The sequence below is a fragment of the Seriola dumerili genome, unplaced genomic scaffold (assembly GCF_002260705.1).
Source record: "Seriola dumerili isolate Sdu_G_001 unplaced genomic scaffold, Sdu_1.0 BDQW01000449.1, whole genome shotgun sequence".
NCBI lineage: Eukaryota > Metazoa > Chordata > Actinopteri > Carangiformes > Carangidae > Seriola > Seriola dumerili.
In genome coordinates this window covers 5,172,211-5,289,749 of record NW_019174704.1, presented here as the reverse complement: position 1 = coordinate 5,289,749, position 117,539 = coordinate 5,172,211, and the positions used below count along the sequence as shown (strand labels likewise).

General features: G+C 39.2%; 7 protein-coding genes across 7 annotated transcripts; 3 read left to right on the top strand and 4 right to left on the bottom strand.

The window, feature by feature from the left end:
• Positions 1–218: 218 nt before the first annotated feature.
• LOC111234490 (gamma-aminobutyric acid receptor subunit rho-3-like) lies at positions 219–8,524 on the top strand. The gene is made up of 9 exons (XM_022762612.1): positions 219–361; positions 1,006–1,118; positions 3,586–3,653; positions 3,745–3,968; positions 4,656–4,738; positions 5,465–5,602; positions 7,278–7,430; positions 7,895–8,088; positions 8,225–8,524. The coding sequence occupies exons 1-9, from the start codon at positions 219–221 to the stop codon at positions 8,522–8,524; spliced, it is 1,416 nt and encodes a 471-aa protein (XP_022618333.1).
• A 4,790-nt stretch (positions 8,525–13,314) lies between these two features.
• LOC111234543 (adhesion G-protein coupled receptor G2-like) lies at positions 13,315–25,617 on the top strand. Its single transcript, XM_022762690.1, has 17 exons — positions 13,315–13,384; positions 13,885–13,962; positions 15,207–15,280; positions 15,567–16,177; positions 20,031–20,239; positions 20,336–20,537; positions 20,977–21,133; positions 21,465–21,629; positions 21,841–21,963; positions 22,083–22,128; positions 22,237–22,340; positions 22,482–22,606; positions 22,859–23,230; positions 23,338–23,621; positions 24,638–24,739; positions 24,946–25,093; positions 25,475–25,617. The coding sequence occupies exons 1-17, from the start codon at positions 13,315–13,317 to the stop codon at positions 25,572–25,574; spliced, it is 2,970 nt and encodes a 989-aa protein (XP_022618411.1). The 3' UTR covers positions 25,575–25,617.
• Positions 25,618–26,812: 1,195 nt separating this feature from the next.
• On the bottom strand, positions 26,813–35,138 carry sms (spermine synthase). Its single transcript, XM_022762793.1, has 11 exons — positions 34,977–35,138; positions 33,542–33,662; positions 31,440–31,527; positions 31,194–31,258; positions 30,908–31,083; positions 30,494–30,648; positions 30,269–30,358; positions 29,688–29,802; positions 29,117–29,196; positions 28,493–28,608; positions 26,813–28,340 (listed from the first exon to the last, which is right to left on the bottom strand). Exons 1-11 carry the CDS (start codon positions 35,020–35,022, stop codon positions 28,310–28,312), a joined length of 1,083 nt encoding a protein of 360 aa, XP_022618514.1. The 5' UTR covers positions 35,023–35,138; the 3' UTR covers positions 26,813–28,309.
• Positions 35,139–44,931: 9,793 nt separating this feature from the next.
• LOC111234542 (ryanodine receptor 1-like) lies at positions 44,932–92,822 on the bottom strand. The gene is made up of 106 exons (XM_022762689.1): positions 92,775–92,822; positions 88,133–88,252; positions 87,940–88,038; positions 87,188–87,262; positions 86,967–87,045; positions 86,773–86,885; positions 86,587–86,686; positions 86,395–86,491; positions 85,719–85,793; positions 85,458–85,614; positions 85,178–85,342; positions 84,933–85,054; positions 84,640–84,826; positions 84,372–84,507; positions 84,168–84,263; positions 83,644–83,762; positions 83,341–83,474; positions 82,971–83,212; positions 82,641–82,833; positions 82,312–82,528; positions 82,133–82,237; positions 81,922–82,025; positions 81,755–81,838; positions 81,478–81,637; positions 81,106–81,250; positions 80,748–80,953; positions 80,484–80,658; positions 80,165–80,373; positions 79,695–80,053; positions 79,453–79,582; positions 79,107–79,267; positions 78,844–79,006; positions 78,669–78,755; positions 78,336–78,562; positions 77,798–78,236; positions 77,524–77,722; positions 77,282–77,400; positions 77,135–77,239; positions 76,824–77,024; positions 76,220–76,331; positions 75,964–76,107; positions 75,536–75,809; positions 75,315–75,429; positions 75,026–75,158; positions 74,837–74,931; positions 74,622–74,757; positions 74,328–74,514; positions 74,121–74,232; positions 73,901–74,021; positions 73,518–73,687; positions 73,204–73,424; positions 73,026–73,116; positions 72,780–72,920; positions 72,528–72,691; positions 72,352–72,430; positions 72,026–72,115; positions 71,791–71,931; positions 71,635–71,712; positions 71,480–71,555; positions 71,263–71,386; positions 70,784–70,899; positions 70,589–70,656; positions 70,359–70,480; positions 70,168–70,217; positions 69,893–69,953; positions 69,666–69,792; positions 69,435–69,546; positions 69,254–69,335; positions 69,044–69,174; positions 68,623–68,943; positions 68,288–68,528; positions 68,059–68,146; positions 67,879–67,971; positions 67,315–67,329; positions 64,427–64,597; positions 64,221–64,280; positions 63,962–64,096; positions 63,518–63,630; positions 63,313–63,409; positions 63,116–63,225; positions 62,947–62,998; positions 62,771–62,845; positions 60,345–60,444; positions 60,185–60,264; positions 60,010–60,086; positions 59,845–59,918; positions 57,069–57,149; positions 56,879–56,967; positions 56,331–56,459; positions 56,151–56,255; positions 50,360–50,441; positions 48,938–50,259; positions 48,010–48,153; positions 47,811–47,897; positions 47,356–47,625; positions 46,992–47,122; positions 46,818–46,860; positions 46,610–46,737; positions 46,475–46,535; positions 46,200–46,346; positions 45,984–46,118; positions 45,738–45,894; positions 45,509–45,573; positions 45,325–45,425; positions 45,164–45,215; positions 44,932–45,027 (listed from the first exon to the last, which is right to left on the bottom strand). The coding sequence occupies exons 1-106, from the start codon at positions 92,820–92,822 to the stop codon at positions 44,932–44,934; spliced, it is 14,952 nt and encodes a 4,983-aa protein (XP_022618410.1).
• Positions 92,823–94,263: 1,441 nt separating this feature from the next.
• nfrkb (nuclear factor related to kappaB binding protein) lies at positions 94,264–102,832 on the top strand. The gene is made up of 26 exons (XM_022762752.1): positions 94,264–94,286; positions 94,673–94,810; positions 94,938–95,139; positions 95,244–95,371; positions 95,444–95,615; positions 95,876–95,980; positions 96,075–96,148; positions 96,226–96,307; positions 96,425–96,620; positions 96,754–96,865; positions 96,957–97,083; positions 97,184–97,261; positions 97,344–97,420; positions 97,526–97,572; positions 97,848–97,908; positions 98,006–98,180; positions 98,292–98,398; positions 98,597–98,720; positions 99,018–99,097; positions 99,282–99,478; positions 99,605–99,875; positions 99,974–100,153; positions 100,326–101,054; positions 101,922–102,028; positions 102,359–102,494; positions 102,676–102,832. The coding sequence occupies exons 2-26, from the start codon at positions 94,685–94,687 to the stop codon at positions 102,814–102,816; spliced, it is 3,834 nt and encodes a 1,277-aa protein (XP_022618473.1). The 5' UTR covers positions 94,264–94,286; positions 94,673–94,684; the 3' UTR covers positions 102,817–102,832.
• Positions 102,833–103,724: 892 nt separating this feature from the next.
• On the bottom strand, positions 103,725–107,840 carry tmem45b (transmembrane protein 45B). Its single transcript, XM_022762753.1, has 6 exons — positions 107,755–107,840; positions 106,391–106,588; positions 106,089–106,301; positions 105,790–105,974; positions 105,309–105,451; positions 103,725–103,847 (listed from the first exon to the last, which is right to left on the bottom strand). Exons 2-6 carry the CDS (start codon positions 106,578–106,580, stop codon positions 103,736–103,738), a joined length of 843 nt encoding a protein of 280 aa, XP_022618474.1. The 5' UTR covers positions 106,581–106,588; positions 107,755–107,840; the 3' UTR covers positions 103,725–103,735.
• Positions 107,841–108,527: 687 nt separating this feature from the next.
• On the bottom strand, positions 108,528–109,129 carry gng8 (G protein subunit gamma 8). The gene is made up of 2 exons (XM_022762662.1): positions 109,046–109,129; positions 108,528–108,656 (listed from the first exon to the last, which is right to left on the bottom strand). Exons 1-2 carry the CDS (start codon positions 109,127–109,129, stop codon positions 108,528–108,530), a joined length of 213 nt encoding a protein of 70 aa, XP_022618383.1.
• Between the last annotated feature and the right edge of the window lie 8,410 nt (positions 109,130–117,539).

Below are 117,539 nucleotides of genomic sequence, written 5' to 3'. Positions count from 1 at the left end.
ATTGGATATCTCGACTGATGTTCACCATGTTACAGGAGATGAGAGAGCAGGATAACGCACAAGTAGCTGGGTGTGTGCGTGGCGGGGCAGAATGAGTGCCGCCGGGGCATGGACGTACCAGTAGAGGACAGGGACAGCTGTGGCATTCCCTGGGTAAGACACTGACGCAGTGGGAGGAACGCTTGGGTTCCTCTTGTCTTTCCAGCCCCAGCTTAACCATGAGAGTGGCCCCCCTGGCCCTCAGACTGATGTGCTTGGCCTGGTTGTGGCCTCTCACCCAGCTCAACAGCAGCCACTTCCCGAACAAGAGGAGACACAAGGATATGTATGTCGGAGAGAACACCAAACAAAAGCAAGGCGGGTGAGCCAAAGTGGGATTTCTTATATGACTTGTTGCTTTTGTTGCGATTGTGGATCTGCTTCTGTTGTTAAAAGACACCTTTTGATACCTGGCATCTGTGTTGTGTGGCTTTGTCGGAGGATTTTTGAACCGTGTGCTGCTTTACAATGTCACCACAAATATGGTTGCGTAATTAATCATGAGGCTTTCCATTAATGTCACAGTGGATCAAGGTAAGAGCAGGTCATAGGATCATGTGAGGTGAGAGGTAATGTAGCTATTACTCAGTGATTTGGTGGTGACTGTTGCTGAATGAAAAAAAGGTTACATCATCAAGAAATTGTGGTTCACATCAGTCACTTTCACATGAGATTTCTAAGAAGACATTAAGGACAATAAAAACAGAAAAAAAAAAATTCAGATGCAATTTATGGGACAAATACAAAACATGCCTCACAATATCTGCAACTGCAGCTGTATTAGATCAGTGTCAATACACTGAAAGTAAAAGAACTCTCATTACCAAGGCTTTAGGATTTCATCTGTGCTAAAAGTCCAATTAACATCACTAACTCCATCGACCAGATGTCGGCTCAAGTACGTGTCTGTGCTAGAAAGAGACAGGGTTTTTACACAAGCTGATGTTTGTTCTCTTTGGTTGTCAGACGGGTGGATCTTAAGATGAAAAAGCTGGACAGCACCAAGTCCCTGCTAATTAAATCTGAGCAGCTGCTTCGGATTGAAGACCATGACTTTGCCATGCGGCCTGGCTTTGGAGGTAAAACACACACCTCATATATCTGAAAAATCTATTTAATATTACTCATTCATCTTTGTCTTCATGTTTAATTTTATCTTGTTATTTTTAATAACTGTGTGCCTCTGTGGCAACTCAGTAACGATAATGTAGGTTACTGTGCTGTCTTTGGTATTACGCCTACCAAAAAAAAAAAAAAACCCTTAGTGACCTAGATTGTCTGCGGTGTGAGACAATGACAGCAGACAGTAGTACAGATAAAATAATCTGAACTGCGAACCTAATTCTGTGAGGGGGGAAAAAAAAGCCCAATGTTAGAGGATATTCAATGAACTGCTGTAAAACCTAAGCTTTGTAATAATCTAGAAACTCTTTTTAAATTTGAATTTCAATAAGTTATACTTATCTGTTATAACATATCTGTATGAAATATGTTTATTTTTTTTAATTTGACCAGTTTTTCAGAAACACAGCAAATACATATTTATTCTTATACAAAAACCATCACATAAAACTCCTGTAGTTACAACGTGAGAGTGTTGCCCTGTGACCGGTTGCCATGACTGACTTCCTGTATGGCTGTGTCACTGTGTCAACTCTCGGGTCTTTGTTTTCTTTGCAAACAATAAACAAAGTGCTGGTGGTTGGAGTGTTTTGTAAAAATCTTTATTTCTTGTGAGCTGGTATGTGTATGGTTTTCTTTTTGCACATTTATAAAGCACTACAAGCACTTCTCATTCTAGGTTCAGATGCACATCAATAAACAAATGCACTGCAAAGTATAATAGTCAATGGGGCTGAAGAGCTGACTCCAAATATGTTTGACATTTACTTCCAAACGATTAGATTTGTGAGTCAGTGAACTGACTCTGTTTGAGGGGATTCTACTGATCAGCTGTTACTGAGTCTGGCTCAGCTTAAAGAAAATGGTCGGATTGTATCCTTGCTCCTTGTTCATCTGTTTCCTCAACACTGTATGCACAGTCTTGTATCTTTTGCATTTTGATCAAAGTTTTATGTCAGATTATTTTTCACAGCACCTGGTCTTTGTCGCTACTGGTGAGTTTCAGGCCCGTCGTAGAGCTGAAAGAGATTCAGTAACGAAGCACTGAACAGGACTTTGATTCCAGGACCCTAGCTGCCTGATATAATCCCTCCCACCTCACTACTCTATTGTTATCATAGACTGATGGTTCTGAGTGCTTACCTTCATTAGATAATGGCACAGAGAGAACAGGATGTTTATAGTACACATCATACGTTTACAGTGTTCTGCCACTGGACGATGACATAAGGACCATTGCACTGACACAGCACTGGATATTTATGTTTTAGTAAAAATATGGTAGTATTTAACTTACTTTCATCCCAGCAAACTGCTACGCTGGCACACAGTGTGACTCTGACTCTTCAGTTTCTTTGTCATATCTGAAACAGGCAACAAAGCCACATGTAGCAAGAGAGACCCTGTCTTGTTTCCTGACTCTGACCCCTTCTGTACAGAGTCTCTTCCAGTATTTGTGTGGGTTTACTCCAGGTCATGTGAACTAATATGCCCACTGACATGTTTGTTTTGGTGCCTGCTAGGAGAGCTTCATACTCTTATGATATAGCCAGTTAAAGAACCTAAACAAATAATGGAATGAGTGTTTTATTCGTCTACATAGGACGTCAAAGACGTAACACAAGGGATATTATATCCATGCAGGTTGTTGTAGTGAGCCAGTTATTCCCATAGGCCAGATTTCACAAATACGATAAAATCAGCTTTGGATCTCTTGCCTGTCTGCAAAAGTCTTATTTTGAAAGGATTTGTTTGTATTTTGTCAAAGCTGTACCCTGATGTTAGCAGTCACACAAATGCTGGTAATATTATATAAATGAAATGTATATGGTTTCATAAGGTGATTTAGATGCAGATTTTGACAGCAGTGCAATTAGTTATCTTCTCATAGCATTCAGTTTATGTATTTTCTCTGAAATAGTGTTTCGTAATACTGTTTTGATACTTATAGCTCAACCAGAAAATGAAAAGCTGATTACAGGTTTAAAATGGCAAACATTTCTGAACACTTAAACCATTTTATAGTATCTTCTCTGTGCTTCCTGAGTGAGCAGCAGACCTGAAGAGATGAGCATGAGGATCACTGCTTTAAGGTGTTGTGTGTTAACCATTATGTGTCAGTTGTGTGTAACGCTCTTGATTGAGGCGATGCTGTAGCTGTACAGTATTTATTTATTTAGAGATGACATGGACACAGCTCATAGATTTACATGCATACATTTTTATGAGCCAGCATGAGTCAGGGTCGTCACTCATTCAACCTTATTGTCTCCCTCATCTGTAAGATGTGGTTTATGTCTTATAGCGCAGCAGTGGGATTTACGCATACATAATCTCTGGCAGATGTGCAGACGGATGGTTCATGGAGGATGTGATCCAACTGTTGCTTAAAACTGATCCATCACAACGTTTGACCTTTTGCAGGTTCAGCTATTCCGGTTGGGATTGACGTCCAGGTGGAGAGCATTGACAGCATATCTGAAGTAAACATGGTATGTGTCTTTAGTTTTTCTGCAGTCAGCAAATATACAGTGTCTCCTTTTCTCTGTTGGGCTTGAGCGACAGTGTTTTTTTTTTTTCCAGGACTTCACCATGACTTTGTACCTGAGGCATTACTGGCAGGATGATCGCCTGGCCTTCCCCTCCAGCAACAACAAGAGTCGTACCTTTGATGCACGACTTGTGAAGAAAATTTGGGTTCCTGATGTGTTCTTTGTCCACTCTAAACGCTCTTTTATCCATGATACAACCATGGAGAACATCATGCTGAGGGTTTATCCTGACGGCAACATCCTCTACAGTGTCAGGTAAGTTACTGATAAAGCGATTACTATCAAACTAGGAATGATTGAAGTGAGACCATATAGCTTCGGATGAATAGCTGCCAGTGTTTCCACAATTACAAAGTGTGTCTCCATCCAATTAATTCAGCTGTGTATCATTCTACCGTCAAAGGTTACATAGTTTTGTTTTAACCTTACATGTGTTTATAAATCTAATTCAATGAGTTATAATTTGTATATTATTGGAAATTAAAACCCTTTGAAAAGGACATCAGTTAAGATATAAAACAATCCACTGGACGCTCACAGCAGGGTTAAGTGAGCAGAGCCTGAATGAAATATAAGGCTTATGTGAGCTCATATGAGAATATGAGATATAAGCTTTCAGACTACATCCATCATATCCATTTCAGCCACAGATGTCGACAATATGACGTCATTCCTAGCAGCTTGCTGTGGCCACAGACAGTGTCACGTACAGGAGCAATTACTGAATGATTTGATCAGTTCACCATCAACATCTCAACTGTTACACATCAGTCCAGTTTTGTTTTATACCCCATTTGACATCATACTAGTTGATGACTGAGGTTAACCTACACAGCTACACTCTGAAAGTCACCAATCAATGCAAGTATAACATTTTCTGTGAACACAGTTGCTGATGCTTGATTCATGTGGGTGTTCCTTTAACTGTGAGCTGTGTTTCAGGATCACTGTGACTGCACTTTGCTCAATGGACTTCAGTAGTTTCCCTCTGGACACACAGAATTGCTCTCTGGAGCTGGAGAGCTGTGAGTATCAAACTACAAATGGGACATTGCTGCTTGCGAATGCCTGATAGGACACCCAGTGTAGAGAAATACTGTTAGTTGCTGCATCAAAAGTTTACAAAAATCTACTTTAAATCATTTGCTTGCTTGCTTGATGTTTTCCTGGTAAACATGTTACACAACCTTTAATACACTGCTTTGTAATTTAAAGGCGTTGGCTAAAGATAGCTTTTAGCCTATAAAATATTTAATCAGTATCAGTGTTGCTGGTTATATTTGAGCAATATACTGATACATTACACTGCATATTGCAGCTAACTTCATAAACATACAGTAACCATCACTACTATTTGCATAGCATAAATAAGTCATAATCCTCAATCGGGTCAATGTCAGCCCATTATACATGTCTGTTTTTCTGATGTAGGATTTACCAGGGATTATTGTTTCATTCTGCTCTGGTCTGAACTTGAAATTGGTCATAACTAAGTGATAGTCAGGATTACTTTCAGTGTAGAGTTTTGGGGTTCTTCTGTCTTTCTGGTGTGCTTCTTTCTCTTCATCTCTCTTTCTCTATCTCACATTATTGAACAGTTAAAGCATGGATCCTGATTTCAGAGGAGAGTTGGGGTCCCATTTCTGTGCACTCTCTCCTCTCCTCTGAGAAACATATCCATGATTCTTCCAAGAGAGGCAACATGTGAAGGTGTCCTACCCCCTTCCCCCTCCTTCTCTCCTCTCTTGAAGATGCTTACAATGAGAACGACCTCATGCTCTACTGGAAGAACGGGAACGATTCATTAAGGACTGACGAGATCGTGCTCTCTCAGTTTTTTATTGAAGACTTCCAGCCTTCCTTTGGGCTTGCCTTCTACAGCAGTACTGGTATGTCCGGTTGGAGCTGTGGGGCCCTCTGAGTTGTTCCCACTTTGGGGACAACCAGAGAGCCCCTGTTTTTATCAAATCAGTTATGGCACAAAACACAACTGTTTTTCTTTAAAGGAAAAATTTTAGATGTTTATGCCTCTATAGAGAACCATATATTCTTCTCCTTCACATCTGCTAGTAACTAGAGCTAACAGTGAGACCAGAATGATTATGAATAGACTACTCTATACCAGAGTTTCAGTAACATTGTTGGTCTAAACATCATCAACTTTTACTGAAAAGAAATAGTTTTACACTTTGGGAAATGTGCTTATTTACTTTCTTGCTGAGATTTAACTCTCTGACCAATATGAAGCTATAGCCAAAAGCCAATTAGCTTAGCTTAGCACAAAGAATAGAAGCCAGAGGAAACAGCTAGCCTGGCTCTGTCTGAACGTGACAAAGTCTGACACCTCTAAAACTTCTTAATTAACATGTTATTTTCACATGTTTTCCCCTTGTTCCCACTATTCGTGCAAAGCTTAGTGTGTAGCATCAATGCTATGCTTGGTTAAACAAAAAAAATCCCCCTTTTACATTACCATTTTTCATTATTACACTTTGGTTTTTCTCGTGGATTAAACAAATGATGAATAACACAATCATTAGTGAGCTTCAGAAGTTCTGGTAGGGGGATTTTGTTACCTTCTGACAGAGCTAGGCTAGCTGTTTCCCCTTGTTTCCAGTCTTTATGCTATGCCAAGCTATGCTATGCTATGCTATGCTATGCTATGCTATGCTATGCGGCCTGTTTCATATTAAAAGAACTGACATAACAGTGGTAACAATCTTCTCATGTAACTCTTGGCAAGAAAGTAAATAAGCACAGTTACCAAACTGTTAAAACTATTCCTCTTAATACTTAAATACTTTCGCAGAATACTGAAGCACTGATTCACTAAGATGTGATGACAGATGGTGAGGAGAACAAGATGTGTGTGTGTGTGTGTGTGTGTCTGTGTAAAAAAATAATTAACAGTCAAACAAGGACAGATTGCATGTCTGTGTCTACTATGTTATACAAATGCCTACTTAATTATATTTCAGTGTATTCTTTAAATCCCATTCTTTGTGAATACTGTAAAATATTGAAATATCATCTCTATGGGAGACAGTAAAATAGATGCCATTACTAAATACAATTCAAAGACTTTTAGCTTTTTGAGATCCATTTTAAAAATCATCATGTGCCTTTTGATATACAGTACTAAACTATAATGTAATACTGCTTCTGATTTAAGCACATCAGAGTTGTATGACTGACTGCTAAGCCCACTTCTTCTACGGTCACAATTTCAGTGTGAGTAAGACAGATAAAATGGGCCTGGGAGATTTTCTTCTTCTCAGTGTAAAATAATCTTGTGAGGACCTATCTTCTCTAAGAGGCTGTTATATAACATCAGCTCTAGACAGATCTGCTCCAGAAAATAATTACTTTCAAGTCTGAGTTCTAGGTTCTTCTTGTAGGCCCATCTTGTAGTTTCATAGACTTGCATCTGTCACAGTCTTGTGCAGGTGTTTCTTTTTTCTTTGCAACATTTCTCAGAGTGATTGCCTTTTTTTTCTCTTGCCATTCACTTTTATTATGCCCTACTCCCTACGTCCACTTTCTGTCTATTTATTTCTTTTTCAGGTTGGTACAATCGGCTCTACATAAACTTCATTCTCAGGAGGCATATCTTCTTCTTCATGCTACAGACGTACTTTCCCACCATGCTGATGGTGATGCTTTCCTGGGTGTCTTTCTGGATAGACAGGAGGGCCGTACCTGCTCGTGTTTCTCTGGGTACTGAGACTGTGTGCCAACACGGCCATTAACATGCTGAACAAACAGCATCTTACAAAAAGCAAATATTTCATATTATACACAATTTAAAGTGACAGATTATTTTCAACTGGCATAAAAATGTCACCACACCGAGATGTTCAGTTTTATTTAATGGAATATTTCTACATTTAGAGTAACACACTTTTCTTGCTGAAAGTTAGATGAGAAGATTGATACCACTCTCATGTCTGTACGCTAAATATGAAGAAGAAGCCAGCAGCTGCTTAGCTTAGCTTAGCACAAAGACTGAAAACAGGGGTAAACAGCTAGGCCTCTGCCCAAACTAATTGGACTTATTGTTTACAGGTACACTTATGTCTCTGATCTGCTGACAATCACAATAGTATATAGCATAATCCATCCAAACAATGGATGATATTTGTGAGGGAACATTTTTAATACTGATGATGTTGTGCTTTCAGGCATCACCACGGTTCTGACAATGTCCACCATCATCACTGGTGTCTCAGCCTCTATGCCACAGGTGTCTTACGTCAAAGCTGTAGACATATACTTGTGGGCAAGCTTCTTGTTTGTCTTCCTGTCTGTCATTGAGTACGCTGCGGTCAACTATTTCACCACAGTGGAGGAGATGAAGAAGGTCAAAGGGGCAAAGGTCATTCATATTCAGTTTTTTTTCTGGCGTCTAATGTCTTCTCAAATCCCATGTGACTTGTTTGACCCATAGTAAATAATTTCCTTCCATCTGGAGCTCAAAGCCTTACTCTCCTCTCCTCCCTCTGTCGCTGCAGATGCCCACCTTCAACGCCACCCAGGCTATGGTCTTTGATGGCTGTTTCCATGACAATGAAATTGACCTGACTTCTTTCCCAGAGGTCTCCAGCACCCCGAATACAGAGAGGAACACCCAGTCACGAAACTCTACTGTCTCTGCACCGACAGAAGGCACCAGGCTACGCCGCAAGAACCCTTTAAAACAAAACCTGAGCTTCATAATGAGCAACAGTTACATGATCGACTCTTACTCCAGAGTCATATTTCCCCTGGCTTACCTGCTCTTTAACATCATTTACTGGAGTATGTATGCATAGTACATTAACTATGCAGCAGAATAAACACTATTCTTTTCTTACTATTTTCACAACTAAACAGTGTAACACACAGGCTGCAACAAACTAACTTACAATACTCTGTTCGGGAAGGTAGCTCTATGTCTGCTGTTGAGCATAGATATCTTGGATGATGTCTTCTTTTTTTTTTGAAGAAGTGCTCAGTTGTAACTTGGAAAAAAAAATCCAAAATCAGCTATTGCATTGAATGGATTGTTATTTTTGCAGATGTTTATGTGTGTTTTTTTGGCATGCCTGTTTTATAAGAGAAAAAGTTTTAATCCAACAAATATATTTACATTTTTAGAATTTTATTTTCTTGTGTGATTTAACACAAAACATTTAATTGTATAATCAGTGTGTACAATGAAAAATAAATGTATGCTCTTAAAGGTGTGTGTCAAGCTAACCATTTTCTGATAAAGCTTTACTTTTTATTTAACACACAATAACAACATCAGTGCAATGTAAATGTAACAGATTTCACTGCAAGGCTAATTGTCATCTGCATGCCATTCCAGTAGGTTGATGTTACACATAAAAAAAACAAACAAACAAAAAGAATCCAGACAAGGAAGTCCTAAACCTGCAGTTATTGATCCTTTTGGCCACTTGGGGGCGGCAGAAGATATTCTAAAAACAACACATGTACAGCTTTATCACTATTTACTGAAAGTTGATATGGCAATCTTAGTGTACACACACATCTGACAGATGCAGAGAGACATTAGTATTTATTTGGAGTTGTATTCATGGCTATCTGGCAAATGCCCAATATTTACTCCTTTGGTTGTGTGTTTAGTTGCTATCAACTCCCGAGGGAGATGTTTGGCTCTGTAGCTCCTAAAAGCTATATTAGCTACTTGCTAAGTATGTCTGCTGTTCGGTGCAGAGCAGGTAGCAAAGCAAACGGTCGTTTGTTTGAGCTTTTACACTAAAAAACTTCCGCTGCAGCTGAGAGCGGGCCAAAACAGTAAAGTTACAGGTGGAAAACCAAAACAATGAGCTAAAAGATGCTAAAAATTAACATCTCTTTTCACATACAAATAGTCATGTGTTTCAATGTTACTATAAATATAATGCTGCTTTAAGGACTTTATGTCAATGTTAGTTCAAAGTTGAGAACTTTTAAGTGGATTACAGACCTTGGAAACAGTAGTTGAGAAAAGATTTTTACATCTAAAGAGTCATGACAATCATGTTATATGTATACATTAGGGGTGTGTGACAATAATATTTTAATATTTTTGGTATTGCTTATTCTATAATTGCCTCAGTTGGAGTGCAGCGACTATATTTTAAATTCCCTTCAAATTTCTTGCATGGTATTAAAGATTTATAAATAGTGGACAATATCCTAAAAAGTATATTATTATATTTATAAATCTTGTCCTTGTCCTCACAATTACCCGCAATACTATAGTACAAAAACAGACCACAATTTAGACTCATTTATGTAAAATAGTCATTAGTAGATGAGGATTGGAAAGTAGGAGAAAATAAAGGGGATTACATGCCTTTAAGTCAGTTATATTCAGTTATGTAACATTTTTCTGTGGTACATGAAGCCAGCAGAATGTCAGATTCATCAGAAGTGATTGACTGATAATGCGATGAATGCTGGCCGTGGAAAAGTGACCAGAGCCCTGTCCACATGGCTCAGTGGGGAGTCATTGTCTCTAATCAATACAGAAGATTTCAAGGTGCATTTTGAAGGAATAGTTTTATATTTGGAAAAATAGCATATTTGCTTTATTTGTCAAGAGTTAGATGAGAAAATTGATGACACATTTATGTCTGTATGCAACATATTTAGCTATAGCCTCGCAATGTTTAGCTTAGCTTAGCTTAGTGTTCAGACTGGAAGCATGGGAAATAGCTAGCCAGTCCAGTGTTAACTAATCAGTGTCAAATCTTGTTTGTTTAAGCCATACAAAAATAGAGTTAACACGCTAAGTGCTGGTTTTACCAGGACTTACATGTTAGAACTGTGCAGTCTTTCCGAAACTGCACAAAGACAGACAACTACAGACAACTCAAATCATATTTGCACCCCTAACAATGTCTGCAGACACCTGGATAATTTTTACATCTTAACAACTAATAATGTATAGGATGTAACTGGACAAACTGATCTGTTCTAACTTCTAGGGGAAGCTGTTGTAACAGATGGACAAAGATGGACAAAGATCAGCAGCAGGCTTTAAACAGATAAAGACATGTCAGCCTTTCACATCTCATTTCAAACAGAACAGAGAATGCACTTCAAAGTCGCTTGATCTTCAAAGACACTATTTGGATCTGCTCTGCCATCACTGTCGTGACCCAACCCTCTGCCGGAATGAATAGTAGGAAAGAGAGTCTGGCTTTGTAGGTATTTTTATCCTCGGGACTCCCTCTGGTGTACAGATAGAGAACTACACCTCTCAGTATTCTGTTTCCAACTTTATCTTATTTACAGGAAACTCAAATCATCAAATGCATTTGGTACCATTATACAATAAGGTATACTCATAAAGTCTATGAATTGTCTCAAATTCCTGCATGGATAAAAAAACAGTTACCAAGTTGTAATGGATTATTGGATGTAATGGATCCCTTTCACCATAGTTTGTTCTGTCTTTCAATCCAGCTCTTTACTGTTTGTGTCTGACCTCTGACCTCCTGGAAGAGGACTGCTGTTTTCTATTTTTATTGCAAATCTATTTTGTATTCATCCTAAAACAGGTTGGACTTATGTTTTATTATAACATTTTTTGATAGCTCTTAGCCAGTTAAACAACTTCAATCTTCTATCACCCAGGTGATTGTGTGTTCATAGACCTGAAAACCAGGTGCATAACATGCCAGAGATACTGTATAATGCTGCTGGTGCGTGACTTCTTCTGACGCAATAGTAAATGTCTCAATGTCATGAAGCTTTCTTTGTTCTTTTTTTTTTAACTCTGTATTTCACCCTGGAAACTCTTGTTTACTGTCATGTCTATCAGTGAGAACATTCGCAGGGTTAGGACACACCCTGAGGCATACCTTTTCTGCCAAACACAAATAGAAAAAGATAAATCTCCTCCCTCTAAAAACTTCTCCACAGGGAAATTAGTAGTGCAAACTCACATTTTATGATGACAGTAGAGCACAGTAAGCCTTTTCTGATCTGGTGTAAAATCAAGCCATTTTCTGTTCAGCAGGTGAACAATTGCTGAGCGAGACTTGCTTGAGGTAAAGTGGAAGTAGTGTAGTGACGTCCACCTGTGCAGGCTGACATTTCAGGGGTGTGCCACAAGTGTCAGCTATTAATGCTGCATGACAAAGTCACAGTGAACTTACACTGCAGACTGCCAGCAACAATAGCCAGGTTTGTGTCTATTAAGAGAAGGAAATGTTGATTTAATGTTTGTGGTTTGACTTTGTTTTCAAGTCTGGATTTTACCCGTGGGAAGTTCTGCTTCATGGAAAATGAAGATAAAGTCAGTCCGTTCTGGGGGATGCTGGCACATGTTCTCACCCTCCGTCAGGTAAAGGTGGTGGTGTTGATGTGTCTCCTTTTTCTTGATCTGGATGAACAGCTCACCTCCAGTTCAGATTTGATTCAGGATTATTCACCAAGCTAGTTTATTTAGATACACATCTTAATCAATTTTGAACATTTTTAACCTCTAACCTATTTTCAAATCACTTCATACATGACTGTTTTCCTTTTTTGTCACATGGTCTTACTTTCTGTTTTTCTTTCAGTGAATTTTGACTGTGTTTGAGAATGTTGTGTTTGATTTGATTTGTCAAGTGTTAACTGAAGTTACTGATAACATTTCTAAGAACATAAAAGAGGATACACCTGATCACGTGATGATAATGACTTTATCCGTTTCTCTACATCCATACTGAAACAAGACATCTGGATTTGTTGAGATAGGCAATGCTGTTCCTCTCCTCAGCCACATATAACTTGTTCTTAACCTGTCAGGAGTTGACTTCAGCTGTTGTTTGATTAGCTGTTTGCAAAGTTTCCCCCTCCCTGACGTGTGCTTTTTATTCTTATCCACTCCTTTCTTTTTCTTTCCCTGTCATGATGAGGTCATTCCTATATATATATATATATATATATATATATATACATATATATATATATATACACATATACAAATACACACACACATAAACAATGTAATTTATAGAGTTATAAATGCAACTCTACTGCTGCCATGGAACTTTTTTGGTACTTTTTAATCTATTGCATGACAACAGCACAGCTTCAGAACAGATGTCAACACTTCTGAAAACCTCAGGCCCAAGCAAACATTCACCACTTCATGGAAACCCATATGTGTGTCTATAGAGTACAGCATGTACTACTCTATATATTAGTGTTTGCAGTTCCCAAAAGCTGTGATAAAGGTTATGTGTTTGTTCTGTTGTTTTGTTATCTGATTTTACTCCGAACTTCACTTACTACATTCAAGTGTTTGATCTGGCATTATTTATTTTTTCCAGGGTATTAGATACAAAAAGTTAGAACAAAAAGAACAAAAGAAAAACACTTATCACCTATAATGACAGGAAAGGCCTTCAGCATTCATCAAACATAAGGGTGTGATAGGTAGAGGTGTTCCTCAAGTTTTTCCTATGACTCACTCTGACTTTTTTCTTCTACAACAATAGGTATAAAAAGATCCAAATCCCGCCACAATGAAGCTTAGCCAGACATTTTCATGTCATACAGGGCAATACAATACAAATTAGGGTTTAAATGATTTTATTTGTTACATTACAGAATGAAGAAGCCAGGCTCCCATGGCAGACATCTACACTGGTTGCAGATGCTACTGTTCACCCTACTGGCAGGTAAGTTCTCACATCAGCTATGACAGCTGAAGTTAAAAAAAAGTTGTTTGCAGACAATGGAGCAGAGGCGTCTGTCAGCTGGTCACCTTATCTGGACCAACAACTCTGCACCTCTATTTATAAACTGCAGTGTCTGACATGTCTAAGACGTGAGTTATTCAGTCATGTAACACACACACACACACACACACACACACACACACACACACACACACACACACACACAGAGTTGAATTCCTAACTAATTTATACCATAACTTGTTATTCTCGTTTGTTTCCTAATCACACAAAACTTCACAATGCTCTAGCTTCTATCTTGGAGAAGGTGGAAAACATGAACCGGAACAAACTAAGAAAATGTATGTGACATATACCTGAGATTCTCAACCCTTTTTAGGGAACTAAAAATGTTGTGTGATTGTGTGCAAGAGTGTAGCAGTAAATCCAAATGGACAATATAAAAATTATCCTATATTTTTAACAATTGTTTCTCCCATCAGGTCAAGCTTACTGTGAGGAGACCTCCGCTGCTCCCACTTCACTTCTCCCCCTTCCCACAATAACTGCACAGACCTCAGGTAAACAGAATCAGCCCACTCCCTGCCACATCAGTTGAAACATCTATAATTAAAAAAAAAAAAAAAAAGCCAAATGTCTGTTTCAGCAGCTGACAAACTCTTTCTTTTCATCCTCACACTCGTGTCTCCAATTTGTTATAGTGTATCACTGGTTGAAAATGAAAACCTGTCCAAACCTTTCCCATCTGTTCTGAAACCAATTAAGACTAATGACAGGATCCAAAATATATTCAATTTAATTAAATTTCAATTGTTTTATTTGTGTAGTGCAAAATAATCATAACATACATTATCTCAAGACACTGTAAGATCAAGACCTTACAATAAATAAAATAAAGACCATCCAAAATATTTGACAGAGTAGAGTTATCACTGTCAGTCTCAGTGATGTAGAATATAGGAACAATTGTGGTGAAGTAATCAGATAAAGGAGTTTGACATTTTAAATATGTGTAATTGCTTCTTTCCTGAGAGTTAGATGACAAGATTGATATAACTCTCTCTTCTGTATGTTAAATATGTAGCTACAGCCAGAATCCTGTTAGCTTAGCTTAGCATAAAGGCAGAGGGAAACAGTTAGCAGGGCTTTGTCCCAAGGTAATGAAATCTGCTTAAGAGCACATGTATCTCTTTTGTTTAATCGGTGGAATGCTAGTTGTTCTGATTCTCCTTGCCTTGAGTGTTTATGCTAAGCTAAGATAACTGGTTGCTGGCTGTAGCAACATATTTGTTCTATACAAATGACAGTGTTATGGACCTTCTTATCTAATTCCCGGTAAAAAAGCAAATAAATGTACCAAAATGTTTAACTGACTACCAGATAAAAGTAGTGGTGTTACTACCACTGTAAAGTCCAGCATTCAAAATTTTACTTCAGTAAAAGTAATGATGTATTTAGCAAAACATGATGAACCATCAAAGTAAAACTACAGAGGCAGAACGATACATATGAGATGAGTCCTCATTCTGTATAAAAATACATTGTGAAGTGGCCTGTGAAAACAGTCATATAATTTCTTCAGTGGTTCTGGGATGTGGATAATGTGGGTAATGTCATCTGGGTTATTTCTACTAGTGTTGAAAGATTACAAATTTATAACAGACGATTTGCATCATGTTTGCCAGACACACAGTCTAAAAATGTTCTTGTTGGCTGCATTATGAGCCACCAAGGGCCCTGTAATTTTTGACCATTTTTTTAATGAAATCCATCCCCCTTTATGTTTTGTCCTTCCTTCTTACAGCAGCACACTACTTTCTCAACATCGCGGTGGATGTCACTGGATCGAATAAGGAAGAGTCAGAGATTAAGGACTGGGTATGTTGGGAAATGCTTAGACAAGTTGCTTATTAAAGTACTGAATTTATGATGTGTGTATCCTGTAATTAAATGTAATGAGCATCTTCTGTTTTTGTTCTATTCAGCTTGGCCAAGTGTTTCAAAACAAGCTTGAGAACTGTATTTCCCCAACCCATGAAGAAACAACTACTTCTCCACAAACAACATCTGCAAGCACTGCAAATGAGACAACACTCAACACAACTACAGCAACAATATCAACAACACTAGAAATCAACAACACTACAGCTACAACATTCAACAGCAACAACACAACTACAGCTACACCATCGACAATGTTAAATTTCAACACAACTATGGCTACATCAACAACGTCAAATATCAACACAACTACAGCTACATCAACCATGCTAAATATCAACACAACTACAGCTACAACATCAACAACACTAGAAATCAACAACACTACAGCTACAACATTCAACAGCAACAACACAACTACAGCTACACCATCGACAATGTTAAATTTCAACACAACTATGGCTACATCAACAACGTCAAATATCAACACAACTACAGCTACAACATCAACAATGCTAAATATCAACACAACTACAGCTACAACATCAACAATGCTAAATATCAACACAACTACAGCTACAACACCAACAACGTTAACGAGGAGCATCACAACTACAGCTACAAAAGGAGCGACACAACCACAGCTAGAGCAGATCTATCCACAACAGCGGCTCTGACGCCGATCAACAGCCCGACAGCCTACTTACCTGACACCAGCCCGGTCAAACAGGTGCCTGATGGTGGAGGCAATGATGGACAATCGACTAAAACAAATTCCAATCAGTTAAACCAGCGGGTAGCTCGAGAAATTAGTGGCAGCGCGACACAAACCAGGTATCACTGCAAACATTTCTTTAAAAAAAACGAATGAATGAATAAATGAGTAAAGTTACCAACATTTTCACAGTTGTCCCAGAGATGGATATCCCACCAGAGATAAAGTATTGAGTAAAAATATCTGTGCAGCACCTTCTGCTGTGTCATTTTAGTTGTGCTGTTGTCATAGTGAACTGTCTGTTAGTTACTCCATACTGTAGGACCACCTTTTACCTTTACCTTGTGATTTGTATAATACTGTGGCTAAGAAGCCGACGCTTTGTGTTTTCTGAACAGCGACCACAGTGGCCACGAATTGCAATTACAAAATGATGGCACATTGAAATTTCCTTTGAATCCTCTTGAGACACACAATTCTTGCTTTATATTTGTTATAAAACCATTCAAAAACTTTTGTGACATGAAGAAATATAGAATACAAGTAGCATAAGTAGAGAAGAGGCATTTCTGGCTTAAAGGAGCAATTTGTAAGTTTTACTAATGCTACATAGCCAACGTTAGCATTAACAGCTGTTTACTTACCAATCTAGAAGAAACTTTGCAAGTTCACTATGAAAAAACGTCTTTCCTTTACTCTCCAAGAGGTGTCTTCAGCGGTGGAAAGTAACCCTCTTGTTTTCCTTCTTTGTGGATTAATTTTCCTCTATATAAGTTAGCATGCTAACCAGCTAGCTCTGGTCTGGCCGGACCATCTTGTCACTTTAAGATACTGAGTCACTATAGCGTCCAGTCTGCCCTGAAGAAGTAGTTCCTTAGAAAACGTATTATAACCTCTTTTGTTGTAAATGTAACACTGGCAAAACTGGTAAGTAAACAGCTGTTAATGTTGGTTAGCGATAGCAAAACTTTCAAATAGCTCCTTTAAGTTTTCAATATCAGTCACCATAAGCTACTGGTCATACCAGACCAAGTAAAGCTGTAGCAAAAAATATCCAAGTGTATTAAATTAAGCAAGAGTGTGTTTTATTGCTGATGAATTCAACTTTTAATTTGCTTTTAATAAATCTTGCTATTCATGAACATCTCCATTTATTTTTCAGCGGGCCTGGTAACACAACTGGCCTATTTCAAGTAAGTTAACATTTAAATGCATCTGTGGGTTACATTGTTTGAATAGAAGGATCATCTGAATAAAGATTGATTTATGTTTTAACAGGGACTTGAACTTTCATGCGACAGGAAGACTGCAATACAGTAAGTAAATAGCACACGTCTTTAAATGACTGAAATGAGTGGAAAGCATCTATTTGTTGGTAACAATGACCTTATACTTTAGAAAGACAAATTGCTCTGTGATACTGCAGCTGAGGCAGAGAGTACCTCCATGTTGCATCCTCCGTACTCTTTGTGCTGCCAGTAAAACTTCCCCTGACATCCATGTGGTGGGTAGAAGAGTAGATAGAACAGGTGAGTCCTGAATACTTTGAAATACACAATTAGCTACCTAACAAGTTCCCATAATGCAATTATCCTTCTGTGTCATTGAGCAGGTCTGCTATTCAGTGAGTGCAATAGCAATCCACATGGGATAAACAGTTGCATTTATAGAGGTCCGACAGGTGCATCATGGTAAGACGTTTGGTATTTATGATGTTCTTTTTTTTCAACATCCCAACTTATTCATTAAAATAACAACAAGACAAGAATCACTAGAGCATTTTTGTTTTTTGTTTTTTTCTTGAGCAATATTTATGAACTGATCTTAAAGGTATACAGCAACACCTTTTCATTTTTGTAACATTTCATAAGGATGTTGGGAGTTACACGCAAAATTTTTATGGAATGTGGTTATCTTTCAACAGTGAAGAATCTGGGGCGGCATATGTGGAAGGTGGAAGCAACTCAACGAACTGTGGCCCAGGTGAGCTCTAAATATTTAAACGTCTTCAAACCACACAAAGTAAAGAAAATATTCAACCCTTTAATTTTTTTTTACCATGTTAATGTGTTTCAGCCTGAATTACAAATTGACCAAATTTGGATTTTTGTCACTGATCTACACACAATAACCCAAAATGTCAAAGGAGACTTTGGAGAAGTTTTGTACATTTCTTACAGATAAAAAATATTAACAGGTTTTGAGTAAATACTTATTCACCCCCTTTCCCCTTAAAGCATATCCATATAATTGTCCAAAACATGTTAACCTGAGGCCACACATGCCATTGTTGGAGGTCTCAAAACTGTAAATTTGTCCTCAGTCAAATTTAAAATGTTGTAATGTAGTAATATATGACTGGATAAGATGAGTTAAATGTTCCACGAAGAACTTGAAATTAAGACAGTCTTTTTTTAATATAAAACTTTGGCTCTGTTCACACTGACAATAAACCAAAATTATTTGACTTTGTTTCAGATCCGAACAAGTGCAACTGCTCTGCTTATTGCAGTAGAACTGGTTAGTGTTTTATCAACTAACAAAAGTATCAGATTATTATCTAGACTGATATAGTCTGAAAGCCTTTCATAAGTTACTTTTGTTTCTTTGTTTTTAGATGCATACTACACTTTTAAAATGTCAATACAAGATCCCAACATCAACATTTCATATGTCTTGTCCTTGGTAAGTTCTTGTGCACACACACAAAACATGCATATACTGTATACCTACGTTTATGATTTTGTATTTCTCTTTATCCATTGTGCATCAATTCATTCTTGTAGCATCATGATATGATATCTTGAATCTCTACAGATTTCTAAACTAAAACAAGCACCGCCTTGCTCTCCAAGCACAGAGTGAGTTTTATCATTCAAGCATATACAAATCAAATTCTATTTGAATTAATTGCCTAAACTAAAATTGAAAACAATTCACAATCTTTGTAATGTTGCTTCACAGTTCTTCATGTCCATTGTCCATCATTGCAACAGAATACAAGGTAATCAGCCGCCAAAGCATAATCATACTGCCTAAACAAGCCATTCCAAAAATAAGTGCAAGTGCAACTTTATGGCACTTGATCACTTTTTATCTTTTTGTCACAGTCTGTGGGGCCTTTTCTTATCTTTTATTGCACAGAAGTACATTTTCTATACAAAGCATACAAAACACTTTGTCATACATATTTTGATGTATTACTTTAACATAATCACTTGAGATAGTTTGACTAAAATGGACATTTCTACTCAGGATTCCCACGTGTTCTGTGGAAGCACAGCAACAAAGTGAGTCTAATCATATTAAATCAGAGCATTTCTGTGCACTGATACATCTGAAACATTTTAACAGGGATTGAAATCTGTGCTCTTATTTTCTAATTCTAGTCTTGAAAGCTGCAGAGTGATTTTGGGCTTCGCCCATGAGGTTCCTATCTGCAATCTGTCGGCACTTGTGACAAAAGTGTTTCAGTCTATTGAACAGATCAAGTTTGATGGACTGGTGACTCGAGCCGGTGTGTATATTAACCACAGAGAAACAAGTCGAGTCAACATCGGTTCACGTAGTCAAAAATAAATAAATAAATAACTGTAGGTGTGTCTTGTGAAACTTCTCATTTGTGTTTCATCTGGAATGTCATGCAGCAATATGCGGAAATTCAGGAAGCAGCGACAATCCATTGGCATCCCAGTTCAAATGGGTTAAATTGAACCTTAACCCTGCTATGTTTTGTATGGCAATAGAAACGTCTAACATCCTCACCTGGTTTGTATGATCTTCTTACCACCCTATCTTCTTCACTAACTTAACTCCATCTTTACAAACTCAGTGACCATGATAGTAACTGATTTCAGGCCTGTTTGTATTGTAGTCGATCAAAATGTGACACCTGATGAAATATTCCCACAAATATATTCCTACGAATATTTTTCTCCCTAAGATGTTAATTTGTCCTTTTTTTCTTTATAGTCAAACTGGAATAAATGTGGCTGCAGAGCTGTTAGAGCAATGTGTTCAGGAGCCGTTTACGACACCCAGCCCAAATGTGACAACCACACAACCCAACACCACCACCTCGTCTGTAAATGTTACTTCATCCCCACTGAACACGACAGCTGAGCCCCTCAACGCCACCACCACTGCTGCTGATGTCACAGTAACAGCAACTACTGAAGCAGGTTTGTTATCACCTCAGCACTGTGTCCGGCTCTGTTGCAGCATTTACATCATTTCAGCATTGTTACAGTTCCCCTTTTGCATTTTGTTGCCTGCAGCTGAAAGCCAAGCCAACTCTCTCCTCGAGATGACCAGAGACGTGTCCTCGCTGAATTCCAGCCAGGTGGATGAGCTGGTGTCTCAGCTGGAGGATCTTTTGGCTGGCCCGACCGTCAGCCTGGCTCTGGGAAACACCTCCGTCCACATTGTCAGTAATCTGCTGGGTGCGTCTGCTGAGACGCTGGCCGACTCCTCCAACAGGTTACACATTCATTTATTTGATGTTCTCAGACATATCGTGTACTCTTATAGCAATTAGATGCTACAACTCAAGGGGTTCCAAACCTTTTTTGACACTTCAGACCATTTTTATATTGATAGTTTCGTTGCAGACTGCTCAGCAAGGGGGAACATAATAGCTGTGATTGGAGCATAAATGTTCTCCACATCCCATTGCTACACAAAGAATCTCCCATTAGTCTGTTTGTTATTCATATGTTCACACATGAGTTTTATGCAGTGTTTAATGCTGAAATTTTATGATGATTAACTTTCTTTGTGAATTCATTACCTACTTTAATTTCACCGCAAAATAGCATTTGGATTTAGGGTTGGGAACCAGCAGTATGACTGAAGTGGCTCAGTGAATATTAGAAGTATTGCTATTGTGCACGATACCAATTAATTTCTATTTCATCAGGATTATACAGATTGTTGATACAGTGGGGTTGAAGCTGGTCCTTGAAGAACAGGCTGAGACCCTCTTGTCCCCAGCTGTGGCTTTGTCTGTGAAACCAGCAGATGGCAGGAACTTTCAGGAAACATTTTTTTCTATCTCTGATCCCAATAATGTACAGGTATGGCATGTTTTAGTTTATAATACCTGTAAAGGTATTTTATAGGTCATACATCATAACAATTTTTTATTCTGAGTGGTAGCCAATCGGACACTGGTTACTTTTTACCAGCTATTTTTCCGCAGATGTTTTAGAATCGTACATACAAGGTTTGGAAGACTAAAAATTGGACCAACTGGATTACATTGAGTTTTGTACATGTAACACCATTTTGAAGAAGAAATGAGTTGAGCCTCTGCAGCTCAGTTATTCCAAGTAGTGACTTCTGACAAAACTGAAAATAAGGAGTGGTATCAGTGCTCTCCAGGTCCACGTTCCATGTGTGTTGCAGGTCCGTGGGGATCCCAGGCTGAGAAGGAGTGTGAGAGAAGACTCCTCCATCCCTCAGGGCTCCATCAGGCTGCCCCCCTCTCTCACACAGGACTTAACCTCTGAGGAACAGCAGCTGGCCTCCCGAGTCCAGTTCAATTTCTACCAGAAGAACACAGTGTTCCAGGTCTATACATTCAACCAGCGTCCAGTTCTGATCATTAGCTAAGGAGAAACAGAATGCAGTGAATACGACACAGAAATTTGTTATTGTGTCTGTGTTTTCAATTTCATATCATTGATTCAGTGTTTTAAAGGAAAGTGATGGGCTACATTTCAAATTACATATTGAAGCATTGCCTTCTGATAACTTGTGTTGTCTCTATATGGCCATGCAGGACAGATCCATAGGACAACGCAAACTTAATAGTGGGATCCTGGGAGCGAGTGTGGCCAACCTGTCAATCACGGGACTGACGGACGATGTTGTAATTCACTTGAGGAACACAGAGCCCATTCCAGTGAGTCCGTTTTCAAACACTGTCACGCTCAACAGAGACAAAAAAAGCGTGATGTCCAATTAGGTCTAATTAGAGATTGTAAACTGATACAAGCTCTTGTGCCTTCTCCCAAACTACAGGCTAATTTTGTGGCTACATGTGTTTTCTGGGACTTTACATTGAATAGTAAGTTGTTTTTTTTTTGTTTTGTTTTTTTTATTATTATTGTTATTGTTAACAATGTCGATCGCATTAGACAAAGCTGAAAATATGCTTAATGTTTCCTACTGACAGATGAGTCAGGTGGTTGGAATCCCAAGGGCTGTTCTGTCCAAAAGAGCACAGACAATGAAACAGTTTGTGGCTGCAACCATTTAACCAGTTTTGCTATCCTGCTGGTAAGAAGATGATCGGTTTTCTCATTTTTCTCATGCATCCTTTTGATGATAATTTATCACTTGAATCCTAACCACTTCCAGTCTGCTATAACTTCTCAGTGTTTTTTTTTTTTCTTTTTTCCTCTCTGTGTTTTCTTGCAGGACCTCTCCAGACAGCCTGTAACCAGCCGTGTCCAGGCCACCATCCTGACCTTTATCACATATATTGGCTGTGGAATCTCTGCCATCTTCCTGTCTATCACCCTCCTCACCTACTTGGCCTTTGGGTGAGTATTTATTGCCATAAGTTAAATTACACACATCCAATATACTGTATGATAATCACTATTGAAGTGAAGTGTCTTTCTTGATTCTACCACTAGGAGGCCACCAAAGTTGAAACACCTTTGCTTCTGGCTTTATTGTGATAGAGTTATAGTATTTTTAAAAACTCATTTATGGTTTAAAGTGAATGCACATATTTTTTCACAGCACTTTTTTTATGATGATATTGCCTGCAAACCATTTTAACCCTGCAGGAAGTTGCGTAAGGACATCCCATCCAAAATCCTGATCCAGTTGTGCCTGGCTCTGCTAATGCTGAACCTGGTCTTCCTGGTGGATGCTTGGCTGGCGCTCTACCCGGAAGCTGTGGGCCTCTGCATCTCCACTGCTTGGTTCCTTCACTACTTTCTATTGGTTGCCTTCACCTGGATGGGACTTGAGGCCGTTCACATGTACCTGGCCCTCGTGAAAGTCTTCAACAGCTACATATCACGCTACATGCTGAAGTTCTCACTGGTAGGCTGGGGCGTCCCGATGATCGTGGTCATTATAGTCATTGCGATTGACAAGGATAACTACGGTCTTATATCCTATGGAAAGTTTCCTGATGGCACTAGTGATGACTTGTGAGTTTTTTTCTCAAATGCTTTATTTGCAGTTTCATGCAAAATACTCATTTCATACTCATACAAATACTAAGAAAAAAAACTAACCCTTTAATTCTCTCCCACAGCTGCTGGCTGAAAAATGACATTGCCTTCTACGTGGCTGTGGTGGCTTATTTCTGCGTCGTCTTTCTCTTCAACTTCATCATGTTCATTGTGGTGCTGGTCCAGCTGTGTCGGATAAAGAGGCAGAACCCTCACAATATGCAGCACCGCAGCACACTTCAGGATGTGCGCAGTGTGGCGGGGATAACCCTCCTCCTGGGCCTCACTTGGGGCTTTGCCTTTTTTGCCTGGGGACCCGTTAACCTGCCATTCATGTACCTCTTTGCCATCTTTAACTCATTGCAAGGTCAGCCGGTTTTGTTATTTTTTGTTTTTTTGGTTTCAGGATGGATTCAAATTGGAAATTTTTATTTATATACACTAAAATCACTGCGTAAAAAATGTTTGCATCAATATACTGTAGCACTGACTTTACCTGGGACCCATTGGTAAAAAAAAATACACCAAAAAAGAAGAGTTGTTTTGATGTGTTAGTGTTATTTTTTATATTACTATTGGGTTATTAACTCAGATTTATGGTATGGTGGCAAACTGCTATAATCTAGTCTAGCTCTGTATAAACATACATGTTACTATGTCATGTCATGTCATTGCTTGAATCTGGGAACATGGAAACATCAAGTCAGACAGGGCAAAAATCCCAGTCAGACATGCCAACATTTTAACCAGATTATTTTAAGAAGTTGTGAGTACAACTTACAGGGAAGTACAGTAGATGTTGGCCTGTAAACTAATTGATGTTTACAAAGGACAGTTATGGTAATAATTTTCCCATTTGCCTTTATTTTGTATTACAAATAGGTGATACGTCTTTTTACGGATGTGATCTCATTCTCTAAGTAACCTGATGAGTACAATGTTATAATTATGGATAGGAATGATGGCCAAAACTACTAAATAACAAGAAGTTATTTAGTAACTTCTCACTAAATAAGAAGACTAAGCCTTTAATAATGTTTCAGTCTTGTAGAACTCACTTTTCACACAAGATGTGATGAGAGAGTAAAATTGAAGGACTTTATGCAAGAGGACTCCCAGTTACAAACACTGCTAAAGTTGTGTGGTAATCAGCAGCAAAAAGACGACTCACATTTAGCACCTGGATGGTTAAAATAATTAGACATCTAACAGACCCCTTAATGTAAACTGTGGAATAATCTAATACACATCTAGCGGACAAACTCTTCCGGTCTATGTCCTGTACCCGTAAGTCCAAACTAATGACATTGTACACTGTACACTTTTACCACACTGTAAAAGGTTTGGTGTGGTATTTATAAAATGCTGTTTCTGTTTTTTTAGGTTTCTTTATATTCGTGTTCCACTGTGCGGCGAAGGAGAATGTGAGAAGGCAGTGGAGGATCTACCTGTGCTGTGGCACAATGAGACTAGCAGAAAACTCGGGTTAGATATGTTCCCTTTACATTTCACAGCTCTACCAGTCTGGCCAGTCTTCACCTTCATATTGTTGACATGCCTGTGCTCATCCGATTCCTTTGTTCCTTCAAAGTATTAGTTCCAAGACCATTAGATGCATGATGATGGTAATTAACTAACTCTGGGGGATTATGTTACCTTTCACCTTTATCTCTGCGAATCTCTTTTCACAGAATGGAGTCGCACTGCAACACAGAAGACTGTGAAGAAGTCATCAGTGACCAGAGTAACATCTCTTCATTCCTCAAAGTCAAACAACTCATCCAGCTCTACTTCTTTTCTCGTCAGTGACTCCTCAGAACAGATTAATGGCATTGGTAAGTGAGAACAGTCTAAGCTCTTTATGTAACTCATGATAAATTTTGACGATTACTAAATCATATACTTAATATAAGTTTATAGGCTGGTCTTAGCAGCAGAGCTTTATTCCACTTGCCCAACTATGTAAAAACAAGTTTTATCTAATGCTGCTGCTCTTTGAATACATCTACTGTTACCTTGATTTGAAATGTTTGGTTTCATGTATGAGTGCTCACAAGCTTAAAACTGTAAACAAGACAGTCAGTGGACTGCAGTATTATCATATAATAATCCAATATTGTCATATTACCACTCGCGTACAGGTTTACATGAGATTATTATATAGTTTGCCACAAATTGTATCTATCAGAAATAATGACAGCAGTGCTGTGTTATAGGTAGCCCATTTGAAGACAGAGAAATCACAGCTGATGAGGACGCCAGTATGGATGTGATCCTCAACGAGATCAACAGGCAAAACAGAAACCAGCGAGCACCCTGATTTGAAAAGCACAGAACAGACTGTTTAATGGCTCTTATTTTGAAATATGTGCACTGTATATAATGTAAATTAATAGAGAGTAATTTATGTATTATATGACAAAATGGGCAATGTAAAGCCTAAATTATGCATGGCAATTGATTTTTAAACACTTCTATACTCATACATTCACACCATTCATACCAGCCTTTATTCCTTTATATAGTGATGTTACCAATATAGGTCATATTCCAATGGTAAGTTACATACATTGATGGTGACCCATGGTGAACAAGTCAACATCAGGACAAGCCAGCAGACTGGATCCAGTCTGGTCCAACACATGTTAGAGCAACACCATGATTAACTAATCCAAAAAACCCCATCTTCTGTAAACACCCATAATGTGCAGGTAAATCTTACATCCACATCTCTAATGATAGATTTACAGTAAAAAATTGACAGAATAGATTTTTGCTGCAAAAGCACTGGTTGCTTCATGTTTGGATAAATGAAATTTGACGGAAAAATATGAAGTTCAGCTCAATAAAAACCTCAAGTTAAACAATATGTACTCATAGGTTTCATGTGGAACTTATAAAAAAAAAAAAATGAATGAAGCGCTAAAGAGCATGCGCCCTTTTATTCTGCTCAATGTTCAGATTGTGACTGGAAATGACAGAAGTGTCAACTAATGGGAATAACGCTCACAATTAGTGCAATTTATTAGAGCATCAGACTGGACAGCAAAAATCCCATTAATCTGACAATCTGTAAGAATCCATACCAGCTCACTACTTTATACTGACAGCTGAGGAGGATATAGTCTATTTTACAGCTGCAACTAATAATCATTTACATTAATGTTTAATCAGATTTTTTTTTTTTCTATCATTTGTTTGGACCATAAAATGTCCTCTGAGCCCAAAGTGTGTTCTTGAAATTGTATTTTTTTCTTGTGCCTGTCCAAAAACCCAGATATTTAGTTTACTATAAGATGAGGAATAACTGGAAACGCTTCATATTTATGTCAACTATTGGTAATTCTTCTTGAAAGCCACTTCATTTTCTGTTATCAACTAAACAGTTCGGACACATTTTCAGAATACATGGGTTTCAAAATGTGCAATGCATAACACAACTGTTTTCCACCATTTACACTGACAGGCTGTCTTAAAGTATTCAAAGCGTGTCCTTGATTTTTATTCATGCTTTTCATTTCTTTTGGCATAAAAAAAAAGTAAAAGACATTTTTCCCCCAAAACATTTTAATTGTAGATGGTCACAAAGATTATCTCAAGTGGGACAGAACAGCATTTGGTGAAATTATATAGAATAAATAAATGTAATTGAGTCCCACAGGGTTGATCGCGTGTAAACGTGCTGTGTACTGTATATGCAAGCTACATTCACCGTCCATTACATGCACCTAATACAGTCTTAAAAAAAAAAAAAAAAAAAAACTTAAAATATATCAGGAGAAAGCAAGGTGCTAATAAAACATGACATAAAAACAGCACAAGCACAGAGGTGGCATTAAAGTGGTGGAATTGTTTCCCTTTTAAAACATATTTGGACTTCAACACTTCAGTCTCTCTGGGCGTGATCACATTGCCTTGATACAACCTGAAAGAATCAAATCACATTTGAGCGACAGTAACAAAAATAGAGCTTAAAAGCGACTCACTTAAGCTGGGCTGAGTCTATAGATTGGCCTATCACACGATTTGAGCTCATAACTCAAGAGAAAAGGAAAAAAAAAAAACCTAAAGAAAACGAGAGAGAACACACACACTTGTTCTAAGATGAGTTACACCACATTATCAGTGTATCAAATCAGTGTTTCAACAACTAACAGTTCCTTCAGCATACATGCAAATGGACAATCCAAATCAAGTAACACAAATTAAATACAACTCATAAGTTGCAACAATGGTAAACAACGGTAAAACACAACCAACAAAGGAAGAAAGAGAAGGAAGATGAGGGTAGATGAGGGATCAATGGATAGGGGATAATAAAAATGTCATTGTACCCCTTAAGATGTGTTCAGACTGAATGCAAAGTAAATTTCCACCTCCATTTATTCACATCAACTTGACCGTGGAGTGTTTTGCAGTCCATGCTTATTATTCAGTCTACAATACAGATGTAGTCACAGCTGTAACTCACTGATAATAGACATAGACTGCTGTGTGTGCGTGTGTGTGTGTAAGTGTGTGTGTGTGTGTGTGTACTACTCAGACTTAAAACCAGACGGATTTGACACTGCAGGAACTCTTTTATTTTTTTTTCTTTACAACTATTTCTTCCGCCTCCGTTCCTTTTTTCAAAATTTTAAAGACCACATAACAATGCATTTATCCAAACTTTGTGGGGTATGCTAAAGTGTAGTACACAGAAGAACTATTATTAGACTGACGCGTTTCGGCTTGTGGCCTTCATTAGGGGCTTACACAAGCCGAAACACATCGGTCTAATAAAAAAAATTCTTTAGTAATATTCAAGCAATGCTGGTGTTTTGACCTCTTTAGACTTTTTTTCCATCTCAACGCACCTCGGAAGTAGGTGAGGTTGTGCCAGAAATCTCTACTTTGCTTCCAAACTTTGTGTTGCCTGTAATTTTCATGTCAAGTTCAATCTGAGCACACCTTTTAAGGCTACAGCAGAAGAAGAAGAGGAAGAAGAAGAAGAAGAAGAAGAAGAGCATTCACATTCCAGCTGCTGAGGATTCAAGCACAGAAAACTGGAGGTCTCTACTTCTTCCATATGGTGTAGAAAACCCATCTGATACAGGACAATTAAGGATTGTACACAGCAAAATATGACAGCAAAAATGTACAGTATTATTTTGTCTCCGTTCAGGAATGTATAAATAAATGACAATTCAAAAGGATGGAATTTTGTCCATCAAGTAATTAGAACTGATAAAAGGATACAGCTCCAAGTAGGAGGGCACACACACCACCTCTTTGGAGAAGTCCACGGGACATGAGAGCTTTCCCAGCTGTTCCTCATACTGACTCAGTGCCTCTGTCAGATTCACGCTGTTACCCTGACGACAAGTATCCGAAAAAAAAAAAAAAGAAAAAGAAAATGTCACAAGACACACTGTCATGAGACATATTGTAGCTAGTGATGTTTTTCTTCCACCACAACTGTAAATGTAAGTGGTGTGTTGCGATGCTCAGCCACAACAGAATGAAGTTGTGTTAAATGTTATCCAAGATATTCCTGTTTTGAAACTGGATTTTATAATAAAAACCATGACCATAAAGCTTAGAGCAAAGAAGAATTTCATCCCTCCCATTCAATAGCACTGCAATTTTCTCCTTGACAACAAGAGAAAATGACAACTTGTTTAACTGTGCTGTGCTGTGTTCCCTCCTTGGAATATTTCCTGCCCAAATAGCCTCTCACAGCAGGAAATATATGAAACAAGCAAAGTAAGATACTATGCCAAAGCTTTCAGTAAAGCAAATACGTGATTGATATATTAACAATAGCAATATTAACAGTTTGCACTCATCATACTCAGCAGTTGCTAAACGGACGGGACTCACCTGTGTGAAATATTTCCCAGCTGGATGCAGGACTTTTATTGACAGATCTAAGATGAGACGCAGGAACTCCCATGTCGAGTCTTCAAAATCCGGTTAGACAGACACACATAGGTTAAACAATGACATCTCTGTACTGCATTTCTGTAACACCTCAGATCATGCAAATATACAGTGGCTTCAGAAAGTATTCACACCTCTTCACTTTTTGCACACTTTATTGTCTCGTAGATGTATTCTTGTAAATAAATGTAAATTTTCAATGTAAAATTTGTAAATGTATTGTCATTTTTAAAATTTAGTAGTATAGTGTAACGATCCTTAATCCAGTACTTTGTAGAGGCCTCTTTCTGGCAACAGTTACATATATTTTAAGTCTTCTTGGGTAAGCTTTTTCATTTTGTTATTATGGCTCACTGGGTGTAGACTGATGGGCAAAAACGGCAATTTAATCCATTTCAAATTAAACCTACAACACAATAAAGTGTGGAAAAAATGATTGGGTCTGAATAATTTCGGAAGCCCCTGTACATATATAGTATAAGTACAAAGTATATATGTAAAAGACAGAAACCTTCTTCTGGCTCCGTGGATATTGGAACTGCAGTGAGGTCATTAATTACGTAGTCAAACATCCGTCCTTCCTGAACATACTTCTTCAGCACAGGGACACAGTCCTCAACTAGTATCTGTAAAGCATGAGACACGGAGAATTCACTCAATTTTCTTCTTAAGGTTCTTTCATTTTGTCATCAGTATCATGAAGCTTTCAACAGCCCGACTACTAACCTACTAATTATAACCTACCTACTAATCACTGGAAAAACAAGTCATCATAACAGGATCTTGACATAGACACAGGAATTTATGATAAATTGACAAATAATAGAGAGGGACGGATATCCTTTAATAGATCAGTGGAATCATTTTAATTTAATTATATTTAAATAATTATTTTCTAGTGTTTCTAAAGCTTGTCATTCTATTCTAGATAAGTGATTATAATGTACACATTTTGTTGTACAACACAGCTCTGAGCACTTGAACTGTGCTCAAGGTTGGATAGAAAAGCCCAGAGTGAACAAATACAGATGCTAATCAGCTTCATGACACCAGTTATACAGGATCAACATTGAATATTTATTCAGCACTCACTTGGTAACAGTCTCCCTTCAGGTTGTCAAGGATATTGCCACAAGTCTTGCGCATGTGCGTTCTGCACCCGTCTATCACCTTCTGGTCAATGTAAGCACTTTGTTAAGGAAGCATCAATCAGGTGCAGATGTTCAATTATAAACACTGGTAAATTGCTGGGAAGGAAAACTACATTGCCTGAGGTAAAGTGGAAATCACAATACAGGTGTAAAAAGAAAAGGATATCTCCACCATGGTGATCATCTTTGGCTTTTGTTTGACCACCTCAGCAAGGATTCCTCCATCTCCTCCTCCTAGTATCAGCACCTCTTTTCCAGCATAATTCTCTTTTCCGCTACCTATGATGGCTTGGGTGTAGGCCAAATCACTCTCTGCCAGGTCTGCAAGGCAAATGATTCATTTAACAGAAGCTAACACAACAATCATCATTAAATTCATGAGGCATGTTTAATCAAGTACATTAAATTACACTTAAGTGTCACATTAACACTCTGTTAAAAGTGTACTGAATAAATAAAAATAATAAATAATATAATAAATTAATAAATAATATAATTTCAGTTGTTGGGGCCAAACTGACTGTAGCTTTTGTCTCAAAATGACAAATAAGCCATGTATTGTAGTGTTGTATACACTTACTAACATCTCCATTGAGTACTAGGATATTTCCAAATTGCTGTGAGTGCAATATTTTTATGTTTTGGTATGCAGAATCTTCTTCATACACCACCCGGTCAATGTCATACTCGATCAGTCTGCCGTCAGCTGTGGGCCAGTATCGGTCAACTTTTGCCCCTCGTACAAGGGCTGGGAGCCTTAGGGAGGGAACAATACAATTAATCAATATTACTGCAATATGCAAGGTACATGAAATACAGCCATCACATTTCTATAACATGAACAAAGCCACAAACCAGATACCTACCTTTTAATCCTTGTTATATTGCCATTTAAGAGAACCTTTAGCTTCTTTTCCAGTGCATTTAAAAGCTGTGAAGAAACAGTTGTCACACATGCAAAAGTTATTTAAGAATGAAAAGTTGTAAAAAAAAACAAAACAAAAAAAAAAACAAAGAAAAGCTATTACATCACCAGACATACTTCTGTGTGCTTTGTCTTCTCAGTAAAAGATAATGTAGTTTTGTATTTTTTATTTTTTAAAATCACCTACATTGTCTAGTTGTGCAATGTTGTCATCTTCGTAACACTGCAGATCAATGGTGACCAACCCATGGGAGTGCACGCGCAGAATAACAAGCCTGAGAAATGAAGAGATAGACACAAAGCAATAAAGTGATAAGAATATTTAATTTTTACTCAACTGATACTTCACCCAAAATCTACATTTTGCTTTGAAGATGGCTGATGAAGGTTTGTTGTTTTCCTCCTTTGAAGAGAACTGAACGGTCTGAATTTTTCACAGTGGAAAGAATCGGTTCTCTACACCACTCCTAACACTCTCTGTATGTAGGACAGTCTTATTTTCACTCACTGCTGCTGTGTCACATTATCAAACCTTTTCCAGACACAGTGTATTTAGCTGGAACATACAGAGCACTCAGATTGACAGCATACTACAAGAGGGGTGTGAGAGGTCCCTGTGGAAGTTTTGCTATTTTTCCCCATTGTGAAACCTTGTCACCACTGGAATCCCTGGAATGATAATTTGAAACTATGAACTTTCAGATAACACGTGTTCTCTCTGTGTAACTAGGCATTTGTGGCCATATTCACAAAACATCCTAGGGCTGACAGTAAACAACAGGGTGTAAGTTAGAAAAGTGCCAGTCCTAACCTTCAGTCTCCTAAATATTTTGGTCTAAGAGTAATTCACACAGAATTTTATCTCTAAAAGTAGTTCCTAAGTCTGAAGACCTAAAGACTCCTAAATCACTAAGACCTGCACCTCACTAAAATGTGCTGCAGGTAATGTGTCTCATCGTGTCAGCGTTTTGTAAAAAAAAAAAAAAAAGGGCACTTAAATATCATATGTCAGCCGTTTACTAAGGAATCAGTTGACTCACCAACAAATGGCAACAAATGGCAACAATCCAACAGCAACTGGATAACAGTTCACTGAGTGCACATTAAATAATCACCCACTGCAATAAATACATGAATAAAGGCGAATTCACAGTTATCACTGGATTATCTTGTAAAACTGGTGCTTTATGCAGAATTGTTACATCACAGTATGATAACTTGTTTTGTCAGCTGGATAGTATCACAGTATCACATGCTGATGTTATTTGATGCCAGATACAATATATTTAACAAGTCAGTATTTTACTTTGTCTCATGTATGAAATGTGTGATGCAGTTTATAAAACATCTATCCATCTGTCTAAATGCACCTGGTATCTAAATGCAACTGTGTATTTAAGAATATTTTATTTCACAATAACCATCACAGACCGGTCAAACCTGTCAAACACCAACTACTGAGGACTGAGATTAGCTTAGTAATTCTCTATGTTCCTTTCTGGAAACTCATCTCAGCAGCCCTTAATAAGAAACTCTTAGTATAAGGAACTTTTAGTTCCCATTAAGAGGACTCATACTGGTAAGAAAAGATCCTTTGTGAATACAGCCCCTTTGCATCCATAAGTATGACACCTTTAGTAAACTGTAATGTGAAGCTAACCTACACTCTGACAGCAAACAGTCACTCTTTGTGAGAGTGAGACAGCTCTTGGTGAGTAAAGAGCTAATGCTAACGCCAGCTATGTCGCAATAGCCAAATACTTACAAATAGCTCCTGCTCCTCAGATTCATGATCTGCACCAACTTTGTAATGGATACGGCTAAGACAGCTACTTCAGTTTATCAGGACAAATGTGAGAAAAAATCTGCAGCCTACCAGCAGATTTTGGAGAAATTTAAGGTTTGAGTTAACACGTCAGATTATGGTAAACTACTTTTAACTTCTTTTCACAGTCATGCTGCTTTCTATAGTGTTGCAAAGTCTGAAAATAAATTCTGATTAGATCAGCAGTGTCAACCTGCAACTTCAACCGTTAGTTCTCTCATACATCTGAAAACTTCCTGCCACAATAGTATTCCACTTTCCACAGAAAGGGGATTTATTACTAAAGGAAAAAATAAAAAATAAAACACATGAAGAGCACATTTCATACTGAGATGTTTCTGGAAATGTTACCTACATCTCTACAGTACCACCAAAGAAAAAAACAAAGCTTTAAACTGTAAAAAAAATTTAAAAAATAAAAACAATAAAAAAAGTTGTGGTTTAAACCAAAATGTTGTTCTTACCGGCCATTCTTGCCAACAAAAGTAGCGAGGTATCCATGCCCATTTGTATCATGGACAGTCTCTGTCATTTCCTGCTCATGAAATATGGACAGCAGGCCAGGAACTGTCGAAGCAGAGTCAACTGGGAAGAGCAAAGATGGAAAAAATAAAAAATATTACTGCCTCTACTATACATTCTCTTCATCAGTGGTGGAGGAAATACTCAAATCCTTACGTATATGAAAATATCCAATGTAAAAGACTGAGCTAATTTTAACTTATTAACTATTAACTATTATATTTATTGCTGAGTAGCTTAATGTATTGTAAAAAATAAAAATAAAAAGCACTGCATTTTATATGAGTAAATCTTAAACTGCAATGAAATTAGTAATTTCTGATGTCAAATAAATGTTGCATAAAAAACACAATATGTAGTGGAGTAGCCTACAATAAAGAATAGCAATAAATGGAAATACTCAAATACCTCAGTTACTATGAACCACTGCTCTGCATAATAGTGTAATAATACTTGTACATACATATATTTAATGACACCACATTATTGCCAAATAAGGTTTTGCCCAAATTGGACTTAATAAAAAAAGTTATCATTGTTTACAGCTCCATACTCCATACTGCTCTATAATAATAATGTAGTTTTTACTCCTCTACATTTATATAACAGCTACAGTTACTTTTCAGATTAAGATTTCATATACAAATAACATTATTAGGTTATATAATATGATGCATTATTGTAGATTAAACCATCCAATAGAATATGAAGCAGTTACCATCAACCTAACATAAACCAACTTGGTGCAACAGGGTGCAACAGGGTGCAACAGGGTGCCAAGATGTTAATGCACTGATTGATATTTAACACCTCTTCCATCATTAACACAAAACCTAGATGTAGTTCATTCTTTTTTAAAATATAGTCATATGTTTTATTGATGTTTAAATTAACACGTTTTAATGTTTTTAGACCGGTAGGGTAATACTGACTCGGCCAGAATAAAGTACAGCATTAAACTACAAAAATGGCCGAAAATGCGCCACTTCCTATGCGACAGGGATGAATTGAATGTAGCATTGAATGTACTTTATTCGCATTGTTAGCCAGAAAGGTTTCGAGCTGCTGTCCAGAGCAACGACACTGTACACACGATAAGTACATGTGTAACAACACACTTCCATATAAAAGATATTCAAATCAAACATTTAACCATAACGATCAGCTTTCCACCCCAACGTGTCAAAAAATGTGTATGTACATGCTATTATCAGCCATGTTTCATCCAAATCAATACAACAGTACTGTTTTGAAGGGCAATGACAGACTAGCAGGGTAACGTTAGCAGACTAGCCAGCTAGCTAGCACGCAGCCCTGATGTAGTGACTGTAACCTGGATGCACTGACGGTAGCAGGGGCTCATCGCGCTCATCTTACCTGCCGTAGAGAGGCTGAAGTCGAGAGTGTAATGTCGCAGTGCCATGTCTGTGTGCAACCGTCATCCATGCCTGGAATAGGCAGGCTGCGAATATTTATGTGCAGAGACAGAGGGAGGGCCCTGCTACCACTGCTGTTACCACTACCCACTACACTTGCCAAACCAGGCGTGGCTACTGTGCTGCTAAAGGCATATGCTGCGACTGAGAGCAGAGAGTATAGGATGAGTCGAGAGCGTAATCTTCCTTTAGGCACCGCCAAATCCAATGGGAGAAATATTGTAACAATATTTGCAAATTGTGTGGAGAGTTGTGAAACTGTATCTGAATCAGTGAATGTGTAGAAGAACCGCTACTCAGATTTGTGGATGTGTACATAAATCTGAATGTGCATTAGAAATACAGACGTGTAAACAAATCTGAAAACATGTACTGAAAAAAATTTTTGTAAATAGGTTTATCAGTTAATCCGAATTTTAAGTGTATAAGTGGAAAATCAGGTTCCATCTCAAATACACCTCTCACCTAACTGTCTTTTTACACAGGACAGATGACTAAAGATTTGAGAGCGGGCACAACACAGATTGTTTGAGCATGCAGGAAGTGAAACTAGGCTACAACGTGGGTTCTGTAGCCTACAGAAGTAGAAACATTATTTAAAAAATACAGCCTTGGAACTGATGCTTTCTCAACATTGTGTCATGTGTTAGGTAGGTACAGTATATATTTTTTTGAAAAATTATCTAATATCATTTATTCAGTGTTTTTTAGATAGTTTTTTTAAATCTTTTTTTAGTTTTAGTTGGCCTTAACAAAAACATTTCCCATAAGCCCATTATCAGGGTAAAATCACAGCTTGACAGAAGACGCCATAAGCGAGTCTAGTTGTTTCATGTCTGTAATAACAGCAGGACAGAGAGGACTGTACTGTAATGTGGAAGTTTTCAGACAGCTGAGATAACAACTAGAAAGTTGACAAATTTACTTTGGATGAGAGCATTGATAAGTTTTATGGATATAGAAGAAACCACTGTGAACCAAGAACCTGTGCTGTCCTGCTTGTAGTTTTATTTCATGGGTGCTGTAGTTTTTTTCTGTGCTCACAAAGCATAGGTTAACTTTGTTAAAATCACAAGGTTTTAATTTCTTGTATCTTGGATGCTGATTTGTGTTAGAATATGAACCCTAGGAACACACTTTTCACAAGGACTAATGAAAGAAATGTTTATTTCACTTATTTATAAAAGCTGTGGTTATAGCCCAGACGTGATATCATCTCATCAGATCAAAAGGAGATGTAATTATATAACTGCTTGCGCCTTGCGAGGCAGGAACTCAAACTGAGAGCACTGCATCACTTGTTCAGATTGATCACTGATTGCGTCTGCCATAAGGGTAATATGGCAGCTCAACTGATTGGTTTGATTGACTGAACGCAACTGACTGTGGTTATGCCCTAGGCAGTTGTTTGGCAATACAGTGTGACCCTCCCTATGACTGAACTGAATCCAATTAAATTTAACTTTTTAACCTCATTCATATTGGGGGTGTGACTGGAAGTATTAGCTCAATATCATTCTAGATATACAGTATGTTCCCAAATCAAATTAAAAGTTTTATTTTTGTTCCTTTGAACAAAAAATAGAGGGCAACCTGCAGGAGAAACAAAAGTCCATGGACAGGGGTGGACAGCCCGCTGAGAGCACTGGGAAATTTCTCAGTGGTCGGGGTCGTTTGTTCTGCCGTGAGCAGTCAACTTGACCAGCGATAATAGAGCAAGCAGGAATGAGTGACTCTCACGCCTGGGCCAAATTGCTTACCTCACATTTGTTGGTCTGTCCCAAATTGTTGTATTTTGTAAAAATAGTGGCTTAGGGTTAACTGATAGAATAGTGGTCTGGTGATTTGGGTGAACAGGGTAGCCTGGAGTCAAATTCCTGGCCAGAATTATTCTTTCATCTGCCCCTGTCCCTCCGTGTGAAAGAAAACGTGTTTGCTATTAGGTTATGTAACTAAATTTATTAATTTGCATGAATTTCTTGCATAAAAATGAACCATGTCTGCCCCTCCTGCCTATCTAAGGTGGAAAGATAGAGATGGTGAAACTAACTCAAGGTGTGTTGCGCAAGAAAGGGAAGAGCAGGTATTTAAGGGTTATTTAAGGATGATGATTTTACAACATTCGCACAGTAGAGCCCATGCCTCCGCCAAGCCAACAAGCCTGGACATAGCTGTCAGGTAGATGATTGTTTGCATTTTCACCAAACTGCACAAACCCATACAGCTCAACACCTACATCAAGATCCAAATATTATTTCCTGCGGAATTCACAAAGGTGTAAAAAAAAAAAAAAAAAATGCAATGTTGAGGAAAGTGTTAAAAGAAATTCCTGGATCCTCTGTTTAACCGAATCCGCTCCAAAATTGAATGGGTTCTTTACTGGCCCATTTCCCATTCCTCCACCAGGATTGGTGCAAATCAGTTCGGTCCAAACCTACAGCAGACATGAGTGAAAACATAACCTCCTTTGAGGACATAATGGCGGTGAATGGGTTAATGGTGCTGATTTATTATTTCTTTGACTGGACAGGTTTTCTTACATGGAAATAATGTGAACACACCTTAGCTAAGAGGGATGGGGATAGAGGGGTTAGGGTGGGAGGGGGGCGGAGTGGGGTAGCTCCAGCTAGACTACAAAGTAGAGTAAAACTGAGCATGCTGTATATTAATCGTGTTGCAACTAGATTTTCTTTGTAGTGTTAACAAAACAAGTGTGGAGACAAAATCCAGCCAACAACTTTGTACTCAGATGGGTGCCTGTGTGTGTGTGTGTGTGTGTGTGTGTGTGTGTGTGTGTGTGTGTGTATGGAATGGGATAGTGGGGTTGATCGGAATTTAGGATGACGCTAGGATGATGCTAGAATGATGCTATGTGGAAATAAGATACACATACACAAACATGCAACCCTTTAGGGGTTTGCTCAACCTGGTCAACAGCATTTTTCTCCTCCCTTTTTTCCTTCTCTCTTTTTTCTTTCATTTCAAAGTTGTCACGGGTTAGGTCTCTGTAGATCACCAGCACAAATCTGTCATGAACAAGGGATCAGGAGTTGTGTGCTGTGTGACTGGGTCGATCGTGTATATGTGTGTGCATGTCTGTCTATCCGTGTAGGAAAAGAGAAAACATTATCGATGAACAGGATAGACAGAAGAGTGAAAAGGGAAGATACAGGCTACATTATCTGGACTTTTGGATGTCTAACTGGACACCATCCGGCATTGCAGCTGTTTCCTTCTGAAGTTGTGTGGCTGTGTTTCAGCAAGTTATTAAGATTGCAGTCACTGCCTTATCTCATTAAAGTCACTCTAGGAAATGCAGTCTAGGTCATTAGTAAGTGATTTATATATGTTATGAATGAAGAAAAGCAAGTAAATTGACCAATGTCCACATGTTGGTTTTATTCACAGAAGCGGAATGAGCTCAAACAGACATCACAACATAAACTTGATTTTTAACCAAGCATAAGACATAAGCACATAACAGCTGGATATTTCAAAAGAAACACTGCACATGCACAAAAGTGGATGATGCTGAGATTTGGAAGAGTCCTAGTGGGTTCATTTGTCCACAGTCAGAGGTTAGTAACTGTAAGTAACAAAATATCTGATACAGATCTATTTCAATCCACTCAACGTTATAAAATAAGTATAATACTCCTAAAATATGTAGAAATGGTGCTTCAGTGTGTCATGTTGCAAATCTCCCATTAGGATCCATGGCATAGTTAACATACATGGTTCATTCATAGCTTGCATCAGTTTGAAACACATACACAGCATATTATGAATTCTCACATTCACAACAACTGACAGTGTTGATAGTGCAATTATTGTGCCAAATAGTGCACATGGGATGTGCAATATGGAGATTCCATGTTAAAACAATGCACAGGGCATCTTGGCGGGGGTGTGTTAAGTACCAGTGAAACAACACAATACGACCCAGGAGATCTAGTTGAAGTAATGGATTCATGTGTTCAAAGGCTTACGGGACACAAAAACACTGCATGGTTTGTAATAGACAGGAAATACACCACAGCAAAAACTATTTTGACTTTGAACACTCCATTCATGTTTCAGACCACAAATATGTGCTTTCATGTTTGTGATTGCCCATCACAGTGACATTGTGTGAGAGGAACTGAACTGAATTGAACCTCAATCCAAAAATAAATGAATTACAATTAAATCATAATAACATGCAATACTGCTTCTAAGGATGGCATCAGCTGTTTTTAAAGTGGATATAATCAACATTTTTAGAACAACAGTGAATCATGAATCTAATGTGAAAATGGTAGTGATGAAGCTACGGTGAATTATCACATGAATTTGCAGCTCCACTCTTGCATTAGCTAGTTAGTTAGGAGAAAGTAACAGCTCGTTGTTTAGTTGTACGACACTTGTGATTCACTTTCACTGCTCTCAATGCATCGTTTTCAGTCGCGGCAAGCAGCTGTTTTCAGTGAAAAAACGATATTAAAAAATGCATTGTACACAATGTGCTCAGCACTAAACGACACAAAGACCAAGTTAGCAACTACCTGCTGAACTTAGTGGAGCATTTAGCAGCTAAATAGACATGTTTCCCTAAGGAGTTGGTTGAGACCAAAAACAGAGCTAAAAGATTGTAAATACCGGACTTACAATGGCCGGGTGGACAGAGACACGACTACAAATGAATGATAATGTTGCTCCATACCTGCTGAATGTATAAATACTGTAGGCAACTGTTTGCTACAAAGTTCACTATATCATCTGAAAAGGTGATATGTCTCCTAAAAACCATCCTGTATTGAAACCCTTCATATGATTCTGTCATTTTGACAAGTCACAATGCAATATCAGGTACGTTTTTCAGCATCATTAAAGCTGTGCATATCCATGGCCTCTGAGCAGCACATCATCAGAAAGTAAACCCACCACAATCGAAACCATCAAAATCAGAGTCTGCCACTTCGAAGTCAAAGCTGTTAAAGTGAGGGGAGTCGAGCGCAGGGCTACAGGTGTGGTACGCTCCTGCTGGTCCCATGCCAGAGAAATCCGTGTTGAGTGGAAGGTCGGGAGCTTTGGCTTCCAGATTAGCGGTTGAGCATGCCCCTAGGTAACCCATAGCAGAGGAAGCAGCAGCCCCACCCATCAGCAGATAAACCGCCCTCACCGCCTGGGCATTACTGATACTGCCATGACGCAAACACCCTACTGAGTTCACACTTCCTTTGTAATACTTTGTACGGGGCGAATTCCTGCCTGTTGGATTAAGTGGTTTGAAAAAAAACAAACATGTTTTACATATTGTACATGTTATTATTTACACAAACAAACATCAAACGCAAATCTGATGAAAAAAATTGCAATTTACAATTTAAAAATGTTCTAAAAGATAGAAGAAAATGTTTGAGACAAACAAACACACATCCTTAACTCACCAGTGTCCCTTGGGGAAGCACAAGTCATCGGCCCTGAGGAGGCCGCCTCTCTGTCACTAACAGGGGGAGTTGTTGGATCCTTTTCTAGGATTTGCTCAGGCACCAGATCATGGAGAGTAATGTGTGGTGGTAGTACCTGGTGTCTCCTACATGGACTGAGAGGTGAGGAAAGACTCTGTAGGTAATAAAATAAGAATGCCTGAGTTTCTCATTCAGTGAATGATTACAAAATCAAGAAATATATAGATAATAAATATATATACATTGAAGCGTGAAGAAGCAAAAGAAAATGATTTTGCATGATTTTGTGTTCGAATGCTCAGTTTTCAGCCATGGTTGCAGGGATGGCCAGAAATAAAGATAGCCGAAATATCTCAACTACTATTGGATGGATTGTCATGAAACTTTACACAGACATTCATGGTCCCCAGATGATGAATCCCACTGACTTAAGTGGTCCAATGACTTTTGATCCAGTGACACGAGCAGGTCAAAGTTTACAATGTGAAATATCTCAACATCAACATTATGTATTGGAACAAGATTTTGTACAGACATTCATGGTTCCCACGTGATGTAACCTAACAACTTTGGTGATCCCCTGTTTTTTCCTCTAGCACCACCATGAGGTTCACATTTGTGGTTCTGAACAATTATTGGATGGATTGCCATGAAATGTGGTAAACACATTCATATGAACATTTAACCCAAAGCACTGCAGGGCCTAAGCACAGCGTAACACAGCCTACACATTCTCCCAGACAATTACATTAATAAATATTTATTATTAACTCACCTTTTTCACTTTTTTCAGCATATTCAGCCATTGACTGAAAAGTGATGAAAATGATTCTGTTATTACCACCATGCAAATCCACATCCATTGATACATCAAATCAAGTGCATAGTGGGGAAATAACTAGTTGCAGGAATGGAATGTGCAGGATTTGTGCCTGTCAGTAGCCAAAGCGTTGCCAGCCCTCTACCACACCTCCTGCTACACTACATTCAGTGGTGTTGTCAGCTGTGTGATTTTTCAGGAATGGAAAATATGTTGTCTGGTGAAAATGGGAATTGTAAATGTTTTCTTGTCATGCAGATACGTCAATAGAGAACGGGGCAAATAGATGGACATTATATGGTTATGTGTAATATGACATGATTAAAGAAACACTTCAACATTTTGGGAAATACACTTTTGACCTTTCTTGCTGAAAGTTAGGTGAAGCGGTTGATACCTCTCTCTTATCTGTGCATTGAATATGAAGCCACAACCAGTTAGCTTAGCTTAGCATAAAGACTAGAAACACAAAAACGGCTCACCTGGGTTTGTTAAAGATTAAGAAATGCACCCAATAGGCTATCAATAAACATGCTATTCTTCTTTGGTTTCATTAGTACAAAAACAGAAGAGTAAAACCAGTTAGTTGTGGTTTTCAGGCATTATATGCGAAACATTTTTTTGAGCTGGGACAAGTCCCTTCCTGAACTTCCTCTTTCTGCTAAGCTAAGCTAACTGGCTTTTCATCACCTAACTCTTGTCAAAAAACAGTGAAAAAGCATATTTCCCTAGAATACTGTAAGTAGCTTGACTGATGGTAATTTTGTGAAATTGCACCACAAAACTTTAATCTAAGATTTAGAGACTATATCGCTCTGCTGGATCAAGGTAAAGTAATCAACAGAGAAAGCACAGTGACCACCAGACCTGCAGTCTGCAGCGGTGTCAGCCATCAGCAGCAGGTATTTATGCTGGGGGAGGATCAGAGCAAAGCAGCAATCCCTGCAGCCACCGGAGGGTAACTTAGGCAGATCTAGGATCTCCTTGCCTTCCACAATTGCCTCACAACTGCTCTGCAACAGTACCAGCTGGTCAGGAGGAGATGCTGCATCATGGCACACAAGGAGACTGCCTTCAGCTGTGAGCAGCAGAAACCTCTTCTTCCATTGTTTGAAAATAAATCCACCTGGATAAAAGAAGCAGGTAGGAAATAACAGGAAATAGTACTGACTAGTAATTAGTGCATGTTGGAGAAATGGGGCTGTAACAAGCAAGTCTAATCATAATCACAAAACAACTGAAGCTTAGTGACAGTATTAGGCATGGTCACAGTGATCATGACAGCAGTGCGCACAGTGTACAGCTGGATTAAAGCATGAACACTGTCATTCTGTCATACCCACAGAATTAGAGGCAGTCAGATGGTTGGAGGATCAAGTGTGGCTGGACCAATCAGACAATGATCCGTGTGCACATGATCAACCACAATCACACGCACACATCTGGATCTACTCATGCTATGTGCATACAGTAAAAACACATGGAGACACTTTATTAAAGCACATAAGAGAATTAAAAAACCAAGAGTTGATGAAAAAAAAGACAGAAGAGATTGCTGAGATTTAGTTTGATCCATTGAGCGTATTTTTAGCTACAGCTTGAGATTATGTTTTCATCAGGGTTTGCTACTCATCTGTGGCGTGAGTGTAGACCATTTAATGAATCATATTTACTTTTGAAAAAAAGATAAGTCACTCACTTTTTAACATTGCTGGTAAAGGATGTATTAGAGGAGGAAATCATTAAGATTCCTTTTCTCGAAATTGTACTTGGTCTCAAGACCATTGCTAACTCTACAAATAACATCATAACATGTTGTAATGTGTCATTTTGGAACAAATAATGAGTTTGGGGAAACAGAGAGACACAAAATACATTCATCATCCTACTAAATAATCATTCACCACCATCACACATCCCAGATGCAGTCCAGTTTAAATGCTACAGTGTTTGTATTTTAACAGGAAAAATATTTATTAGATATAATATAAATATAAACCAAAAAGATCAGTATTTATAAAAGCTCGCTAATGATTATCCATCAAATTTGGAAATTACCATCAAAGAAATGAGAACTGCAAAACTTGAAAAAAGCTAGTTAAAAGAGATTCAATCATTTTTGCTCACTAAATGTCACCATGGATGTAATGATGGCTGCTGAGCGAAGTAGAGAATCAACTCACCATACATCCTGAGCATCCCACGGTGTATCCCAGAGACGTTCATGTTAGCAGACGATGTGTCCTGGTCTAACACAGGCTCAGAAAGAAATGTTTCAGGACAGGGTGGGTGAAAAGTATGAGGCTGAATGTGAGTATTAATGCTTAGCGTTAATCCTCATTCAGCTTTAATGCTCCACAGGGCCACGGCTCAGCAGCTTGGTAGGAAAATGGGCTGCGATGTTACACAGAAACTGCTGCAGTGTGTGCAGAGCTACTGTGTGAAATGACTTGAAAGCATGATTCAACTGTTTTTTTTCTTTTAACATCTCCTTTAATATCAATCCAGTTTAACATACACAGAATTATTTAAATCAGTTTCACGAAAAACCTCTTGTGCTCATTTCCTCTGATGCAAATCCAAATGGTACAGAAAACAGCCACAGTATTCACTTTTTTTTTTTTTACACTTCAACAGTTCCACAGCAGGCATCAAAAGATGAGTCCTTTCCTTAGTATCTTGTCATCTCTAATCTTGCATAGTTAAATAGCTGATATCCAGTCAGACTACAACACCGAGGATTATTAAGACAAACATTTATTGTTAAATGTTATGTTAACTTGAATAGAAATTAAATTGTAAAAACTACAGATATGTTAAAACCCATGTAGCTCAACTGTAGATTGCTACCTTCTGTGACTTTGATTAAGCAATGGAATCAATGTCACATTTCAAAGTTTAAAAACTGAATTATCATCACAGACTTTCAGTTGTCTTGAAAAACAATAAATAAAATAATTTAAAATCAAAGATATAAGCTACAGTATCTAAAGAAAACTAATCAGAGGGAAAAACCCTCTTTGAGACAAATAAAATATCCTAAAGTGAAAGTGCCGCAATAATCACTATGGAAATACATAATGATTTTGAATAAAACTATTGTTTGCATATAAAGACAGAAAGTGTAAAGCTAACTACATTCTGTTGTGTACTGGATGTGCTGTGTTGTGTTACTTCTTAGGCACTTTATCACATTCTCACATAAACAGTTTCATTCTCAACAAATTAAAACTAATTTATGGAGACCTATTATGTCCCTAAATTGGTTGTAGAGGCGACATTTGTATGCAACTTGATATAAGATTAAATAAATAACTCCCCCTAAAAAAACCTTGGGGTCAACCATTTGCATATAAAACTTATCTGTCTTTACTGGCAATTTCTTCTTCTTTAAGGACACTGCAATTTTGTTCCATGTGATGAGTTTTTTTGTAACTAAAATTTCTTTGCTTGGAAGTTACCAAGCTTCATGTTTCATGTTATGTTCATGATGTTAATCATTACATTTTCTTTTTTCGTTTTTCATGACAAAATCTATTTGTTGTGGGTTTTGTCAGGAATGATGGACACAAGTAGCTGTTCAATAGATTTAAGTTTCCCTCTGTTATGTGTAAAGTACTTGTTGACTAGGAAAGTTGATCCTCATATTGTTTTCTGAAACAGTCTCCAGCAGGGAAGAAGTCCCAGCAACGCTCCTGGTACATCTTCCATACGTACGACTCCTAAAACAGAGCATGTAGGAACAAGAATTCAAATGAGACACTGATAGGAGCAGACACTGTGCTATCAGTCAGTGGGAATCCTGACAATAAAACAAAACAGCAATTAAAAAACTGTACTAAAAAAATTGAGACCAACCTGCCCAGTGTGCTCTGTCTCATCTTTGTTGATAAGGTACATTAAGAAGAACCTGAAAAAGACTTACATGTTAATATTTTCTCATTTGTACATGCACACGTACATGCGTGCACAAACTCACATATTAAACATCCACACCGTAACACAGAGGAAGAACTCACATGTAATTGGCGAGGTTGTGTTCATCGAAAGTGTGGGTCTCAAAGCCATGTGGCGTTGTGTCAAAGTAGTCACTTCCAATGCCACATATGAAGCATTTTGTCTGCACAAAAATCAGTGATGAGAATTAAAGGCATGCTTTGTATACATTAGGTGAAAGCGTTAACTTAAAGTGTTAAACCATACCTCCATGTCTTCCTTGACCTGCTCCTGTTGGTCTCTGAGTTCTCCAAAGGCATCAATGATCAGACCTACGGTATTTTCACAGTAACATTATCATTAGAGGTGAATAAAATAAGTGACATACAGACATACCTTCAAATTTCTTTCTCCTTATTTATGAGTTCACTCCAGGATTAGTACCCAATGACATCACATTTGACAAAGTGTTTTTCCAGGGCAGCATTGTCTTTACCCTGAATAATAGCCAGCAGAATGACAATGACGAAGAAGAAGAAAGTGATATCAAAGACCACTCGATAAAGCTCGTATTCATCTCCAGCAGGATCCTCAATCTCATCTCCAATGCCTCCACCAGCACGCACACCCACATACATGTGGAACAGGTAACACTGTGGTGAAGAAAATACACATCATTTGGGAAGTGGTTCAGACATGAATGTGACAAATGCACTTTTCTTTTAGATCAACAGTGACTTACAGTCATCATGTCATCACATTTCATATCTGGTTCATCTTCATCCTCACTCTTGTTGTAAAACTTGCGGAAGAAATTGAAGGCGACCACAGTGTAAAGGTACACCACCACAGCCAGCAAGCCCACTGTCATCATGAGCTAGCAGAAACAAGGGGGAAACACAATTAGCACATTCAAACTGAAGCAAAACGAACACTTCTGGATTTCTTCCACACTTGCCTGTTTGCCATTGTGTGTGACTGAGGACAGGATAGTGCGCAGAGTCTTGACACCCATGGCAATATCCAGCAAGTGGCAGGCGAAGAAGAAGTTGTTGTAATGTCCAAGCAGAGACATTATCAGGTACCAACAGAGATAAAGGAAAGTCTACAAAGAGATAACAAGGAAGGTTATTTCACTTCACAGAGGCAAGGTCATTCACATGGGATAATATAGTACAGTATGATATAGTATGGTATAGTGTGGAATACACAATTAAATATGGGTCTGCTTACACCGTCTGTGAACACAACACCAAATTTCCAGATCTGGTACTTGATGTCAATGGAGGTCGCCCTAAAAAGAGACAATATTGGTTGATATCCATTTTAAATTATAGGTGTCAATTGCACATCTTTATTGTGCCATACCATGCAAAATTGTCTGGTTCTTCCTGTTTCCTCTCATGTTGCTGACTCACATCCAGGGAGGCTAAATCAACTCCCAGGAGTTCAGCGATTCTTTCTCTGCCATAAATGTCTCCATACTTATCCAGGACCTGGACACAGACATTACATTACATATAAATGTAATCTACAGAGCCCATTTGAAAACCACCAAAAATTGAAAACAACTCACCTTTCTTTTGACAAATTTATCCCAATAGTTGTTTGGGAACGAGCTGTGAAAAAAAGGACATCATTTATTAATGATACCTGTTGGTATTGGAAGTAGTTTTCTTGTGAATCAACTAAATCTTGACACCATTAAGAAGCATCTGTCAAGAAACATATGATTCCTTTATCCACATACGGTGTGTTGAGGACCAGTCGGTCCCACTGGCCCTTGATGTCATCATCCTCAGGCTGCTCAGTGATGTAGAGGCCGTCAAACTCCAGCTTTCTTGCAAGTTCTTTCTCCCTTTTAAAGATCACCAGTGGAATCTGACAAAAACAATTGTGAACACTGTTTAACTGAGGAATGTGACAGGCAGGTTTTAGAATCAGTTTGTGGTATAAGGCAGAACATGATTCAGAGCAACACTTCAAGAACAGTTTGTTTTTTTGGAAATGATCAAACATTTGACACTTTTGCCTCAAACGTTTAGAATATTATGAGGTTAAGTGTCAAATTTTACACACTAAATCAACTTTTTTTCACTACATGCCCATCATACCTTGAGGCAGTTGTATCCGATGATGCAGATGAATGAGATGACTGTGTGCAGGATGGCAAGGAAGGACAATGTGGGCTGCATGTAGCCCGTGCTCTCCTCTAAATAGAAATAAACTGGCACATCTTCTTCATCCTCATCCCCTTCACTCATCCCAGATCCCTCAGCTTCTTCCCCTGAACCTTCAAACAACCCAGAGCCCTCGAACATCCCGCTTCCCTCAGATAGTCCGGACCCTTCCATCTCCTCACCCTCAGGCGGGGTGTCAGACACCTAAACACCACAGAACAATGTAGAGAAAGAACAGCTTGGTACTTTATTTGACTGAACTTTAGACAGTTCACACATACGTATATAAGTATTTCCTTTTAATGCAAGCATGTAAAAACAAAAATATAAGACTATTGAGCACAGTACAAGTACAACACAATCATTCAAATGCAAAATAGTCATTTTACCCTGTAGAACAGCAGAATGAAGTTCAGGGCAAATGCAAGGAAAAGAGCCAAAAAACGCAGGTTGTAGAAGTTTCTGGAGAGGTAGTTCTACAGAAGAGAGTGAATATTTTTCAGCCGATTAGTGAGTTGGTAAGTGGAGAGTAACACTGAAATTATGCTAGAAAATCAATTCTGGAACAAATACTAGCAGCTCTGTCACCATAAATTTATTTCTTTGGGTTTCCAGCTCAGTCCAGATTTGAAAACCTCCTTCCCTTTTCAGCTTCTTTTCTTTTTTTGCCGCAGATTTCTTTGGTTCTTCTGGCCGTTCTTCCTCTTTGCTTTGGGATTCTTTCTCTGCTTTCTCTCCAGTTTCAACACTGAAAAACCAAACACAGCAGGTTTTAATTTCTGTATACCATCAACATCAAAATCAAAAAAGGCTGACACTGCTGCAGATGTGCAGCCCTTTGAATGTGCCATCTGTCTGTCTAAGTCTTTTCACATGCCCTCAATTCTGTACTGCATTGTAATACTCCTAGTGTGTTGTACATTATATACTGGTACTAATATTGATGGTGCTTTATTTTGGCAGTTAGCACAGGTAACACAAAGCTTCATAGAAATAATCCGAGGCATGTACCAAAGCTGTGAATTCAGATCATCACACCATCCCAAATTATTTGAGTAAAATATTCTTTTCTACACTATATAGTAGTCCTGGAAAAAAAAGTGTTTGTTATTTACAATCATGACAGAAAAGACAAATCTTGAGATCATATTAATGTAGAATCAAAACAGCATAAATTTTTCTTACTCAGCCTTTTCAGGCTCTGGAGGAGGCTCCTCAACAGGAACGGGTTCAGGTGGTTTCTGGCTAGCATCAGTCTCTTCAGGCGGCTGTAACGAAACAAAAACACACACAAAAGCCACCAAAACTTTAGGCTTCCTTTTTGACTATTTTTTTTTTTTGTTCCTTTAAATTTGATAAATATTTTGTACTCTGTCAATACACAGAATAGTGTGAACTTTTTTCTTTCTTTTTTACCTCTGAGGGACTGGATTGATAACTACCATGAGAATTAGCTAATAGTCAACATACATTTTTATTTACCTAAGCAAAAAAAAAAAAAAAAAAAAAAACTCACCACTTTTCTCTTTGTTATGGGAGTTCCTTCAGGAGTTGGGGGTTCAACAGGGGCCTCTACACCCATGTCTCCAAGTCCACCTGGAGCATCAACACCCGGTATCCTCCCACCCTCTTTTTCCTGGGTATCTTCCTCTTCCTCCTCCCCACTCCCAGTCTCTCCGGTGTCTGTTACTCCTCCAGTGTCTTGCTCTTCCCCTGTGCCTTGCTCCCCTGGTCCATCTCCATGCACATCATCTTGTGTGGGATCTGGCATGCTCGCTAAAATCTCAGTCACTGTGATATTTTTAGCTCCCTCCACTAAGCCACCTCCAAACAGTGTTTGCCAGATGATCATAAAGAAGCCTTTGCACACATTGTAAATGAAGTGTAGTATACCCATTAGGATGGTCCAGAAAAAAGTAGACAAAGCCACTACAATTTCCTTGAAGGTCATCTTTCTCACTCTGCGATATTGTCTGCGAAGGTTACGGAAGGTGAATATGCTGAAGAAGCTTAACATGCTGTTTATAAAGTCTGCAAAGGCAGAGCTTGATTCGGGCTGCCCTTCCTCTCCGTTACTTTCCTCATCACCTCCTCCACTTGCTCCCCCTCCTGCTCCCGCCTCACCTCCAACTTCATCTCCTTCGTCATCTTCCTCTCCCTTTTCCTCTTCCTCCTGCTCTGAAATTTGTGAGGCTATATTCATCTCAAAGATGGTGTCCTCACAGAAGTTGACAAACATTTCCATCTTCTCTGATTCACCGCCCTCATTAACAACATCAAAGATGAACTGTCGTTTGGACTCTCTGACCTGGGGCATCTCCCACTGTCTGCGGTTTACTTCACTGATTTCAAAGTAGATGCGCTCAATCTTTCTGCTGGCGCCCATTATTTCAATACGGCCCAGGAAGGGGCGGAAGTAGTTCAACACACTTTCTGCTTGCTCCAGGAAGTTCTGTAGCCTGGTGTCATGGGGGACATGCTCAGACAGGTTGGTGAGCAGCACTGCGATGTTGAAGCCGATGTCCTTGGCAGGTTCCTGGAAGCGACTGGCAAACTCCTCATAGTTGATCATGTCATTCTCATCTGCCTCTGAGCAGGACAAAAGAAACTGGATCTCAGAAGGGGAGTACTGTTTCTGACTGTCCATGGCCTTCTGGAAGTCCTTCTTGGAGATCAGTCCTCGCGGGTCCGTGACATAATCACGGAAAGCATCCGAAGCCACGATGTCTTTCAGTTTGAGGAACATGTCAAAGAACTTGAGGATCATCTCCACGTTGCTGGAGGACTCTACCAACATGTCAACCATCTGGCGGGCAATTGTACCATTTACCACGTTTCCTGAGTAATAAAAAGTAAAATTCAAACAGTGGTTTGAACAGGACAAGATGGGAAGAGATGAAAACTGTTGAGCACAAAACAACAGATAAAAACTTTTTACCCTCTAACAGTGAGAGCAACATAACAACCATGTCTTTCTGTAGGTCAAGAAGCTCCTTCAGCAAACCAATCTGGCTGGAGTCCTGTGACCATAAAAAGATGCACAAGATCTTACAGTAATGACAATAGATTATAAATCATTTTAGAATATTAGGGGTTCACATAGATTTAAAGAGATGCAATAGTCACTGGTGAAGTGGAAAACACAAGTGAAAATTGTCAATAGTTATCACACAAAATTATTTTTAACATACAGTGTAGTAACCCAAATACTTGTTATGATATGAGGTGTACATTCAGAATAATGTGTGGAAACACTCACATTCACAACAAAGAGGGTGCTGCAAAAAGAAGTTAATTAACAAACCCTCATGCTGAGAGACTTTCTCAAAACTTGGGAAACCTCGAATGTCAAAATGTAAACGTGACCAATCTCCTCCCACTTTACATAAATTCTGGTTTCAGCTTATGTTAGTTAGTCATACCTGTCTGAATACTGATTAAATCTTCATGACAGTGAGCATTAGATTTAATAGCTGAACCCATCAATAAAGGTTACATCAACAACACTGTTGTCTCTGACTGTGCAATGAAAAAGTCTATAGGTATTCACTGTAAACAAACACCATACCACCTGCTAATTCATTATTCCTTTATCCAGAGAAACAGGCACTCAGCTAATATTGTCTTCAGTAAAAACCAGAATACTTTTTGATGCCACTGGCCCAATCTAATTCTCTTCATATGGTCATATGACCACCTCTTCATATGCTTGGACATGCACAGCCGCATCCTAAATATGCCGTGGATTGCTATGAACCATTACAGAGTTTCAGTTGGACAATAAACTGGATTCCATGAAATACATACACTAATATTATATCAATGCTTAAATAGTGTTATAGCCAAAGCAACACGGAAGCCACAAAGCAGCACACCACAAATAAACAGCATAACTCCTTCAGGTTAATTATTAGTGGGAGCCAATGGCAACCGTATCGTAACCCCTGTTAAACATGTGCACACAAAGTGGATGACACATTAAAATGTATATTCCAACACCAAATAATCTCATATTAAAGTGTATACTCCAACAGTGGAGGTTAAAAGTCAGTCCCTCTCTCAGGATGTTTTGTCGTCACCTGCTTCTTTGTTATGAATTCACAGATTCAGCAAAAACTATGTTGGTTTTTAATTCACAACATTGTTAATTTTAAAATTCTTGGAGCTGTAAAGTAGCAATTGCTTAAGAAGGCAAGATGCTTTGTAGTAAGGAGAATATCACTGTGTCTGGAAATTAACATTCAGTATGTTATTCCTGTTGCCTAACTTGGTACAGTATGCATAAGGCCTCAAGGTTTTACTCAAGTGTTTAGAAAAAGATACATTGGCCTGACAATACTTGCACTTTGCAACCTTGTGATCATAATTTCATCCAAGTATTCACATAGGATCTCTTTGACAATAATTTCTCCATTTTGATTTGACATTTGTTTACAGTAATTTGGTGTAATTGGGATTCAACTACAGTAGTGTGTAACAGTCAGAGTGGGAAAAGGTTTGGGTCTAACAAAATACATTCTTTTACATTCTTCTCTTATTTCTGATTTGAGACATAAATGGATCTTTACCTGCTTTTTAAAAAATGCTGAACTTCTGTTTTTTACTCCTCAAATGGAAATCAAAAATAAAATTCAACATCACAATGAATTCCTGCTAAAAGGTAAAATAAGTAAGTGGTGGTTGTAAAATAAAAAGTAGTTTCATTCCCCAATGTATTTAAAAAGGTCATACATGTGGTTTACTGACAGGCTTGGTATATAAATATATACTTTATACATGCAAATCTTAGTTACTTTTACAAAATGATTTGTGTAGCTATTTCAAAAGAAGCCTTTCAACACACAACATCTCTCAAAAATACTACCAATTTTATGTATTTGATCAAATGAAAAAGACTTGTGTTGTGTTGTCTAAAAAAGGTGCTTAAGTATCTGCCTTTAAAAAGCTCAACTTCTACCTTGTGCTCAGATTTGTTTGGAAAGATGCTGAGCTTGACTCTAAAACAATTGTCAATGTCAAAATGAAAAACAGTGAACTCTGCAATCACAGCATGCAGACAGAACCATGGGCATAGCTAATCATTGCTTACATGAGCTGATGGCAACCACGACAGACAGCCCGTCACAATAAAACTTCCTTCCTGTAAACTGTTTAAATGGATGGATTGTACAAACACAGCTAATTTGCCAAAATGTAACTAATGCAATTAGCTGTTTGTACATCACTGACTGATTTAAAGGAGGAGGATTTGTGAACAGCTGTCTGCAGGGTAGATAGGTAGACCTGAAGGCCTGAATGTGAGACCATAGGATAGATGAATTTTGCAGTGCATTCAGTTACTACTAATGACAGTCAGCCATCACTGCCATCTTTGTTCTGATGACATAACATTGTGCTACATTTCAGAGACTTATTGTGAGTGTCCTTTTGCACCTGCATGTAGTTACTTGGCAAAAGGTTTCTGCTTGAGTAGCACCAACAGTGTTGATTCTGACTATATTCAGTTCAGTAGTAAATTCAGTCTGTTGCTAGCCCAACCTGTCATGTTCAGTTCAGTTCAAAAGTAGCTTATACAAGCACTGCACATAAGGTTAAAAGCTCAGTGGTCTATTCATTTGTGATCAACTTTTCAGATTATGATTGTTTCTATGGCTTTTGATAAAAGCTACTGACTCGGTCGGTGACAATGGTAAATCAGTATAGTCAGTTCAGTTTGAAACACCTCTAATTGACAATACAAATACCAATATGTATCATATTTCACTTTTTTGTTTGACTCTTCTACAATATACAAAGCCCTAATTAAGACCTTTCAAATCGGGTCAGTTCTTATTTCATCTTTAAAAACAGGTGGATATAAAACAACCTGATGAGGGAAACCAACACTGAATAAATTACAAACTAGTAAACACAATATCACATCAATAGATAAATAAAATGGATACATACTTTACCCTGCATTGACCATGTGGAAGACAGTTTAAATAATGAATAAATCATTCAGTTGTTAAACAATTAAACACATTCTTGCATTTTCAAATACTTTTGTGTATGACAAATAATTTCTTTCATTTCACAGTAAAACAATGTTTGGGCTAGTATCAATTTACACACTAAGGGCCCTATTTTAACTGTGTAAGTGCAACAACAAGCGCAAGGTGGTAGGTCTTAGGCGTACAGACTGTGTGGGCGATTTCAAGCACACCTGCTATGTTGGATCATGTACGTCCAGTGCAAAAGTGCTGGCTGAGGTGGCAATGTTGTGGTCACTCTTAGCCAGTCAACAATCACTGGTCTCATCACGATGCATGATGACAACAGCTCAACAACTGGATAGAGGTTCCTCCACGAAATCATTGTTATTGTCCAGATGGTGCAGAGTTCCCTTCAAAAGCCAGCACCCTCAGTTTTAAAGGCTTTTAAAACTGAGGGTGCAATACTTGCTTTTGCACCCTCAGTGCACCCTCACTCTGCAATGTTTTGCACCCTCAGTTGAGATTTGATTATATAATGGCACGCACAAGATTGGTAGGCACACAGACTGTGTGGCCGTCTCCATGCTATACCGAGTTATAACTGACCAATCAGATGTAGACGTGCAATGTGGTTATAGCGTAGCCTGCCGTCATTTTCAGGCAACTTAATTAAGGTAAACACAGTGGACAGTCATGCGTAATGGGAATGGCCGCACAATGCAGAAAGCGGTACAATTACTGTACGTCAGGAAAAAAACAGTGAAAATACTGTGAAATACTGCTTCAGGCAAGGTTTTTGTTTCTCAATAGTGCAATCTCTTTCTGCTGCCTCAAAATAGCAATCTGCCAACAATGTGCCTGACCACACCTCTTTTTAAAACCATTTACATTGGCTATTTATACAATGTGGGCGTTGGAGAGGAAAATGACAACATCTGTCTGAAACACACAAAGACACTTGCGTTGCGCTTGCCACCACTCTGCACTGGGTGTAAGATAGGGCCCACTGTAATCCAACATCTCCCACTTTAACAACTGAATACTGGGTCATAATGCACCAGCTTAATGTATGTAGCCTATCATATGGGGTTACTACTGTATGTAATGGCCTGGTGTCATTTGCATGTGATTTAATAAAGGTAAACAGTGGAAAGCCCTGAAATTACCGAACTGTCAGAGCACTGCTTGAGCTGGTCTTTACACCCTCTAAGAAAAAATGGCCCTGAATAATAAATCGCATTTTTTTTTTTTACAGTGTCGTGTAATTACAGTTTATTTTTTTGGAATTACACATTTAAAATATCCCCTGTTCACTGGTGTACCTTACCAAATATGATTACTGTAAAAACAGAACAGCCAATAATGGGTGAGAATATCAGGTCAAAAAGGGCAGCGCATGGGAAAGTAATTTTATGTTAAATGCATCATATGTGTTAGAGTATGCATAGCTGGGAACTTATAGAAGTATTTATGGCTTGGCTCTTAACTTAAATATATGATTATAGGGTTATGCATGCAAACACTTAACTAATAATAAAGGTGTGCTATTAGCTTCAGTCATCCACAGAGGATGACAGCACTATATAGAATGGAAAAGCCATGTGATTTCTCTCATTGACCATTCATTAAAGCTGCACCATATAATCTGATATCAATGTGATTCCACACTTTTGGTTTGTTAAATAATGAAATGACCTTAAAATGCAACTTATTATTTTCATAATTAATTACATATTTTTTAATCCACTAAAAGTAAATGTTATAAAACCGACTAGAGAAAATTATTTGATAATGTGTATCACATAAATGCATATTAAAGGCCTTAGACTTGTCATAGAAGGAAACGCACAGGTGATACTATTAACATTAGTAATGGCTCTGGTCTATTCAAGTGTCCCACTAAGCCATGACAGCGTGACAGCAAGTCAGCATGCACAATACCAGGACTCTGAAACTGAAGCAGCGAATTCGGCCATCATTAATCTTAAATTTTACACCTTTGATCTTCCTACTGTGACATGTCAAAATGTCTTCTGTGAAAAAGGCACAGATTCAGAAACAATGTGAAGAACCACGTTGAAACCAGCCCATACAGTAGGTACAAATAAATGGTGGAAATCCAAAGTGACTTTACTCTCTAAATCTAATATTCAGGCGTACTATATGCAGTGTATAAAGGCTACCTATTAAACAAAAGTTTGCAAGCATGTTTACCATTAGGCTTGTGACAACATGCAACATGTAAGGAGCTGCTGTATTGGTCACACTGTTGTATACTGTATAAACATATATATGTACCTAGTAGAGGTAAAGTCCACTGAAATCAACAGAAAGATATTCTTGAAGGCATGAAAATGATGGCGTGATTTAGTAAACTTAAACTATTGTAACAAAATGCACAATAAGTGCTGTTAACTCTAAATTTGACTCATGATAACCACAGAAAAACAGAAAATGAGCCTCAGTGCACAATTGAACTAACACTTGGCTCTAAAAAGCATCACACCTTTCATAGTTACCATCAATTTCTGTCATGGTCACTGAAAATAAAATATGTCATGAATTCAAAGTTGTATAACAGATTTATTCTGTCAATATTGATTATATAAGTGTAGATTTATGGTAAGGGAGCTCACTCCACACCTGAAGTTGCACAGAGGCAACACTGAGTTCGTGTGTCCTTAATTTTACATGTTTACAGCAATAAATATTGTTCATTTGGAAGGTATAATCAACTGATTGGTTTGTGCATACCTGTGCCAGCTTCATCATCATGTGGGCAAAGACATGAAGGAACCCCACAATAGCATCCCACAGCCTGCTGTGGGCCAAGGACTGCTGGTTGCCAGTGCATGGGCCCTAAAGAAAGAAACTGTGTGTTACACAAACATAACATATCAGCTAGGGTAAACGCCTGATATGTTCAAATTTTACCTGAATATATTCAGTTAGACTGTTGAAAATCTGTTTTGCCACTGTCATAGCTTTGGAGAAATTCTTTTTGCCTGGTTCATCGATGACATCCTTCCCAGAGTAATACCAGTAGAAATCACTGATAGACTCCTTCATTGAAAAAAGGGAGCGGTAAGTAGAATATTCCTGTACCATAAAAATAATTTATTTTTAAACAACTTTTTATCAGCATCAAAGGTCTAATTGCACATATGCATAAATCCCTTTTTAATCAATTTAAAATACTGCACACAAAATACTTACAGTGTTGCGATCATGTGACTCTGGATTTTTTGAATGACCAAATAAAAAGCCTTTGGGAACTATAAGATGACTTAAAATTCGTGGCAAAGTTGTATTGCAACGTTGAAAGTGCACAACCAATCAACCAGCTATGCATTCAATACCACATCCCAGTACAAATGTAGTTTTTGTGACAAAATAATCCCCAATATGTACTTTTCACTTCAAACTTTTTGTTTTATCTTTATTAATTTCACTCTTTAGGCTAAATTACTCTTAAGCAGCACCTGGAGTCGGAGGAGGTAATCTACAGTACAGATGATGACGTTGATGGTAGTTGTGCTGCCTGTCTGCGTCCGCAAGTAGTTCTGAAAATCTGTAGTGAAATAGAGATCATTTTGAAGTAGTAGTAAGAGTAGTAATGGCATTGGTTTGAATTTAATTGTAACTCTCATTTGAAACATAAGTCTTTCTCACCGTTATTGTGACCCTCACAAAGCAGCTGCAAGAAACGGAAGAGGTCACAGGTGAACTCATCATCTGACATCACTTTCTCATCTACAAAAAAAAAAAAAAAAAGAAAGAAATGAATGAAAGAGTTTACATTACATCCTAAAAGCGGGTTGAGATCAGACTAAGTACCATTATAAAAGGGCTTACTGGTAATTACTCAAAAAGTTTGCCTAAGCAGTGTGGATGGGAAATAATGAAATTTCTTGACTTACCATCATCTCTCAATGGATTTTAGTATCGGACATTGTAATAACCACTTGTGACTGAGTGTTGTGTTTTTACTATAAATTAAAGAATAAGTCACACTAAACTGTATCTATAATATTAATAGAAGAAATACAAATCTCTAAAATACAATCAAATGTCAAACAACAGGAGGCATCAGCATTACATGCATACGGTTAATGAACAAACAACTTGCAGTGAAAGATTAACACAGTAATAGACAAACACAATAACAGGTATACACTAAGTAGACAATAAAAATACACTGTTGTACAGAAAGAAAGACAACATTGAAGTTAAAACATTGCAGTACTTGGGGGTGAACTGGTCATCTGGAGTTTTGTTTTTTTTAGTGTGTCAGCCCAAAAATAAAATAAATCAATAAAACAGCACTATTTTGAAATCTTCTATAAAAATTGGGGCTGCATATGAACAATATTACTTGATACCAATTCACCACTGGCTGTAATGAATACACGCACAAAAACACAGACACACAGACACAGAATCATGCAGCACACACCAACTTTGCTCTACTGCAGCAGAGTTAAATGTCAGAGAGGTTGGGGCATTGTCCATCAAAATATCGAAGGGAATCCAGTGCTTGATATAGGACGTCAGAGAAAGGGTGTGTGCATTGTTTAGTCAAATCAAAATTACAGCTTGAGGAGCCACGTGACTGTTTAACCCTTAAAATGTAGGCGCTGTTCAAAATATCAGAATATTCTTTTTATTTTTTTTTGTTTGAAGAGGGTTAAAAAGTAATATTCTGAGATTTGTATGTACCAAGTCTTTTCAAACTTGATGCACATTAGTTATTGAGACTGCAGGTAAACGATGTTTGTAGTCATAATTAAAAATAAGAACAACCTCTCTATAAATGATGACTGAAAAATATGCAACACGTTATTAAGGTGAAATGAGGAGCTCCATCGCTATTCGTAAAAAAAATATTCTTCATTAAAGTTTTACTAGTTTTTCATGAGTAGAAAAGACCAGATTCCATTCATTGCCTTTTCAGATGAACAAGAAATGTGAGGAGGAACACGGGCTATGAACATGAAAGATGGACAGAGGCATCCAATCCTCTCTTGGCAGAATTTTTATGTTAGAAAAAGAAGTGATGGAGCAAGAGGGACAGGGGAGAGAAAGAGGAATAAGAGGAACAGAGACGCAGATGGACAGAAACATGATTTACCCCGATCTAGGTTCAAGTCTGAGGACCATGAAAGAAGGGACAAGGGAGAGGTGGCAGTGATCGTGGGGAAGGGAGAGAGGATCAGTGTGTTGACAACAGTAGAGGACTAAGAGATGAGGAGGGGGAGATTAACAACATTCCATGGCAAATTCATTCAGGTAGAATTTCAAATGAACCTCCAGAATTAGATGAAAAAAGTTGGTAAAACAGTCGGTGAAGCCCAATCAACAAGTCAAACTACTAGACATACTATGGACAGAAAACTGAACTAATTTAAGTTAAATAAAGAAAATCCTTTCATTTAATTCTTTTACAGTCACCCAAGTGTTAATAATATTTCATGTTAGGAAACTAATCATTCAACTAAATTAAAATTTGTGCAGTAAATGCTACAGATGGAAAAATTTAGAGAAGGATGAATTAACAAATGGAGAATCAGAATGTTGTAAATTTATTTATTAATTCATGTCTTCTTTTGACTGATTAATTTATTTGCTATGTTAATGCTGATGAGGTAAATACCTTATTTACAGTAATTAACACAAACATCTCACTAAACAGAGTTGTCTGCTCCATAATTACTCCTCCAAAATATATATGTTGTTAGTCAAAAATATGAAATGGCCCGTGTTTTTGGCACAGGATGTGCCTCTAATCTTCAATGCACACAAATAACCTATTTGGGATTTTTGGGATGTATCAGGTATTCAAGTCAAGTAAAGACACCCAGACCTCTTGCACACAAAGAACCTATTTTTCAACCATACCAAAAAAGTTTTGTTTTGGCATACTTCCTGTGCACAGTTGCCAATCCTATTCCTGTTGCACTAATACATGATAAGAAATTGTAAAATATAATTATAAGATCTGCTTAAATTGTTTTAGGTCATCAGTACAGATGATGAAGGGCTGTACTATGATGTTAAATGTTGTCCATGTTAGCAAATGTTCACAGGAGTGCTGCTGCCATTATTTGTGCTGCTGTACAATGAATAATGATATCATTTGGTAGTCACTTATTTTTGAGTTGTTGAATTGTCTCTGCGTATAATTTCGATTCTTTCTATTGTGTTTATAATTTCTATTCTTTCCTCATTCAGACAAAATGTGTGTCATCTTCACTTGGCTGGTGATTGTTTGTGTTATTGTGTAATGAGATGGGTGAGGTAAGTGTGTTCAACAACATAATCTGCACCTTCGAACAATGCAGATAATCTATGACATGACAATGGCTGTGGTGTGAAGTTTTTCCTGCTGCATGTTAGGCCCTATAAGGTTTGAAAAAGTTGTGCTGAATAAAAGAGCATGGAGACTTACTGGTGCCCTCCTCTGAAACCATGCCCAGACCCTCAGCCTTGTTCTGCCTCTCAAAGGCATTTAGATCCAGGACACTGCAGAGAACATAAACCCATTTTTAAATGTGCAAACCCCACCATTGTAAATGTAAACAGCTAAGTTACTTTTCACTGATTGAAAACTTACCAGCATGTCTGCATCAATGCTTGGACACTCAAAAAGAAGCCCACATCCTTCTTGTCCTTCAGGTACTCCAGCATTTTCTGACAGAAAAGAAGGGGTAATCCATAAAGGTGCTATTTTAAAGGTACCTTTAAATTCCAAATTACATAATCTAAAATGTTTGTTACAGAATACATACCTGTTGAACCTCACAGTTTCCACCATTAAGGATAGAGATACCCAGCTTGAGGGTTGTAGACACCATTGGGCCAGTCTCACCTACAGGAAAACAAGACAAACTCATAAACTTGGCAAGAGCAAACTGAACAAACTGCAGACAAGATAAGGAGCTAGACTACCTTTGCAGGCACTGATCATTTGCAGGACCATCTCTGCAGCACCACGATTATGAAGTCTGGACTGCTGGTACAGGAGCCTTTGTTTCTCCATTTCTTTTTCCTGTGGTTGACACAAATATTATGAGCATCTGGTACTTTTTACTTATATTTCACAGAGAGAATTTAAATAGATAGAATGGACTCTTCAGGGTCAGGATTAGAAATACATCAGCTGTGATGTAAATGAAATAAAAAAGTTGTTTATTCAAAAGGTTGTCCTTTCTATCCATTCATATTCTCAATTTCAGTTCACATTCACTCTCCTTTCACTCAAGTCCCTAACTTTTCACCTATTTACTGTCTAACCAACTTACCATGTTTTTCTCAAATGGTCCATAACAGTAGCATTGTGCTTCTACACATAAAGGGATCTTTACAGGAAAATATGAATTGCGTATGAAAAAAATTACCTAAAACTATTTATAAATTGTAAAATAAAATGTCACATCATGCTTTTTCCTCTGAAACTGTTGCCTTTTTACAAGCATTTGCATTATGGGTTGTTAATGTCCATTTAAAGTACCTGTCTGACTCACACACTCTGTCATCCAACTTTATTAGTCATGGAGTTGTTATACTACTTCCTCACGTTTGCTGGCTGGAGCAAGCGTTAGACTACAGGAAACAGCCCCAATGGCTTAGTATTTTAGCCTTATAGCTTACCAAAGTGTCTTTATTGCAGTAACCCTGCAAATAAGATACTTTGGACAAAAGCTGTATTCCCTCTGTATCGGAGATATTTCTTTGGCATTTCACAGTAGTGTGCCTTTGCTTTAACAAATGGATTCAAAAATTAATGCAAAATTTAAAAAAAAAACCCAAAACATTGCTGTGGCTCTAAATGGCCTTTAATTGCTACCTGTGCTAATGCACAATACTTAATTCATATTGGTGAGCCAACTGGGAATAAAATGCCATTTATAGAACAAATGGCTCTCAAATGAATATCTCTGAATTCAGAGAACAAATTGACATTCTTCTGTTCAGCCACATCACAAATCAACTTGTAGCATCCCACATCCTGACCCTAAAAACACCAACCCCCCCTCCCCTCCCTCCCTCCTCCCCATGCCCAACCCCCCTCCCACCCACCCACGTATGCCTGACACTATGTGTCGTGCAGTTGGACCTCAAACTTGCACTGCAGTCTCTGACTATCTGATGAAACCTGATTATGAACTATGTACTATATGATGCATGTGAATTGGCTGTGTGTATGAATATATAGCCTTTAACGTTGCATGTTCTACACTGGCTTTCACTGTAGTCTGTCAGTATGCTATGTGAGTGGGGGAAGGGAACATTGATCAGTAGCATGCAGTTAGTAGAGAGTGGTGTTATGAAGGTGAGAGGGATTACATGGAACAATGGCAAAAGAAAGAAACAGAGAGACAGACAAATGGGACAGCCATATAAACTGGGAGGAATGACATCACTAGTAAATGAGTTTGTGTTAAATCACATCCACAATCATTAACGGAAGAGAACGCAATTCAAATGGCATTTAATAACACCTCCACTATCGTCATTTGTACAGTCTTTTGTCATGTTTAACTCTTCAATGGTTCAGCTCCAGATGCTTCTAACAGTAAAGTCAGCACTGAGTGTATCAATGAGAACAGTGTCTGAGAGTCATAAACTTGACACAAGGAATGTAGTCAAGGCGTGCACACTGGCAGATGGTGCTGCTTTTCAAAGCAAACCATAAAGTATAAAAAGCCCTGCTAGCCAACTCCATTTCTATGAGCTGCACATGGTAAAACTAGAGGAATGGACAGTTTGGTAAACCATAACAAGAAACCTTAGAGCTACATTATTCTTACACGTTGCCTGATTTTCCTGACTTCATCCAAAGTGGTTTGCACAGTCCATCCAAGCTGAGTTGATAACTGATCTAAAATAGTAAATTATTGTTAATGTCATGAATATTAGTTTGTTTATCATTATTGTTATCGTTGATGTTAACTTTACATTAATTGAATTTAATCTAATTAGACCCAATCCAGATTCAAGGCACAAAAAGGTGTAAACAAGACCAGCAAGTCTCTTGAAACAGTAAATGGTGCATTACTGGAGTACAATAACTTTCTGTCTCAAGTTGTTTTGGAATTTTAAAAAAGATCATACACATTGTAATACAGTGAAAAAAACATCTGGATTGGAGCTTTGAGTTTCTAAATCACAATGAATGAAGTACAATATATAAACAGAAGAGACAGAGACAGAACAGACGGGGGTAACGAGACAAAACAAAGATAGAGAGAGAGAGATGTGGTTGTGAAATAATGTTCTGATGATGAGGTCACTCAATGCGTCGAGAGCTACCGCTCCTCTGTGTTCCTGGTCCCCAGCCCCTGGCCGCCCATTACCAGTTCTGACTGTCGCACCTCAAAGGACATCTCATCCTCAGCATTTTCCCCCATTTCCTCTCCTCCTTCTTCTTCCTCACCAATATGGCAACTCTAAATACATGGAGAGATAAAGAAAAATACTATGAGTATTTCAAAGTACTTTATGCACACATCAAACCTCAACTCATAGCCAAACCCTCTAAATGACTCACCTTTGCCATAATATCTGCATAAGCCATATAGAGATGATCTGTATCAAGTTTACTGAAATGGGGACAAGAGAAGACAACTGGTTAACTCGGAATAACACATCTCCCTGTGTTTATACCTCATTTCGACATTTTAGTGTCATTTTACGGTATCAGCGAGGTCCTATCTAACCTCTTTTCTGTTAGAGCGGTGCGACTGAAATGTAAAATAAGCTGGTGGAGGGGATCTGGCTTTGTTTCTCTCTCCTCCTCCTCATCTCCTTCCTCTTGCTCCATTGCTTTCTGGGATGCACAGGGAGAGGAAGGGTGAGGAACGGCACAGAAAAAATAAAACAATTCTAAATGAAACAGAGATGAGATGCCACTCACAGATAAGTCATCTATCATCCTGTCTTCAAATGAGTAACCCTCAGAGTGAAGCCAGTTGCGTTTGTATCCCTCAAGGAACATATTTGAAGCTCTGTGCCTGCAATTCAAAAAAACAAAACAATATAAAACCTTTTTATACATCTCCCATAATTTTTTGATGAACTTCCCATACTGTACAGCTCTGACAGAGACGTAGCTTTCTTACCTTGGAATGTTGTATAGTGGTGTCATCCTAAAGCAAGCGACCACAGCCCTGCGTCTCTGCTTGGACAACAGTTTGTGCCACACCATCTTCTTGGATTTAAACGGGTGCTCCGTCTATACCAGAGAAGGTAGACAATTGGCAAAGTGGCCAAAAGAGGTCCTATGGTAACTTTTTATGTACAGCAGGAAGTCATTGTTCATTTTTCTTACTGATTTCCTTCATAGCTATTACAACACGCATCACAAAATTTGTTATAAAGACAAACTGAAACAAATGAAAAAGGAGAAACAAAAAAAACAAAAACAAAATCATTCTAGACAAAAAAAAAAAACAAACAACAATAAATGAAAACCCTCCCCTGACTGTAGTTTTGTGGTCACATCTCTGTGCTGGAGACACAGTATGCATCTGCTCCAGTTAATGTGGTTGACAAGATCCACTCACCACTTCAAGGTGGTAGAGGACAGCAGAAACCTCCTGGACTCTCTTGACAACTTTCACAGGAGCGTCGGCATCTTCAGCCTTCCCTGCCATCTCCTTGTACAGGGCCATCTGCCAGCGCATGGACGGGTTGTCCACCTTTCCATAACACAAAGACACAGAGAGCTTTCCGAAATGTATTGTGACTGATTATCTGCTATCTCAAACCTGATTCATTGGAAATAAATAGAACATTGTTGGACTAACAATCCAGGAATTATACCTTCCCCTGAAGATGAAGGTTGTTCTGCAGGAACTCTCTTACTTCTTCATCAGTGTCTCTCTGTAAAGTAAAAAGTTTTATCATTGTCCTCCTAAGTCCCTAATGGTTTTGGAGGCAAAACTGTTACGGAGCGTTCACTGTATTACAGTGCTTAACTGGATACAAATCGTTTACCACAATCTAATTCAAGGTCAGAAATAAACTACCAAAGAGTATCGGATCTTGGCCAGGTTGATAAGCTCCTGATCGGCGGGAGAGCACATGTTGAGGCCTATGGGGAGCATCTTTTTCAAGGCAGCCACAATAAGTGAAGTCTGCACAGAGTAACGATCTCCCCGTCTCTTCTTCTTGGTGCGTTCGGCATCCGAGCCTCCACCCTGAGAAAACAGACAATAAACCAAAAAGCATTCACAGTTTCTCATAGAATGCCAGAGGTACGGCACCCCAGTTAAAACTGCTTTGAATCAAACATATTACAGCTCTGATTCAATCCCAGGCAATCACTTTTATGGATATGAGCCCACATTATTAGTAATTAACAATTTTTTACTATAATGCTAAGAATGACTGTGACACCACTAGAGCACAAATGCAACAGATTTTATATATACTGTATGCTATCATACATCACAAAAGTAAATATAAAATAAATTTGTCAGCACAGTCTGCATTCATTACATGTCATGACAAATCTATCATTCTTTTAATACTAACTACTGAACATCATCCTACCTTTTAATAATGACTGAAATATAACTAAACAGTGCAGCAAGCTGTTTATTAACCAATAGCAGTGGATCTCTCTCTCCATGTACAATTACCCAGCTACATTCACTGGGTGTTCGTATGAAACATGTTACTGTCAACAATGTGTAAATAAACAGTCTCTGTATTTGAATGTCTACATCCTGTGATTCCCCAAATATAAACATCATTGTTTCTCTGAGCTCAGACTGGTAAGTAGAGGGTATAGTGAAAATGTGAGGGCAAAGTGGGGATATAGCTGGCTTTGGGAATGGGAAGCTGAAAGAATGGGTCTTATAAGAAGGTAAATCAGTGAAATTGCATTTACAAAACATGCAAAAGAAACCAAGTTTTATGCAACCCATTCAGCATTCCATGAATAGGATAAATAACTAAAACAAACTTGAGTTTTTTCTCTAATAGAAAATTAAATTTTGTAATGACAGCAGCACCTGGTGAAACATTAAAATATTAGAAGAAGTTATGGAACAAAACTCTTGAAATTAGGGTGAGACTTATTAGTGGCAGGCTGTTAAAATCACACAACTACTGTAAAACAAACTGTCTATGGGATACGTCCCTGAACTCCTGCTCTGTCACTGTAAGAGTTCAGTCCTTCTGCTCTTTCTGGAGTCCTCCAAGATGTGCAAATGTTTGTGTCAGCATAAAATATGTAAATGCATTTTGTAATATGAATGTTTAGTCTATGATCTGCATGCTCTATGAATAGGTCAAAGGGTATTTCGATTTGAGCCATAGTGTGGATAACAAGATCACACCGTAACCTCACAGAGAAGTGTAGGATGAAAAGTTACTGGGCAACTATGATAGATACAGATATTACTCAGTACCCCTCAGATATTACACATGTTGATGCTACTAGAGGCACTTAATATGTTCACTAACTTTTATATATTCCAAAGTTAGTTTTTGGGTTTTGTATACAGTGGCTCTGATGTGTAAACCCTTAGTGACTACATTTTACAGGTCTGTTCATCATTTGCAGACAAATTCAGACACATATACATTAAGGCTGGAATGGAAAAATAAAAGGGTAAACACCAATTTCTGGCTCTCTAATCAATCTTTTCATTATAGGTGTTTGTTGGGGTGTCACTATTAAATCAATCCTAGAGGCCCTACGCCTCGCACGCTCAAGTTCAATAGTGAACACTATCATTGCATTATGTACTAATGCAGCCACTGCTTCTGCTTCAATTCAGAGCCAGATGCAAGTGTGTTATGGAGGTCTAGTTTAGAGGAAACAGGGTGCAAAGCATTGTGGGGAATATTTTAGCTAGTAAGTTTGAATTAATGTAATGGTTAGGTTCATGGTCATTTTGAGCACATTCTAAAGAGGGAACCCAACAAACGCTTCAAGAAATCTGCTTCAGTGACATTAAACATCAAGTCACGTGTTAGTGTGGATACTAGGGAGTGGAAAGGAAACTAAACCATGATGTGCCATGGCATTTCCAGGGAGGAGAGAAGAAAGAGCACAGAGAAGACTAACATCATCCCCTAGTGGCAAAAAGCTGCATTACAAAAGCTAGATGTCAACCATCCTTCAACGAAAAGAAACAAAAGACATACTAGAAGATTCCAACTCAACTATGATCAAAAAAAAAAAGGGAAAACTCAGTGACAGGATGATGGCACTGTGCTCTCACTGCCACCTTGGGCTTGGTGTAAAGCCCAGTGCCATGAGCCCAACTCTACAGCTGAGTACTTTCATCAAGCGCCTCGAGACTCCCCCCCTAACACACTGGCAGGACTGAGCACAGCCCACAGATGGGATCTGCCCTTTTGTCCAATGATCCTTTATGAGAATAATGTGAGTGTGTACAGTTTGTGTAGATATAAACCAGTGGGTTTGTATAAGGCTGTGTGTCAACGTACACGTACAGAAGCTTGTTGGTGTATAGCAATACTAATGACAGTGTAAGTGGAGCCAAACTCCATCTGTTGCTCCTTTGAAGACACTTCTGGCAAGGATTTTAATATTCTAAAAATATAACTAACATATCAACATATTTATAGCAATGACAAATTCTCAACTAAGTTTTGTTCCACTCATAATAGACTGCAAGTATTCATGACTAAGCAGGCACAGCTGCATGTACAGAAAAAGCATCTGTCACTGGCACTGATTTAGTTATCCCGGGTCATGTTGCTCTGAATGGAATGTGCATGTCTTTGTGTGTGTCTGTGCGCATGAGTGAGTAAGTGTGTATGTTTGTGAGTGTGTGGGGATCAGATGTGCCAGTGTGTTGGAGAGGTTGATGAAAAGCTCCCCCAAAGTGAGGTGCCATGCGGTCAGCACAGCGGTCGTGCAGGAACAAAGTCTAACCTCTGAGTCCCCGCCCTGGAAACCCAGCCGCAACCCAAAAGAAGAGGACAAGGGACAGCCAAAGAGAGAATATTGTTAACACAACTGCTATCGTTCTCAAAATTGCGAATTAAAATTAAACCTCCAAAAATCACAGCAGAAATCATTATGTTTAACCAAGCCCAATACACAAAAATATTTTAAAAAAGGAACAAACACAAAATTAGAGACTTTGAAATGCTGTACCTGGGAAAGATGGTGCATAATGGCCTTTCTGTCTTAGATTGCTTTGATGGATTATAATCAGTGATACAGTATTTAGAATTTCATAAAGTCATTCTAAGATTAATACAGACTTTAATAAATTACCATTTATAAATAGCTGAAAATGGTTGGTAAAGTAACAACATACTAAAATCATGACCAAAAAAATGACGGAGCAAACAAAGGAACAGCTGTTTTACAATATGCCTGCATTAAGATCCTTAAGTTTTTTCTTTTTTTTATCTTTATCAGCTGCCTGATTTGAGATCTAGCACTAAACCAACCTCCCTGCGGCGCTGGCTCCGTCTTTCATGAACTCACCTTGCTCATTTTGCTCTTGCTGTCAGCGGTGAGGAATGACATGTTATTGATCTCATTCATCACCACAAAGTTCTGTTCCTCTCGCTTGAAGTTCTACGACGGACAGATAAATGGAAAACATAGTAAATAATGTGAGCTGCTCCAAATGGCTGCATTTAAAGGCCAAATGAAGATACTCACATGAGATTTGGACCAGAAAATAAAGACTTCTCCGACCATTCGAAAGAGCTCTTCCGCATCTGGGTCTGGGCATGTCAGCCACCTTGCCCTGTAGCAGAGCAAATTACTTTAAGGCGCCCCAAAGTCACAACAAGTTTGGTTAATGAACAATATATGGAAAGTTAGGTGCTCTATGTTCCAAGCAGAATTTATAGTTCAAAGCTTGTTGGTGGGTATAACTTCATTATACCTGTTGTTGTCCACATAGCGAATAAGCAGAGGGTAGAGGGCATACAAGTCTCTGCAGAGGACAGCAAACTCATCACGTATAGTGCCGTCTTCTTCATCTCCCTCTGATTTCCCCTCCATCCGCAAATGGTCCTCTTCAGCCACCACCTTGGAGGTGCGTTTCTTCAGCTTCTCCATTGTTGGGATGAAGTGGGACTTGAGCATTTCTGGCTTTGCCCTGCTGACAATGGGCTGTGAAAACACTAGGAAAGAAAACAAACGCAGTCATCTCACTTGTTCAAAAACTCACTCAGGTGTACGCACTGACACATTAATAGAGTTCAAAATGGTGCTCACCAGCCAACCTCTTCATCCAGGAGGCCTCATCAATACCCAAGTTATTAACTACAATTTTCATGATGCTGCCCAGCAGCTGATTAAGGTGTTCTGATGTGACCTCAGTGCAAAGCCGGCCCTCCATCTCAGGGAAGTTTTCAAGTCCTCTCTCCCACCAGCGAGGCAGGTAGTTACACAGCATGGGCAGAGTGATTTCAATCACATGAGGCATTTCAGTATAACGAGCCCCTGACTCTGCCAAGTCCCCAATCTCCTTCAGCAGAGCATCCAGCTCTGGGATGTCTGGACATAATTCCTGGACCTCATTGGGAAGGCCCAAGACTGTGGCATTCATAAGAGAAGTAGTGAATGAAAGAACATTCTGAAACAAGACTTTTTTTTAGACAGAAAACAAATCTGAGAAAAAGGGTATTGCACTCACTGGCTCTCTCTCTGGGGGTCTTTGTGGTGTAGACAGAGAAAGCGTTGAATTCATTAAGAAGGGGTTCTAAGTAAGCCACTGGCATAGCTGCTGCGAGGTGAGCCAAACACTCTCCAAGAGCTGGTCTCTGCCTGTAAGTGTAAAAGACAAGTGAGGAAAATGCTACCAAGTTACTTAACAGATTGTACTGAATGCAGATGTGGATGTTACCTCTCAACATGTGGATTCTTGACAGTCCCTAAGGAGTAGATGCTGCACATGATGCGATAACATGACATCTGCAGGTCGTCCACTGTATTCCACCGGCAGAGACAGGTACAGTAGTGTCAGGATAAATCAAAAAATAAACACCACGTGAAATCAGAAATAGCACTGACGGGAAAACACTTACGCATGACGTCATCTCCAAACTGGTGCTGAGCGATGTGATCAAACAGGGAGGTAAGCACTGGGAGCAGGGCAATGGTAGTGTAGTTAATGTTCTGGGACACGCCTTTAACTTGCTTTAAAGGAGAGAAGCAGAACACGGTCATGGACTCAGGATATATAAGGTCCAGTGTTTATCAGATCAGAAATAGAAATATGTTCAAGGCCAGTTCAAATCCTGTGCCTTTTCTCTCACCTGATTGCCCTTGGATACTTTGCCTAGTTTGAGGTTCTCTACCATCTTCTCTATATCATCAGCAGCGCTTTCAAAGAACGACCGCAGCCCTGCTTTCACAATCTCAGGCCCCGACTTCATCACTGTCCTAATAAAGTAAATAAGAAAAATTATGATCAAAAACTTAACAAAAACATATTTATCATAATGGTGTTATGCGTGTTGTAAGAAAATTAAAAATACTAAACCTTGCATCCAATGACCGTGCCAGAATGTGAAGACAGTTAACAATTGCTGAAGCATCCGTTCCTGCACATACAAAAACAGCTCTGCTGTTATGATGTCTTTTATAGAATCCAGATCACCACATACTGTACACGCATATACAACTAGAGCAACTGCACTTGCTCTAGCCTGGATGACTGAAAAATAAATTACAGCCAACAAAATGCAGCATGAAAGAGAAACATGAAAAAGAGTGACAAGATTCAGAAAGATTGACGCTGAGAAACTGACATCTTACCAAAGAGAGAAACTCTGTGTCTCACCAGAGCGGACATTTTACAGAAGATACTATGATGAGAAGGAAAGGAAAAGGAAGGAAAGGAAAATGCGGGAAAAAATAAATGCTGATAAAAGGGGGAAAGTGATATATGAAAAGAATACATAACAGAACATTTCTGTGTTGTTATTTCTATATAAGAGAGAGATCACCTTGCAATCATCTCTTTCTCCTTATTGGAAGAATGGCCACCACTACCCAGAACTTTTGCAGGTGTTGACAAGAAGTAGAGGCAGTGGTTTTTGAAATACTGGTTGATTAGAGGCATCAAGATCTGAGAAAGAGAGAGAGTTTCAGAGATAGTGAGTTTTCACAGTACAGCAACAAGGACAAGTTGGGTCTTTAAAATTGTGCCAACATTAGCTTAAAACAACAGTTTCACCTTGGCAAAGAATTTGATTTCCTGTTCATGAGGAGACTTTTCCACTCGTCCACTGCTCACAACAGCCTCTGTGAAACACATAGTAAAATATAATGATATTGCAATAACACTGGCGATCAAGATCTACTTTAAGTTGCACCAATAAAGATCTCTCAGATGTTACAGTATCTGTTGTTCATTCTTGCCCCACAGTACCAAGATGAGCGATGAACTCCTGGGCAATTTCCATCCATTTCAACAGCTTCTGCAGGAAACCATAAGCAAATCTCTTCTCAATGGAAGAGATGTCAGACTCCATGTCTTTCAGGCCCCTAAAGTGAAACAGACTTTAACTCTTTGTCCTTTTTTAACAAAAGAGAATATGTAGTACATCTTAAAACATAATTTCAAGAGGAAACTTTCAAACCATAATGTAAGTTCAATACTGGTTCCCTTACAGGCAAAGAATCTATGATCATACAGAACATAACAGAAACATTAATTACTACCTAAAACTAAAAAATAGGATGCTTGCTGTTTCTGTTTTTCTGTCTTGTTCTTTAAGTATTTTTGTAATTTGCTTGGGAAACATACTACAGTCAACAGGAAATATGTTAGAAAATAACTTTTAATAGAATGAAACAAACACAATCCCCTGCTGGATGTCGTAGAGAAATTGTTCTCTTGCATTTTACCTTGTGACAGCGTATCCATTCAGCTGCAGGAACTTGAGCAGCTCATAAGCCTTCTCTCTATCTCGTGCCTTTTCTTTTGCTGTCAGAGTATCATAGGGCACCAGTAGAGGATGTGTTCCACCTCCTACACAAACAACACAATCAAAACTCTTGAAGAAAAAAACAAATATCACATTTTCCATATGTTTAAGTTCCCTCCGCTAAAATAAAATCTTACCTTTGGACTGAAGCTCCAACTTTTTCTTCCGTCCCCATGTGTTGTGGTAATTTTCTGCCAGTTGTTCTGCCATAGACTGTGAACAGATATGAACTCTGATTACTGATCAGATGCTAAGATTATAGCACGTATGCTTCAAACACTTACTGCCGTACCTGCAGGTCTCTTGAAAGAGCCATGTGTGAGATATCAATGGGCTGTGGACTGTAGCCATGGCTTGGGTCATAGGTTGCCTAGAACAGAGAGAGGTATCATTATAAACACTGCTGGAATAGCAGTAATATTTGTACATTCATCCAACTGCTCTTTACCTGAGCAGTCTGTGAGATTTTTCGTGCTGCCACTTTCTTCTTCTCTGACTCTTCTTCCTCTCTGGCTTTATCTAGGTTCCACTCCCATGCAAGCATGGCTTTGATTGACTCTTTGATCGGCCAACGGTAGATCTCTTTGTCCTGCCAGAAGGATGTAAATCAGAGTGATCAGAAGCAGAGACAGATGAAGCAAAAGCGCTGGAGGATTAACTGCACAGTGTGACAGGGAACCTACCTTCTCTGAGAAGGTCTTGTACGGTCTCAGCATCGGATGAGTTTTTGCATTTTCATCCAGCACCTCACCATATGACCAGTTATTCTGAATCTGAAACATACATGCATACACAATATGTATTACAGCTGTTTTCTTCATGCTTGCAAATATAATGGCTTCCTTCTTACTTGCAGTAAGTATAAATTCATTTGGAACTTTAATTCATTTTTTAACTTTCTAGCATATAAAGTAAAGCTGTCCTGATCAAACTAACCAAATATGTTGCTCCTGAAGAACAGTATCAGACTATTGTAAGTGATAACAGCAGGTGAAAATAAAAGGTCTACCTTTTCAAAGGCCCATTTATCATGTGTATATTCAGCATATTTGTTGATAAAGGGATCCAGTCTCTCAGGGATGATAGTGCTGTGGATGGAGGAAGGATCAGAGTACATGTGGCTTTAATTATTGTACAGAGAGATAATTTATGTCTTGAAAGGCATAATGACAAAAACCCTCTCACTTTGTGGTCTCTACTGGTTTAGGATCAAAGTTTCCCTCTGCATCCACTGATGCCTTTTTCTCTGTTTTGGAGGAGTAGCTGGCATCTACATAGTCGGGAGGAATGGCTCCAGCAATGGAGCAGATGCACGGCATTGAAATTTTGAAAATCTCAGCATCGAATTTCTGGAATCACAATAACAAGGTTTTACAATATGTCCATACACCATCTATTATCTGGAACAAGAAAAATCTCATATAGCAGGAGTTGCACCTTGTGTGCAAGTGATTCAAAGATCCCCCAAAACAGTTTTCGAGTGAGATGCAGCTCCTCTTCTGATGCGACTCCAAAGTTGGCCCAACCATTGGGGAGGCAATAATATTTCCAACAACGCTCATAATGATTGGTCAAAAGCTGCAGGACAACAAAAATATAAAAGTGAAAAGTGAAAAAATTAATAGCAGAAGAACATGAAATTACAGGGAAATAATGGTTTTAATAGTTTAAAGTTCATCATACCTTCAAAGGCATTTTGGCATACTCATTGAGAATGGGTACGTCGAACACCAGCCGTCTGAGCAGGTGCTGAAGCATGGATGGACGTAGATGTCTGAAAAAAAGATAAACAAAGTTAACTTCCACTGTGAACCATGCAATATTAATTGACATGAAAGGTTTGCCATGATATTAAACTCACTTGCACAAAGCCATGAGGCACTCTTCAATGATGTCTCTTTGGGCCTTCGTGAAGGCTCGTCCACGAGACAGCCGGTAGATTGTGTGCAACATGGAGTCGATCATTATGGCTCGGTGGTCACTGCCAGCAAAGAGTGGGGCACACTTGGTGATGAGTGGCAACACAGCAGAACACAGGTAGCGGTTCAAAGCGAGGGCCATCTCTGTGGTGCTGAAGTTAACCTGCGGTGAATTAAGCCCAACAGTACGATTATAATCTTGCTCTCCACCCCAAGGACCTTATACAATACGACTGTTTGATTGATTGAGGCTCACCGTGTCCAGAGAGGCAGCAGCCCTCATGTCAGGCAGAAAGCCTACTTCCAGCACATGGAGCAGGAAATCCTGGTTGTCAATACCATACACTCTGTCCAGGAACAGCACCATAGGAGCCTTGTGATCTGGCACAAAACTGGCTGACATCTTTGGCTCTATGATGCTGTTGTCTAAGCACGAAGTGGGAAAAAACATTTTGGAAAACGATTATTAACAACATGTCAAGTTGGACAGAAGTGATCTGATGGTATGACAAAGCTTTCAGCATCCGGCTGTATACTGGTAACAGTACACGTTGTTAAACCTTGAATAAGCACTGTGTTGATTAAATGAATAAACACTGATTAAAGAAACCAATACAATATGGTCTCTCAAGTGTTTACCTTTTCCAAAAGAAGGTATCTGAACAGGAAGGCTGATGACTCCCACCAGATCCTCAATAGGGACCAGAGACCGCAGAATGGCCCTGATCCTCAGAGCCTCTCCCTTACCAGCCTGGATCAACTGTTGAGACAAAAGCTCAGATTTTCTATAAAGACATTTTCAATAAGATTTCCTATTCTTGTATCTGTTCTTTGTTTCTAGTCCAGTATGGTAACTTACGTGCATCTCAGGAGCACAGCGTCCCAGCAAGTCAATAAGGGCAGAATAGAAAGACATGATAGCATTTCCAAGGTGCACCCTGTTCTCCTCATGCTGCTCCTCTCCTCCAAACCTACCAGGTAAAAAGACAGTGGCTATAAATCTTGCTGCTACAGCTACACTCATTAAATACAATCAGGCCTTTGAACCAAAGTTAAAAGCTCTTACATGGGAAAGCGTCTGTCTTTCTTAACACTAGGGCCATCCCTTGCAGGGTCCTCTGATATTTTGATAGCCTCCTCTATTGCAGCCAGCAGACCATTGCCACCCTCCCCTCTCAGGGCTGGACCAAAGCACTCAGGCCTGCGAATGAGGAGACGTACCACCACATTGGCATTCTCTTCTACGCTCTCCCCTACAGTAGGGAAAGAAACACACTGGGTTATTTATAAGGGAGAAAAACAGAAACAATATGGGCATTAGAATTACACACTGCATTTTGTAACAAAGTAAGAATCAGACCGTTGACAAATACAGCAAAACGAAGAAAGTCAAGGTATTTCTCTCCACCACAAGGATTCCAGCCGATGTCAGGGTATCCTTTAGACAGTAGCATTGGACAGCTCTGCAGTCCACATCCAGCTAAATACTTCACCACCTTGGAAAGACATCAGTGTACTCAAGTGATGGACAATCTTATGCAATGCTTATTTTGTGCATATTGATTAAAATTTTACCATTTCTAGGTCCTGCTCTTGGAGAGCCAATGCAAGCTCGTTGTTGTCGATACAAGAGGCTGCAGCCACGTCCAGGGGGGTGGAGCCACGCATTCCTACAGAACAGCAAATAATGTAGAGGTTTATCGCAGTTCACACTTCAAGAATAACACATGAAGAACAATGCTGGAACTTGACAAAGACAATCACCAAGGCCGATGCCACTGTTCTGGAGAAGGTAGCTGAGGTGGTCAAACATAGAGCGCTGATTTTGACGACTGATGCGACAGAAATAGCAGAGAAAGCGGCAACAGTTGGTCACCACTCGAGGGAATCTGATCTCCTGTTGGAAGAAGGAATGATACAAATGTAAAGTTAAGTAATATATAAGGTTGCTCTTATTGCCTTCTTTTGTCTATTCCTTGGTGGTACCAGAAAGCAAAGCCGATCTCTAAATGGAGAATAGTTACAATGCAAGTGGGTGGAACAAAAAATATACCTTTGAGTCCCCACCGCCCAGTACATTAACCATGACCTCCATGACAGTTTCATGCATGCCCAGAGCTCTCATCAAGTTGGGGTGCTGATAGAAAACTTTGTTACTCATGATGTTCCTAAGGGAGACAAAAATTAAGTTACTGTATAGTTTCAGTGACATGCATTTAACAGACAATTCACTTCAAGGCAAGGTAATCAGAATAAATCAAATCTTATATCAACCCGATGCTTTGGATCATAAGCCTCTCTTCTTCTGGACCCATCTGGACAATAAGCAAGGAGCGGATCTGTCCCAAGCACTCCAGCAGGTCCATGGTGTCCTGAATTGACACTGCGTTGATGGTGTAGGCCTTGGGAAGGGCACGCATGAGCTCTCCCAGCCCATCATACTGCCTGTGAAGGAGGCTGAACATCATGCGCACCAGCTCAGGGTTCTGGATAAATGACTCCTGGGCCCAATGGATCATAGTATGGGAAATCAGCTCCTGTAACGTGCCTGGTAAACAGAGTACAAAGGGTTAAGCGAGAATACAAAAGATACTATGTACTGATTGCGGTCAGGGGATGAAAGAGGGATAAAGCAGCACTGTTTTGTTGAAGAACAGACAACAAATGTTCAACAAATCCTCTATCTATAACTCATAACTCACTTGGTTTTTTATCTTCCTGCGGCTCAGGTTCCACCTCAACCTTTTTCTCCCGGAATTTCTTCACCTTTTCCAACATACGGAGCAGTCGTCCGCGGAGAGAATTATCCACTTCTTCCTCTTGCTCTTCTTCTTCAATATGAACACCTGAGAGTAAAGTTTCAAATAAGGTATTGTAACTTATGTCAAAACCTGCCACCTGCAGTGTTAATTTTAAATGCGGATGTTGGTAGACTTGATACTGTAGGTGAAAACTGACCGCAGTGTGCCAGCAGAGCATTGTGAAAAGCCAGCATGGATTCGCGGACCTCATCGGGGACAGGGCACTCTTCATCCTCAGAGCAATTCTTAAAGTTCATGAGCATGTTGACCTTCACAAGAGCAAGAAGCAAGAAGTACAAGCAAGGAATTTATTTTCAAAAGCCAAAAAGGGCTAATCATAGTTATGGAAAAAAAAAATTCAAACTCAAACAAAATAGACGAGTGACCTAATGAGGGGGATTTATTCTTTGAGGAGTATATTCTGTCTCAAAAAGAAAGATAAAGTTCTTGCATGTAAACACTTGCTGAAATGAGTTTCTTTGGCAGGATATTGTGGACATGAGTTATGTTGGCAGTGAGCAGCTGAGTACATTTTAAACCAGCTGCACTGAAATCTTCTGAATTTGATTTTATGCTACCTACGATTTGGCAATTTTTGTACCAGAACAAAATAAAATACACCACTGAATGGAGAAGGGAGTGCAGAAATGTGGGGCTGCAGGCTGCATTTTCAGAATGGGGATTTTTGTTGAATGAACAATTCTTAATACAACTAAACAATCAACAAATGTTCCCTACTCTCTGCATTTTTCTGAGTTTACCTGCTCTTGTGGTGGGGACCGAAATTCACGGGTCTTGCGGGCAGTCTCGGCAGCAGTCATGGTGAAGGCTAGCATAAGTTCATTGTAGCGCTGTCTCTGGTTGGACTGTATCCGGCTGACGAACTGGTCTGAAAAGGCGGTGATGGCCTCCACTCTGTGACGTAGCTCACAGTCACAGAAATACTGCAGCAGAGTACACATCTAAAGGACAAACGCAACATGAATGACTAATACTACACAGCAGATATTAACAGTGTTATTGGAAAAAGGAGCTTTTTTGTATAATCTTAAAAAAAAAAGACCAGAAATACCTGCAGTTTGACAGACTCTGGAAGCTTCATCTGGAAAAGTCCTTGGTCTAGATGTTCTTCTTTCACCTCACCTGTCTCTACAGGTTTCATCTCTTTTTCTGTTTCCTCGGCGCCTTTTTCACCATTTACTTGCTCTGTCTTGTTCACCGGCTCTTCTTGTGGCATAATGGATTCTGACTCCTCTAATTCTTCCTCCTCCTCCATTTCTTCCTCTTCCTCCTCCTCCTCCTCCTCTTCACCCAAGCCATCATCCTCATATTCCTCTTCTTCTTCACCCACGGCTTCCTGCTCTTCTTCCTTCACTGCTCCTTCTTTCGGGGGAGCTTTCTGTTCCTTCTCTTCCTTCAACTTGGCATTCTCCTCAGCAGCCTCCTCCGCCTTCTTGGTACTGAAGACTGTGGGCTCAATCATCTTCAGGATGTGTGTGACATCTTCATCATCGAACACACCCATGATGAGGAGAGTACTGATGAGCTTCAGGATTGGAACAAAATGAAATTCAACACTGCCTCCCACAGGATCTCTCATGGCTTGACCTCCATCTTGCACAGCCTCAATCAGCATGTTCAAGGCCGTGGTCTTTAGCACCTGGAGATACAAGCAAACTTATGATTATTAGTGACTCCAGAATTTCCCTAAAATGCCAAACCTGTTCCACCTCACCTGTAAGGGGATGACTGGACTCAGTGTGTAGATGTCTGGATCTGTTCCCACAAACCCAGTGGAAGAGAAATGGAGTTTGGGGCGTAGACATGTAGTGAGGCCGACACCAGGTAAAGCATGAGATTTGTCTGAGTACAGAGTGATACTCCGTGTTTCATCAGTCATCGGGACTATAAATTCCTTGTTGGTTCCCAGCCTGTTTCTCTTGGCAGACTCCAGGTGCATGCTGATTAGCAGATCATAAAAGCCGCTCCTCATTGGCCCAGGTAGGTAGGTGTTCTCGATGGCGTAGAAGAGCTGGGATTCATCTACGTGGCTGCACAGAGCGTGAGCCACACGGTTGTTTCCCAAGGCACACACTGAACCATACAGCTTCAGAGTGTGATAGTGGAACTTCAGCAAGTCCATACGTTCAGACAGCTCCAGGATGTCAATACACCTGGAGAATACCAAGGGGTTAACTTCGTTGGGAAAAAACAGCACACTTTTCTAACTCCTTGCAATGCAACAGATAAATGCTGAGTGATGTAGTTCTAACCTGTTCTCCTCTGGGATGTGGAGGGCCATCATGGTAAGTGGCTCCTGACACTGCACCATCCAGCCCAGTCTCTCACTAACACGCCCTGTCTCTGGAGCCAGGAAGTGGTTGGGCATGCGGCTCCAGATGACAGGGGTTAACATTTGGACATCCAGTCTTGGAGGACACTGGGGGACAGGGTTCTTGCGTTCACTCCGGAACATGGCGGTAGAGATCGGCATAATGTTCTGGCAAGAAAAGTAAAGGAAGACAAATGATGTATTACAGATGACGGTTAACATAAAAAGTCAGAAATATGAGATATCTTGATTGTGAGGATTGCCGCAGACTGACCTTGAGCTTGCCAAGTTCGAACTGAATCATATTCTGATTGGAAGGAAGGACAAAGACAGCTGGGAACAGTTTTGTGTTGGGCTCCACCTGCAAGAAGGGAACATAACATGCTTGCATGAAATGACCAAGGCTTTATAAAAAAACTGTATAAACACTAGATTGAAGCTTTTCTGACCTGGTAAAAAGTGTTTATCTCTTTTCCATTAGCAGTGAAAGTCATGAGTCCTGTGTCCAAATCAATAAGACAGCCAATCACAAAATCCTCCTGACTGACTCGGGTCTGCTGGGAGCTGCTGAACTCCCCTCCCCATACCATGTAGCAGTTACTGCGTTTTATACTGAGGAAGACAGGAAAAGATCAGAAGCCAGTATTTATTGCATTTTATTATTTTAAAAATGAAAACACACTGTTTTTTGTTTTCTACAAGAGAAACATACCTGTCATGAATGTTGCCTTTATCATCACCTACAGTGACTGTTACATTTCTCACTTTGCTGATGTCAAAGTGAAGGTCATACTGGTGATAGTCAGGTGTGATCCAGCCCACCCACACGCCACTGGGCTCCTGCCCCGCAAACACTCGCACAGAATAATAGTACTGGTAAAGGAAGAGGGTGGTGGGGGGGATAAAGATTAGTACAATTTCAGTTGAAGATGAATTCAACACAAAGATTAAAGTCAGTAGACTACTGACAGGCAAGTTAAATATGAAAAATACTGTAAGCACAAATGAGCAAATAGTTACGAATATGGTAGCCATATAAATTTAAGTTATAGTCATACTGTAGTGGTGTTGAGGATGATGTCCATGTCATCCCTGTCATCTGGCACCACATCTTCCACTAAGCGAGGCATGGTGGGAACAACAGGTGGTGGTGTGATTAATGCTGCCTTTTTAGCCTTGAATAGGAATCTGGAAATGAACAGCAGCAATTACTCACTATGAATGAAAATGTAAAAACAGTATCCCAGCTGTAGCCTTCTAAATTCCCTCCTCAAGTCACTCAGCATGAATCAGTACTGACCCTTTCTTCTTGCTTTTCTCAGTAGAGGCGTCCTTCTCATTCTCTCCATTTTTGATGGCGGGGATCTCTTTAGGCACAGAGGGTTCTTTCTTCTCCTCCTCCTGCTCTTTGCGACTGGCTGACTTCTTGAGTATTTCAAAGTCAGAGTCTGGGTCCACCTCTACCACCTCATCCTCAGGGATGGTCAGGGCACGAGTAAGAAGGGTGGTCCCCGCTGGGACTTTGAAGGTCTCATGAAACTCAACTGGCATGCTGAGTCTGAAGAATATCAGATCTGTGTTGGCGTTCTGAGATCCGAATGTCTTGTGCGTAACTTTGAGACAAGGAGCAGTCTCCACTGTCCCATCAACACGGGACACCTAGAGTATAAACAAAAGGGAGCCAGGTGGTGATCCAGAAAATAATGACTTTTTCAAAATGAGAACAAATACATATTTCGTCAAAACACAGTGACAACTAATGCACAATACCTCAATGTGAGGATGCTCAGTAGGCACAATGATGTACTGGGGAAGGCTCTTGCTGAACCACATGGTAATGTCTCTTTTCATGTTGATAGCAAAGGGTTCAAATCCCTCCTGCAGGCCACAGATGGTAAAGTAACTAAGACTACTGACGTTCTGACCCAAGTTGATCCTTCCAACCTGGGACAGGCCCAGACTGCACACAGGTATGAAGCCTAGGGATGTTCAATACATGCATGGACATGCATTAAAACACAAACCCACATGTGCAAATATCATATGTCTCTAACTGAGAACATTTGCTTTTACTTATAAGTTTACTTACCCTCTCCTATCTCGATATCCTTAAAGGCCATCTCTGAGCCTGAGTCACTGATCAACATTTCTCCATTGAGTGTAAACATGATGTTCATCTCTGTGAGGTCGATCATGCAACCCACCACATCACCAGATTGCCACTGACGACCAAATGGCTCATTTCCCACATGCCAACGTTGGGCCTGAAAAAGAAAACATCATAATTTTAGAGTTTGGTTTAACAGAGGCTTTGGCATCCTTCACAAGCATGTAAACTAGGTCTTTCTCCCACCTTGAAACCATTGAAGACGTATGCCAACTCATCTGCACCAAGTTCAGTGTCTGCGCGAACACTGGGCCTGGCCCAGCCCACTCTCATCTCCCCGACTGTCACAGCCTCAAACTCAAAGTACCACTTCCCCTGTGTGATAGCATAAGATTTCTCTGCTCTGAACACTCTGATCTTATCTCCACGGCCGCTGCCTGGTCCATGCCCGCCTACATTAACACAGACACGATAGCATTTGATAGAAAAGTTTGTGGATTCAATAAAATGCCTGTAGTGCTAATGATTAATTTGTAGGACTACACAACAAAATAAACAAATATTCCTGCCATCCCTCTTATAGATAGCCATGCAAACTTACTGCTCTCCTGGTCGGGTGGTTCTATGTTGTACCCATATCCAATGAGAGTGCGAACAGCTGCACAAACTGTGTCTCTATTGGTCTTTTTAGTCTTTTCATCCAGTAGGTTGTAAGGAACCAGACGGGGATTGCGCTTGTTCATTATATCCTACACAACAAAATAATATAATAATATTAAACATGAAAATGTAATATTAAAACTTGTATCCATCAAAAATATCTACACATTATTATTATTATTATTATTATCATTATTATTATTAGTAGTAGTAGTAGTAGTAGTAGTAGTAGTAGTAGTAGTAGTAGTATTAGTATTAGTATTAGTATTAGTATGATTATTATTATAGGGGCTTCTTCATAAAAGAATTATGGTACCTGCACAATACTGTATGTCCAGCCCTGGCGAACTCTGTCTCTTGCCCACACATTGTGTCCGTTTTCTGCCAGTCTCTCCACAAGAGTGTTTTGATTAGGAGTCAGCTTGACGTGGTTGAGGTCCAGAGGGGCTGGTTTATATCCATTACTCTGTATGTAACTAAAAAAAAAAAAAGCTTTTAGATCAGAAGCTTTACAAGACCATTAAAAGTATATATGATAAAAGAGAGGCAACGTCACAAAATGAATCCAAATAAATGAATATCTTGCAGCTCACGTTTTTGGGAGCTTGGTCCTTTTCAGATTCTCCTCTGCTTTCTCATCTCCCATTCCTACATGACAGCCTAGTGCCAGCAGAGTCCTTTGAAACGAATCATACTAGGCATTAGAAATACAGAAAGACAAAAGCCAAGCAGTGTTAATTAAGTGAAGGCACTGACTTACTTGAGTGTCTCTCCTGACATGGCTAAATTGTAGTTCTTCTCTGGTTCAGGCAGACTCTGGAAATCTACCAGGCAGGGGTGCAGCTTCTTGTTGTCATCACGAAACTTGACATTGATTTTAAAAAGTAAAGTGCAAAGATTATATAAGCAAATTGTTAGTGTACACAACAACATTTTCAATGGGAAAGATAATCAACACTGAAAACACTCACTGGCCCATATGTCCATCCTTGTTCAATGCGAGTAACAGCCCATAACTCGTGGCTATTTTCTGCAAGCTTCTCTCGAATGCGCTCCAAGTGAGGAGGAAGTACAATCTGAAAGGATAATGAACTCAGTGCAGTGGAAAAAGTGAAGATGCAAAAGAGATGGAATAGGGTATAGGGTTTACCTGTATAGTGTCCACAGGGCAAGGAGTGAAGGCTGTATGTGAGAGGGACTGAGTTGGACCCAACAGGTTGCGGATGCCATCGAAATCATGCTTATACTCCTTGATGGGCTCAATCCGCAAACGGTCCCTGGGCAGCACTGCTTCATAGCAAGGAGCATAGCCTGGAGGTGGGAGGAACTTGAAATCCCCATGACGCCCTCCGAGAAGAAATCGCAACCTTGAAGTTAGAGAGGAAAATTGACATAAGTCTAATATGTCGTAATTGTACTGCCCTCATTATACAAAAAAATAAATTCATAGTCTTTCATTTACAATTCACAACATCCTACTTAATGCCTGCAGAGAAGCTGACAACGGGGAAGAACAGGCCATCCAGGTTGAAGTTCTCAAACATTCCCCGAACAGGATGTCCATTGATACGGAAGGAAATACTGGGCACGCTCAGATCCAAACAGCAGCTGACCACGTCCTCTGCTGCCAGGATGTGCTGACTGGGTGTGGCCACATGTCGTGGAACGCGTCCTGCATACACACAGAGCAAGTGAATTAGTAAGTGGTATGGGCACAAATGCATAAGATCAAATGCACGAGAAAGAATGAGCCTGTGCTGGCGCTGATGCAAAAAACTACTTCTAAAAGTCATACCACGTTCACTTTACCTGACCAGAGGTGAAGCCCGTCAAAACCGTAGGAGTAGAGGTCATCCCCGACCCCGTTGCCCCCCCAGCCTTCCCCTCCACCGGGGTAAGGACTGTAGCCCTCTGTCAGAGCCCAACCCACACGCAGGTGATATGGCTGAGCTGAAAGGAATGGCTCCACGTGGTCCACCATGACCTCAAAATACCACTTCTTATACTGAGTGGATCCTTCACACGTTCCAAGGAAAATGTTGGGTCTCATGCTAAAAGTGGATTACAAAACAAATATCTAATTTAGAGCAGCTGTTTAGATAACTGGGCCTCAGGACACAAGAAAGAGCACAAAGCATTTTGAGCCTGTACTGAAGTGAGCTCATACAAACTTACCCACCTGGTTACATAATTGATAATGTTGGTTTGAAGTAGGAGGTCACGACCTGGAAGTAGATTCTCTGTGATGAGATTCTGATTTGACCTTACAGCCACCCCGTTACACACACACAGAGAACAGAGCACATCAAGCACCTGGCAAAACAATGAGGACAAAAATTGATGACAGTTATTCTGGTGCTGCTTTGTAGCTTGAGATTTGCTATACTAATCTATCTATGTTAATAAAGATGTGAGCTACAATCAACTCAGACATTTAGTGTTTTTCCAACATACTCAACAAACAGTGCTACATGTTCCTGACCTTATGATTGCGTCCGTGCTTATCCAGCAGCGAGATGATTGATTTGATGTGATTCTCCTGGATAATATTCAGCACCTCTGGACTCTCAATCAGTACACAGTACAACACCTCCAGGATCCCTGTCATAAAGATGTGACAATATATAAATACATAAACATTGGAAGTACATGTATTTTGGATGGTACGGTAGAAAAACACAATACAATTCAATAAACCCACTAAAAAAAAGAGACTTTAATTAAGACCTTGTTGGCACTGTCTTTACAAAACATTACAAACTTCACATAGTTAGTGTTTGTTGCATGAATATTCTTTTAAATTGCATCATACTGTCATATTGCTTTGATCGCCCAGTGTATGCTGTTTGGAACCAGTCAAATTCAGCTTCAAATGATAAGACAAATGACTAGTTTATACTAGTATGTTATGTGGTCAAGCTAATAATATGTTGGCATTTGGGGAGAGAAAACAAGAAACTAAATGTACATTGAGCATTTAAATGAGCTTCTATTCGTCTTTGATACCTGAAGATGCCTCCAAACGATCCAATTTACTGACCAGCCAGTCAAGGTTATCACAAAACAGGGCACAGTTAGCACGATTGCCTCTGATCAAAGAAGCTTCATGGAAGAAGAGAAGCAGAAAGAGTTTGTTAATGCATTGTATTTACAAGCAAAAAAGATGGCTGGATATGGGAAACATAAATGACTAATCTAAAATCACTGTACCTAGCAATTCATACAGTAAATTTACTATCTCCTTCCATGACTCTGCGGCTTCCTCCCCAGCATACTCTGAGAAGTGGGCTGCCGTGTTGTAGACATTGAGCCGATCGACACAGTCCAGAACATGAGTAATCATTCCCTGTTCAAAACAATAAACATTCATAGAAAACTGAAATACAAGTGGAAATAAATCAACCAAACTAAATTTATATCGAAACATGCGGCAGTTCTACATTTTCATAAAAAGTCATTCCTCAGTACGTAGACCAACCTCTTCCTGGAATAGGTTCTGTCTGTTCTTAAGGGAGCGAAGCTTGAACTGTTTGTCCTCGTGCTCCAGCTCCTCCTCAGGGGGTCGGAAGTAGAAAATGAGATCCTGCAGGGAGAGCACCACTGTGTCCATGGGCAGAGATGGGGGATTGGCAGATTTGTTTTTCCCACTCAGTGCATCTAGACCTCTGAAGACATGAATAGAGCATGATGTGAATACCACAACCAGTATGCTGTATCTAAAAAGCCAAAAGTACTACCAATTTGAGTAAAATATAACTGAAGTAGTGCTACTTGATGAACTGGTTGAAGAGGCCTGTTGTGCTGAAAATCATTCTGGCAGCTTGGGACTCTTCGGTCTGAGATCTAGCCACTGTGAGTGCATCATCCATGTGACCTTCTTTATGGAGTATGGCCTGAGAATTGAATACAGGTTCCCTTAAAACCCAAGTATGTAATCAACACTCATACAAATGTGATTGAGTTGTCAAATTGAGTCTATATTTTGCTGACCATCTTGATGTATAATCCTGCTTTACCTTCCTCTTCAGAGGACCCAGACGGGCAGATTTAGCATCAACAGCAGCATATGTGAGCCAGAGGCCTGATGACACATGCTGTACGAAGCACATGGACTCTCCATACTTAATCTCAGGCGTGCCCATGCCTTCCACATCTCGCTTCTGGGTCACTTCAATTTTTTCCTGTAGTATAAATAAAAAGTGTGTTCTTCATTACGCCTGCAAATAATCTCCATACAGCACAACGCAGTATCAAACATGTAGAATTCTCACACAGTTGACTTTGCATGACAATGACCTTTGAAATTCTGAAGCAGAAGGCTGACATCTTGGAAACCGCCTTCTCTGGGTCAACCAACAGCAGTCCTTTCTCTTCATCCAGACAAAGGTACCTGCCTGTTGTTATGTGACGTATCCGGAAAGACTGGCCCCATTTAATATGACCTCCGCTCCAACTACCAACAGGCACAAATGAATGAGCAGCAGCATATTGTTCAGTCACTTAAAGTGAATGATTGTAAAACATGTGTTGTTAGATGCAAGGAATCAAGACACTCACCCGATACGTAGTGGCTCAAGTCTCCATAAGGATCGGGCGTGACTGCATACAGCCCCTCCTTCATAATGAGCAACTCTGGAAAATGAACAAAAACATGAAAGTCAATGATGTGGAACAAAGGTGGACAAATTTGTAAATACTTTGATATATTTCAGTATTTTTTAGTTTATGTCAACAAACCACGATAACCAAATCTTCAGATAGGTAGCACATCGCAATGGACATTTGTCTGTTATTCCATCATTATTTAGTCATGTAGAATGCAAGCGAGGGACCACTCTGAAAACTCCTTGATGGTGTGTTCAATGACCACATGACCCTATGATTTAAGCTGCTGAAAAACTTTCATAATGTTGCCAAAAAATCTAACCAAGCAGAGAAAATAATGAGCCAACATCATAGGATGAGGATAAAAGTTTGTCTTGTTCATTAAAACATTTGCTACTTGGCTGTTTCACAGCCAAACTCAAGTCTCAGGTGTAGTAGAGCTACCACCATGCATCACAAAACATGCCACTACAGAGGTGTGTTTTATAAAGTAGGGAACATACCGTAAAACGTATGGTATGCTTCAGAAAATGGTTGAGAGTAGCATAAAGTGTAAAACTAAATCAACCAAAACCGGTACAGTGTTTTAATATATTATGAAGGTACAGCAACAAAAGATATTGCTTACCTGCGCTGGTCGTCCCCTTGGTCAGCTCCTGGGATTGCCAAGCACTCGTCCATGTGACCATGGAACAGCCTGAGCACATATCCTCCAGTCAGGAAACCTAGCAGACAAGAGTCACATTGCTAAGAGAGAGTGGACAGGTTCATGAACAAAAGAAGTGTTTTTTTTTTTTTTAGCAACAGCAAAATTACAGACCTTCAGCTAGCTCACATCCAGACATCACAGGGGTCATGGTCCACAGTGTTTGCATGAAAGAAGCATCTACCATCAAGTCACCACTGGCATAGGACAGATGCTGAAAAGAGTGCAGGAAGCAATACTGGTAAGAGTTGTAGACAACACACTGTCAGTTACAGTGAAAGTAAATCAAATTGTGGTTACCAGGTATCGCTCTGAAGAAACACTGACAAGAATGAGGTCATCTCCCACCCTGACCTTCTCTCCTTCAGACCTTTGTTTAGAGGCTGGATGGATGGTCCACCAGCAGGCCTCTCCTGTGATGGACAAATGATTTAGAATACAGAAATCTACATCGGTTTGTCTCGGACATAATGGGCAGTAAAGTTCATAGCCACCTGTGGAGTCCTCCTGCAAGCCCACATCAAAAGCCAATTTGTCTGTCAGTGAGCGCGAAGTAGTCAAACAGCTCAAGTACTGCAGCATAAAGAGAGGGATAACGAGGGTCATGAGATGACATGCGCTCCAAAGTATTTAGAGAATAAAACATTTCAAGGAGAACTGCTGCTTAGAGGAGAAGACAGGGCAGAGCAGCAGAAGCCACATAATTGGTGCTCACCATGCTGGAGTGAGTGTGTTTCAGGAGGATGGCATGTCCGTAGAGTAGGGTTCGGTGACCACCCCCTTGTGATGACTGACAGAAGAGGGGGGAGGCAGGTAGAGGCAGAGTCAATTAAATGTTTAAAAGATGACAGGAGGTTACCACATTCAAAGCTGTCCCTTTGAAACCACTTCAATGTGACATGTTAACAACTTAATATTGAAATGACACTAGGGCAAGTGTACAGACTCCAAGCAGGTGCAATAGGAGGAATAAAAACCACAGCCATATCTTACAATTGTTAAAATAAGCAAGAATTGGGCTAAACAAAGAGATTTAGACATTGAAATTTTAAAAAAGGCAGAAAAAAATAGTTTGAAGCTGAGGTTTATCAACGATGATGTCACCTTTGATATCAATGGAGGTACTGTAAGCTAGGTTTCTCTATGATAACACTGAAGAGATTATGGAAGGTAGCTGTGATACTGTCATGACATCAACTCTCAGGCTGAAGCACTGGACAAAAATTTCATGGAACAGTGTAAAGGAAGGACGCATCACACGTACCCATTTGTCCAGATCGACAGCCTGTGGTTGGGAGGTGGAGGAGTGAAGGAGCACGAGGCATCAAGTCAGAAACGAAACAAAGTGAGTTTCAGTTGTTGAAGGAACAACATTCTGCATTTGTTTATTATATCATGAGTACATACCATTAAAAAGTGTCACCTTTTTGACCAAACTCTACTAATTCCTCTCTAATTGTGCTTTACCTCATCCACAGACGAGTTGGACAGCATCTCCTGTAACGCCCGCACAGACAGGGACTGCTCCAAAATGAAGCAGCAGATGGCAAGGTCTGGAGGGACATTCTGAAATACAGCACAACCATTAAACCTGGAGAACGGCAGCAAATAAAATTCTCAAATAAATTACATAAAAGGCATAGAAGTGTCCTTTCACTACCTGAGCGTTCGAGGTGGTCTCAAGGAAACACAGACGATTCCCAAACCCTTCACACGACAGACACAGCTTGATCTGTTCCTTCAGAATAGATGCAGTGCACTGCAGCACCACTTGATCATCCTACAATGACAAAACAAGTCCAAAGTGAAGGAGGGGTTTTTTTTTGGGGGGGGAATTCTGCAGGAAAAGATGGGGAGAGTGCAAGAGAGATTGATATACAACAAAGGTCTCCACCCAAAATTATCTGAGGGAAACATGGCATTTTAGATTTTAGATTACTCTCAGTCAAAGCAATAATTTATGTTAAAAGTATTGTATTATGTATAAAGTATTTTAATTTTCTAAGGCGATAAAAATAGAAAATACATGAACAAATGAAAATAGATCAGAGACATTGTATTTTTTTATTCCACGCATTATTCTCCCTTGTCAAAACCTTGCACTTTACCCACAATGCAACTCAACTGCCAACAGATCAGTTGGAGCTTTGGGTGCGTCTACTGTCAAACCTCTAGCCTCAAGCAGAGATGAGGGCAGGGCCATTTTCAAACTTTTATTTATCAGACTTCAATCAGTCCCTTCTGGAGCAACAAAAAGCTTCTGAATCCTTTTTTTCCACATATGTTGTAATGTAGTACTCTGCGAGTCTAAACAGACTTTGATTAGTAAAATCTGTGGAGTTTCCCTTTCATTCATTCTGCAAATCTTAGATCACATTAGTGCTGCGTCCAAGACGACAGCAAACTTGGAAACTCTCGAGTGGGAACATCCGAGTTCAGAAAAAGTGCGTTCACATGATCAGCCTGGAAAACAATATGGATGTCCGAAGTAACATCTTTGTACTTTGCTGCTGTTTTATAGGGAACACAGTAACAATTGAGCAAGATGGAAAATTTCTAAGGTGAATTTACTTTTATTTATAGTCTTGTGAATTGTGACTTCGGAAGATGCCATGACTGTAGTTTTAATGATGTTAAGTCAGGCAAATTGGGGACATGAAATTCCACACAACTTTCAGAGCAACAAATCAGACCTGTTCACACATTCAAATCATTTTCTCCAAGTCGGAGCTTGTAATTTCCAACTTTCCTGAACTCAGCACAAGTTTCACATTTCATGTGTTAGCACATTAAAGTGTCCATTCATGGCTCAGATAGGTTAAATCCATATGACCCATACCATACTACATTTGTGAGGGGTGGCATTGCAAGCGAAACTAATTTAGAGGTGTCTCTGGGAACACAGAGAGTGATGTCTGCGTCTCACCACATAAATGAGAGTGTTTTGGCAACCAAACCTTTAATCAAACACAATACAATATGGGCAACATAAATAACAAAAATGTGGGACAATGCAAGAGTAAAATAACCTGCAAAAACAGCTGTTTCCCTATGAAACTTTTCTTGACCTTCACATGCACTTTTTCTGTAACTGCATTACTCTGTGCCTTCACAGGCCGCAGTACTAATCTCCCCTCCTCTCTGGCTCCAAGACACCAGCCACTCCCCCACAGCTCTCTATTTCAGGCAGCTGCACCTGCTGTTCACACGTCCCTTTCTGGAAAGCAACAGATAGTTAAGATTTGACAGCCAGAAAACAAATTGGCTCTCATTGCTGATTGAAATGATGCAATTAGTGAGCTTGCTAAAGAAAGAAATATTCACGATTTTAATTTTTGACTCAACTCAGCTCAAAACCTCATGCTCAGCAGTTTGTGTTTTTTTTTATCTGCAAATGCTTCTGGTTCATTCACATGCATGCCACTCAGTGACAAATGTCATTTTAGTAAAAACAGTGTTAACTGGGTTCAACAATAATTTAATCTAATTTAGTCTTTGCCTGAATGTAGTTGATATATTTGTCTATGTATTTCTGAAGCTGAAAACTGGCAACAGACTCTGCAATATATAAACTGCTGCTTTTAACAATAAAACGAATGTAATTGTTTTGGTACATAATGAAAATATATTGAGAAAGGAAATCTGTAATTTGGTATGGTATGTACAAAGTTAAAAATCAGTGGTGGAGTACTCCACTATAAGTGCAGTCACTGCAGTCACTAAACAGGTTAAACAGGAGCAGTTTAGCATAGAAGTATATAAACTCCAGACAAATTTCATTATACTGACAAATTCACAGTCTCAACATGAAACACCTTAGATAAGGTTTGGTGGTCTTTGTTTTAAGGTTAAAGCTGCAGTACAGCGAGGCAGCTCTGCCACTATGGCCACTATTGTTTGTTGCTGTATTGTTGAGTTTGTGAGTTAAACAGAATTTGTATCATGCTTGTGTAACAGTTTGAGACTGATGTGTTGTAAAAGGGAGTTGGTGCAGTCGGTTTCCTCTTCATCAATCTCATGCCCTGAACAGATGGACTATAAATATACTATTTAACAATTATAATGAAACACCTCTCCTATACAGTAGACATAAAAATCATGTCAGTAGTTTGGTAATAATTTACAACAGACATTAGATTGAAGCAAAAATCTGAGAGCTCTGGCACCCTAAAGACAAGTCAGTCAAATATTAAGAGATCATAACATATGACAGAGCTAAATATTAAGTTTCATGTTCTCCAACACCAACAGACTGACAGACTGACTGACTGAAAGACAGATGCCATCATGAGGCTGTAGCAGCTGTGTGTTTACACCAGTTTTTATCAGACAGTTTTCTATGTAAGAACTACTGACAAAATGTTTTGAAACCAGTGTCTGATAATAAAGATTGCCTGTACTACTTTAGAAGTAGAGGTCTTACATGGACTGAAGTAAGCAGGTGCTGAAATGGGCCAAGCTTTGAACCTGCTAATCCTCACACAGTAAATATAGAACTCAGCTGAGTTCAGGGTGAACAGCAACAGACTGACAGTAACTTTATGACACACTAGTTGACAATTTTTTACTTTCTTGCTGTGTCTCAAGTCATGAGACAATGCCAACTGAAAATGTGTTTTTTTAGATTAAATACATAAAAGAAAACAACAAACTATTTGCACGTGTTTATAATATTAATATTATAAGCAAAAAGACAGGCTGCAGTCACATTTTAGGATATACAACTTATATTCAAGTGACAGTAAGGAACTGAGTTTCAAGTGATATTCATAATGGAGTCTATAGATAATCAGCTTCTGGCTTATGCTATCGCCAGGGTTAAAGGGTCTAGAGAAAATCAAGTGACACTATGTGGAACATCTACAATAGCTGAGTTTCAGTGCTGACTATCCAAATAGAGTGTTACATAGAGTAGTCTGCGTGCAAGGCCACAATGCCCTTTTGCAGGCTTTGGCCCAGACCTCAAAAGAGGAAATCTGATAGCTCAGTGGTGAGTAATGCAGCAAAAATAAACCCATTTAAACTGAATACTTTATGACATGTGCTGTATAATCAATTATGTCAAAATTTCATAACTTCAAAGTAGAACTCCAAAATGTACAGACACCTTTTTACGTAAAATATTCATATTAAAAATACATGATACCTGAAACACAAACTGGGGCTGCAGAAGAAAAAGACCTGTGAAAAAACAGACACCCTGTGGATTCACCCGATGCACCCATATAAAATTTTGACATGGCACATGGCCACTGACATAATGCATGGTAAGTGATCAGCAATGACTTAAAAATAGGAATCTCATATTTGCATAAATAGCAGAGAACAATTACTCTGCAAGAGTTGACCTCCATCTGTAGTAGCCATATATTTCCAAGGAACAACAAAATGCAAATAAGTCCCTCAGTAATTACCCCTCAAACAATTTAAGTTCAGGACACTGTAATCTGTCAAATGTACTTTTTTCTGAAAAGGCAGATGGAAATAGGTGAGTAGTCCTTGAGATAAAGGACTAGTCTAGGTCACAATGGTTCTTGAAACAAATATAAGTAATAGCACACTACCCAGAATACTTAAGATGTTCCTATTTTCACTCTCTCCTGAAGCAAAAAACACTATTAACTATTTAATCTGGAATCACATAAAGCAACAAACATGGCAATACTGCATTGACAGGAAGTTGGAGGACTCTGTGGGCTCTGTTGTAGAGTTTCAATCTGCAAGCCAAGACAAAAAACATCCACACTCCAATAAAACCTCAAGGCATCATACAATTGAGTCCAGAACTTCACACTACACCCTGAAGCCATTGTGATCTGGCTCCCTGCCTCAGCCACAGGTGCAATGTTCCGCTTCAAGCGCTGGTGACCTCATTACAAACTGCACAAAATGTAGCATGCAACTACTGTTGCAAAGAATATTTATTATCCTAAAGGCTATCAATGTTACAACAGTGGTGTCCGTGTCAAAATGTGCTGGATGAAAATGCTTAAAATCTGTTCTAATTGCTTTTTGTAGTCTGTGTGTTAACTTCCACCTGGCACTCAAAGTTTTCTTTTCTGTGACAACACAGTAACATATTAAATACCCGTTGGGATATAAATAGATAACAATGGCAACAAAACCAACCACCTGTCCTTGTCAATCTGTGCTCCAAGGAAAGAAAGTTACCCTACCCTGTCTATTATCTGTTATGAAGTGACAATTTAGTATACAAAAGTCGTAGTACTGTACATTGTTCACTGAATAAGTTTACTGACAGTTTTAAAACTATTGGAGAAGAGGCAGACAGCATCACTTACCGTACGCAGGAACTGAATCTCTTCCTCTCCATCCGCTCCTTCCGCCATCCTCCCAAGTCATTAACAGCAAAACCTTGAGAGAAATGGGAAAAGGTTTGTCTCAAAGTTCCTTCACTCCTGGTGTCTGTACTGCCCACCACATAAGACAAGACAATGTTGGTGAAGGTTTCCGAAGGGTAGTGCTGGTCCGGTGCCCCTCTCTGGCTGTGTTATGAGGCAGAGGGACTGACTGTTCATTCCTGATCATTACAGCATCATAAAGAGGTGGAGCGAGCTGACAAAGCTGAACCAGCCATTCAAATGTTCCTAAGTTATGGTGTCCAGACTATTGTCTTGCACTATGTTGTTATAATAATGTTTGCACTGAAGTAAGACATAAAATTTCAAAAAGTAAGAAGTATCATAATGCCAACAATTAAAAATTGAGTTTGAAAAGGAGAACATTCTATCTTAAAATCAAACTTCAACTATAGGAGTGTAAGGCACATATCATTTGAATGTTTTTTGAATTTAGTCTTTTTTAATTTTCCTTTATTTGCTATTTAACTTACTGAGTGGGACATTATTTTTGTTTGTTTAATAAAACTGATTGATTCTACCAGGTTACAGGGGGGATACTTATGAGATGAAGTAATGTTACTTTGTAGGTTGTGTTGTTAGTGTTCATCTGTGAACAAAAACAGATGCAAGACATGAAAATGTTAATTGATAAATTATTAATTATGAATGAATGAATTAATTAATCATTAACGTATACAATTTACATTCAAATACAATAAATTTCTATTATTTCTAATATTTCTTATGTTTAACTACTAAACTAAACTAATAAATGATACTGCAGGCTTGTTTGCATAAAATGTCAGGAAATAGTGAAAAATGCCATCATTATTCCAAGATGCCCAAGTCAATTCAAATTCAAATAATATAAAATTGAAATTCTTGGTAATTTCATGTCAGTAGCTACCGGTAGGTTTAAGGTGGTCTTATAATTACTACATTCATGGTGTCTCTGGGTGGAATAATAATACTCCAGATTACAGTGGTGGTCAAAGGGGCCCAATTTTCCCTGGCGGACGGGCGGGTCCATGACAGCTCACCTGCAGTCAATTGCCTGCGTGCTACACCATATTTTCTGTTCAGAGTATGAAAAACGTGAAAAGGATAAATGTAGAGAAATAAGCTTGATATGAAATATAGCCCTATTAGCATTAACGTCAACCGTTGACGAGGGATTGAATGTGCTAAATAAGAATGGCTTTTCTCCAGCCCAAAGTTGTTAATAATGAAACAAAGAACAATAAGTAATGAAGATTTGCCAAAAGATGAACAGTTTTAGAAATTGAATTACCATTTAAACTTACTCAATAATTTTCCTTGGAGGGCAGCAAAACGCTCGAGGGGAGAGGCGCCATCGGCGTCAACGGCGATCATCCAATTTCCGTAGAAGAAGAAAACGGTACGTCGGCAAAATAGTTCCCTCTTCATTTCCGAAACAGAAACCAGTGTCAGGTAAGAGCCATTAGCAGTTTTTAACCAGCACTATCAAGTTACTCTTACTACACATATTTGCCAATATGCCGCACAGACATAGTATGTTTGCGTTGAAAGTTGAAAGACGAATTCAAATGTTTTAACTCGCAGCTTTGCTAACTTAGCTGGTAGCTTAGCTCGCTAAGGTGCGCTATGTTACTGTACACAGTGGCTAATGTTTTGACGTTGATCAATGCTTGCTAATATTAGTCATTTGTAGCTGAAGTAGCAGACTATTTCAAAATTGAAAACCGAACGGCGTTTGTAAATTGAATGTCAGGAAGCAAACGCATCAACTGGCGTCAGTCCGCAGATTAAAACGGGATTTTGTTCGACTTTACACTTGTGTTTTTCTGTGTCGACAGACTTTGTAGAGAATGGATGCCCTCACACACATGCTTACAGACGCTCTTGATCCTAAAGAAGAAAACGATGGACAAATCACAGAGGAATGCATGTTGGGGAACTGCAGAGTGAACCTTCCAGAGGACCTACTTGAGGACGTGAGTTGTCTGGCACTCATTGATGAAATGCTGCTCTTTCCTTTCCTGCGTTGCTGATTGCTTACAAGTTAAGACACAATGACATAGTAATGCACTCACTTTTGCTGTTTACTTTTGTTTTCAACAGCCTGAAATTTTCTTCTCTGTGATGAGCGAAAGCACCTGGAGTGAAGTACTGACAGATTCCCAGAGGCAGCACCTTCGTCAGTTTTTGCCACAGTTTCCTGACAACAATGTTGTGGAGCAGGACAACTCCCTCGGTGACCTATTCAACAACAAAAATTTTAACTTTGGAAATCCCCTTCATCTTGCACAAAAACTATTCAGAGGTGCTTCCTATTAACCCACTCTTTACCTACCAACACACAAATATGTCATACTGGGTGGAGTTTTGAGACACTTTCTGACCATGACCCTTATTATCTCAACCCAGATGGTTACTTCAATCCTGAGGTGGTCAAGTACAGACAATTGTGTGCCAAGTCCCAGAGAAAGCGACAGTTGTACTCCCTTCAGCAGTATTACCACAGACTGTTGAAGCAGATCCTCGTCTCCAGAAAGGTATTTTTGTAAGTTTGAAGTACAAGGTACATAGCCTCTTGCAGTCAGCCTTAATATGTCCTCTTGTTGTAGGAGCTGCTGGAGTTTGCTGTTCATAATGGTCTGGACTTTCCACCTAAAAGAAAGGTACCAAATAAGTCTCATGCTGAAATGCGGGAGCCAAGGGTGAGAAGAAGATTGAGCCGCATATTAAAGGAGGTCAAAACTGAGTGTGGAGACAGCAATGCCTCTTCTGATGATGATGGTCAGTCTGTTCTGTCTTTGGTATCATTGCCGATAATAATGCCTTTTTATTTCTAATGCGCTTCTCTGACGTAAGAGTTCACAAGTTGATTTAGGCAGTAGTTACAACCAATAGTAAAATATGAAAAACAAAAAATGCAAAATGAAGATGGATTCAGACATTAATAAGAAACAATACAAGTGAAATTCAAGAGCTGAAAAGCAAATTTATTAAACTGACAATACTGATTCTTTTGTACGTCTTATTGCATTTGCTTGTAGACATATCAACATGGACTCCAGCACCACAATCACCGTCCTCTCCGACACCCACTGTCGCGCTCAGAGTTCTTCCCAGCCTCTCCACCCAAGACATGAAGACTACTGGTCAGTGATTTCTGCAATATCCAGATGATGTTGCTCTTACTGTATGTTTGAACATAGTGACTATAATGCTAAAAGACATTTAATTTCTAAACAGAAAAAATAGAACTAGGTGAGCGGGACTTGAAAGCCATGCTGCATAATCATCGCGAGAAGAGGAAGCGACAGCCAGTAAGTAAAAAGAAAAAACACAGATTTAGTTTAAGTTTTAACTTGCACTATATATCACTAATGATTGATTTACTCAGGACCATCCCGACCTGACGACCTCTGATATCCACCTTGGAGACATACTTTCAAGAGCAAATTTTGGTCGAAAGGGGACAATGTGTGAGTAAATAAATAAAAGAAAAATAATGACAAGTCTTAAGCCAAAGTCCTGATTTCACTAATTTCATGACACGTTTAATTATGTTCCTATTTGTTTCTTTCCTTTTTATCTTCCAGCACTCTTTGATCTGTCTTTGCCAAAGAAGAAAATGAGAGATGAGAGAAGGAAGAAGAAAATGAGGACAATAAAAGTGGAATCTGAGGATCCTTTTGAAACTCTTGCACCTGCAGACAACCCCTCCGCTCCACCAGCGAACATCATCAACTCCTTGCCAGACACACCATCTACTCCACTGCCCAACATCAAGGAAGAGTGAGTGTAGTGCCATGTTGGTGTCAAGAATATATACATATATATTTGTGTGTGTGTGTGTGTGTGTGTGTGTTTTATGTATGTATTTTCTCTTGTTATATAAGACTAATGTAAAGAACCATCATTACTGCAGAATTGTGGAGGAGTGTCAGAGCAGCCCGGTTACAGTTGAGGAAATAGCTGTCAGTTTCTTCAGCTTGTTGGAGAGCATCTTAAGGACAGAAAACCTTGCCAGTACTTCAATGGTATGCACTCATTACATACTCTCACATACATATCATAGAATTGATCACAGATCTGACTACACAGTTTAACGCCTACGGTTTGATATGTCAGTTGGAGGAGAAAGTTCAAATGTGGCAGTCCTCTCCAGCCAGTGCCCTCAACGGGTGGTTTTCATCTGCCTCCTGTTGGTCTGACTTGGTTCTTCAAGCCCTGCAGTTTCTTGCAGGAGAGACTAAAGGTAAGTAGCAGTGGTCACTCACACTGAAATAGTCAGACTTTTTTCTTCACCCCATGTTACTCATATACTTTTTCTCCACACTCTTATGTTTGTCAATCAGATGGCATGATGGCACTCCCCAGTGGCTTTTCTCCATTTGTGGAATTTGCTGATGACTCTCAGCAGTGGAGGTGGATTGGTAAGAACTTCCAAGATTGATGCAAGGTTTGCAGTTCAAGATGATTCCAGTCATTGAGATTAATGTCCATGATTTATTTTAGGTCCCACTCAGGATACAGAGAAAGATCTCAGTGCACTCTGTCAGCTGTGGCTGGACTCCAAAGATTTAGTTGTCAAGGTAATAGAGTTTATTATTATGTTACAAATACTGCCTCAACACTGACTTTACAGATTGTGCTCTGCTGTTGTATTTATGGTTACAATGTTTTTTTGTCTTCCACAGACAGAAAATGAAGACATGCTAGAGATGACCTCTCCCACACCAAGAGTGTAAGACTCAGTCATTCACCACAAATGGCAAAAATGACATAATGCTGAAAAATCAATTAACAAATAAGTTGATACAGAAAATTAGAAAAAATATTTTAATTTAAATGATTATAATTTTTTCAATAGATACTTAACTTCTTTATTCCTTAATCAAAATATGATTAGCTTAATTGGAAATAAAGTTCATAGTTCTTTGAAGCCTTACATGAACATAATGAAGTAGTTTGAGGTTCAGTCCCAAGGTTGTTAACAGTGTAATGTCTCTGACCAAGCAGTTCGACTGATTATGTGGTGCGGCCCAGCACTGGAGATGAAAGACAAGTGTTTCAAGTCCAGGTTTGTTTGTGCTATTGGAAAATTGTTCTACAACATTTTGCCTCTTTTCCCTGTGCATGAACTTTCTAAGCCAACACACTTTTTGTCTGTTTATTAGGAACAGCAGCGATACAACCAGCCACATAAAGCCTTCACCTTTAGGATGCATGGCTTTGAATCTGTGGTGGGACCTGTTAAAGGAGTGTTTGATAAGGAGATGTCTCTCAACAAAGCCAGGGAGCACACACTGCTCCGCTCAGACCGGCCACCATATGTCACCATTCTCTCTCTGGGTTAGACCTTCTGTTTCACTCTGACTCTGTTTTCAAGCTGTGGGGAACCAATTATTTAAGTGTGTGCAGAAGAAACCAGTCACAAAATTATCTGACCTCTTTCCTCCGTAGTGCGGGATGCAGCAGCCAGGTTACCCAATGGAGAGGGAACAAGGGCAGAGATCTGTGAACTGTTGAAAGACTCACAGTTTCTTGCTCCAGATGTCACTAGTGCTCAGGTGTGATTGATTTTGCATTTCTCATTTTATTCATTCAGTTTACTCAGGCAGTGTGCCGTGTTATTTGACTAAGATGTCAGCAGCATTATACAAGAGTTAGTTCTGTGTGTACCTTACTTTGCAGAGGCAGATGCTGCCTTTAAGCTGTTTCCTTGTGGTGACATTTCCTGTGAGTAAGGAGCTTTGTTTTCCGCATAGGTGAACACAGTTGTCAGTGGGGCTCTGGATAGACTTCACTATGAGAAAGATCCCTGTGTAAAGTATGACATTGGCCGCAAACTGTGGATTTACCTGCACCGCCATCGCAGTCAAGAGGAGTTTGGTAAGCAACAATTTGCTTGATTAAGAAATTACTAGCAATCAGAAATGAAAATACTGACGCATTTTAGATCTTAGTTTTTGACTGGAAGCAGCCAGGAATGTGGCTTTTTGTCTAGTTTCATTGTCTATTATTGTCTGAAGAGAAGATGTATTTTATTTCTTATAACCCCTTTTAGCTCTGCTAGACGCATAGATTTTAGTTGTTAGTTTGGAGTTTTTAAAACCACAATGCGTTGAATTTCAAAACTTCATGATCTCGAGAATCAAACCAGTTGTGTTCTTTCTTTCTCCCATCCAGAGAGGATCCACCAGGCTCAAGCTGCGGCTGCAAAAGCAAGAAAAGCTCTACAGCAGAAACCTAAACCAACATCTAAGCCTGTGAGTCCACTGCCTCCGTTTTACTGCAGAAGAAACTCTGAGTTGCATTTGCTGTTTTACTGTGTAGAAAACACTCCTGAAGTTGTGCTTCTATAGTTGAATTTATCGTTTTCCCACTTGGAGTTTTAAATTGTGCCTAAGTTTAGTTGTTGATTATGAATCTCAATCCCTGTTTATGTTGTAGAAGTCTGGAAGTAAAGACGGAGGCAGTAAAACCCCTGGATGTCTGGAGGCAGGACAGGATATAGGCTCCAACCCCATGTCGCCAACCCCTACAACACCCACACCAAACACACCTGGAACCCCTAAGTCACCCTTACCCTGCGCAGCCACCACGCCAACAAAAACTGGAGTCCCAGATACAATGAAATCCAGCCCAGGGTCAGTGGGACACAAAATGTTTTGTTCTTATTTATATTGTCCAATATATAAAATACATCCATGTTGCAATTATGCAATTTGAAATAGACTCTTGTCATTTCGTTCTGCCCCTTCTCGCTCTCCCAGTGTTCTTCTTGTGTCCCCTCCATCTTTGCCCCAGCTGGGGACCATCTTACCCACCAGTCAGGCTGGTCCACCAGCCTCACAGCCAGTCACGTCCCAGCATGCGGCTCGGATAGTGAGTCACCTCGCGGCAGGCGCCCTCCCTCAGGTGCGAGTAGTGTCTGCTCAGGCTGGTCTGGGCTCTTCAGCAGGAAATCAGCAGGCTACACTGGTGCATCAGACCCCTCACCAGATCAGGATGCCAGTGTCAGTGGCAGCCAAGGGCATTTCACAGGTAACCAGCTAATAGTTAAATGTAAGGTAAATATCTGTACTTCTTTTGCATGTTGTAGATGTATGATTGATTCTGTCTGTGTCTGTGTATACCAATAGACAGTGGTTTCTGTGCCTCTGAGGAGTCAGTCTGCTAGCAGTCCAGTTCAGGTGCCGACAACTCTGTCTGTGTCTGCTGTAACTGTGGCCAAACCTCCAACTGGATCACCTGGTAGCCCGGCTAACAACCCTGCTTCTCCTGCTGTGCTGCAAGGAGTTGCCAGCCCGAACATCAAACAGGTGAAACCTTTTGTTTTAAATGGGATATTTGATCAGTTAGGTTGACTACAAGTAGAGCCTTTCTGAACAGTCTTGAACTACAAGAATGTCTCGACCAGGCTGAAAGTATTCGCCATGTTTATGATTACAAGGTTTATGTGTTCCATGTTGTTTTTTTGTTTTTTTTTCCAAGGTGTCCATCACAGGACAACTGGGAATGAAGACTCCAGGAGGAGCAGGAATTCCAATAACAGCTACAAACCTTCGCATTCAGGGTAAAGATGTCCTACGTCTTCCACCATCTTCCATCACCACAGACGCTAAAGGCCAGACGGTGCTGAGAATTACCCCAGACATGATGGCAACTCTTGCCAAATCCCCAGTCGCAACTGTCAAACTCACTCCTGACTTTCTGGGCACTGCCACCTCAGGCAGCAAGAGCATATCAGCCACTCTCCATGTGACGCCGCCCCATCATTCACCTTCCTCCGCCACAAGTGCTACATCCTGCACTGGTGACGTACAGACCACTAAAGCAGGCCCCGTTGCCTCCACCTTGTTGAAGGCTGCAGGAGACACAGCCATACGTCTGATGCCAACATTGGCTGTCACGACTGACCAAAAATCTAGGACCTTCTCCACCGTGACCTCCCCTGACAAGAGTGGCGCCACCATTCGGATAATGCCAGGTCTTGGTGTAATTCCACAGAAACAGGGTCAGACCATCACGATGACAACCACCACTGGCAGTAAACCACTCACAGCGACTTCATGTGCTAATGTAGTGACCATGGCTGCCAGTGTTGTAGCTGGTGCTAAAGGGATCACAGTGGCTCCTGGAGCCTCGGGCTCACCCTTGACGCTAGGAACAGCTACAGCTACTGTGCGACAGGTCCCTGCTACAGTGGTTACTACACAAACGGTAAGAGAATCATTCACTCTGTACAGATTCTGTCAGATGAGGCATATACTGGATTTTGATGAGAGTAGGGTTCTCTAGGGTGGTATATATTGTACTGCAGGATCAACCAAATGTTTGTCGAGGTCATTCAGCTGGGTTAGGGTTAGGGACAGCATGGGATATCAAGTAGTATTAAGTCAAAAAGTACTGGCTCCTAAAGTAAGGGAATGCATGTAACCATAGGCACATAGTCATCTACGCATATAAAAGGCAAATCTTCCACGAGCAACTCACATTTGTCTGTGCAAAACAACACAGATATGTTTTTGATTTGATCTGAGGTGAGATACCAGATAAACAGAGAGGAGCATAAATCTATTTTGGTTTTTCCCCTGCTCATCAGCAATCATAGGTTTCCAAAGAAAAGGGGAAATGAAATTTGTTTATTTGTGGTCATTTGAATAGCAGTTGGATGCCAGGTGTTAATTACAACTGGCTATAGATACAATCTGAATTAGGAAACAGGTTTCTGAGCTATTAGGTTTGAATGGGAACTTTGACTTAAAATAACTGGATACGTCCTCACAAATGCTTCTCTGAATAGTTGATTTATTGAATCACATTTCCTCCAGAGAGAATTGAAATTCATTGACGAGGAATACAGTAGATCGTTCCTCAAGTATACTTCCACTTAGTAAATTCATTGGACTCATTTGTAGTCATTTGCAGTACTGATTGATGTGTCTAAGCACATTCTCAATAATGGGGATTTTTAACTTTAATGACTTCTCTGAAACATATTGAGTGACAGCCGTGTCGCAGTATTTAACTACCCCTTCTGAAAGTCGCATGACTCAAGAACGATCATCTTCTTTGACCACACTGTAGGGGAAGTTACCTGCACGGATCACTGTGCCCCTCTCGGTCCTAAATCAACCACTGAAGAGCAAGAGTGTAGTGACCACACCAATTGTGAAGGGAAGTCTCAATGCAAAGTAAGTCTCATAGTCCACACTGTTATTTATTTATTTATTTATATTATATTATATTATATTATATTATATTATATATGTATATATTTCTACTGTTAAGACATTCTCCAGACTGAAAGAATTTGATTGTTAAGACTTAATTCAACAAAAAATAAAGTTTGTATTATTTTGAGATTTCCAACCATATATTTAATTTTAATATGTTGTGAGATTCAATCCTTTGAGGTTTAACTTCTAATTAACTATTTATTTCTATTGTTTGTATATTTTGTTTACACTATAGTGGCAGAGGTAGACTGACATGTTTTTGTCCTTTTTCATTTTTACGAGCAGTATCAGCAGCCTGGGCAGGAACATTATCCTGACCACTATGCCTGCTGGCACGAAGCTGATCGCAGGGAACAAACCAGTCAGCTTTGTGACAGCACAACAGTTTCAGCAGCTTCAGCAGCAAGGACAGGCCACGCAGGTTAGCTTACATTCCAGCTGTTTTGATGTCACCAATTAGAAAGTGTTATCAATCAAAACAAGTTTTCATCTACTACATCACTGTGTGATCATACTTTCTATACTGTATGTCATTCATTTATGGTTCATCTCGAGTAAACACAGAGCATCCTAAGGCTAACTATCTGTCTTTCTTCCTTAAGGTCCGCATCCAGACGGTTCAGGCACAGCAGCTCCAGCAGCACATGGCAACAGGTTCTCCCAAATCTGTCTCCACAGTTGTAGTCACAACAGCACCTTCACCCAAATGTGCTCCCGATCCCCCGCCTGCACCTCAACAGTGATCCCATTTCGTCAGCCAGCAATGAATCGTAGGTCCGGTGCAAAATACACATGCCTGTATTTGGTTGTTTTAGTACTTTGTTTCTCAAGCTTTTTTCAGGATCATCTGACTCATTTCTAATCTCGCAAGTGAAGTTATTTTTTTAATAACATTGTTATTACAGTGTGCAATGTGCCTTTCTTTCTTTTGAATTTGGATGATACCCACAAAAGCCAGAGACACAATTCCTCTCTGTAAATGCTATGAGTTTGTGTTTAGATTGACACTTTCTCTGTTGGAGGGTGTTGATCTCTGCCAAGTTACCAATATCACCAGTGTATTGGAAGATGTCATTATTCCTCAACTGGATTTAATCTGTCTGAATTTTACTCTCCACTTTGTTAAAGCCAAAATAAAATGTAAAACAGCTCAGCAGGCTGTTGATAACTGCAACCATATTTAGGTAGGTTACAGTCTTCCCATAGAAATTCTTTACTTTTTCTTTCATTGGGCGAGAAACTTCGAGAAGAGCAGTTGCTTTGTTGATATTTAACCTAAATCAAAAGGCACAACTTGTGAATTAATGTTACCATGACCATTTCAGATTTCTGTAGGATGTTTGTCATTTCTTTGAATGTTTGATGTAATACAATATTAACAAATGTGAAGTGAGTTGGACTTATGGTTGATTTAGTTGAATGTTGTGACTTGTTTTTTGTGTTAATACATTATTTGTTCTCTTATCAGGTGTTTTATTTGATAGAAGGCCATGCGTTGGAAACCATACATAAGTTTTAGCAGATCATATTTAAACAGATTTGTGTTTTATTTTATTTTTATTACAAAAAGATCTAAAGCACATTGTGCAAACAGCAAGACTTAGTCTTACACACAGACATCAACATAGAAAATGAAATAAAAATTGAACCACAACTAAACATTCACTCTTCATCTGACTCTTCAAGCAAAGCTTTCTGGCAGTTTGCTTTGGACGATGTATTTCGCATTCCGATCTCTATGTCCCGTCCCCTTCCGGAGAATCGCTTCACTGTGCTATTGGAACAAGAGAAAAAGACTTTAGGAAACACAGGAATGACATAACGATTACGCAACTGACTTTCTGTTCCAGCCTACTCAAAGTTAACTAATCTTTGATGTGTTGATTCCAGAAAGTGGTCATACAAGCTGAGTTGCAGGGAAAGCCAAATATCTAATATGTGCTTAAAAGACTCAAACCAGGTCCTACATTTTCTCCAGTTCTGGTGCTGCAGAGCAGTTTTTAATCGTATGTGTGCATCTCATGTTACACCAGCATGTCCATGAGGATGCACAAGCATGGATAGGCATGATGGTCATGTTATACACATTTCTGGTTACTGCAGAGGGCTTAAAAAGTAATAACGCACCAGTAAAAAGGAGAAGAAGAACACAGTAACCTGATGTAAACAATAGAGGTAAACAAGGACAAATATCCTTAAGGCTGAGTAAACATTTAAAACACACCTTCAGCGCGTTTAGTAAGCATGAAGGAGACAGTGCATTTGTGTGAGAAATGCTGACTAAAAACTTCACAGGCTTAAAAAGGGAAAACCTTCAGAGATCAGAATACTCAAAAGGTTTGGTGTTTTCTGTTCAAAGAGTGAAAAGTGATATTTTGATATAATTAAATCATTCTACCACTCTACTAAAGAAACCCTTAGTTGATCAGATTTCTTCTTCTTAGATATGGTGACAGACTGTACAGTACAAGAATGTAGGAACACACTTGTAGCATAAACCAGAGGATCCAAAATGTTTTCTTTGCACCTAGAAGAAGGCTGATTTGGCAAATATAGAGCAAGCACATGCAAATTTTCTTGTTATATTTTTTGTGTGTATATTTTTTGTGTTATATATATATATATATATATAGCAACAGCCCTATATGTGAATTGAATGGAGTTTTGGTCCAGGCTGGTAGCACCTTAAAGGAGAGACAAGTATTAGCGCCCTTAGCGCTCTTTTGTTGTGACCGTCACTGGATTGCCATGAGTCACACAAGCTCATGATTTCTGCATTCCAGTTGTGGGTTAACAGGCTATTGTCTATTGTTGCCCTTGAAACCTGCACTTTGAATGAATCCCAGCCATCGTGTTATCCTGATAACTGAAGTGAATTAGTGAGATGAACCAATCTTTTCCTAGAATATGTTGTGATCGCCCATCATTTCTTCTGCCCAGTAAGTTACAAGTACACAATATGCAGGGTAAAATGTGCTGCAATGGTAAACTGTTTTTAACTTTTTACAGGGAAGGTTCATTTGAGTAAATTATTATTATAAAAACAGCTTCACATCAATTCTGTCATGTAGGTATCATGAAAGTGAAGAAGTAGATAATATACCATATGAATGCAATTTTTCTTCATTTTCTCGATCCCAAATGTTTATTATGTAATTTCCCTTTAGCAATGGCACATTCAATAGGTAATATATATAGTTTTCAACCTTGTACAGATAATGGATGCGATACTTACAACCAAACCACAGAGGAGGTGCAGGCGACTAAAATCAGTGCGACGGCTAAATGCCAGCAGAAGCACATTGTGACGAACATGACGTTGTCATGCAGTTCTAAGTCCCACTGTGGTCCTCTTAAAGGGTATAGCACGAATCCAATCTGAAATGTACAAACTAAATTTAGTTTTCAGAAACAGACATTGTGTGTTTGAGAAGGAGATGGGTCACTGTGACAGATATGTCTCAAGCAGTTAACTACAAACAGGATGAGATTAAACTAAATTGGTAGTGGGGGAAAAAAAGAGCATGGTTAAAAGTAATGGCTCAAACTTTCAAAACCACTGTTATGCTCCTTTAAGTATTGTTTTGGTATTGAGTGTACATAGGTATTGTGTGCTACCAATCGCGGTTCTGAAAGCTTGGGAAATGTGGATGCCCACATTCAAAAATCACATTTAGCACATTTTGGCATTCTCTGTGTCTCATTTCGCTGATCACCTGGTAGAACCATGTGCCCTGCAGGATGAACAGGCATGCCCCAAGCAGCTCCAAAATAATGTTGTCTCTCACGAAAACCTCCAACATAGTGCTGGCTGATCCTCCAAACACAGCCACTAGAAGCAAGGAGTGGATGTGGGCATCCAGATGGGGCCGACTGTGCACATGGTAATAGAACAGAAACCCTGGATGGTACGGGAGAGTCAACACACAAAAACGGCTCAAATACACGTAAGAGGACCATATTTGTGATGTGAAGGAAAAACGTTCAACTAAAGCTGACCTTCGGTACAGCTTACCTTCGACAAAAAGAGCCATGGAGAGAGCAAGGCGGTCAACACCTAATGGCACCAGTTTGGATGTAGTAGTGGCAACCAGTGCTATTCCAGCGATCCCAAAGAACAGATACATTGTGCTGTGCTGCCAGTTCATCAGCTTGACCCAGGAGCTGTTCTCTCTGTCATAGAGGTGGGCATGCGGCCCATCCACCACAAACTGTTCAACCATAATACCTGCAGCAGGACAACATCAGACAAATGAGAGGAGTTAAGAATAGGCTTCGAGAGCTTGAGTGTGCAGATGGATTGACAGGAAAACTGACCCACAAATGAAGCAAAGATTTGGAGTCCTCCTTCAAAGTAGTCCATTCTTTTAAAAAAAGGTGGCATATTCTGTCTTCCTTTGGGCTGACTTGTCCTCCAGTAGTGATGGAGAATGCGTTTGGCTGTTAGCCAAAAGCCAAGGAACAGGAAAAAAGTGCCAGGAATGGCATGGCCTCCAAAGTTGGCCATCGTTAGGTCTAAAAACAGAAGAAAATATACCTGAGTAATCAGTAACATACATGAGAGAAACAATGTTTATTTTAGCCTATGGGCTCTTATTCCTTTGAAGGTGAAGGGACTCGACTGTAAGGTCAAAGTGCAGGCTGATAGCTTTATTTTACTGTGTGCCGAGCCATGTAATGATTACAAGCAGTCATACGTCAACCAAAGAAAAGGAAAAAGGAATAAAAAGAGCGGCTGACAAAATCTGTAGATTGCATAAAAGTTATTGCAAAGTCCCAGGTATATGATATACTTTAGTCACATAGCCAGTTCATGAGTATACTGTACTCATCAGTCAGTAAAGCATCAGTCTTTGCAAATACTGATAATATTCATGTCATATTAATTCACTAAACTCTGAGATGCAATGGCAGCAAAGATCTTTAGGCTACTATAAACATTAGGAAACTCTGAGTACTTGGTACTAGACCCTTGATTTTATCTGATCAGGGCTTGTCCATAGAGCATGCACTTTGAGCCAGGCCATAGCCACACATTTGTCTTACAAAAATGAAATTCAAATCAGACAGAGCTGTTTGCTCAGTTAACACATTGGCCTCTTAAGAACTTCAGTAATTTGTATATCAGTTTTAGAAATACTGGTTGCAGTCACTGAAGTGTTACTGATAAAATATGAAAAGTTGAGTAATGTACTTTCAGCTTAATGATGCCATTGAGGTATTTATATTGATTAAAAATTAGACATATTATGTTGACTTGAGGCGGCCAGTTGGGAGCTTTTTCATGCTCATAGCTGAACCAACACTTTTAAAATTGACCAACAAGAGAAAGTCAAGCTTCCTTCCTGTTATGCTCAGTGTCAGTAGGCGAGAGTCACAGGCGTGTTTAGAATCCACATATTCAGTCAGACAAGTTTTTCTTGACTAGCCCTGTTTGTCTTGATGTGACTTTTTTCCATTCACACCTTCTACATCAAATATCAGATGGAACTGACATTCAGTTTTTACCGGATACATTGTAAGAAAAAGACTACAAAAAAACCTTAAGTACAAATGTAAATTCTACATCTAAAGCATAGGTAAGCTGTTGCAGAACAGTCTCCTTAAAAGATACTAATTGTGAAAATGAGCCTCAGTTCTCACAGGTATAATAGATGGTTTGGGTAACAAAATGTACATACCTTATTTAATTCCCAAATGCTGGTGGATGCAGGAGATCAGGAGAAACCTGTGAATGTTGGCAGCTGCCAGAGTGAGAGCACTCTGGTCTGTGTAAACTGTGCACACCTGTCTCCTGCACCTCTAACCTGTGTTGACATCATAACATAGCCCCACCCATCATTTGCATTGGTTTCTGAGACTAAGGCAATCCTCCTGGGCAATAGCTGTGACATTCAGGCAGAAAAACAATACCTGTCTACATATCATGTGGTTTATTCAGGTATTAAATTAAAAAAATAAGAAATTATTATCAAAGGGAAATGTATTATTTCATGATGTGTGAAGAACAAATTTATGATTTATTTTGCCTATAATTTAATATCTTACAACTAGTCAATCTAAAACATTAAATCCAAGATGGAATTAAAGAATTTTATTATTATTGTTGTTGTTTTAAAACTTTGGACACACAAAGTTTTAAAACAATGTAGTGAAAATGTATATATACCAGTGAGTTAATATATAAGCTGTATGCACAAGGAGAGGCGGAAGAACAGGTCTGTGTAAATGAACTTTGCACCCATTTTCAATAAATCTTTATTGTGCCATTATCCTATTAAAATTATGATCATTCCTCAGGTAAAGTTAGTCACCAAAGAGCTATTTGAATTACAAAACTGCTAAATGTTGTAAAAGGGTGTTGTTGTTTTTTGTTTGCCATTTAAGTCGACACTGAATTTACACATTAAAATAGTGACTATAGTGTTAGTGCATAGACATTTGTGTGTGAGGGTTATAGTATTTCACAGAATAATTTCTTCTCTCGGAATGGGTTCTCAGAGGAAGGTACCGGGGTCACCAGGGGGTCCTCTTTGGCATGAGATTCACAGTAGGCCATCAGCTCAGCCGCTGCTTTGGATACCTGCACAAAAATAAGAGGATAAAAAAAAATGTCACATTTAATTAATTAAAACCTTTTTTTTTCTTCCAATGATTTAAATCTGATTGTTGCAAAATGGTGATTGTACTGGTTGGAGTGTTAATGTTTGTTGGTACATGATAATCTACCTGTTAAATACATATTGCTTTTCAGATGGTACGGTATAAGTTTGAAAATAGATGCTTATGTTTATAAATTGGAGTAAAATTACCTTTAAGACACAGAAAAGTGAAAAGGAAAAAATAATTTTATTTCGTCTTTAATACTCCATATTAAAAAACAAGATATGTTCATTGATCATTCGAAAGCGTTATCTGATAAAAAAGTTTTTATAACTTGTTTGGCTGTACTTCAATAATCTGCTGACTCACCAGCATCCTCTCTATGTTGACCTCCAGTTTCAATTGTTCTACCGTCTTTCGAGCATCTGCAATCTTGGCCATGTTGTTAGACATCCTGCCTCTTTCACTAAACTCAGTCAGCCTGCAGCAAAACGTCAGATGTTGAGTTATGAGGCAAGAAATAACAGTACACATCACTGATAAAGAGTCCAAGTGGAAGAGAAAATTCGAACATGATCACACAGTGTGTGACAAATTACTGAAGGTATCTCTGCAATGGTTAGAGTCTGTTTCAATTTGCTTGTTAATTCTGCTCCCTGGGTCTCAGCTGCAAGTGGCACAGGGAGGGTCTCATAGGAGCAGGGCAGGGGAGGGGAGGCAGAGCAGCCCTCCCCATGGGGGGCATCCGCTAGCTGAGAATGTAAATACACCTAACATTAACATCAACTTGTTGCTCTTGCACAGTACGTTTGTCATAAACTGCAGATGTAAAGCTGCTATTGATGTTATCTCCTGACTTTATGTTGCCCAGTTGCTGGCACAGACCTTTCATTCATCTTGCTGAACCTCTTAGAAGGCATTAAATGAAAAGCATCATTAGTCAACAACCAAAGGCTCGAGACATATGCGTTTGCCAATGTCTGTGAGTAATTGTGAGAAATTAATTCGTCAATTCTATCAATACAAATCATTTCTACATACTAAGTTACTAGGCTGTCAACATTAGCACACATGCAGTGATATGTAGAGATATCATCTAAGCTGTTTCTAAGCATCTGTACAAAAGTAGATTTAAAAAAAAAAAAAAAAAAGAAGGAAATTGTCCAGTTTCTCAACATTTATCCTAACTCATAATAATCCACAATATCACTCACCACAAGACCGACAGCAACCGTTGGGCTCCTGGAGTGAAAAGTCTGCTGGTCTTCAATAGGGTCCTCCACACCGACTTACAGTAACAAATGAAGTGAGATTAATGGCAAAGATGAGGAAGGAGACTTCAATAGGTTCCCTCCTTCAAATAATTAGCTGTGGTTCTGCCCCCAGGATGGGCTCAGTGCAGCAGTTAAAGGCAACATGTGGTGTGACCTTCATCTCTTGAGTCTCCATCACTCGCTTACCTGAGCTAATAGAGGAGCTTTTGTTCTGAGATGGAACATTAAACATATATATATATATATATATATATATATATATATTATATAATATATATATAATATATAAAAGAGTCGAACTACTAATTCTCTTCAACAGTGTATTAAATATACAGCAATGTTTTTTTTCCTAACACAACAACTTGAAAAAGATATTAGACTGTAATGAAGAAGCTCTCAAGAGAATAGGCAAGGTTGTTTTTCCATACCTATAATAATTTTCCTGTTGGAATTAATCAGTAGACAAAACATCAAATCTTTGATACTTGGATATACATTTATCAATGACATCATCGAAGGCTCACTGGGCTTTATGTCATTCTAAGAGCACAAAATAATGATGCAGTGTTTATCACAAGTTTACTCCTATATTTACCATGTGGCACAACTGGATGTTAGAATCCAAAATAAAAGTCCTCATCACTGCTTTGAGCAGTTAGACAAAAAAATGCTCCTCATGCCTGTACAAAAAGATCAAATTTTGGAACATTTTTTATTGCTCTGTCTCTACAAAGGGACAGCCATGTCAACAAGGTGTGGTCTGACATAGGAAGGAGAATAATTCATTCAATCTTTATTGAGGACACAGCTCACGGGGGAGTCCATAGGATGAAAACAACAACAAACAAAAAGAAATACCTTTGGATATTTTGTTTCTTCTCTATCATGTTGCACTTCTTGTGTTTTAGGTTTAGCTGTAGGTCAAATGGAACTTGTGGGTTGTTTCAATGTGCAGATTTACAGTATAACAATAGTAAGCAACGGGCTCTATAACGCACAATCAAGGTATCAGTAACTGGTGCTGGTATCACGAGGTGTGTGTTGGTAAAAAGCAGTCCTATCACGCCCAAACAAATAAGAGCCCAATTCTTTCCTAAAAACAAATACACAGGGACACTGGGAAACGTGCAGTATTACCAATGAGTTTGCAAGGTAAGTGATTGAGTTTTTGTTCAAGGTGTAAGTTTTCTCAAACAACAGAGTTATTTGTCTCATGCTGAAACTATCCTCTACAAAGCTGCCTGTCTTTCCTGTAGAGCTGACAGCTATTCCACACAGCAGCAGGGGGCAAAGTGGCAGTGCTATGGAGTTAAATGTCAAGTGCCTCATTAACATTTGTTTCCCTGTAGTAATTGGTCTCTCTCTCTGGAAGATTCAGGACCATGTCAGTAGAAAGAGTTGCTGCTTCACCTAACCAACCCCTGTTACCACAGGCCCAAAAATATAATATTCCCAGTGTTATGCATGCTTCCAGGGGGATGTTCAGTCTGTGGTCCCTCTTTGTAAGGTCTTTATATTGTTGCCAACTCTTGACAAATATAAACTCGAACCATCCATCAAGCCAACCGTATGTCTCCCTTTCATTCTGTTCATTTTTGACAGACTCTATATCATGGGATCAATGAGCCAGAGAGGAGGGCAGAGTGCCTGCATATCCCCTCAACACTAGAGTTAAAAAGTGTACATCAATTGACAAACATATATAACCCAACTTTAAACAGCTGCAGGATCAAATGAGGCCTATATCTTGTACATATTTTAATGTGGCCTAGCTCCTGTTGTCTCCTTGTTGATTGCAAATTATATATACTGTATATATATATATATATACAGACTAAACAAGAGATCTTAAAATGAGTTAGTACTGTTTACTGCTGTATTAGCAGATTAGCAGATCTACACAAGACAACACCAGAGTAAGAAGTTTATAAAGAGAAATGATCTATACTGCCATAGTATAAGGGAAATACTCCTCATGTAGAGCTTTGGCTACAACTCAGCAGGTGAAAATGTATAGAGGGATTACAAAACAGAGCAGGCATGTCTGCAACAGTTGTTTAAAAAAAGAGAGGCAGCAACATCTGACATGCAGCAACATGTGGCCACATGCAACAACATTTTCCAATATGTTATGGTACAGTCAAAACATTTTTACTATCAAGTGTCCCAATTTCATAAAACCCTGAAGGTGGCAAATGTAGACATACTGCATAGTGACACAAACATTTACAGCTATCAATGTCAAAATGTCTCAGAGCCCTTTGTTCTCCCGGATGCCCTTATTGTTTTGTTTTTTCTGCAAACTGGTCACAAACCAGTTTTCTCATGCTGCTCTCAATGTGTTGAACATGACAGACTCATCAGTATTGTTATGAGCAGCATTCACAGGGGTTACTGGAAATATTGTGTAGCTTATTTGTGACTTGGAAAAGTCAGTTTCACAATTATAAAAAAATATCGATATCAAAGGCAAAAAGCAAAATAAACGTCTTTTTTTAACATGTTTGCAAATTAATTTATGACATGGTAATAAGAATGTGTAGTTTAATTTAATGTTTTGTTTTGACCTGTTTGACATTAAAATCTTCCATATAAATTATGTAACTAGCTAGGGAATTTATCATATCTGTACAGCAGTAGTTGTATCATTTTTTGAGTATTTTAATGTAATAATGCTAGATGTGGAATTATAAATTATTTGTCTGGCAAACAAGTAAAAACAGTTAGTTGGTCAAGTTCCTCACTCAGTAGATGTTTTAGCCTAAACACAAAACTGGCATCAAATAGCCTCCCTACATTTTAGCCTACTCAGGTACAAAAGGTCTTTAAATCTGCTTAACAAGTATCATTATCGGTATAGTGCTTTATAGCCACAAGAAAATGACCATATTTGCATTGAAACTTAGACAACAAGCTAAGTTAGCAGATTTAAGAGTATTCAACAGCACCCAGGGTTTTACCATCTTTTCTGTGGTGGTGGGCGTGTACGAACAGTTCGCTGCTAGCTACAATGATGAATAACTACTGACTACATTAAGCTAAATTTTCTCATCTGGCTGTTACCTGGTAGCATAGACTCTGTTGAGGATAACGCGAGAAATTAAACCGTTTTTGCAACTCTTAACAAAGACAGCCCAATATAGCGTTTGAGTTAGCTAGTTAATCCTTAAGTTACAAAGACACACAATACTGTGACTTTAACGGGACAACGGTTGATTGGCGTGCTAGCTAGAAAGAAAAAAAATCCTCAACATCCTTAACGTAACATTCACTGATGTTAACGTCCATATTTTTATTCTCTCGCTGTCGTTTTCGGTCTCTCCGGCGTTATTAATTGCTGGGTTTCTATCTACCAAGATGTATGGGATGTCGCGGATGGACAGGAAGATGGCAAACGGGGGTGGAAGTGATAACGTCGGTACATAGCAAATGTCATGACATGCTTTATCCGTTAGCGCTTAGTGTGTCGTACTGTCTGTTATGTTAAAAACACTAACTTCCTGCGTGGCAACTCGCTCCCTGCAGGGGAGCCTGCAAGGATTAATGGCTGTCATCACGAGTTGACAGCTCTGTTTACACTAGTGTTGGTGGTTTACCAACAGGATAAAACGACATGCTTTTTGTGTGCTGCCTTCCAAGCACTAGTGTTCCACAGTGAATTACTGGGCATGGTGGGCATCTGTAGGTGGCATAAAAATGAAGCCGAGCTCAAGAGATTAACAAAACTGTCGATTACCAGGACGAGAGGGTAGCAGACAATCACTTGAACATGCATGACAGAAAGCTTTGTGAAACGATATAAGTATGTGTCATGTATTGTCCCATTTTCCAACACATATGCAGAACACAAAGCTGCTTGTCATTGGACCAACAGAGCCATGGTCAGTGAGGGAGAGCTGTGTTTGGCCACATCTGTCATGAAGATGAGACCAAGAACTGGTACTGTATTTTCTCCCATTTTTGCATTTTAGTCTCAAGCAGGTTGGCAATTTTGATTAGTTGTGTGCAAAATTTGATGTGTATGATATAGTCATATACAGTCATCTGTTAGTTTTAACATATATAAAGATGTTAAAACCTTGTCAGAGGTCACATGCTACATTAGGCCTGAATGATATGGAAAAAAAATCATATTTGCAATTGTTTGGACAGGTATTGAGATATAAAATACCATCATGTGATTTTGTTGGGGTCTGTACCAAACAAGCATGTTCCCTGGAGATATGATTGGCAGGCGGGGGCATCTCTGTAGCCCCACATTGTTAATTGCTTCATTTATAATGGTATGTTGTGACACATTTGACCTTTATCAAAAAAAATTGCAGCTCCTGTGATTTGGATATCGCACTTGGCCATATTGTGATTTCGATTGTTCAAGCCTATGCTACATGAGTATAAAGAGTATATTTGGTGTAAACCCTACAATAGACTGGCATACTATACCATGATGTTGACCAGTGCATGTAGCTTTAATTTTGCATATGTTTTGCATGAATTCACAACTAAAAACACAGAAACACAGAACCAAACACAGAAAAAAACAATGACAAACATATTGACAAAATAGATGTAAAGGAATTTTAGACTGGGAATAAAAATAGTGTTAAGACTAAAATAAACTGGACAGGATTATTCTTAGAACATGTCTTCATCTCAACAGGGTATCTGTCAGTCGAGCCATCAAACCATTTGCAGAACCTGGGCGTCCACCTGACTGGTTTTCTCAAAAGTATGACGGAAACCCGAGTTCACTCTATCGCAAACACAAAGATCAAATTCATGATCTCCACAGTAGGTTTGCGCATTATTATTTTGTCCTGTCATGACTCTTTGTTCTTGTTCTTGATTCTCCTTTGGCTGCTCACAGCACTGTGCCTCCAAGTACTCTGAGCTCCTGGGAACAACAGAGGCCCCAAAAGTGAGCACATAAGTGATTTTTTTACCTTGAGCTTGCTTTCCTTAGACTTGCAAGCTAAAATAGATTACATAGCTATTATACTTTTTGACACATGCATTAACAATATATGCCAGAAAAACAATGCTCTTAAATAATGCATTTGTTAACCTCAGGAGGAAGCGTGTGGAAAGGTGAAGTGGTGGAGACAGGTGGAGGATGTGATAGTACGCAGGCTGACAGCCGAGAGGGATTGATGAACTAAAAAAGTTGATCAAAGAAACACAGGAGAAGCACAGGTACACAAACATAGCTTTTAACAGCATGAACACGTCACTATCATGTTGAAACAAAAAAAACAAAAAACAAAATAGTTGCATTATAAACTGCATCGATGAGATTGGTTGACGCTGTGCTGTTTTCACAGGAAGCTGAGGAGAGAGGCTGAACTGATTCAAACTGGACATCTAGATTGCCAAACTAGAACATTTATGGAAGGAATTCTGCAGTAAGAATAAACAAACTCTCTATCTGACCTGTTTACACAATGATACAATTTGATCTCTTTTCTGTTTTGTAAAGTTTAAATATGTCTGATGGGTCTGTCAGGAAGAAGAAACTGGAGGAGAGGAAGCAGAGTTAAAAGAAAAAAACACAGATGCCTTCTTATCAGGGTATCTCCTTCACTTTTAAGGGTATTTTGGGGGAAAACATCAATATAGATTTATGCCTTCAAATATCATTGATTGCTCCATAAACAGCATGTTTTCTTCTGGAAAACAACTAGGAGTAAGTAAATTTGGTTCACTTGAAATGTCTGTTGAAAAGCTGTTCAATCTTTGATGTCCTGGTCTGTCTGCTGTAGACATGATCCATTATCTACCCTCAGTTAAAAGTGTAACAGATTTTAGAGGTGGCAGATTTTAACTGTAGCCTTTACTCTATTACTCTTAAAGAAATGTACTTGATAAAAAAATAACTTCTGAGATTTTTCTCATTTATTTGGTACTGAACACTCGCCCACTCAAAGAGCTGAAGCGTTGAACATCAGCTTTTGTGTGACTTATAAGATTATCCTCTCTTTGCTGCCCCTCCCTCCTCCAGCCAGACAGTGGCAAAGAGCAGCCTAAGCGAGTGCCCGGTGTCACCACTGCATTCGGCCCTCAGGGTGCAACTCCCCAAACCAGGAGTACTCACCAGGTGACCCACTCGAGAGCTTAACTCTGGATCTTGCATCCGCAAAGAATGTAAGTCTCTGAAGGTTCAAAGGTATAGACGGTCTGCCCCCACTTATCAATAATCATATCTCCTCTTGCGACATTTAGGAAACAAAAGTTTGTTGGTATTTTCAGTAGGTTTAATGCTCAAGGAGAGTCTGTGTTTCTGTTTTCGTCTTTGAGCGCTCATGTTTAGATTTGCTAAAGTAATTTGTCATTTTCTGCGTTATTGTAAAAAACCAGAATCCTTGTGCTTCCCTCCATGGCACACTTTGAAATGTATAGAATATTCTTGCATATTCATTTTTAACTGCTGAAAGTAACTTTGCAAGACCTCTACAAGGGATCTTGTAGAAACTGATGTAATATTTACTGACCACTACCTTAGGGAGGCAAAAAACACGTTGACAGAGTTGATTACAGTTTGATCAATGAAAAGCTGGATTGGCATGGCAATATGAATTCACTATCCCCTCTCTCTGTATCTAGGCTTCAGGATCAGCCAAGTTAATGGACAATCTTGCTGAGTCTTCTGCCTTGGTATGATGACATCAGCCACGGGTCACTTTCTGGATGACCCCAACCCAAAAGAAACTCCTGGGCCAGAAAGCCACACCACACCATCTCCACTCCTGTCAGAGTTACTGAAGAAAGGCAGGATCTTTGGCCTCAAATTCAAGACTGGTAATGTTAGTGGACTTAGTGTCATGCCAACAGGCTGCAAGCTCCTGTAATTAATATGTTAAGTCTGCAGAGGTATCCCATCTTATCTCATCGCTTGAAGAGTTTCTTTATATTAGGACGCATTTAATCATTTTTTCTCACCATTTGTGTTTTGTGGTTCTCTGTGGTTGGTTTTTCCAGCTGTAATGAGATTTTAGTAATTTCAGCACATTTATTTTATTATTTGGAACACAGAAATATTGTTAGATTTTCAACACCCAGCCTGTTTCACCTCAGGACATCTGAGGGTTTGCATAAATTTAGATTCACTCAGTCTTTTTTAAAGTTGGATGGGAGTACACATGTGAGCAGCCATCTTCAATTAATTCCTCTCAATTGTGAGCATCCATCAGGGGTTTTTATATGGCGTGACTTCCATTGCAGGCAAGGAGCTGTCAATCAGTCAGTCCTGACCAACATTGTTCTTGAATAGTTTCTGGACAGTTACCTCCTGGAATGTCTGGCTTGTTTCGTGTTTTGTTTTGTTTTATATTGATGGAATTTTCTGTGCTCTTATGAAATCCAAACATGCCAGAATATGTTTATCCTTTACTAGATCTTTTCCTTCTCACATTTCCCTGGAAATGTTTCTGTTCCGACTTGCCACATTGTCTGTTGGACTTCTTTATAATCATAAACAAAGGGATTCCAGTCAGTTGTAGAATAACACAACATTCAGACATTTAGCTTTAGATTTGCATTATTTTATAAAAATTATGTAGTGACATTATTAAAAATTAATTGTTGACATAATG

Coding starts and splice junctions, on each gene's coding strand:
- LOC111234490 (XM_022762612.1), top strand. CDS start 219: ATGAGAGTGGCCCCCCTGGCCCTCAGACTGATGTGCTTGGCCTGGTTG. Junction 362..1,005: donor ACCAAACAAAAGCAAGGCGG/GTGAGCCAAAGT, acceptor TTTGGTTGTCAG/ACGGGTGGATCTTAAGATGA. Junction 7,431..7,894: donor ACCTGCTCGTGTTTCTCTGG/GTACTGAGACTG, acceptor TTGTGCTTTCAG/GCATCACCACGGTTCTGACA.
- LOC111234543 (XM_022762690.1), top strand. CDS start 13,315: ATGAAGAAGCCAGGCTCCCATGGCAGACATCTACACTGGTTGCAGATG. Junction 16,178..20,030: donor GGCAGCGCGACACAAACCAG/GTATCACTGCAA, acceptor TTTTCTTTATAG/TCAAACTGGAATAAATGTGG. Junction 21,630..21,840: donor AGAAGAACACAGTGTTCCAG/GTCTATACATTC, acceptor ATGGCCATGCAG/GACAGATCCATAGGACAACG.
- sms (XM_022762793.1), bottom strand. CDS start 35,022: ATGGCACTGCGACATTACACTCTCGACTTCAGCCTCTCTACGGCAG. Junction 30,649..30,907: donor AGTACTCAATGGAGATGTTA/GTAAGTGTATAC, acceptor TTTGCCTTGCAG/ACCTGGCAGAGAGTGATTTG. Junction 28,341..28,492: donor GTGCCCTCCTACTTGGAGCT/GTATCCTTTTAT, acceptor GTCCTGTATCAG/ATGGGTTTTCTACACCATAT.
- LOC111234542 (XM_022762689.1), bottom strand. CDS start 92,822: ATGGCGGAAGGAGCGGATGGAGAGGAAGAGATTCAGTTCCTGCGTACG. Junction 74,758..74,836: donor AAGAGCAGGACCTAGAAATG/GTAAAATTTTAA, acceptor TGTCTTTCCAAG/GTGGTGAAGTATTTAGCTGG. Junction 50,442..56,150: donor TGATGATGAAGCTGGCACAG/GTATGCACAAAC, acceptor TTATGGTCACAG/GACTCCAGCCAGATTGGTTT.
- nfrkb (XM_022762752.1), top strand. CDS start 94,685: ATGGATGCCCTCACACACATGCTTACAGACGCTCTTGATCCTAAAGAA. Junction 95,616..95,875: donor TGCCTCTTCTGATGATGATG/GTCAGTCTGTTC, acceptor ATTTGCTTGTAG/ACATATCAACATGGACTCCA. Junction 97,262..97,343: donor TCAGCAGTGGAGGTGGATTG/GTAAGAACTTCC, acceptor GATTTATTTTAG/GTCCCACTCAGGATACAGAG.
- tmem45b (XM_022762753.1), bottom strand. CDS start 106,580: ATGGCCAACTTTGGAGGCCATGCCATTCCTGGCACTTTTTTCCTGTTC. Junction 106,302..106,390: donor AATCTTTGCTTCATTTGTGG/GTCAGTTTTCCT, acceptor GTCCTGCTGCAG/GTATTATGGTTGAACAGTTT. Junction 105,975..106,088: donor CATGGCTCTTTTTGTCGAAG/GTAAGCTGTACC, acceptor CGTACCATCCAG/GGTTTCTGTTCTATTACCAT.
- gng8 (XM_022762662.1), bottom strand. CDS start 109,129: ATGTCTAACAACATGGCCAAGATTGCAGATGCTCGAAAGACGGTAGAA. Junction 108,657..109,045: donor TCAACATAGAGAGGATGCTG/GTGAGTCAGCAG, acceptor ATTTTTGTGCAG/GTATCCAAAGCAGCGGCTGA.